At 42.1% G+C, this 144,179-nt stretch overlaps 1 protein-coding gene and 1 pseudogene across 1 annotated transcript; one reads left to right on the top strand and one right to left on the bottom strand.

Annotated features, from left to right (window-relative positions):
- The first annotated feature begins 42,337 nt into the window (after nucleotides 1–42,337).
- LOC149282011 (contactin-associated protein 1-like) lies at nucleotides 42,338–143,789 on the top strand. Its single transcript, XM_089498682.1, has 34 exons — nucleotides 42,338–42,401; nucleotides 42,879–43,060; nucleotides 43,435–43,556; nucleotides 43,674–43,793; nucleotides 51,484–52,013; nucleotides 52,071–53,100; nucleotides 53,201–53,352; nucleotides 54,558–54,787; nucleotides 55,343–55,454; nucleotides 55,581–55,696; nucleotides 56,012–56,099; nucleotides 80,893–80,994; nucleotides 81,273–81,469; nucleotides 84,164–84,311; nucleotides 84,996–85,199; nucleotides 87,135–87,319; nucleotides 87,523–87,663; nucleotides 89,553–89,814; nucleotides 90,277–90,426; nucleotides 90,577–90,748; nucleotides 97,158–97,264; nucleotides 100,679–100,798; nucleotides 101,167–101,370; nucleotides 107,184–107,340; nucleotides 112,823–112,950; nucleotides 116,700–116,873; nucleotides 118,452–118,670; nucleotides 120,394–120,633; nucleotides 121,394–121,621; nucleotides 125,829–125,956; nucleotides 126,994–127,087; nucleotides 138,497–138,727; nucleotides 139,426–139,470; nucleotides 143,602–143,789. The coding sequence occupies exons 1-34, from the start codon at nucleotides 42,338–42,340 to the stop codon at nucleotides 143,787–143,789; spliced, it is 6,570 nt and encodes a 2,189-aa protein (XP_089354808.1).
- Nucleotides 65,355–65,480, bottom strand: LOC149282012 (small nucleolar RNA SNORA35; annotated as a pseudogene).
- Nucleotides 143,790–144,179: the final 390 nt, after the last annotated feature.

Genomic DNA, 144,179 nt, shown 5'->3' with positions numbered 1-144,179 from the left:
TTGCAACAAATATATAAACATAATATAAATGAGAGGTTTTTGTTTTTTTATATACAAAGCTGTAGCAACATACAGACACTTCCATTTCACAATAATAGCACTTGCAGTGGACCAAGGCAGATCTTGCAGGGCAGAAATTTCACAAAATGACTTGTGGCAAAGGTGGCATCCTATAGATGCACCACATTTAAAGTCACTGAGCTCTCCAGTGTGAACTATTCTACTGCCAATGTTTGTCTATAGACATGGTATGTCTATGTGCTTGATTTTGAACACCTGTTAGCAATGGATGTGACTCAAACACCTAAACCCAATAATTAGTAGGGGTCGCCACATAGTTTTGGTCATAATGTGTGTTTTGTCATGTGTCCACACGCCTTCAGTCACACAGCGTAGTTGTTCAATTGTATTGGGTGGTAAAGTTTGAGAAAATGGTCAAGAGCTTGCTTGTTCTGGATGTTGTATTGATAAATTGTGCTTTTTTTCAGACTTTGAAATACTATGAAGACTTTTCTACAGCTGCTAATGACTTCTTACCTTCTGAATATTACAATGAGGTGTCAGAAATTTGTAATAAAAATGAAATACAGGAATTCAGCAGGATCTTTCAACTGTGCATAGACACCCTTGTTTTTCTAATTGGCGTGTCTGGAAACAGTCTTGTTCTTGTTACCTACAACTTTTCCAGAAAAATCAAATCAATGACTGATATTTATTTGATCAATTTAGCAGTGGCTGACCTCCTTCTACTTATGACACTTCCCTTCATAGCCACCAAAGCAGTTAAAGGATGGCTTTTTGGGAATATAATGTGCAAGATCGTTGAAGGATTGTATTCTATTAATTTCTTCAGTGGATTCCTCTTCTTGACCTTCATTAGTGTGGACAGATACAATGAGATAGTTCGAGCAGTAGAGGCACATAGAATGCGGCATAAATCCATCTACTACAGCAAGATAATCTCTGTAATAGTTTGGGTGGTGTCTGTTTTACTCACTCTACCTCAGTTCATTTATAGTCATTCTCAGATTTTAGATGAAGTGTGTGTTTGCAGTATGATTTTTCCAGAAGATGTCACCACCATGGTAAAAGGTATTAGCAATTTCTCCCAAATAACTCTAGGGTTTATTGTCCCTTTTTTGGTCATGCTGTTTTGTTATTCCACTATTGCTAAGACCCTGATGTCTGCTAGGAGCTTTGAGAAAAACAAAGCCCTTAAGGTTATCATCTCCCTTGTGATTGTCTTTGTAGTCTTTCAGCTACCACATACACTGGTCACTTTTTTAGAAACCACTGACCTACTGAAAAGTGTTCAGATGACCTGTTCAGTGAGAAAATATAAAGATATTGCATTTATTATCACCAGGAGCCTAGCATTTATCCGATGTTCTCTCAATCCCATTCTCTATGCATTTGTTGGTGTAAAGTTCAGAAAGGACGTTCTGCTTCTACTGATGAAAGTACGATGCACCTCAAGAGGCAAATGGGCTAAGGACTGTAAATACAACAGAAGCTCCATTGCAATAGACACAAGCAGCTTCACCATGCAGATATAACATATTTTTATATATTTGTTATTATTCTAATACATTTGTATCTTGTATTTGTATCTTCACATAAGGCATTCTACACAGCATGCAAGTAACATTTCATAATTCAAAAGAAAGATGTTTGACAACATATATTTGACATGGTATGAAGAGAAAATTACAGTAATCCTTCTTTATAAAAATATTTATTGAAACAGGTACTGTTGAGCACATGGATCCTTAGAAACAGGCAGCAATCTTGCTACTAGCACATTAGGTTAAATATGTCTTTAATGTTCTCTTACTGTGTGCTTACAGACATTTGAGAGAAGCAGCCTACATGGTGGGGGCAAAAGATACCTGAGATAGTGATTAATTGTACAACAATGCTGACCTTTTCAATTCCTGATGTATTAAGTGCAACTGTGTAAATTGCCATTAATCTCTGTTTTATCTACTCTTTGCCTATTTTCTTGTATATGTGTATAATGAAATAAAAACCGTCTCTGTTAAAATACATCACTGCATAGACTGTAGCATTGTGGTGTTTATTGATTATTGAGTGCACACTGTGCATAAATTAAATAGCAATGTCATTAAATCTGTGTAATGTACATTAATATATTTACAAACAGAGGCATCCATACAAATATGCCATCCATACCAAGAGTAATATACTGCTTATATAAAGATTTGCATGGCAGACTTAAAAACAGTAAAAATATTTATCTTAAAGAAAAGATGCAACAAGAGTATCAGTACCATTTTTAGAAGACTTGTGCACGGAGTTTAAAATGGCTTCAGATATAATTTTCATTCCATTGTGACGCATTCTTTTTCTGGCAATGAATATCAACTCACATGATATTCGGTGAGCCTTTTTTGATTTGGAATGACATTCGGGGGGAAGTATACAAAGGGGAGGTCCCTGACACCTTCTGGACTCTCCTTTCATTTTAGAAATTTGAAAAAAGCTTCCCTCAGAGTAAGGACATACAAAGTGGTTCAGCAGCAACAGTAGTAGTAGTAGGGCACTGGGCCTGGACAGGCAGACACTGGCAGATGATACGAACATACAGTCCTGTGAAGCAGGGCGGATTCCCACCACAACATTATAGAAATGTAAGTGAAAGTGTTGCCCCCAGTCTAAGGACTATCAAAGAGGTGCAGCAGCAGAAGTAGTAACTGGTTTTCAAGAAAGCAATCTTCCCAACTAGTTCTGGGGAGAGCTGTGTTATCTGGGGGTTGAGTATGTTGCCTGTCACAGAGAAAACCCTCTCGCTTTGAGCACAGGTAGGAAAGAAAGCAACTGCTGGGCCACTAAGAGAGGCCTGGCCAGACAACAGCTTTCTGGTCCCAATAATATAGAGGATCAGTACCAAGAGGTAGTGGCAGTTCCTCAAGATAGGCTTTCACCATCTCAGAAGCGCTACTCTGACTTTGGGGAGCTTGGGTGGTACTAGTGCCCACCAAAGTATCAAGGGCTGCTGCCCAAATGGCGGATGCTTGCTTACCTCTATGCTGAGGTGAAGGTGCCCGGCAATCTTACGGCACTTTTCAATCAGTTTTAAAAGCCTACACTGCCCATCAGACGGAATAGCTGCCATTACCACCAGGTGTAATATATATGCTGCACAAAGCAAACCCCCATTTCTACAGCAAAGGCTGCCAAAATGATGATGTGTGCTGCTCATCCATAACCTCAGCGTGGAGTAGGAAGTATCCATAACCTTGCCTTCTGCTTCTGTTCCGCCCCTCCTTTCACACTGTGTGCCTCTGCCTACACTGGCTACAGTGGTCCTGTCCTTGTCCTCCAAATATTTGGCAGCAGCCATTGTGCCATCAGTGGAAGAAAGGCATGCTGTGAACTAGTGACCGTCCATATGTCGGAGGTGAAGTGGATGGTTTGTCCAGCTGTCTTGGACATTGACTGGTAAATGAAGGGCGCTACAGTTTTGCTGAATGTGGTGCAACAGAGGAGGTGGTAGTGGGGAGTGGGAGCCTCTAGCAGCTGTCTGAAAGACTCCCCTTCAATCATAGAGAAGGAAGCACCTCCAACAGCGTAAGCTGACCAAGCAGTCGTGTCACCTTATTTGATTGCTGCTTCAGCATGCTCCTTGAATGGAAAGCCCCAAGGTGTTCTAGGGTAGGCTGGTGCAGTGGCTGTCTGTGCCTTACCTTCTGTCATACTCCTCAAGAAGGCTGAGGCCTCACCACATCCTTTGCTCTGGCAGCTGCTGCTGGTGCTGGCTATTGTGAGTTTGCTGTTGTCACCAATGCCTTCAGTTTCTCCGTGAAGCAAAGCTGCACTGTGGTGTGTACGTAGGTGTTGATTCATCCCAGAATTGGTAAAATATATTTTCATCCTACCTCTGCTCATTACCTTACCACACAACTTGCAACTTGCACTGTGCCCATCTCCCAGTCTCAAAATGCCCCCACACCTTACTATGACATTGCCCACCAGACAAGGTAGCAGTGGTATTAGTGCTTTTTTGTTCTTTTTTTTCCATAATTGTATTCATGATGGTTGTGGTGCTGCTGCCAGTGCATAAAGGGGAACCTGTTGCATAGGTACGCTGCTGCTATTACTACTGCACAGTGGAAGCAGGAACACACTCCACTCCACTGGAAGATGTGTCACTTCACTCCTCCAAGTCTGGCTCATAATCTAAATCCAGGTCATTGTCGTTATCAACATCGTCATCGTCACCTTCACTCTTCTTCCTCACTATCTTCTGGGGCAAAAAAGATCTGCTACTATCATCTGACAATGCCACTGCTTGCTGCCCCTCTTTGCTCTGGAGAGTGCTGGTAGTGCTTACAGTACTGGTAGTGCCAGGGGTGGTAGTTATAGCCCCAAGGGCGGTTGTGTTTGCACTGGTAATTTTATTCCATGCTTCAACATAAAATAGCTTGCTAGCTTTCTTTGCCCTGGAACCTGACCCCTCTTCACAACTTCTTGGTTGTGAATGTGACTAAAACTGCGCCCTACTTTGGTAGGTGAGGTGGACAAGATTTTAACACTAGTTGTAGATTCAGGATGCTAATCTAACTTCCACCGTCTCATACACCAACTCTCATTAGTCTGTAACTACTGCTACTGACAAGTTAAAATGGTGTCAGAACACTTATATATCTAATACTTGCCCCTTCCCTATGATTGGTCATAGTTAAAGTGAGGAACAACTCCCACAGGTTATTGGACCATCAATCACAGCCATAACCATCCCATTTTTTTGGCAGCTTCTACCGATCAGTCATTAATATGCATCCTCCTACACACAGTCCCTCCCACTTTACCTCATCAAAGAGCACCAAAACAGCTTGTAATGTCGACAAAACAGCTTGTTAGGTGACGGCTACATGTGGCGATGAATGCACAAAGCATGAAGAATTTTCAGCACCTTTGCAGTTTGTTTTATGCAGTTTCGTCGGAGGTGACCCTTGTTATCGCTGATTTGTATAAACACACAAAACAGGCAATTTTCGTTACAAAGAAAGTTTGTACAAAAACGAATGCACAAGTCTATTACACAGAGACATACACATAAGCACACACTAACATACTGTGACACACACAGTCAGACACATACACATACGCTAACATACCCAGACACATACCCTGATAAACACAGATACATACACTAATATACCCAGACGCACATTAACATACACAGAGACTAACACCCAGACACACTAACATATTCAGATACCCAGACATGAACACACCCAGATGCACACACAGTCCCACGCAACTCATGTACCATAGCGAAGACTCATCCTGTTCTTAATACAGCTCAAACACATTGCGAGCTGCTGTACTACTACCTGCCTGTAGGAGTATGTCTTGGGTCAGCAAAGGGCCAGCTCTGCAGAACATTGTATCCTGCCTTAGACCTATGATACTAAATGTGGTTGACCGATTCCCTCGATTCAGATACTGCCTTGGTTTCTTTATTCATGTTTTTGCCTTGTTCTTTGATACCTGTATAAGGCACTCTTATTCTGTGCATGAACTCTGGCTGAAATATTATTACAGCACTGATTACTGTTTGGTACCATCAGCATTAAGTTACTTGCCACTGCGGCTCTTTCTGCTTGATGTGAGTAATTGGAATTGCAGCGCAGTCTGGTGTTGGATCTCTAATATTCCAGTAATTGTTCAGCTCTGCCTCTGGCTACTCCTGTAGCAAGCATCTACCCAAGCCTTACCTGCATATGGTGCCTAATAGGAAGCCCAAGGCACCTGTAGGTAGTTCAAGTAACCCTTCGTTCCCTATGTATTCAATCCATGTTCTGTGTATTTATGTTCAGCTGTGTTTGGTTAGGCTATATCTGTCTCCCCCACCTGAAGCCTATGCCATTACCACACCTGACCTAACCAACAGGCTTTATTACCCTGCCTCCCTCACTTGAAGCCTATGTCATTCACACCTGACCTAATGACCAGGCCTATATCTGGACACTCCCCTGTTTGTTAGATGCCTTTACATGACCTTACAGTCCTGCTGTGTAATCTGGCTCCTGATCTCCTGTGATTTACCTGCACTTACCTGACTAAAGAACCTGGTTCCATTGAAGCCTTATCGGAACTCCAACTCTGCTTCGTTGATTCTGCTCATCGTAGTTACACCTGCTACAGAGTCCAGTACTCCTTTTAGCACCAATATATCACTTGGCGTTCAGCTATTAACTCTGGGGAAGAGAACTGTACTCACTGCTGTATATCTGCCTACCTGCTCTCATAAACTGACTCGACAGTGTATATCTGCCTACCTGCTTTCATAGGCTGTTGTTTCTACAACAGCTCCATTTGGATTTTCTCATAGACTCCACGCTATGAACTTTCATGTTTGTTATGTTATGCTTTGCTTTATGAATTGTCTGCAACAAGAGATATAACTTGCCTGCCCTGGATTAACTCATCTGTTTCTGGATTACTGTGTGCCTTATTTACCTCTTGAATTTGGTTCTCATTATGACTAAAGACCTTGAATCTGATTTAACCATTAACCCCGAGCTGAGACTCTTTCCCGACCTGGCAAGGTTCCTGACAGTACTTGTGCAATTAAGTGGCTTATATCAAAAGAAACATCCAATGTTCATTTAACCATTTAAGAAATATTATAGGGAAACACAAGTTGTCTTGAGGAAGAGACTTGGAAATGCCCAACTCTCTTTGTTTTGTGAATGACTAGCACTGATTGCCCATAGCACATGGTAGTCTTAAGTGTGTTGTTTTAGTATTTTCAGTTAATCAGTATTTAGAAAAGACATAATAGAGATTTTTCTGTCATGTTAGGTCCATAACCTTTACCTTTTATCTCTTGCTTACTTTTCTCATTCAGAGAGGAAAACAATATCAGTCAGCCTATCGTTCCAGAATATTGTTGTCTAACACAACAACATGTATATTAAGATTGCATTTGAAACATATATTGAGTAAAAAACAAATGGTGTATTCACATCTGCTGATATAACTAAAAAACAATCTAGTAACCTTTTTAGTTTTGTAAGCCACATGAACCACACCTGGACCATCTACGTGCTAGATACAAAACTGAAAATACATCTTAGAATTCTTAAGAAAGAAAGGAAATGAGTATTATGAATCATTTTGGGACCAAATAAAGTACACAAAATAACACCTGTAAGGAAGCTGCATATACCAAGGTAAACATATAATCTGGGGCATCCATCACCCTGCCAGTGAGGGATGTTTTGTTTTAATCATGATTGTTTGAGGGAAAGTTTGTATGTTAGGGCAAGTAAGGATTAGAGTTGGGCATATTGTAGGTGTATGTCTGTAAGGGTAAGTGTGTGGTAGGATGCTTGTGTCTAAGAGCAAGTGTGAATACACATGTGCAGGCCCAGACTGGGACAAAAAATAGGCCCAGGCATTTAAGACTGAGCAGCCCATTTTTTTTTTTTTGTTAAACCAAATTCTGACAAATTTAATATACAATTTCTTGTTGTCTATTAGTTATATTTCAGCATGCTTTTGTCACTGTAATCAATTAGCATTACGTAAATATATAATAAATGAATCATAACGTCATGCAATTTATAAGTGCTATATCTTAAATGAAAGATTCAAAACAGTAACTAATCTTTGACCATTTAGTTGGTACTTTGAAAGAGGTAGAAACTTTGTAAAAAACAAACTTTCACTTAGAAACTGTTACGTACCCGGCGGGTAGACCCTTCGGTCAGCAACCGCAGCCGCCACGAGGTAGGGGGAGACCCCCCGCTTCGGTCCGGCAGCCACAGCTGCCATGAAGAAGAGGGAGACCCCCCGCTTCGGACCAGCAGCCGCTGCGAAGAAGGGGGAGACCCCCCGCCTCTGCACGGCAACTCCAGCTGCAGCCGCCACGAAGAAGGGGGAGACCCCCCGCCTCTACTCAGCAGCCGCAGCTGCCGCGAAGAAGAGGGAGACCCCCCGCTTCGGAGCAGCAGCCGCCGTGAGGAAGAGGGAGACCCCCTGCCTCTGCACAGCAGAGGCAGCCGCTGCCACGACGAGGGAGGCCGCCTACCTCCATGCTGCGTTCCCAGCAGCTGCAGCCGGGAGACAGGTCCTCTTCTGGAGTCCGGACTCGTTCTTCTTCACCGGCAGTTACTACCTCGACTTATATGGGGAGATTACGAAATCGCCAAAAACAAGATGGCCGCGCAGGAAGTGACGTAACGGCACCTTGAATATTTGGCGGGAAATCTCCAATTAGTGCCTAACTCCTGTGCCTATTTAAGAGACTTCCTAACTCAGAGACATTGCCTTCTGATGGTCGTGCCTATCTCGGTAGTGCCTATCTCAGTACGCGTTCCTGTTGTTTACCTGTTATTTGACCTCGGCTTATTCCACGACTATCCTGCTCTCCGGTATCCTGACCTCGGCTATTCCCACGACTATCCTGCTCTCCGGTATCCTGACCTCGGCTATTCCCACGACTATCCTGCTCTCCGGTATCCTGACCTCGGCTATTCCCACGATGTTCCTGCTCTCCGGTATCCTGACTGCTGCTCTCTGGACCATCCTTTGCCAGTCCTACCTGACTTCGGTGTCTCCTTGTACGCTGTGACGTGACAGAATCAGAAGGCCATCATGAGACCCGCTTCGGTAGGACAAGGGTCCACAGAGGCTCGACTCGATGGGATGGATCACCGTCTGGATCAATTTGCTCAAGCTCTTCAGACCTTGCTTCAGCATACTGATCCTGCACAACAGGCGCCTCAACTCGTGGTGGCTCCTACTCCGCCGCCTATGCCAGTAGCTACGGTTCCAGCTCACCTACCTCCACCGCAACGCTACAATGGTGATCCTGCAACTTGTCGGGGTTTTTTGAACCAGTGCGAGATACATTTTTAACTGTCTCCATATGCCTTCCCTACTGAGCGTGCTAAGGTGGGATACATCATTTTCGCTCCTTACGGATAAAGCCTTGGCATAGGAACGCAACGCATGGCCCGGTGCGTTCCTATGCTGAATTTGTCTCTAGCCTACGAGCCGTATTTGACTTCCTGCTTCGACTTTGCTTTTTACCATCCGTCAGGGTTGACGCTTCTTGAATATGCTATAGAGTTCCGGACCCTGATAGGTGAGGTGAACTGGACTAACGAGGCATCAGTGGCTGCCTTCCTCAATGGACTTTCCAAGACCCTCAAAGACGAAACTGCCGCCAGAGATTTGCCTACGGATCTAGACTCTGTGATTTCATATATTTCTCAAATTGATCTTCGTCTCCGTGAAAGACAAGTACAACGTGAGAGCCTGAGGCTATGTGACAGAGGTGGGAGACCTACCACACGCTCTACGCCACAGTTCTTTACTGCCGCTACCTCCTATGACCCTCCTAAGGAACCAATGCAGTTGGGAGCCGCTCGAGTATCCGAACGTGAGAGGAACAGGCGGAGACGGGAAGGACTGTTTTTACTGTGGTCTCTCGGGTCACTTCATCGGACACTGTCCCAGCAGGCCAGGAAACGCCCGCACCTAGGTAGGCCAGGGGAAGCTACCATAGGTGTAGTGAATCCTTCCACTAATGTTTTCACTACCCGTATGACAGTTCCGGTTCGTCTGGCCTGGGCCACTGGATTCGTCGATACGGAGGCTTTTCTGGATTCCAGCGCTGCCGGCAACTTCATTGACTCGAATTTTTGTGATCAGCAACACATTCCCACCCTATCCTTGCCCGTACCGTTGCCTGTGGAGGTCATTGATGGGAGACCGCTTCTTCCTGATCGGATTTCCCTCCATAGAGTTCCACTCAACCTTGCCGTGGGCATAGTACACAGTGAACGCTTGCAGCTGCTCGTGATCCGCTCACCCTCCATTCCCATCATATTGGGATTTCCATGGTTGCAGGTACACAACCCTGCTATCGACTGGACTACGACTCAGATCACCACCTGGAGTGCGTCCTGCAAAGCTCATTGCCTCACCCATTTGAAGCATGCCACGGTGACAGCATCCTCGAGTGATACCTCTCTTCTGCCTGAGCCTTACCAAGAATTTGCGGATGTTTTTGATAAGAAAGAGGCTGAGAAGTTACCTCCACACAGGCCGTATGATTGCCCGATTGACCTGCTTCCTGGGACCATGCCACCCTGGGGCCGGGTTTATCCACTCTCCATCCCGGAGACCAAAGCTATGGAATCGTACATAGAGGAGAATCTTCGCCGAGGGTTTATCCGCCGGTCTATATCACCCGCTGGTGCTGGCTTCTTCTTCGTGAAGAAGAAGAATGGGGAGCTTTGTCCTTGCATCGATTATCGTGGTCTGAACAAGATTACCAGGCGCAACACGTACCCCATTCCACTAATTTCTGAACTTTTTGACAGGCTACGTGGGGCCACGATTTACACCAAGTTGGATCTCCGGGGGGCTTACAATCTTGTCCGAATCCGCGCCGATGACGAATGGAAGACCGGGTCTTTCTCCAACAGTTTGTCGTGGTGTACCTAGATGACATTTTGATCTACTCTTCCGATTTGCAGTCACACCGCACTCATGTTACCCGCATTTTGTCCCGACTGCGGCTCCACGGACTATATGCTAAGCTCGAGAAATGTGCGTTTGAGATTCAGAGAGTGACGTTTATGGGATACGTCATTACGCCCACAGGATTCGAGATGGATCCATCCAAGGTACAAGCCATTAGAGACTGGCTTCAGCCACTGGGCTTGAAACCCCTGCAGCATTTTTTGGGGTTTGCCAATTATTACAGACGTTTCATCCGTGACTATTCTAAGGTTGCGGCTCCTTTGACGGCCCTTACTAAGAAAGGGGCCAACACCCTGGAGTGGTCTGCTGAGGCCATTTCCGCCTTCTCTCGACTCAAGACCAAATTCACCACCGCTCCTGTGTTACGTCATCCTGAGCCTCGACTACCGTTTGTTCTGGAGGTCGACGCATCCGAGTCCGGAGTTGGTGCTGTTCTTTCCCAGAGGATCTCCTACAGTGGTCCTCTCCATCCGTGCGGGTACTTCTCCAGGAGATTCTCCCCGGCAGAGAGGAACTATCGGGAACAAGGAACTTCTGGTTGTCATTCTCGCGCTGGAGGAGTGGCATCACCTTCTGGAGGGCGTTCCAATTCCCACATTAATTCTGACGGATCACAAGAATCTTCAGTATATTGAGACTGCCAAGTGTCTGAACCCTCGACAGGCCAGATGGGCTTTGTTCCTCTCCCGATTCTCGTTTGTATTGACTTATCGTCCGGGTTCCAAGAATGTCAAGGCTGACGCCCTCTCCCGAATGCATGTGCTCCCTGAGGAGGAGGGTCGTGCGCCTGAGCCTATTATACCTGCTACCAAGGTCCTCGCTGCTCTACACCTTCGCTGCCGAACTCCTCTACTTGACCGCATCCCTGGATTACAAGCCCGAGCTCCAGCTTCCTTGCCGGTTGGTAAACTATTTGTTCCTGCACACCTCTGTACCCGTGTACTTCGTCTGTCCCATGGGTCCAGAACTGCGGGTCACCCAGGGCTAGCACGCACCAAGGACCTCGTGTCCAGGACGTTTTGGTGGCCAGAATGGACTAAGGACACTGCCCTGTTTGTTCGTTCCTGTGTCAAGTGCGCTGCTAACAAGCCTTCCCCACTGGGTTGCTCCACCCATTGCCTCGTCCTTCAAGGCCCTGGACTCACATTGCCATGGACTTTATTGTGGACTTACCCAACTCCAAGGGATACACTGTCATCCTTATGATCGTTGATCGCTTTTCGAAAATGGCCCACATGATACCCTTGAGGAGACTTCCCACGGCTTCTGTGTTGGCTGACATATTCCTGCGGGAGATCGTCCGTCTCCATGGAGTCCCCACCGAGATCGTCTCCGACGTGGCACCCAGTTCATTGCACGTTTTTGGCGCGAGTTCACGAGAGCGTTGGGTGTTACCCTGGCATTCTCTTCCGCGTATCACCCACAGTCCAATGGGGCAGCGGAGAGGGCTAACCAGCATCTTGAGCAGTACCTGCGCATATTCATCAACCACCATCAGGACGATTGGGTTGACTTGTTGCCCTTAGCTGAATTTGCTCGGAATGATGCTATACAAGAGTCTACAGGAGAGTACGCCTTCTACTGTGTTTACGGTCTCCATCCGCAACCCTTTCCTGGAGCCTTTCCGAATTCCACTGACCCAGCGCTGGAGGAGCGGCTGGTGACTATCCAGTCTACTTGGGCTTCGGTGCGGAGGGCTTTGGAGCTGGCTGGTGGTCGACAGGAACTCCAGGCCAACAAGAGGCGTTCTAGGAATCCTGCTTATTCTCCTGGGGACAGAGTATGGTTATCTACGAGATACCTGCGACTCAGAGTGCCTAGCATGAAGCTGGCACCACGTTTTATCGGTCCTTTTTCGATTGTCCGCTGGGTGAACCCCGTCGCCTATGAACTCTCTCTGCCTAGGACACTCCGTATTCCTCAAGTTTTTCATGTCTCTCTGTTGAAGCCACTGGTTTGCAACCGTTTTTCGACCAGATCCTCTGTCTCGGAGACTTCTGCTACGGATACTTCTGGACGTACTCCCCAAGCTATCCTGGACTCTCCCAGGCAACAAGGGAGTCTCCAATTTCTGGTTCATTGGAGGGGACTTGGCCCAGAGGATCGTTCCTGGGTGCCTGAGGCTCGATTTCATGCTCCTCATCTTGTGCGTGCGTTCCTGGCTAGAGGTCGGAGTTGCTCTAGCGGGGGTCGCCCTGAGGTCGCCCCTTTGAGGAGGGGTACTGTTAAGTACCCGGCGGGTAGACCCTCAGGTCAGCAACCGCAGCCGCCACGAGGTAGGGGGAGACCCCCCGCTTCGGTCCGGCAACTGCAGCTGCCGCGAAGAAGAGGGAGACCCCCTGCTTCGGACCAGCAGCAGCAGCCGCCGCAAAGAAGGGGGAGACCCCCCGCCTCTGCACGGCAACTCCAGCCACTGCCGCCACGAAGAAGGGGGAGACCCCCCACCTCTACTCAGCAGCCGCATCTGCCGCGAAGAAGAGGGAGACCCCCCGCTTCGGAGCAGCAGCCGCCGTGAGGAAGAGGGAGACCCCCTGCCTCTGCACAGCAGAGGCAGCTGCTGCCACGACGAGGGAGACCGCCTACCTCCATGCTGCGTTCCCAGCAGCTGCAGCCGGGAGACAGGTCCTCTTCTGGAGTCGGGACTCGTTCTTCTTCACGCCACCTAGTGGCGCCGGCAGTTACTACCTCGACTTATATGGGGAGATTACGAAATCGCCAAACACAAGATGGCCGCGCAAGAAGTGACGTAACGGCACTTTGAATATTTGGCGGAAAATCTCCAATTAGTGCCTAACTCCTGTGCCTATTTAAGAGACTTCCTAACTCAGAGACATTGCCTTCTGATGGTCGTGCCTATCTCGGTAGTGCCTATCTCAGTACGCGTTCCTGTTGTTTACATGTTATTTGACCTCAGCTTATTCACGACTATCCTGCTCTCCGGTATCCTGACCTCGGCTATTCCCACGACTATCCTGCTCTCCGGTATCCTGACCTCGGCTATTCCCACGACTATCCTGCTCTCCGGTATCCTGACCTCGGCTATTCCCACGACGTTCCTGCTCTCCGGTATCCTGACCGCTGCTCTCTGGACCATCCTTTGCCAGTCCTACCTGACTTCGGTGTCTCCTTGTACGTTATGACGTGACAGAAACTAAGAACACAAAAAATATATAAAGTGCGCTCAGCATGTATCTATTGACAGAAATAAAAATTATATATATATATATATTTCACTATAGAGGCAATTATTTTAAAGAACATTTTCCTGCCCGTCCCTCCCCTATTTTTCTGCATTTGCCGGGTGCTCAGGTTTTTACACTGGTACGGTGCAGGAGTAAACCATCTATAGGTATGGTTACTTGTGGTGCACAGAGGTATAAGTGCAGGACTGGGGGGTCGAGCCAGGTTTTGGTGGACTATTTAAACCCCCAGCACTATTTAATCAGTGCTTGTTTGTTCAAGTCCCTTTCTGGATTTCCCATACTTTATTGCTGGATACTCGCTTTTGGATTATATGGACTTTGACCTTGGCTTTCTTTTGAACTTTGCTGATACTCTCTTACCCCAGACCCCGGATTGCTGTACGGTACTGTTACTTCATTTTTGTCTATTGCTGCTCAGTGGAATAAACCATTGGTTTTGCATCTACTAACTTAACTAGCTGCCCTGTGCTCCAATCCCTACACAAATTACACAACTATTTCTTAAGGCGAGGGACACTTTTAATGCCATAGTTAAATAGTTACATAGTTACATAGGCTGAACAAAGACATGCCTCCATCAAGTTCAGCATTTCCCACATCTGTTAATTGCTGGTGATCCAAAAGAAGGCAAACTAAGGGGAAAAAATCCTTCTTGACCCAAGAATGGCAGTCAGATCTCTCCTTGGATCAAGAAGCTGTTTCCCCATAATTAAAAATGATATCCCTGGATATTATGTTTGTGCAAGTATTCATCCTGTTTAAATCTCTGTACAGAGATAAAACAGAGAAGGCAGAGAATTTCACATCCTTATTGTCCTTACTGCAAAAATCCCTTTCTTTTGCCTTAGACTAAATCTCCTTTCTTCCAGTCTAAATGCATGCTCTCTTCCTGTTTACGAATAGGTTTCCAGACAATGGTTTGTATTGGCCCTGAATATACTTATATAATGCTATCATGTTTAATTTTGTAGCCAGCCTCTGCACCTTTTCCAGTGCTACATTATCCTTCTTTAGAAAAGGTGCCCAAAAATTGCACAGAATTTTCAAGGTGTGGTTTTACCATTGATTTATAAAGAGGCAAAATTATATTTTTATCCAGTGAATTGATGCCCCTTTTTATACATGACAATACCTTACTGGTCTTAGCAACTGCTGGCTGACATTGCACATTGCTGCCTAGTTTGTTGTCTATAACAATTCCCAAATCTTTCTCATTTGTTGTTATCCCTAATTCACTAACATTTAGGGTGTAAGTTGCTTGTGCATTCCTTACCCCAAAGTGCATAACTTTGCATTTATCTACATTAAATTTCATCTGCAATTTGTGTGCCCAGTCCCCCAGTCTACCTAAAGCCCTCTGCAGCAAAGTAATATCCTGCTCACATTGTATTACTTTACAGAGTTTAGTGTCATCTGGAAACACGGAAACATGAATTTCAATGCCTATTGCAAGATCATGTATAAATATGCTGAATAAAAGTGGTCCCAGAACAGAACCCTGAGGGACACCACTTACCACTTTTGTCCATCTTGAAAAATTACCATTTATGACAACTCAGTAAGCCAATGTTCTACCCAAGAACAAGAATTTGCATCTAGACCAATTTCTTTCAGTTTAAATACTAACCTATTGTGTGGAACCGTGTCAAACACCTTGGCATAGATTACCGTATTTGACCTATCATAAGACAAGGTTTTTTTCAGGCAAATGCTCTGAAAAATATCCCTCATCTTATATTTGAGGTCGTCTTCTCAAATATTACAAGACTAAGATCCAGATCCTCGCAGCGCTGCAGGGGACCCGGATCCTCCTCTCTGACAGCCTCTGCTGCTGCCTGCACTTCCTCTGGGGGCTTCTATGATGGAGCGCCGGCATCACGTGACCTTCCGGTGCTCCACCATAGAAGTCCCGGTGGAAGTGCCGGCAGCAGCGGAGTTTGTCTGTGCGCATCCCGCAGCCGATGAGCGTTTATGGGATGCGCACAGACAACCTCCGCTGCTGCTGGAACTTCCTCTGGGACTTCTATGGTGGAGCACTGGAAGGTCATGTGATGCCGGCACTCAGTCATAAAAGCCCTGGCGGAAATACTGGCCACCAGCAGCGGAGGTCTGCATCGCACAGACCTCCACTGGCTGCACCAGGGAGTCTGAAGACGGGTCTCAGGTAAAGGGATGCACTGGTAAGTCGGGGTTTAGAGTGGCATGGGGGGGTTAAAAGTGGCATGGGGGCAGGGTTCAATAGTTTTCTGGAGGCAGAGAGGCATGTAGGGGGTTAAATGGCATATCAGGGAGGCAGAGTGGCATATAAGGGTTATAAGGCATACACGGAGGAGAGTGGCAAATAGGGGGTTAAAATACATGTCAGGGGCAGAGTGGCATATATGGGTGTATAAGGCATATCTGGGAGGCAGAGTGGCAAATAGGGGATTAAAAGGCATATCTAGGGGCAGAGTGGCAAATAAAAGGAAATAAAAACAAAAAAATAATTTTTATCAATCATAGTTTTTATTAAATATGAAAGAATTGTTTACATGTGAATTAATATTTACTAGTAAAACTTTTTTTCCCTATAAGGTAGTTTTATATTCAGGTTGTCTTATAATTAAGCAAATACGGGACATCCACCGCAAAACACCTTGATCTACACTTCTACTTACTTCTTCATAGAATGCAAATTAGTTTCATAAAACCATGCTGATTTTTGCCAATAACACTGTTTTTCCAAATGAATTCCTGAATATCATCCCTTCAAATACTTTCTCAGGCAAAGAAGTTAAGCTCACAGGTCTATAATTTCCAGGCAAAGAGTTTGAACCCTTTTTGAATATAGGAACCACATCTGCCTTTCTCCAATCCTCTGATACAATTCCAAAAAGAAAAGAATCACGGAAGTTGAGGAGGCCTCGACCCTGCATCTATCCTTCACAAGGGCTAAATATGGGGTAGAGGGGAAGAAATTGTCTTTGATTAAACTGACAGCTGCCATATAACTGATAGCAGCAGTCAGGGGGAAGAAGGACTTACACATACGCGTCAGCCAGAGATAATTCAAAGTTTTTTTACACTACTATAAGCACCTTTAGGAGAGAGATCATAGTGATCTAAGGGACCAAATCCACTTACCCTCTCAGATGGCCCAGATGGCCTTCCCTCAGAATTCTACAAAATACTGAAAACTGAAATGATTGGGCCCCTAGTGCAGGTATGCAACTCCCTATTTCAGTCTGAATCCCTGCCCTCGGATCTCACACTGGCACGGGTGATAGTCCTACCTAAAGAAAATAGAGATCCCCTTCTGCCTGCCTCCTATAGGCCTATTTCATTCCTCAAGGTTGATTGTAAAATCCTGAACAAGATATTGGCAGATCGGTGGGGTAAGATTTTACCCTCTATAATATCCCTTGTTCAAATGAGCTTTGTATCGGGAGGGCACGTCCGCAACATTATAGCCTAGCTGATCAAAGTGGTAGACTTCCCTTAAAAACCTACAATGTTGGTAAACCTGGATGCTGACAAGGCATTTGACAGGGTTGCCTGGTCTTTTCTGTTTGGGGTCCTGGCTAGGGTTGACTGGTAAAACTTTCCAAACTTATGTGGAGGAGATGTACATGATGCCTCAAGCTATAGTCTCCACTGATAATTTCAATTCTCAGCCATTTACCCTTTGATCTCTCAAACCTCTACATACACTAACTGGCTCAGAGACCAACAATGTTTTCCTTACTACAATCTCACCTTTTCACTGCATGCTGCCAAAAAATATATCCCAAATCACTGTGTGGGTAATCCATTAATATTCATTACCTACCTTTCACAAAAAAGCCTTTTTTTCAACGAGAAGAAGCAGGTGGTAAGTTCTTGACTTGGGAGGATAGGGGTATACGATATGTAGGACACATGCTCAACCCCCTAACTCGTTCAATGTACCTTTTCCGGCCCTGCAACAACTGTACAACCTACCCCACAACCATATCTTGCCATACTTATAAGATAAGAGCTATAGCGCCTCAGTGGCGTTCTTCCCAATAATCAACTTGACTTATTATTTACCCCTTCCTTACCATCACAACTATCTATATCATTACTGTACAAAGAGATTCTTCACACTCATCATTGTGAGGTGCTCTCAGGGGGACTGGACAGGTCTGGTTGGCACTTAGGCGTTACTGCAAGCTGATAATAGACATAGATATTGCTACAGGAGATAGTGGTTGCGCATAGAGGAGAAGAAAGTCACAGTAATATAATATGTGGCTGGCACCGTGTGGTAAAGAGTTAAGAAATGGATACTCACATTTTTTGGGGACTTAAGCAATTAGTCCCACAAAACTTGCATGGGCGATACAATCCTCGCCTGGGGATATCTTTTTTGGTTCTCAGGATAAGGTGCACATAAAAAGTTAAACAGAAATAGGCATAGTGCTTTCTGTATATATAAAATGAATAAAACAAATAAAAACAGTTCACTATATACTCACAATAAATGGATTGCTCACACCTTCTGGCGTAGGTGGAATGATCCCCACCAAGGATATAAACTTGCGTGTTTAAAACATTAAAAGGATACCAGGAGCAGAAAAGAATGGTTTTTAAAAAAACGTATTTATTTTCAGCTTTCTGCTAAAAATCATTAAAAGGTCAATAAAAATAGCACATATGCGTTTCACCTACTAAATAGGTTTCCTCAGAGTGTCTAAAAGCTCCTGGCACTGAAATCCTTATATAATAAATTCAAACTGTGTGAAATTGCGCCAAAATTGTTTTTAAGGTGAATATCCAAAACATCTAATTTTTACCCAAAATTTTACTCATATTGCCTCCTCTCCAAGGGATAGGTATTTTTTTAATCACTAAAAAACTGAAAAAAATCTAAGATAAAATTGGATCAGTACAAGAATATACAAGTCTTTCCAGATCTCTCCCAGTCCACGAGAACTTAGCAAGGAGAACTTTTCAAGACCTCACTCAAATTTTAAGGTCTAAAAATGTGAACTACAGATGGGGTTACCCCACTGCATTCATCAAAACATATAAAGATAATGTATATCAGTTTAGAGACAAGGTTTCAGCTAGGGATAAAATGACTCTTTGGGGTATGATACCAGATGGTACATAACAGGAGATTTTTTTTTTTCTCTCACATAGTGCACTAATCAACACATACTTCACACCGACCACATATAGTAGTACACATACTGGATAAATATAGATATATATAGATAATGTATACACATATTTAATAATTACACTAAGCCCTGCTAATATTAACAGTAGCACACAATTAATATGAAAAAGTTAAGGAGGACATACACATAGGACAAAGATAAACATTTTATATATTTATTTAAACCTACATCAAGTTTTTTTTTTTCTCCCCACACGGCTCACGACATGTGTCACACTTCACATGGTAACACGGTAATGATATGTACATTTTTTCACTTCATTCATTAGTTTTACTAATTATATAATTTATTATTTACTTAATTTATTTTCATATAACACATATAGTGGTTTGTTTTTTTTTGTTTTTTTTCCCTTTCCTTTTTTAAATGGTAATATAGTTAACTTCCTCCTCCCTATTTCACTAGTTCCTGTGGTGGCTACAGGAATATTAGGGTTAGTCACATCAGTTAATATTCTGGGTGCAACCCTGATGGAGTGTTTAAATGATAATGAGTGTATGGCGAGTATGAATATATATTTTTCTCACAATAAAAATGTTCCTTAAGTTGCTTACACTGAACGTACAGGGCTTGAATTCTCCACAGAAAAGAGGTCACTTATACAAAATGTTACAAGATAACAATATAGATATTGCCTTCATACAGGAAACGCATTGGATTGAGAAACACAGACCTTTGTGGAAATTTAAAAAATATCCACATATATATCTAGCCAATATGTTGGGTTGTAAAAAAAACGAGGGGTAGCGATAATCTTCTCAGATAAATTGAAAATTGAACCTATTCATGTGGAAGTGGATACTAATGGGCGTCTTCTTATTGTGATTATGAAAATTAATGATGTATCATATACTCTAGTTATTGTATACGCTCCTAATAGGGTCATATTACGTTTTTTTGATTCTCTGATAACTAAAATAGATTCACTCCAGATAGGTAATTTACTTATGGGAGGGGACTTTAATGTGGCCCAGGACCCTAAGATCGATCGCAGTCACTTCAAGATGGATAAGAAAGGTCGATCAGGTTACCATCAGGGGATCTAAGATTTTCTCTTAAAGAATTCGCTTTATGATTGTTGGAGAGTCTTTCACCCATTAGAGAGAGAATACACCTTTTACTCTAACGTTCACCAATCCTACTCTCGCATTGATTACTTCCTGACTAAAGCTAATACTTTAAATATAGTGAGAAATTCTAAGATAGGAAACATTACATGGTCGGACCATGCTCCCCAATTTGAAATTAATAATAACTTAGAATATAAAATTAGAAATATATGGAGACTAAATGAATCATTATTGACAAACCCCAAAAATCTGCAGGAGTTAACGGCAGAGGCCAAAGAGTTTTTGGAGAATAATGACAATGGAGAAATTTCGGATGTCACCTTATGGAGTACATTTAAAGCATATATGAGAGGAGCTCTCATAAGGATAGGAGCAAGAGAAAAGAGACAAAAGGGTGCTTCCTTATCTGAATTACATATAAAGTTAGCAAAATTAGAGAAAGCCAATAGAATCAGATCAGATCTAACTAAATTACAAGAGATAAAAAAAACTAGGAAAGAAATAGTTGATAAAGAACTGGATATTATTAGCTGGAAACTCCTGCATTTAAAACAAAGATGGTATTGCTCCAGTAAAAAAATTGGGAAAATGTTGTCTAATAAGATAAAATCGAAATGTAAATTAGAAACTATCAAAAAGATTATAGTTGGTGACAAACATTATCTTTCTCCTAAAAAAATTTCAAATGCTTTCGCTATCTATTATAAATCACTCTACAATATTACCGAGATCTCTAATCCTCCAGAGAAGATAACTCAATTTTTACGAAAATTGAATCTTCCAAAGATCTCTGAAACACAAGCTGAGATCTTAAATCATCCTATTAACATCTTGGAAGTTAAGAAAGCTATTGAGGACTTAAGACCTGGTAAGGCTCCAGGTCCTGATGGGTTCTCATCTCTTTTTTTTACCTCTTTTAAGGAAATTTTAGCCCCAATAATCTTGAGACTGTATATTTCATTCCCTCTAATGGAAAAACCACCAGCAGAAGTTTTGCAGGCGACCATAATACCAATTCTGAAAGAGGGAAAGGACCCTAGTTCAACTCTAAATTATAGGCCCATCTCATTAATAAATTTAGATACTAAAATATATTCAAATATTCTAGCTCAAAGACTGAAACAGGTTATCCCCTCTATGGTGCATAGAGATCAAACGGGGTTTGTGGAAGGAACAAGCGCAGCTGATAACTCCTGTAAAATCTTGAATATAATCCATTAAGTTAATAACGATCAAACCAAATCTGCAATTCTATCCCTCGATGCTGAAAAAGCATTTGACCGGGTTAACTGGTCATACTTAGAGGCAGTATTATTAAATTTTGGTATTAATGGTATATTTAAAGACTATGTTATGACACTATATTCTAATCCAACAGCTAAAGTAACTGGACGTATGTTGGATTCTTATTGGTTTCCTATAAAAAACGGAACACGTCAAGGATGCCCATTGGCTCCCTTACTATATGTGCTTAGTATTGAATCGCTAACAATTTTAAAAGATTGGGGTCTTTGTTATGCTTTAAAAAATGTTTAAGAGACACTGTGAGACACGCCATTTGTAATGTTTCGACAATGTTCCATTATTCTCACTTTTAAACATCTGGTCATCATACCCACATATTATAATCCAAAAGGACATTCTAATAAATAAATAACATATTTAGTGTTGCAAGTTATACATTCATTTATCTTGTATTCTTTCTGTGTGATATTAGATTTAAAAGAACCTTGTCTGCGTTGTGTTTTATTGGTTGACTTGCAGGCTAAGCATGTATTACATTTGAAAAAAACTTTTTCTTCATTTAAAAATGTCCCTTTTATTTCTTTTGTGTTACGTGTGGAAAGGTTATCTTTGTATTTGATCAACTCTTTTCTGTCAGTTTTTTCTATATTGTTTATGGTGTTCTGTATTTTCTGTGCATTATAGTTTTTCTCCACCAGTCTTTTTTTTAAAAAATGTGCTTGTGATTTAAAAACAGGGGTATCTGTACAGTTTCTCCTTATTCTCAACATTTGGCTTTTAGGGATACCTTCGAGCCATGGCCCATAGTGGCAGCTTGATTGTTCTATGAAGGTATTGGTACAGACCTTTTTAAAATTAGTTCTGGTTTTAATTTGATTATTTTGTATGTAGATATCTAAATCTAAAAACGTAACAGATTCTTGGCTGATACTGGAAGTTAAAACGATACCCCTATTATTATTATTTAAAAAATTTAAAAAATCATTTAAATCAGGTTTGGTTCCATCCCAGATAAAAAATATATCGTCTATATACCTGCTATAGGTAACCAAGTTTGCACTCCACTGGTTATTAGTCCAGATCATCATTTTTCCAGTTCACCATGAATAGATTGGCTTCCCATAGCAGTGCCTGTAAGTTATAGATAAAACCTTGACAACCTAAATCGTGACGGATAATAGTGTATAAAGATTATACGTCACACGTGACCAAAATAAAATGGGGTTCCCACATAAAATGATCTAATATTTGCAGTAAATTAATCGTGTCTTTCAGATATGCTTTTGTCTTTTTTACGACTGGTTGGAGAATAATATCTATGAATTCTGATAGGTTTGAAAGGATAGAATTTACTCCTGATACAATGGGGCACCCTGGGGGGTTTTTCTCATCTTTATGGATTTTGGGTAAAAAATAGATTACAGGGGTTACAGGGTTGGGGTTGGTTATGAAGTAGCTTACTTCATTTTTAGAAATAAAACCATTTTCTAATCCAGTTTCTAAAAGGTTCTTTAATTTTGTTTTTATTTGTTCAACTGGGTTGCTTTTCAGTTTTTTGTAAACTTTAATATCGTTCAGTTGTCTGTAAGCTTCTTTTTCGTATTGTATTTTATTTAAAATTACCAACCCCCCACCTTTATCAGCGGGCTTAATGACAATGTCCTTATCATTGTATAGTTCTGTGAGGATTTTTTCTCTTTTATGGTTTTACTATTTTATTGCCTTCTGTCACTTTAAGTACTAACCACCTTTCTCATATATACAGAGTTGTCACAATACTATTATTTTTCACCCCCCCCCAAATTAATAAATAAATAAATAAAATAATAATAAAAAAATAATATTTTTATTTTTTTTAAATGGCGGAAACTACATTTCCCAAGATCCTCTGCTTTGTTTACAAAAACGTCAGTTTTAGTAAATTTACTTTATTTTACTAATTTTAAGGATTATTTATTAGATTTAAGTTTGTTTTAAGTTTTACTTGTCTGTAAAATAAAAAAATCATATTTTTATGTTGTTTGTTAACATTAAGAGCTATCTTTAAAAATATAAATAATTTGTTTTTTACTGACTATTCAAAATTAAGTTTTTTACCATGGGCATCATATATCAGATGTGTATATACTTTGTAAATTACTTTATTTCCTGTTATTTTTATTGTACCTTATATTTTTAAACATGTAAATTGTTACTGATGATGTCATAAGCCACACCCCTTAATTAAGATGTCATTTTGGTGCAATTTCACACTGTTTGAATTTATTATATAAGGATTTCAGTGCCAGGAGCTCTTTTAGACACTCTGAGGAAGCCTATTTAGTAGGTGAAATGAGTATGTGCTATTTTTATTGACCTTTTAATGGTTTTTAACCAGAAAGCTGAAAATAAATAAGCTTTTTTAAAAACCATTCTTTTCTGCTCCTGGTATCCTTTTAATGTTTTAAACACGCAAGTTTATATCCTTGGTGGGGATCGTTCCACCTACGCCAGAAGGTGTGAGCAATCCATTTATTGCTCACCATATTGTGAGTATATAGTGAACTGTTTTTATTTGTTTTATTCATATTATATATACAGAAAGCACTATGCCTATTTCTGTTTAACTTTTTATGTGCACCTTATCCTGAGAACCAAAAAAAAAAGAACTGTTTGAGGGTTTCCTAAGAGATGCTATTTTGGAGTATCTCAATGAAAATAAGTGTATGACTCCATATCAGCATGGGTTTACAAGGGATCGGTCCTGTCAAACTAACCTGATCAGCTTTTATGAGGAGGTGAGCTCAAGACTGGATCGGGGTGAATCGCTGGATGTCGTATATCTTGATTTTTCCAAAGCATTTGATACGGTGCCACATAAAAGGGTCGTACATAAAATGAGAATGCTTGGGCTGGGGGAGAATGTGTGTATGTGGGTAAGTAACTGGCTCAGTGATAGGAAACAGAGGGTGGTTATTAATGGTACATACTCTGAGTGGGTGACTGTTGCTAGTGGGGTACCACAGGGGTCAGTTTTGGGTCCTATTCTTTTTAATATATTTATTAATGACCTTGTAGAGGGATTGCATAGTAAAGTATCAATCTTTGCAGACGATACTAAGCTCTGTAACGTGGTTAACACAATAGAGGACAGCGCACGATTACAAATGGATCTGCATAGGTTGGAGGCTTGGGCTGGGATGTGGCAGATGAGGTTCAACACAGATAAATGTAAGGTTATGCACATGGGGAAGAAAAATCCAGGCTGGGAATATGTATTAAATGGGAAAACACTGGGGACGACTGACATGGAAAAGGACTTAGGAGTTTTAGTTAACAGTAAATTTACCTGTAGCGACCAGTGTCAGGCAGCTGCTGCTAAGGCAAATAAAATCATGGGGTGCATCAAAAGGGGCATAGATGCCCACGACAAGGAAATAATTCTACCCCTGTACAAGTCACTAGTCAGACCACACATGGAATACTGTGTACAGTACTGGGCACCAGTGTACAAGAAAGATATAGTGGAGCTGGAGAGGGTTCAAAGACGGGCAACCAGAGTAATAAGGGGAATGGGAGGACTACAGTACCCAGAAAGATTATCAGAATTGGGGTTATTTAGTTTGGAAAAAAGACGGCTTAGGGGGGACTTAATAACTATGTATAAATATATAAGGGGACAGTACAGAGATCACTCCCAGGACCTATTTATACCCAGGACTGTATCTATAACAAGGGGACATCCTCTACGGCTGGAGGAAAGAAGGTTTCTACACCAGCACAGACGGGGGTTCTTTACAGTAAGAGCGGTGAGATTATGGAACTCTCTGCCAGAGGAAGTGGTGATGGTAAACTCAATAAAAGAGTTCAAAAGGAGCCTGGACGTGTTTCTTGAAAGCAATAATATTACAAGTTATGGATATTAGATTAATAGGGACAGAACGTTGATCCAGGGATTTATTCTGATTGCCATATTTGGAGTCGGGAAGGAATTTTCCCCCTGGTATGGGGCAATTGGCATCTGCTTCATAAGGGTTTTTTGCCTTCCTCTGGATCAACACAGTAGGGACACAATATGTATATAGGTTGAACTTGATGGACTTTGGTCTTTTTTCAACCTTATGAACTATGTTACTATGTTACTATGTTACACAGGACTGCTGCTAAAGATATCCCCAGGCGAGGATTGTATCGCCCATGCAAGTTTTGTGGGACTAATTGCTTAAGTCCCCAAAAAATGTGAGTATCCATTCCTTAAGTCTTTACCACACGGTGCCAGCCACATATTATATTACTGTGACTTTCTTCTCCTCTATGCGCAACCGCTATCTCCTGTGACCTCCAAGTTATTTACCAAGCCAAGAAGAGGAAACCTTGGCGAGTGGGCTGCTGCTATTTATAGGACTATTTATTTTATTGCTGTTTTTATTGCTCTTAGCGCTTTTACCTTCCTATTTTTGCTGTATAGATATTGCTACCCCTGACTTTATAGTGTGGCAATATAAAGAGAAAAGAGAACACCTCCACAGATGGGTGAGTAGTAAACAAATAATATATATATAAATACCCTACAGATCTTGCTGCTCCCGAAAATTAACACTCCTCACAAGTGTTACTAGAAACAGTATGTCAGATACCGAGGCGCAAAAGACATGTGGGGAAAAAAAGTAAAAAATACAGTGTAATAAGTCTCAGCACAGAAAATAAAATTTGATAATGATTGCACTCACAAACGTGCTTGAAACAGTCGCTCATCAATAATACGGAATCCGTGCTGTCTTGGAAATTCTGTGGTGGAAGTCAGAAACCGAAAATAGTGCAATAAAAGTTGATATTTCTTTAATCAATAAATAAAGGTAAAAAACTTACAAGCGGGTAGGCATAACGGTAATGTTATGCGTAAAAGCAGTGTGAGGATGTCCTTTACGGTGGTAGAAAATGATCAGTAAGTCCGTATGTAAAAAGTCCGAAGATCAATAATCGAATTAACGGTCTCTCAACGCGTTTCGCCGACTACAATGTCGGCTTCCTCAGGAGAATTTCAAAAGTCAGTATGTATCCCGTCTGTATCTTCACAGTTTTCAAAGCTCCCGGTCGCCGTCTTCTTCTGTTTACGTCATCACGTTTTGTCTTTTTTCTTTTTCTTTATTGAACCGTTCGTTGTCTTTTGGATGCCTCAGAATAAAGTTTACTGCATCGGGCGAAGAACAGGAGAGCGAAGGACGTGGAGCTCTTCATTCCATCTTATCGTCAGAACTCACAGTTGCCCATAATCATGATCGGTAAGTATACAAAATAAATTGGAAACAAATTTTGAAATAGAAATTATAACATATCGAGTGTATTAATTAAATGATTTCTTATTTTCACAGGAATATAGCCACAACAAGCGGGGAGCCCATGTAAGAAATAGACAAGAAAGATCAAGGTAGAAGACATCTATATATGTATTTAGGAATATTGTAATCTTAAGTGGATAAGTGAACAATGTAACAATATAGTAACAGTGTTGATTGATGCCAATTTAATGTGTGGTGAAGTAATTAAGAGATAAAAGGTACATCTAATGTATTAAATGTATATTTTTCTTCTTTTCACAGGAATATAACAAAGTCAACGGGACACCCGTAGAGGAAATGGACATAAAAGACAACTGAGTGAAATGTAATGATAGTGACTGCGTTAATTGGTCAATTCAACGATACTGTAACAATGTAACTGATGTCCATCTGGCATGTGGTGAAGCAATGATATGGAAATATATAAAATGTGTAGAAGGTGTATTGGAATGTTAAAACCAGAAGTGTAATAAATGGAATAAAATGAATATGGATAATATGTGTATGTAAAATAAATCTAAACATCTTATTATATTTAAAAATGATGAGATGAAATAAAATAAAAATGTTAAAGAAATAATGTGTGTGTTTTTTAATAAAATAAGCTAGATTAGTTCAAGAAAATAGATATATCTAATTCTACATTTAGACCATCTTTTTTGAAAGTCTGGAATTTGTATATCCATTCAGTTTCTTTTTTTGATAAAATCTCTTTAATTAAAGATACACTCGATATGTTATAATTTCTATTTCAAAATTAGTTTCCAATTTATTTTGTATAATTACCGATCATGATTATGGGCCACTATGAGTTCTGACGATAAGATGGAATGAAGAGCTCCACGTCCTTCGCTGTCCTGTTCTTCGCCCCTATGCAGTAAACTTTATTCTGAGGCATCCAAAAGACAACGAACGGTTCAATAAAGAAAAAGAAAAAAAGACAAAACGTGATGACATAAACAGAAGACGGCGACCGGGAGCTTTAAAAACTGTGAAGATACAGATGGGATACATACTGACTTTTTGAAATTCTCCTGAGGAAGCCGACATTGTAGTCGGCGAAACGCGTTGAGAGACTTTTAATTCGATTATTGATCTTCGGACTTTTTACATACGGACTTACTGATCATTTTCTACCACCGTGAAGGACATCCTCACACTGCTTTTACGCATAACATTACCGTTATGCCTACCCGCTTGTAAGTTTTTTACCTTTATTTATTAAAGAAATATCAACTTTTATTGCACTATTTTCGGTTTCTGACTTCCACCACAGAATTTCCAAGACAGCACGGATTCCGTATTATTGATGAGCGACTGTTTCAAGCACGTTTGTGAGTGCAATCATTATCACATTTTATTTTCTGTGCTGAGACTTATTGCACTATATTTTTTACTTTTTTTCCCCACATGTCTTTTGCGCCCCGGTATCTGACATACTGTTTATAGTGTGGGCCTACAGTCTTCCAAAATACTTCTGTAAACACAAACTGTGATTACTAGACTTTATAATTCTGTTGGCCCTGAAATGTATTCTGACTACCTGGTGGCTTTCAGATCTTCCATCCATAGAGTGGACATCAGCACTGACAAAGACCACAATGGCGCAAAATTTTACAACACATGGGAACCCTTTAATAGGACGCTTAATATACAGATGCGACGTCAGATTCAGACAAGCTTCCAATATACGTAATAGTGGAATGTCAAACAACTCCATCAGGGGGACGACATCTGACAGTTAGAAGATTCGTGAAGGATGGGAGAGGAATGGCTGCACTCAGGACTTCTTGAGGGTGTTTCCTGGATCAGGTGGACTGAGATGCAGATGCCAACAGATTTCCAGGTATTTCTGGAAGGAGACAGCAATGTTAATCATATGTTCTGAGGTTTGTTTATTTCATCAACCATCTATACAGTATGTATGTTTCTAAGGCAGGTTATAGGGTCTTGAGCCCTACTACGCCTTCACCCTCACTTCTTACTGAATAGAGTTGTATGTGCATTGGTACTTGGGGGATATAGTCCATACGAGCAAAAACTGTACAACCTTGTGAAACTGTCTGCCATTCCTTGGATTGTTAATAAAATGTGTTACAAAAAAATATAGTTCGGAAGCAGTGATAGCATATCTTTCATATTTACCCTTCTAACTACCAAAATAAATGAAAATACAAGGCATTCCAAAATCAGGACAAATGCTCAAATATATTTTGGTTTGCTTTTTAATTTGCATTGGCTTTTTTAGGCAAAACTGTGAAAAAGGTGACATTTTTTTTTCCAATTTCCCAATTCTAAATTTTCATACTAAATAAATATATAAATGAGTCAGAATCGAGGAGAAGTAAAGGTCGGGGTGCCAGAAGTCAGGAATAATGAATAACTAACCAAGGTTGGGGTACCAGAAGTCAGGATTAACGAAGTAACAAGCTAAGATCAAACACATGACTTAGGGACGTCCAAGTACCCTTCCCCAAATATTTATTACCATTGAGGAATGACACTGACAACTTTTATTGGATTGAGAAGGCCACAGTTTTATTAACATGAAATAGAAACATTTGTTAACATGAGTGGGTAAATATAATAACATCACATCATAAACTTAACTGACATCAATACCCCAAATGGGAGAAAATCTGGCAAACCTGTCACCTGCAGCCAACACCAGCCCCAACCAAATGTTTTAACCCCCTAGCCGCTGATCACCAGCTTAGAGGGCCCACCATACCAACTAATAAATACCGCCACCTGCTGGTTAGCCGTTGAAGTGAGCCCCTTTTACATTACATTACATTTATTTATAAAGCACCGGCAGATTCCGCAGCACTGTTACAGTCAGTAGAACAATTTAGGAACACATACAATAACAAACTGGTGCAAAGGAGAAGAGGGCCCTGCTCTTGCGAGCTTACCATCTAGTCGGTGGTTGAGGGGGAAGTGAGACAATAGGAGAGGACTGCTTGGATGGGGATGAGTTGATCTGGTTCCGATGATGTGTTGAAGCTGTTGATTGTTCAGATGGCTTGATTATGATGATGGTTGGGAGTAATGGGAAGGAATGTTGTACGCTTCCATGAAAAGGTGGGTTTTCAGAGAAGTTTTGAAAGTTGCGTATGAGGCAGAAAGTCTGATGGAACAGGGAAGTGAATTCCACAGGAGGGGTGCGGCGCGGGTGAAATCCTGAATACGGGAGTGGGAAGAGGTAACAGTAGAAGATAGCTACAGGTCGTGAGAGGAGCGAAGGGGGGCGGGTAGGGGTGTATTTGGATAGGAGGATAGAGATGTAAAGGGCTGCAGAGTTGTTGAGGGCTCTATAAGCGAGGGTCAGAAGTTTAAATTTGATTCTGAAGGGTATGGGGAGCCAATGAAGTGATTGGCAAAGTGGAGCAGCGGATGAGGAACGGCGGCAGAGAAAAATGAATCTAGCTCCCAAAGTATTTTACTAAGAACATTTCAACACTAACATTTCAACCATTTTAGTGCCAGTCTGTCCTAAACATTGCAGTAAAATTTCATTTTTTTTTCATTTTTAAAAAACCCATTCTATCCAAAGACAGTATTTCAGTATTTTTTCCCAATGGGTACGTGAAATTACTGAAACTACTTGTGATTTGTATTCAGAAACACCCCATATACTTGGGTAGAGTATGTCTCTTTGGCACTGCGGGTTCAAAATTGGAACATGCGCATTACAGTTTTCAAACATGGAATTTTGACAGTTTGTTTGGTCCAGGTCTCATTTGAGACGCAGTAGATGTCCCATATTTCATTTTAACCCCCTAAAACTAAGTCGTGTTTCTCAGATATTGTGGAGTCAAAAACTGGAACGTGCGCATTTCAAACTTTTTTAAAATATTTTTTTTATCAGATCACTTATAAGTGACAAGTTTAGGTCACTGATATTGATCAGGGAGACCGATCAATAATCAGTGACTTAAAATGTCACTGACAAGTGATCAGGTAATAATTACGTATTTTCTATTAATACCGTATTTGCTCAATTATAAAACGACCCCCCAAAATCTGAATTTTAATTCCTATAGGAAAAAAGTTTTACTAGTAAATATTCATGTAAACTAATTTTTCCTATTTAATAAATGATTGAGAAAAATATTTTTTTGTTATTTCCCTTTATTTGCCAACCTGCCCCCCAGTTATGCATATCTGCCACCCTATATGCCACTCTGCCTCCCTGATATGCCTTATACCCTCCTATATGCCACTCTGCCTCCCTGATATGCCTTTAACACTGTATATGCCACTCTGCCTCCAGAAATGCCTTATACCCCCTATATGCCACTCTGCCTCCAGAAATGCCTTATACCCCTATTTGCCACTCTGGCATATAGAGGGTTAAAAGGCATATCATGGGTCAGAGTGGCATATAAGGGGGTATAAGGCATTTCTGGAGGTAGAGTGCCCCATGATATGCCTTTTAACCCCCTGTATGCCACTCTGCCTCCAGAAAAGCCCTTTAACCCCCTATATGCCACTCTATACCCCCCCCCCGACTTACCAGTGCTTTTCGTGTCTGGTGGGGGCAGGGTGTGTTCCGACGGAACTTCTATGAGCGCAGGAAGGTCATGTGATGCCGGTGCTGCGTCATAGAAGCTATGGCGGAAGTACAAGAAGTAGTGGGTTTGTCTGCGTTCATCGAGCGGACGTTCCCTGGCTGGCAGAGAAGCCAGGGAAATTCTCCTCTCTGGCAGCCGTGGAAGATATGCACAATGCGCGAAGACAACCTCAGCTGCTGCCGGCACTTTCGCCCGCGCTCGGTGATAGATGCCCGGTGAAAGTGCCGGCAGCAGCTGAGGTTACCAGACAGGAGGATCCAGGTCCCCTGCAGTGCTGCGGGGGATCTGGATCTTTGTCTCATAGTCAGACCTCATTTGACCCTAGATGACCCCTCTCTCTTTCTAGGGCATCTAAATTGTTCTCAAAAAAGATATTTTCTTATACATTAGACATTCTCATACATATATATATACATATTAATTGAAGCATTATCTTTTATCTTTTTTAGATATTGTTCATTTCAGGTCAGCTGGTGGTCATCTCCGGATGCAGCTGTTCCCATAGGTCTATTTAATTCTATTCCCCCCTGTGGTCTTTTGAAATTATGAAATATTTTACAGGAGCAGCAGCGTTGTCAGACCTATTTCCAATATTGTCTATCATTGTGTTACAATTCTATTAACAGTGATATTTTCAGATTACATTGGGTCTGTATTTGAAGTACAGTGTTGTTTTTTTAAAATTGTGTACACTTTTTTGCTATGGTAATATATATAAATATATCTGTGAGACAGTATTTGTCCTAATTGATATATTTTTCACAACTGTTATGCATTTTTTTTTAACTATTATATATATAAAGATTTTTTTATGTGATAATATATACCGTATTGACTCGAGTATAGGCCGCACCCAAGTATAGGCTGCACCCAAGTATACGCCGCACCCTAAAAGTTAGGTGCTTTTTTAAAGAAAAAATTTAATTTAAAGTGTAATAGATATGCTGCCACTCTTCCCCCCCGAGACATGCTGCCACTCTGTGTGTCCTAACGAGACATGCTGCCACTCTGTGTGTCCCCCCCCGAGATATGCTGCCATTCTGTGTCCCCCCCCCGAGATATGCTGCCACTCTGTGTCCAGCCCCCCGAGATATGCTGCCACTGTGTCCAGCCCCCCGAGATATGCTGCCACTCTGTGTCCAGCCCCCCGAGATATGCTGCCACTCTGTGTGTGTCCCCCCGAGACATGCTGCCACTCTGTGTGTCCCCCCCGAGATATGCTGCCACTCTGTGTCGTCCCCTCGAGATATGCTGCCACTCTGTGTCCCCCCCGAGATGTGCCCCCCTCCCCTAGACTTACCAGTGCAGACTCCCGGGGTCCCCGTTGTCTTGCGGGGCCGGCGGGGGACATCTTTTCTATGCATAATGGTATACAACTCCCGGTGCCGGCAGCGGAGGTTGTTTACGCTCGCCGGTGAACGTCTGCGCGGTAAGCTTTAACAATCCTCCTTACCAATGCAGACTCCCGGGGTCCCCGGTGTCTGCGCGATGCGCTTAGACAACTTCTAAGGCTGTCTGAGCGTATCTGAGAGTAGGATGCAGGTCCCCTGCACCGCTGCGGGGAATCTGTATCCTAACCCTGCTGCCTGCCCGGCGCCCAGAACTGCATGTCCCGGGCGTCGGGCGCTAGACTTAAAGTGGGGGAAAAAAGTGCGGTCTATATTCGGACAAATACGGTATATTGTTATTATTTACACATATACACATTGACTGGTCATTTAAATTTTTTCACTTATGGGCGGCGTGTCCGTTTTTGCATAAATACTTGAGTGTGTTCACTTGTGTTTTCATGGCTTGTTAAAGACCTGTGTGTGGAAACATTAGCTATGTGAAATAAACTCACCTCATCATTGAAGTGCTGAGCCTCTGCTTCTTTATTCCGTAGATAAAAATCATATCAAAACTGTTTGCGCACAGTTCATATGAATTTATATAAATCCGAATGCACAAGTCTAAGTGTCTAAGGACACAAAACAAAGTAAGAATTCAGCGCATCCCTTAAAAAAACACCTAGCTAAGGCATAAATATTGTGTATTCCGTCACACTTTATAGCCATAAATTGATTAGCCCTCCACTATGTCAAAGTATGGGAAGTCCTAATTTTTCATGAAGAACAATTGAGACTTCAGCGTCTCATTTAAAATACAGTGAAGTCCCATTAATTCAGTTCTTTGGTAAGAAACACAACCATGAAAAATTAGATAAGACTCCTCAAACTTGGGGTACTTTGATGTAGTAGCTAGCTAAACATATGGCCATATACAGTCGTATAAAAAAAAAGTACACACTCCTTGAATTCTATGGTTTTGCATATTAGGGAATAATAACATCAGCTGTTCCTTAGCAGGTCTACAAAATAGGTAAATACAACCTCAGATTAACAACACATGACATATTACCCTTTTTCATTATTTATTCAACAAAAATAAAGCCAAAATGGAGAAGCCATGGGTGAAAAACTGAGTATACCCTTACTGTTTCAGCAGGAATTAAGATGCTTAGTAGCAGACAGGTGCTGCTAATCAAATGCTCTTGATTAATTGATCATCAGCAAGTGTGACCACCTCTATGAAAGCCAAAGTTTTAGCTGGTCTGGAGCATTCAGGTGCGTGTTAACACAATGCCAAGGAGGAAAATACATCAGCCATGATCTTAGAGAATCAATTGTTGCTGTCAACCAATCTGGGAAGGGTTATAAGGTCATTTCCAAATTAGAAAAAGTATGGTTTGTTTGGATGGTTTGCCATCTAAAAAGAGCATGGCAGCACGCCATCCCCCAAACTTCCATGTCCCAAGACCCTGCTGAAAATCCAAATGAATCCTGGGAGTAGGGATCCACAACACTCTGCACCTGACAACTTGTATAGCCACAGACCCACTAGACTCTTCTGGGAACAGCAGGCCATATGAGTGTGATGGTCGCTCCACTGTCGCGTAATACCTAGCAGGCTACCCATTAACCCTTTGCGGTCTTATGTCAGAATATATCCGACAAAATATTTTCCCGCTAGTGGTCCAATGTCAGATTTACTAGTTGGCCGCTAGATGTCGCTCTTATACAAAAAATATTTTACAGCTTGTGGTTCAATGTTGGATTTCCTAGTAACCCCTACATGTCGCAATAAAAGGAAGAATTAGCCAGACTGATTCTGAAGTGATTTTAGTGATAAAGATGATTCTAAAAAAGTTTTATACAATGAAAAAATATAGAGACTAACATAATATATTATTTAATTGCTTTGTAGTTATGAGAAAATATAACTGTGGTATATAAAAATTAAAAGTATGTGTTTTTTTATGTGCACTTTATTTATTTATTGAACAGCAAAGGGATAATCCACAGGGGCTGCCGGTGATTTGGGTGGTTGTCTGCCGCAGCCGCTGACCCTGGATATGCCTCATGCAGCAATCCTCTCCAATCCATCGGTCAGTCAGTGCAGGGGATTCTGTCTCTGCATAGTGGCAGGCCGCTTGAGAAGGTCCGGAGGGCTGGCAGGTGGGAGGCCAAGGGATCCATGGAAATGCTGACTTTAGATGGCCCAGAGTGCAGTGCAGATGGTTGCAGTGGTATAAGGGTGGCTGACTGGGTATAAGCTGGAGGAATACAATGAGCTCTAGTCCAGAATGGAGTGGAGGTAGGCCAGGCAGGTGGTTCAAGTTCTGGCCAAACGGTTCTACAAGCGTAGATCCTCAGGATTCATCGGGCATAGACTGATATGCCTCAATCGCTCTCTCAGATAACTTGCTGACCAGCAGGGTGACCCAAACTGTCTCCTCGATTCCCTGTAGTCCACTTGAACATCTGGAGGTACCCGTTGATTTTGTCCTTTCCGTCTACGAAAGATTAGAATGCCCTATACAGTAGCTTCTTCTGAGGAGGGGTAATAGCTGGTCTCCAGATGACACAAAGAAAACCAGGGTTCCCAAGTGGGCTCCCTCTCTTTCCAGAATCCCCTAGCCCAGGGGTGTCCAACCTGCGGCCCTCCAGCTGCTGCAGGGCTACATCTCCCATAATGCTAAGGACCTGGAAGAGGAGTATGGGAGATGTAGTCCAGCAGCAGCTGGAGGGTCGCAGGTTGGACACCCCTGCCCTAGCCTGTGCCCCATTAGGAGTCTAACATATCCCAAGAAGGCAGCTGTAGCGATCATGTCCAGAGTTCAGCGGACCATTAACAAGGTTAAAATTGGAACATGCGCATTACAGTTTTCAAACATGGAATTTTGACAGTTTGTTTGGTCCAGGTCTCATTTGAGACGCAGTAGATGTCCCATATTTCATTTTAACCCCCTAAAACTAAGTCGTGTTTCTCAGATATTGTGGAGTCAAAAACTGGAACGTGCGCATTTCAAACTTTTTTAAAATATTTTTTTTATCAGATCACTTATAAGTGACAAGTTTAGGTCACTGATATTGATCAGGGAGACCGATCAATAATCAGTGACTTAAAATGTCACTGACAAGTGATCAGGTAATAATTACGTATTTTCTATTAATACCGTATTTGCTCAATTATAAAACGACCCCCCAAAATCTGAATTTTAATTCCTATAGGAAAAAAGTTTTACTAGTAAATATTCATGTAAACTAATTTTTCCTATTTAATAAATGATTGAGAAAAATATTTTTTTGTTATTTCCCTTTATTTGCCAACCTGCCCCCCAGTTATGCATATCTGCCACCCTATATGCCACTCTGCCTCCCTGATATGCCTTATACCCTCCTATATGCCACTCTGCCTCCCTGATATGCCTTTAACACTGTATATGCCACTCTGCCTCCAGAAATGCCTTATACCCCCTATATGCCACTCTGCCTCCAGAAATGCCTTATACCCCTATTTGCCACTCTGGCATATAGAGGGTTAAAAGGCATATCATGGGTCAGAGTGGCATATAAGGGGGTATAAGGCATTTCTGGAGGTAGAGTGCCCCATGATATGCCTTTTAACCCCCTGTATGCCACTCTGCCTCCAGAAAAGCCCTTTAACCCCCTATATGCCACTCTATACCCCCCCCCCGACTTACCAGTGCTTTTCGTGTCTGGTGGGGGCAGGGTGTGTTCCGACGGAACTTCTATGAGCGCAGGAAGGTCATGTGATGCCGGTGCTGCGTCATAGAAGCTATGGCGGAAGTACAAGAAGTAGTGGGTTTGTCTGCGTTCATCGAGCGGACGTTCCCTGGCTGGCAGAGAAGCCAGGGAAATTCTCCTCTCTGGCAGCCGTGGAAGATATGCACAATGCGCGAAGACAACCTCAGCTGCTGCCGGCACTTTCGCCCGCGCTCGGTGATAGATGCCCGGTGAAAGTGCCGGCAGCAGCTGAGGTTACCAGACAGGAGGATCCAGGTCCCCTGCAGTGCTGCGGGGGATCTGGATCTTTGTCTCATAGTCAGACCTCATTTGACCCTAGATGACCCCTCTCTCTTTCTAGGGCATCTAAATTGTTCTCAAAAAAGATATTTTCTTATACATTAGACATTCTCATACATATATATATATATATTAATTGAAGCATTATCTTTTATCTTTTTTAGATATTGTTCATTTCAGGTCAGCTGGTGGTCATCTCCGGATGCAGCTGTTCCCATAGGTCTATTTAATTCTATTCCCCCCTGTGGTCTTTTGAAATTATGAAATATTTTACAGGAGCAGCAGCGTTGTCAGACCTATTTCCAATATTGTCTATCATTGTGTTACAATTCTATTAACAGTGATATTTTCAGATTACATTGGGTCTGTATTTGAAGTACAGTGTTGTTTTTTTAAAATTGTGTACACTTTTTTGCTATGGTAATATATATAAATATATCTGTGAGACAGTATTTGTCCTAATTGATATATTTTTCACAACTGTTATGCATTTTTTTTTAACTATTATATATATAAAGATTTTTTTATGTGATAATATATACCGTATTGACTCGAGTATAGGCCGCACCCAAGTATAGGCTGCACCCAAGTATACGCCGCACCCTAAAAGTTAGGTGCTTTTTTAAAGAAAAAATTTAATTTAAAGTGTAATAGATATGCTGCCACTCTTCCCCCCCGAGACATGCTGCCACTCTGTGTGTCCTAACGAGACATGCTGCCACTCTGTGTGTCCCCCCCCGAGATATGCTGCCATTCTGTGTCCCCCCCCCGAGATATGCTGCCACTCTGTGTCCAGCCCCCCGAGATATGCTGCCACTGTGTCCAGCCCCCCGAGATATGCTGCCACTCTGTGTCCAGCCCCCCGAGATATGCTGCCACTCTGTGTGTGTCCCCCCGAGACATGCTGCCACTCTGTGTGTCCCCCCCGAGATATGCTGCCACTCTGTGTCGTCCCCTCGAGATATGCTGCCACTCTGTGTCCCCCCCGAGATGTGCCCCCCTCCCCTAGACTTACCAGTGCAGACTCCCGGGGTCCCCGTTGTCTTGCGGGGCCGGCGGGGGACATCTTTTCTATGCATAATGGTATACAACTCCCGGTGCCGGCAGCGGAGGTTGTTTACGCTCGCCGGTGAACGTCTGCGCGGTAAGCTTTAACAATCCTCCTTACCAATGCAGACTCCCGGGGTCCCCGGTGTCTGCGCGATGCGCTTAGACAACTTCTAAGGCTGTCTGAGCGTATCTGAGAGTAGGATGCAGGTCCCCTGCACCGCTGCGGGGAATCTGTATCCTAACCCTGCTGCCTGCCCGGCGCCCAGAACTGCATGTCCCGGGCGTCGGGCGCTAGACTTAAAGTGGGGGAAAAAAGTGCGGTCTATATTCGGACAAATACGGTATATTGTTATTATTTACACATATACACATTGACTGGTCATTTAAATTTTTTCACTTATGGGCGGCGTGTCCGTTTTTGCATAAATACTTGAGTGTGTTCACTTGTGTTTTCATGGCTTGTTAAAGACCTGTGTGTGGAAACATTAGCTATGTGAAATAAACTCACCTCATCATTGAAGTGCTGAGCCTCTGCTTCTTTATTCCGTAGATAAAAATCATATCAAAACTGTTTGCGCACAGTTCATATGAATTTATATAAATCCGAATGCACAAGTCTAAGTGTCTAAGGACACAAAACAAAGTAAGAATTCAGCGCATCCCTTAAAAAAACACCTAGCTAAGGCATAAATATTGTGTATTCCGTCACACTTTATAGCCATAAATTGATTAGCCCTCCACTATGTCAAAGTATGGGAAGTCCTAATTTTTCATGAAGAACAATTGAGACTTCAGCGTCTCATTTAAAATACAGTGAAGTCCCATTAATTCAGTTCTTTGGTAAGAAACACAACCATGAAAAATTAGATAAGACTCCTCAAACTTGGGGTACTTTGATGTAGTAGCTAGCTAAACATATCGCCATATACAGTCGTATGAAAAAAAAGTACACACTCCTTGAATTCTATGGTTTTGCATATTAGGGAATAATAACATCAGCTGTTCCTTAGCAGGTCTACAAAATAGGTAAATACAACCTCAGATTAACAACACATGACATATTACCCTTTTTCATTATTTATTCAACAAAAATAAAGCCAAAATGGAGAAGCCATGGGTGAAAAACTGAGTATACCCTTACTGTTTCAGCAGGAATTAAGATGCTTAGTAGCAGACAGGTGCTGCTAATCAAATGCTCTTGATTAATTGATCATCAGCAAGTGTGACCACCTCTATGAAAGCCAAAGTTTTAGCTGGTCTGGAGCATTCAGGTGCGTGTTAACACAATGCCAAGGAGGAAAATACATCAGCCATGATCTTAGAGAATCAATTGTTGCTGTCAACCAATCTGGGAAGGGTTATAAGGTCATTTCCAAATTAGAAAAAGTATGGTTTGTTTGGATGGTTTGCCATCTAAAAAGAGCATGGCAGCACGCCATCCCCCAAACTTCCATGTCCCAAGACCCTGCTGAAAATCCAAATGAATCCTGGGAGTAGGGATCCACAACACTCTGCACCTGACAACTTGTATAGCCACAGACCCACTAGACTCTTCTGGGAACAGCAGGCCATATGAGTGTGATGGTCGCTCCACTGTCGCGTAATCCCTAGCAGGCTACCCATTAACCCTTTGCGGTCTTATGTCAGAATATATCCGACAAAATATTTTCCCGCTAGTGGTCCAATGTCAGATTTACTAGTTGGCCGCTAGATGTCGCTCTTATACAAAAAATATTTTACAGCTTGTGGTTCAATGTTGGATTTCCTAGTAACCCCTACATGTCGCAATAAAAGGAAGAATTAGCCAGACTGATTCTGAAGTGATTTTAGTGATAAAGATGATTCTAAAAAAGTTTTATACAATGAAAAAATATAGAGACTAACATAATATATTATTTAATTGCTTTGTAGTTATGAGAAAATATAACTGTGGTATATAAAAATTAAAAGTATGTGTTTTTTTATGTGCACTTTATTTATTTATTGAACAGCAAAGGGATAATCCACAGGGGCTGCCGGTGATTTGGGTGGTTGTCTGCCGCAGCCGCTGACCCTGGATATGCCTCATGCAGCAATCCTCTCCAATCCATCGGTCAGTCAGTGCAGGGGATTCTGTCTCTGCATAGTGGCAGGCCGCTTGAGAAGGTCCGGAGGGCTGGCAGGTGGGAGGCCAAGGGATCCATGGAAATGCTGACTTTAGATGGCCCAGAGTGCAGTGCAGATGGTTGCAGTGGTATAAGGGTGGCTGACTGGGTATAAGCTGGAGGAATACAATGAGCTCTAGTCCAGAATGGAGTGGAGGTAGGCCAGGCAGGTGGTTCAAGTTCTGGCCAAACGGTTCTACAAGCGTAGATCCTCAGGATTCATCGGGCATAGACTGATATGCCTCAATCGCTCTCTCAGATAACTTGCTGACCAGCAGGGTGACCCAAACTGTCTCCTCGATTCCCTGTAGTCCACTTGAACATCTGGAGGTACCCGTTGATTTTGTCCTTTCCGTCTACGAAAGATTAGAATGCCCTATACAGTAGCTTCTTCTGAGGAGGGGTAATAGCTGGTCTCCAGATGACACAAAGAAAACCAGGGTTCCCAAGTGGGCTCCCTCTCTTTCCAGAATCCCCTAGCCCAGGGGTGTCCAACCTGCGGCCCTCCAGCTGCTGCAGGGCTACATCTCCCATAATGCTAAGGACCTGGAAGAGGAGTATGGGAGATGTAGTCCAGCAGCAGCTGGAGGGTCGCAGGTTGGACACCCCTGCCCTAGCCTGTGCCCCATTAGGAGTCTAACATATCCCAAGAAGGCAGCTGTAGCGATCATGTCCAGAGTTCAGCGGACCATTAACAAGGTTAAGAATTTTGTCGGTCTAGGGTCGCCTTTTTTAGGATACATTATCTCCGATAAGGGTTTCTCCATGGACCCACAAAAGGTATCTGCCATACTCGAATGGCCTCGCCCAGTAGGACTCCGGTCCATTCAGCGTTTTCTGGGTTTTGCAAACTATTACCATAAACGTATTTCCCTTCTCTGGTTAAACTTATCGCCGATCTCACTAAGAAGGGCAGTGATCCACTCCAATGGCCACCAGCAGCCAACCAAGCATTTGAAAAGTTGAAAAGAGCAGTTACTGATGCTCCAGTTCAAGCGCATGCTAACCCGGCCCTACCCTTCCTCCTCGAGATCAATGTCTCATTCTCCTACTCCCTAAGGGCCCTTGCATCCTTGTGGCTTCTTTTCTAAAAACTGTCACCAGCTGAATGCAACTATGAGATCGGTGATAAAGAATTGCTGGAAATAATTTTGGCCCTCAAGGAATGGCGTCATCTCCTTGAGGGGACCACAGTACTGGTCCTAATACTTATGGACCACAAAAATCTCACATATCTCTCTGAAGCTATGCGATTGTCCCTGCATCAGGCTAGGTGGGCATTATTTTTGTCTCAGACAAATCAAAAGAGGTTAAAAAAGGCTGCGCTAAAAATAACAAAAATATGATAACCAATAATTTTAAATAAGCTGCTATAGTGAGAAACTCTTCAAAAGTGCATATAGAAACTCACCCACAAATAAATATGCAATAGTGTAAGTGCAATACACTTAATCATTAATAAAATATATTATAATAAAGTGCTCAAATAGGCTCACTGGGATGCGTTTCATCAGTCCATGACTTCCTCAGCCAGTGCAATGAGCTTCCATCATCAATATTGCCTTTTTATACTAAAATCGAGTCTAAACTTTTAGAATTCTCAATGGTCCACAGCTGTTATTTTTGTTTCCTGTGTCCATATATGGGCATACTGTTTCCTGTATTGCCCAATGTTGTTATAATTAAAATCGGCAACATTTCTTTAAATTATTTTTGTCTCGCTTTAACTTTGTGGTTTCCTACCTTCCTGGGTCCAAAAATATCAGGGTTGATGCCCTGTTTTAACAATACTCTTCATCTTCCAAAGAGGGGTTTGTGCCTTCTCGTATTATACCTCTGAACCAAAAATTGGCTTGTATTCGAACTAGTCTCACTTCTCCTCTTGGTGATGAAATATTGTCTGCTCAGACTCATGCTGCTCCAGGCACCCCTAACGGCAGATGTTTTATCCCTACACATCTCCGTCCTCGGCTACTGCACACATACCATAATTCCAAGGTGGCTGGTCACCCAGGGAAAAATCTATTATTATGGTCTGTTCTGGATGCCTAAGATTTGTTCTGATATAACCGCCTTTACAGCATCATGCCAGGTATGTGTGCATCATAAGACTCCTAGATACATGCCAGTGGTCCTACTCAAATCTATTGAATCTGGCGAAAGACCCTTGACGCATATCCATGGATTTCATGTCTATTTACCTGTTTCACAAAATAATACAGTGATACTTATGGTAGACCGATTTTCAAAGATGTGTCACTGCATCCCGCTTCCTACAGTACAGGAATTGGCAAATACCGTATTTGCCCGAATATAGGCTGCACTTTTCCCCCCACTTTAAGTCTTTAAAGTGGGGGTGCGGCCTATATTCGGGGGCTAGCGCCCGACGCCCGGGACATGCAGTTCTGGGCGCCGGGCAGGCAGCAGGGTTAGGACACAGATCCCCGCAGCAGTGCAGGGGACCTGTATCCTACTGTCCCATACGCTCAGACATCCTCCCCTGCTGGCACTTTCCACGGATCGCGCAGACACCGGGGACCCCGGGAGTCTGCACTGGTAAGGAGGATTGTTAAAGCTTACCGTGCAGACGTTCACCAGCGAGCGTAAACAACCTCCGCTGCCGGCACCGGAAGTTGTATACCATTATGCATAGAAAAGATGTCCCCCGCCGGCCCCACAAGACAACGGGGACCCTGGGAGTCTGCACTGGTAAGTCTAGGGGAGGGGGGCACATCTCGGGGGGGGACACAGAGTGGCAGCATATCTCGGGGGGACGACACAGAGTGGCAGCATATCTCGGGACACACACACAGAGTGGCAGCATATCTCGGGGGGGACACACAGAGTGGCAGCATATCTCGGGGGGGACACACAGAGTGGCAGCATATCTCGGGGGGGCACACACAGAGTGGGACACAGAGTGGCAGCATGTCTCGGGGGGGCAAAGTGGCAGCATTATCTATTAAACTTTAAATTACATTTTTTCTTTAAAAAAGCACCTAACTTTTAGGGTGCGGCCTATACTCGAGCCAATACGGTATCTTTGCTAAGGAGGTCTTCCGGCTACGTGGCCTAACCAAGGTCATAGTCTCCGACAGAGGTAGCCAGTTTGTGTCCAGATTTTGGCGTGCCTTCTGTGATCAAATGGGTATTCAGCTATCCTTCTCCTCGGCTTATCATCCACAGACGGGACTGCAGAGAACTCCAATCGGGCCCTGGAGCAATATCTTAGTTGTAACATGTCCGATCATCAGGGCAATTGGTCTGACCCCTTACATTTGGCGGAGTTTGCACCAAACAGTAACCTGTGCACTTCCCCGGGCCTCTCACCCGTAAACTACTGTCGGGGATTCGGGGTGAGGAACCCGGTATGCAGGATACCTCACAGCGGTGAGGGCAGATGGTAACTCAGCAAGTCCAGGAATAAATAGCCAAAGCTCAGGATTGGAGAAAATAGCGTAAACGGTATTTATTAGCCAAGGTTCAGGAATGGAGAAATCAGCATAAACAGTATTCAATAGCCAAGGGTCAGGAACGGAGAAATCAGCATAAACGGTGTACAATAGCCAAGGTTCAGCAACAGGAATCAATAGGGAAAAAGCAGCAACACAATAGAGCTCCGTTAAGCACAATAACTGAGCACTGAGTGATACTCAGTGCTGGTTTTTAAAGCTACCACCAGGGGTCGCCCCGCCTCCGTGCGTAATGTCGTTGACGCGGGTTCCCCGCCTTCTCCATTCAGGAATCCACAAAGAGAGGTGGGGGCGTGCGCGCGTCTATACTCAGACGGCGAAGCAGCCGACGGAGCAGCAGTGAGGACGGCAGCGGCATGGGAACTGGTGCCCGCCATTGGCGGGTACTCAGGTGAGTTGCTTCGTTGGGGTCCTTGCTGAGGACCCTGACAACTACAGACTTCAACCCCCAATGTTGCTCGATAGTTTTGAAGTCCATCTGCGCGAACTCCGCTCCATATGGGCACAGGTTCAGGACTCGCTTCATGTCTCTGCACAACGGTATAAGCTCCAGGCTGACCGTAAACGTCTGCCTGCTCATCCTACCAGGTCTGGGAGAGGGTTTGGCTGTCCTTGTCACTTTCGGCTGGTAGGAAGTGGACAGAGCCGTAGCTAGCTCTTTTTGCACCCGAGGCAAGAATGGAAAATTGTGCCCCCCAGCTATTTTTCAGAGGTTATTTTATTTACACTGTCCTTACACACACATTTATACACACACACTGCCTTTACATACACATCTGCCCAGTAACACGCATATGCGCATATACTGCCCTTGAACACGACTGCACATAAACACCCATATAGACATACACTGCCCTTATACACATCTACCCATAAACACACATATACACATACACTGTCCCTACATTCGACTGCCCTTACACACTGCCTTTACACACACCTGCCCATTAACACGCATATACACATACATTGCCCTTACACAACCCTGCCTTTACACACACACACCAGCTTACAAACATACAAATACACACACTGCTCTTACACACAAACTGTGCATACATACTGCCCACACACACACGTGCCCATAAACACATGTATACACATACACTGCCCTTACAGTCCCCTGCCTTTACACACACACACACACACAGGCTTACAAACACTGCCCATACACACACACACTAGGGTGACCACATTTTATTTCTGCCATTGAGGGAAGCGCATGAGATTACACACACAGGTGTATATATATATATATATATATATATATATATATACACACACACACGTTAGACATGCATTTGTAACTACCTAATATATACTTATCTCTTTGAAGTAAAGACTGTGATTGAACAAACAAACTGGCAGTTAGTTTTCATTATTTAATATTAGATCCTGCTGCCGATGTATATTAATGCTGACAATATATACTAATATTAGCCCATGCTGACAATATATAATAATATTAGCCCCTGCTGACATTATATATAAATATTAGACCCTGCTGACAATTTTATATTGAAATAATTAAACCCTATGCAAGCATTTCTTTGGGCCCCACTCCACACTCCCTAGCATGCACTAATTCCCTCCACTACCACACCATAAAAAATATTTGCCACACTCACTACAAATTAGGGGAAGACTGTGAGAGTCAGTGCAGTCTTCCCTCCTTCTGACCCTAACGTGACATTGAGAGGTCCCCTCCCCCGTAACCATCCCCAGAATCCCCCTTATTCACTAAGCCATACCTCTCTTTTACTAACTCCCTGTAGTTCAGATATAGATCAAATAAACACATAAAACAGCACTTGCATGTATAGATCAACTGAATAAGACATACGAACCCCATATTTGCAGGTATACATAAATAATGTATGGAAACATTGCCGGTACGGATCAACACATGAACACACAAACCCAGCTGGCCATGTATAGATCAATTTAAATTCTTATGAGAACTTGGCATTTAATGTATAGATCAAATAAACAGAATCAGACATACAAATCCTGTATTTGCAGGTATACAATAATAATGCATGGAAGCATAGTATTGCAAGTACTGATCAATAGAACACACAAACCCAGCATTGCAGGTATAGATCACCTGGAAATCACATGTAAACTCAGCAATGCGGGTATAGATCAAATAAAAAACACAAGGAAACAGCTTTGCAGGTATTGATCAACTGAATAAGACATACAAACCCTGTATTTGCAGGTATACATAAATAATGTATAGAAACATAGAATAGTCGATATGGATCAACAGAATAACACACAATCCCAGCTTTGCAGGTATAGCTAAATTGTAATTCACATATAAACTTATATATTTATATAAATCAGGGCTCGACAAATCCCAGGCGCCAGGTCGCCTTGGCGACAGAGCATTTTGTCCTGGCGCCTAGGTGTTTGTCAGCCTCTTACATCCAGAAAAAAATCCCCCCGCGTCACCACACGGGGGCGCTGCTGCTGCTGTCTGCCCAGGTGTCTGGGCAGACAGCACAGCCACTTCGAGCCCGCCCCCGAGCCTGAGATCACTCCCAAGGAGTGATCCTGTAGGCTGAAAACGCGGTTGCAGGAAAACCAGCAATCGTGTTTTCAGCTGCCACAGGCAGCTTCAGGGAAGGGGGTTGTGTGTTGATTGGGTCCCCACACAAGTGTGGGGACCTGACCCAACACCCCCCAGCTGCCTGATCGCTCCATGAGAGCGACAGTGCAGCGTTAACCCCTTCAATGCCGTGATCGTGGCATTTAGGAGTTAATTCCCATTTTGTAAGGGGCTCTGCTGCTGGTGGTCTGCCTGGAAGCCCAGGCAGGCCAGCAACAGCAAAAACGAGCCCCACAAGCCCTTTGATGATTCCTGTAGGCATGGAAGCCTACAGCAGTCATCAGAGACTCCCCCCTGCAATGGCTGGTCTATAGAGGCAGCTTCAGGGACAGGGGGAGAGGGTTCTTCGGTCTCCACATGAGTGTGGAGGCCAGCCCCAACACCCCCCTGCTGCCTGTTCACTCCCTGAGAGCGACAGTGCAGCGTTAACCTCTTCAATGCCACAATTGTGTATGACACATTCGTGGCATTGCAGGGGTTAACATTTGTCCCCACAAGCTTGTGGGGGGTAAATATCAGTCAATGCTGTGCTCCAATGGAACATCAGCATCGAAAGAGTTAAAAATAAAAAATAATTAATTTTTTTTAAAAACAGCACTGACCTAAAAGTCCAGGGTGCTTTCAGGTCAAACGCTGTGAGTTTAGTAAGTGGGCTGATGATGATCAGATCACTCCTAACCAACTGTTAGTTTTAAAAAAAATCCTGGCTCCTAACTTTTTTACCTGGCGCCTATATTCGCAACAAATTTGTCAAGCCCTGATATAAATTATTTATAAAGCTGAATGCGCGGGCTTTGTCTCAGCTCCCCTGAGGAAGATGTGCATAACTGGGGGGGCAGGTTGGCAAATAAAAGGAAATAAAAACAAAAAAAATATATTTTCTCAATCATAGTTTTTATTAAATATTAAAAATATTAAAAATAGTCCTTAATTAAGGCCTATATGAGGGGTACTCTCATAAGGAGGGGAGCTAGAGAAAAGAAACAAAAGGGCGCTTCATTATCTGAACTACATATTAAATAAAAAATATCTGCCAGTTCAGCTGTTATTTTTAAATCATATTTCAATCACGGTCTTTACTTCAAAGAGGTGAGTACATATTATGTAGTTAAAAATGGATGTCTAACACAAAAGAGAAAATATCCAGTAACTCAAATAACCACCCGTTCCATCCAAGGTATGCAGAATACCATCTCTGAACACACAACACGTCAAACATTGAAGCAGATGGGCTACAGCAACAGAAGACCACACCGGGTGCCACTCCTGTCAGCTAAGAATAGGAAACTGAGGCTACAATTGGCACAGGCTCACCAAAATTGGACAATGGAAGACTGGAATAATGTTGCCTGCTCTGATCAGTCTCAATTCCAGCTGCGACATTCAGATGGCAGGGTCAGACTTTGGCGTAAACAACATGAAAGCATGGATCCATCCTGCCTTGTATCAACAGTTCAGGCTGGTGGTGGTGTAATGGTGTGGGGGACATTGTCTTGGCACACTTTGGGCCCCTTAGTATCAATTGCGCATCGTTTAAACGTGACAGCGTACCTGAGTATTGTTGCTGACCATGTCCATCCCTTTATGACCACATTGTACCCATCTTCTGATGGCTATTTCCTGAAGCATAATGCACCATGTCACAAAGCTCACATCATCTCAAACTGGTTTCTTGAACAAGACAATGAATTCACTGTGCTCCAATGGCCTCCACAGTCACCAGATCTCAATCCAATAGAGCACCTTTGGGATTTGGTGGAAAGGAAGATTCATATCATTGATGTGCATCCGACAAATCTGCAGCAACTACGTGATGCTATCATGTCCATATGGACCAAAAGGAATGTTTTCAGCACCTTGTAGAAAGTATGCCATGAAGAACGAAGGCAGTTCTGAAGGCAAAAGGGGGTCCAACCCGGTACTAGCAAAGTGTACCAAATAGTGGCCAGTGAATGTATGTATACTTTTAGTGCTGTAACTTTCAGCTGAGATTAATGAATTGTATTGCATATTGTACTACTAATTGTCATAATATACCCCATAAGTGGGACTGGTGTGCTGACCATTTCATTTTTTGAGTGTACAATTTGAGCAGCCCTTATGTAATTTATTATTGGGTTAAGAGTTTAATATTATGTAAAGGGAGATAGTACAATTAAGTTAAGTTAATAAGAGTGAGTATTTGTAGCATGAAGTTATGGTTGAGGATAGGATATATTTATCACAAAAACATGCCATCATACGTTAATTTTAATCAAGTTTTCAGAGGTCCGGAATTGAAGCTTTGCACATCAAAATAATCACACTCTCAATACTTGCCCGACAGCTCGCTTCTGAAAACTATAGAGCCCGTAACAAAAATGTCTGCATTCTGACATCAGCTGCAGGTCGTCACGTGATCTCCTCATATTCTTGGTAGGATACCAAATGTGCCACAGTGTGCGAATTGGAGAGTAAGCGCTCTGAGCTCTGCGTGACTGCTGTGCTCTTGAAACACAGAAACGGATGCTACTTCCCGCATCATAGCGTATTGTATGTATAACAATCGCCTGGTCCAGCTCCGAACGCAAAATGCAACATTTTCAAGAAAAAATATTTTCCACGCTGCTTCTAATATGGACTGTAATTGTGAATTTGAGCATGGCAGGTAAGAACATTAGATTATATTTCTAAGGGGTTAATGGCACTTGTGACAGAGCAAGGTACATTTTGCAAAGTTGTGATCTGCATTGCAGTGTTAGAACCCACGCGGTCAACCCAAACTCTGCCCTGCATTGCAGCAGCGAGCATCCCATGCACCACTGTCCCGTTGGCTTGCATAAGCACAAACGCATCTCAGCAGCATACTCTTTAATTGCATAGACTGAATCAAACCTTTTAATTAGTTGTTTAATGTGTTTAAATATAGCTAAATAAGGTGGCTCTGAGCTTATGCAGTTTTCCTCCCAAAGTATTGGTAGAGTTAAGTAAAATAATAGTTGTCATTTTTTAATGTAGAGAGCATTATTGTACTTTTAGGTGCCACTGCAGTGCTATGAAATACATCAGCAGTGTGTGGTTTAACTGTGGGTGGTTTTTGGGTCCTGTCCAAGAATTTGCACCGTCATCAAACAAACCTTGATATGCATTTAAAGATGCCATTTTAATTAATTGCTAAGCAACTAAAGCTACTGTGGATTCTGATACAAGTTTTTTCCCTCAGTGAAATCGTGTCTTTTTTTTGCTCAGTTTTATCAAAATTATGCTCTGCTTTATTTTTTAACTGCTAGGTAGTTGATGGGCATATAGAATAAATATATTACCTGTCCCGAAATTGTTTAATATGCACACTGCACGAGTGTGTCTGACCTCAGCGCGGTCTCATCCACACCCTTATCCTATCCATCATACCTTACAAGGTGGGGTTAAAATATACACATTTGATCTTGAAGTATTAATGCTGTTTTCAGAAATAGGGACATAAAATAAAAAATTGCATTATAAGAGAAAACTGAACCTCGCCCCATGAGAAAGTCAAGGATAAGGGCACATGTCTAGTGTCCTCCACATCTTACATCTGCGTCAAAAGGGCGGGTCTTTCTGAACTATTTGAACTCAGCAGAATGACACACATTTTATACAACATATAGGTTTAAAACTATGATTAACCTATGTTTCATCATCATTTTGTGTAAAGATTATATACATTTATATTCTAGTTATTATGCAGTATACTGTTTTATTTAAGTGTATTTTTGAGGAATAAAGTAAACTTCTTGTTGAGGAAATACCTCTAGGATTTACATTTTATGGCAGACAAACTTTTATTCTTAATGTAAATATAAGTGCTTGTGTTTGATAACCAAATTACCAACATTTGGGATTTGTAGAGCAAAAGCAGCATTTCCAGAGAGAAATACACATTTGTGGCCAATCCTGCTAATATCCACAATTATATGATGCACTTGTGTACTTAAATATGCCTCATTCTACATTTGCTTAACATTTTACCTGAAGTGTATATATTCAACGTATCAACCAGTGTATATAAGTTATGGAAATGCTTGCTTGTTAAGTAATTTTTTTTTAATTTCCAATTGGATAAATATTAAAACATGTTAAAGTAACTGCATAAAACAGTACTTGGTGTGTACTATAGCAAAAAACATATTTAAAAATGAATGTATCTTTTAGTAAATTATCTTTCTCGTAAAGAGTTTTATCATAGTGTGCAAATTAAATGAAAGCAAATATATTTTACCCTTTTTGTTTCTTTTATATTGCATACTTTTGTATAGTGTAGACACTGAGTGAAGACCACTCTACGTAGTGGCGCTTTATATATATAAAATGTAATGAACAGCTAATTTTCCACTATCGGACTGACTGCAAATTAATTTCAGTATACTCAAGATTGTAAGGGTAAGAGTACGACTCGCTTTACTTAATGTCTTACTCTGCCACTTTTGTCATACCCTCTTTATGTATGTATTGTAAGAATCTCTGCATAAATTGTTAGTGCTATATAAATAGAAGGTAATAATAATAATATACCGAGGATGAACTTATGGGCGCCACAGGAACCAAGTTGGTGTTGTATGGCTGCTTACTCATTCATACTAAATCCATTTTGTTCATTTTACTTTTACTGTTTCCCTATAAGGCAATTATCTGATTTTTTTTCCCTAAAACACAGGGAGTCACAGTTTTTATCCTTAATGCCACCAGAGATCTTGGAACAGCTTCCCAGCAGAAGTGGTAGAGGTTAATATAGTGAGTGAACTTAAACATACATGATGCACATGTAAAGCTATCCTAAATATGACACAACATGTAGTACAAAAAAGAGCAGACTAGATGGGCCAAAATGTTCTTATCTGTCATTGTTATATGTTTCTATTTACTCAGTTTTGCTTTCTAATAATCCTACAGTAATTATAGTTAGATGTTTGTCTTGTGGCTTCATGTCTGAATCCTTAATTTTGTAGTTTAAATTTTTAAACAAAACAGATGTTTGGTCTGCAAGACTCTTCCAATTATTAACATTCTAATATATAAGTTTGTATAGTTTTGAATTCTGCACATAGTCCTTTATAAGGTACAGAAGACTAAAGTATTGTTAACGTTGGGGTAATTTATTTGACATCAATCGGTACAATGAAAGTGTACATTTAGCTATATTTACAATACAGGCAAACCAAAGCAGAAACGTTGCATGAGCTCCTCTTTTCACAATAAATATTGTAAAGAAACCCTGGAGTCATAGGCGTAAGGGGAACATGACCCTGCCAGCACTACAGGACGGTGCACATGGTATTAGGGCAGGAAAGGGTTAACTCAGCAAGGGTTAGCACGAGGTGAGAATGCACAGGGAACGTGGGGGAAGTCACAAGGAACGTGACTGTAGGGGGAAGGGGACAGGGCTATAAAGCCCCTCTAAGCACACGTGCAAGGGGCAATTACTGAACACCACAGGAGCAGTTTAGCAGTTTCCAGTCTCTTGTCTCCTGTCTCCCTCTGTGTGTGTTCGTTTTGTTTTCTTTCTTACCTTGCAGGTCTTCATGGAGGAGCTGCTGTCAGCCATCAGGGAAGAGGCTAGGACCCGTGGGATGGAGTGGCTCCGTGACCGCTTTGCTGATCTGGTTCCTCCTCCTCCTGCTGCTGCTGTGGCTGCTGCTGCTGCACCTCCGGTGGTTCCTGTGGAGCGTGGGCGGACGAGTTCCAGGGCCCGTCGGCCTCCTGTGCGCCTCAGCCCTGATGCAGATGTCGTCCCCAGTTCCCAGCCTGCACGCCGGTCCCGGGATGCTGCCCGGTCGCGTAAACGGCCGGCTTCACGTGAGCGTGGTGGCCCCGCACGGGCCCGAGGTTCGCATTCCGTGCCTCGGTCTGCCCGCTCCCCATCTCCTGCTGCCAGTGTGGTGTCCGTGGCGGCTTCCTGGAGCGCTCTGGATGAGCCTGACTTGGAGGATTCCCCCCCTCCCCCTGCAGCTCGTGGTGAGCAGCTGGCTCCAGCTGCTTCTTCTCGTCCTCTCATGTCTCGTGACTCAGCGTCTCCTGCTCCTGTTCGTGTCGGCAGGACGCCCTCTGGTGGCCGATCTCGGTACCAGTGTTCTTCTGCAGCGGGTCCTGGCTCCCTGCCCGCTCGAGGACGTCAGGATGATGATGCTGTTGCTGGTCCCAGCTCTGCAGCTGGTGCTCCTGGACGTGTGACCCCGGCAGGACCCGTGGCAGGCAGTGGCACAGCCCCCCAGCCTGGTGAGTCTTTGGGGTTTCCTGTTTTCTCCCCCTCTCTTTTTCCTCTTTCTTCACAAGCTGTTTCGGGGTTGACAGTGGGTGCTGGTTCTGTATTGGGGTTGGCTGGGAGTGATAGGAGTGAGGTTCGGTTGGATGTGTTGGAGGGTTTGCGACAGTTTCTTAGGTTATTTGAGGGTGGGTCTGGTCGGGCTGCTGGGGCTGTTGGTCCTCAGTTGCCGTCTCAGGTTTGGGATGCGTCGGCGGGTTCGGGGCCGCCCGTGGCGGCTGCCCCCGTTCCAGTTGCGTGTTCTGTGGCGTCTGTGGGGGATACGTCCGCTGTTGCTGCTCCCGTGGTTCTGGTTGAGTCGGCGGCTAAGGATTCAGAGGTGGAGCGTTTGTCGGATTTTGCGAAGGGCGAGGTGTATGTCTGTTATGAAGGGCCGCTGGGGGCCCATCTGAAGAGTGATGTGAGGGAAAAGATCTGGAAAGGTGAATACGTTGAGATTTTCTCCTTGCTTCCTTTAGAGCGTTTTAATTTGGATAAGCCGTTGAAGGGTGAGGATGCTAAGAAGATTGAGAAGGAGGAAAAGCGTAGACACCGGCTTATCCCGCGTACTTTTAGTAATTGGTTGCAGGCTTTTGCGATATTGGCTAGCGTCATTGGTGAAAAGGCGCCGGAAAACTGTTCGGCTTTGTTTTGTTATCAGGACAGTATTGGTGAGGCTTACAGGACGTATGGGGGTGTTGGTTGGTTACGCTGTGATGAGCAATTCCGTCAGAGGAAGGCTGTTCGTCCGTCTTTGCGTTGGGATCAGAAGGAGATAGCTTTGTGGTTGAAGGTGATGACTCCCTCTAGGTCTGGTTCCCAGCCCTTTCGGAGTGGCGCCTCCGCGTCGGGGGCTGTCGCTGCCAAAAAGGGCATTTGTTGGCAATTTAATGACGGGCAATGCTTGTGGGGTAATGCGTGCAAATTCCGGCACGAGTGTACCGGATGCAGCGGCAGCCACCCTTACTCGAAGTGCTATAAGAAGGATAGGCAGCCCAAGTCGGGATCTGCTGGTAAAGGGGGTGTCCCCGGTGATCGTGGACGCGATGCTTCCTTGGCTTCGTGAATACCCAGATAGGGATGCGGCCGTTTTGCTTGAGCAGGGTTTTTCGTTTGGTTTTAGGATCCCTTTTTCTGGTGATTCTCGGGGTTTTGTTGCTAGGAATTTGAAGTCTGCACTTTTGCATCCTCAGGTTGTCACGGATAAGATTGCTCAGGAGGTGGAATTGGGGCGACTGGCGGGCCCCTTTTCTGAATTGCCGCTGGCTGACTTGATGGTTTCCCCGCTGGGTGTGGTGCCCAAGAAGGAGGAGGGTAAATTCCGTTTGATTCATCACCTGTCTTACCCAAAAGGCAGGTCGGTGAATGACGGCATTGACAGGGAACTTTGTAGAGTTTCGTATACTTCTTTTGATGCTGCCATACGTTTGGTTCGGGAGGCGGGGCCGGGTGCCTTGATGGCCAAGGCTGATGTGGAATCTGCCTTTCGACTCTTACCTGTTCATCCTGAGTGTTTTCGGTTGCTTGGTTGCCATTGGGCGGGTTCTTTTTATGTGGACCGTTGTTTGCCCATGGGTTGCGCGATTTCCTGTGCGCATTTTGAGACGTTTAGTTGTTTCCTGGAGTGGGTTATCAAGCGGATTGCGGGTGTCCATTCACTTGTTCACTATTTGGATGATTTTTTGTGTGTAGGTCCAAGGGGTACGTCAGTTTGTTTGGTGTTGTTGGAAACTCTGCGTTTCGTTATGCGGCGTTTTGGTGTGCCGCTGGCCGAAGACAAGACTGAGGGTCCATGTTCTGTGATACGTTTTTTGGGGATTGAAATTGATGCCGAGCAGCTTTTATGCAGGATTCCTTTAGATAAGGTTATGGATTTGCGGGCTCATGTCTCCCGAGCGCGTGCTGCCACTAAGATTACGTTGGTGCAGTTGCAGTCTCTGTTGGGCAAACTGAATTTTGCTTGTCGGATTATGCCCATGGGTAGGGTGTTTTGCAGGCGGTTGTTTATGTCGACCTCCGGGGTGCGGTCGCCCCATCACTTCATTCGATTGACGCGGGAACTTAAGGAGGATCTCCGGGTTTGGGATATGTTTCTCTCTCTTTACAATGGTAGGTCTTATTGGATGGCGGATGCTGTCTTTAATGATGACATGTCTTTGTGGACTGATGCTTCCGGCTCTGTGGGCTTTGGTGGTTTCTTTCGAGGGGCTTGGTTTGCTGGTACGTGGCCGGGTGGCTGGTTTGAGTTGGGCTTCACTAGGAATTTGACGTTGTTAGAGTTGTTCCCTATTGTGGTGGGTGTCGAGGTTTGGGGTGACAGGTTTCGCGATGAGTGTATCACTTTTCGGTGTGATAATTTGAGTGTGGTCTTTGCAGTTAATAATCTGTCCTCTTCCTCTCCTCCGGTGATTCGGTTGTTGCGCCATTTAGTCTTCCGGTGTCTGCAATTGAATTTGTGGGTCAGGGCGGTGCATGTCGCCGGTGCTTGTAACAGTGTCGCTGATGCTTTGTCTCGACAGCTTTGGGACCGTTTTCGGGATTTGGTGCCGGCCGCAGATCCAGTGGGGGTGGAGGTTCCAGCCTGGATTTGGAGCGTGGTCGAGGATGGGTCTTGAGTCAGGTGGCTCGGTCGCTGGCTCCGTCCACCTTGTCGGCATACACCAGGTACTGGCAGGACTGGGAGGCGTCCTTGCGGGAAGTTGGTGGTCCTGCTTCGCGGGAAGGCAGACTGTCCGTTTTGCTGTTCGTGGTGGGCACGGAATTTTCTCGCGGGGTTTCTGTGGCGAGCATTACTAAGCGCCTGGCGGCTCTTGCTTTTTATTTTAAGATGCATGGGGAGGTGGATTTGACTAAGGAGTTCTTGGTTTCCCAGGCTATGAAGGGCTATCGGCGTGGTTGTAGACGGGTGGATAGTCGGCGTCCTGTCACTTTTGATTTGCTGGGGCGTTTGTGTGTTTGTTTGCCTGGGGTTTGCTTTTCTGAGTTTGAGGTTTGTCTTTTTCGTTTGAGTTTTGTTTTGGCCTTTTTTGGTGCTTTTCGCATTAGTGAGCTGGTTAGTCCGAGCACCACTACGGTTGGGGGGTTGCTGTTTTCTGATGTTTTGCTTAGGGATCGGTCTGTTTCTCTTTTGGTTCGTCGTTCTAAGACTGATCAGTTGGGACGGGGATTTCGCGTCTGTTTGTTTGGTTTGGAGGGGTCTGACCTTTGCCCAGTCGGTTGTTTGCGTTCCTTTTTGGCTGTGCGGCCGCCTGGGGATGGTCCCTTGCTGGTGCATGTGAATGGGAGTTCTCTGTCTCGCTTTCAGTTTTTGGCGGTTTTCCGCAAATGCTTGTTGGCGTGTGCCTTGAACCCGGGGGAGTTTGGGACCCATTCTTTTCGGATAGGCGCGGCCACCCAGGCGGCTAGGTGGGGTCTGGGTGAGGATGTTATCAGACGGATTGGGAGGTGGGAGTCTGGGCGTTTTCAGACTTACGTGCGTTCGCACCTTGTGTGACTTGTTAGTCATTTTTCTTTCCTGTTTGTCCTGTGTTTTTTCGTTGTAGGTTTCTCGGGATGCCTGATCTGGATTCTGGGCCATTCATATGTTTACTGGGCGGCGCGTAGGGCCAGTGTTCGTCCTCGCGGTCGGCTTTTGGGCCTGGATCCGGACCTGGTACAGGTCAGATGGCTTGGTTTTCGGGGCTTGCGGTGGGAAGGTGTGCGTTCTGAGGTGGATTTTCAGGTGCATCGGCACGGTGCCCCGCACATTTTGGTTCTTCATGCTGGTGGTAACGACCTTTGTACCAGGCCGGCCAGGAAGCTGATTAAGGACATTAAATGTGATTTGTTACGTTTGTGGGACAGTTTTCCTGGGATGCTCTTGGTGTGGTCTGGGATTACCCCTCGGTTGTTTTGGCGGGGAGCGAGATCTGTTGTGGGTATCAATAGGGCCCGTAGGAGGGTTAATCGGGCTGTTTCTCATTTTGTGGCACAGCATGGTGGCCTGGTGGTGTCGCATTCTGATATCGAATCTGACCCGGCTGGTTTGTTTGCCCGGGATGGGGTTCATTTGAATGCAGTTGGTATGGATTTGTGGTGTCTTGAGGTTGGGGCAGGATTGGAGAGGGCGTTTGCTGTGTGGCGGGGGCAAAGAGCTAGTAGGGATACAAGCTCATTGCCTGTGGCGGAGGAGTTCCCTGGAGAAGTTTGAATGATAATGGGAGTGGCAAGTTGATGGTTTTGGTTAGAGGTTAGAGTTAATGCCCTCCCTGTACAGGATTAAACAAAGCGTTAAGGTGGAGCTCCCCTATCCGACCCGCGGTCGCTTGGGCGATTGTGGTATCCGGCGGAAGGGGTAGTGTGAAGCCATTGTTTGGTGTTTAGGTTGGGAACCCTCAGCTGTTTGTACACAGGTGTACAGAAGACTGTATAGTATTTATACAGAAGTTATTATTAAAGTGTTTTATAATAATTTATATGTTGTTAAATAAAGTTATGTCGAGACATTTGTTAAATAAATGTCTCGGCCTTTTCTAAATCCAATCCTGCTGGTGTCTGTCTCTTATTTCGGGTTTGAGAAATGGGGAACCTCCTGGGTATGGGCAGTGCAAGGGTCAAGAAACCCTGGAGTCATAGGCGTAAGGGGAACATGACCCTGCCAGCACTACAGGACGGTGCACATGGTATTAGGGCAGGAAAGGGTTAACTCAGCAAGGGTTAGCACGAGGTGAGAATGCACAGGGAACGTGGGGGAAGTCACAAGGAACGTGACTGTAGGGGGAAGGGGACAGGGCTATAAAGCCCCTCTAAGCACACGTGCAAGGGGCAATTACTGAACACCACAGGAGCAGTTTCCCGCCCGCCCTCCCTCTTTTTGTCTTTTGCTTTGTGTTTTTTGTGTTGGCTTTGTGTGTTTTTTCTTTCCCCCTTTCCCTCTTTCTTTTTGCAGGATCCGTTTTCTTTGCTGTGGCGGAGGAGTTCCCTGGAGAAGTTTGAATGATAATGGGAGTGGCAAGTTGATGGTTTTGGTTAGAGGTTAGAGTTAATGCCCTCCCTGTACAGGATTAAACAAAGCGTTAAGGTGGAGCTCCCCTATCCGACCCGCGGTCGCTTGGGCGATTGTGGTATCCGGCGGAAGGGGGTAGTGTGAAGCCATTGTTTGGTGTTTAGGTTGGGAACCCTCAGCTGTTTGTACACAGGTGTACAGAAGACTGTATAGTATTTATACAGAAGTTATTATTAAAGTGTTTTATAATAATTTATATGTTGTTAAATAAAGTTATGTCGAGACATTTGTTAAATAAATGTCTCGGCCTTTTCTAAATCCAATCCTGCTGGTGTCTGTCTCTTATTTCGGGTTTGAGAAATGGGGAACCTCCTGGGTATGGGCAGTGCAAGGGTCAAGACTCGGGGCGGGGCATGTGTAGGAATGGACAGAAGAGGAGAAAGCTGCAATTTATCCTCTGCAAAAAAATGATTCCTGGTTATGTGATCTAAATATGAATGTCAGCTCACCCCAACTCATATATGTGAATGTTTGTGGCCTTATGTGATAACCTGGTGATATAAAGCTGATGTTATCAGAATTTAAACATAAAATTATTTTGTGGCAGAGGTTCTTTTTTTTTTTCAATGAGAATGCTCTGTTCTGTAAAACCTGTGAGGTAATATCCCTGAGTGGCTTAATAGGACTGCTTGTAAGTGTGTCCTAAAAGACAGTTGCTTAAAGAAACAGATTAAAGCCCCATACAGCCCCTTCAATGAAGAATGCATTGCTACAACTTTAGCTTCTCTGCTGTTTTGGTCTAACTAACACTACTTCAAGCAGATTAAGTCCAAATTAATGTCTGGAAAAATGAAACTTTTTACTTTACTGAGAAGGTAGTAGAAAAATGGAACAGCTCCCCAGCAAAAGTGATAGATACTAATACAGTGAGGAAATTTAAACATGTATGGGATAGTCATACGACTATCCACTATGTTTTTTGGGTTATTAGCTATGTTTAGGGCTGCAACAACGAATCGATAATCGATTCTGAAAATTGTCAACGATTCTCATCGATTAGTTGAATTGATTTTTATCGATTTATAAAATCTGTTTTTTCAGAGCAAATGCTCTGAAAAACTCCCCTCCTTCTATAATCCGACCTCAAATAGAGATCGGATTATAACACTAGAATCCAGATCCCTCGCAGCGCCGCAGGGGACCTTGATCCTCCTTGCCACCCGGTGAGGGTCTGTGCAAAACGCACAGACATCCTCCGCCTTCTCCCCTCCCCTCCACTTCCGCTTCTCCCCACCACTTCCGCTGGGGCTTCTATTACTGAACCCGGCATCACGTGACCTTCCGTTGCGGCTTCCAACATGGAAGCCCCAACAGAAGTGGAGGGGAGAAGCGGAGGCTGTCTGCGCACATCGCACAGACTCCCACCAGCTGCCGGAGAGGATCCAGGTCCCCTGCAGCGCTGCAGGGATTTGGATTTTAGTGTGCTATGTGCGCAAGCTCCGCTACTTCCCTTCACTTCCACTTCTACATCCCCACCAGGGGTTAATATATCAACAGAAGAAAAACGGGACAAATAAGCACCACTGGGTAAGCTAAGCCTGGAGTATTATCTTTCTTTTTACGCTCATTTGCCCAGTGTTTCTTCTGTTGCTATATTAACCCCTGGTGGGGCAGGTAGAATTTTTTCGGGATCTATTAATTATATGCATTCTTTAATTTGTGTTTTGTTTTTTTTTTTGATTGCAGTAATATTTGATTTATTGTTTGTATTGTCCATATATTTATATCGTATTGTGTATTATCTATTCTTTTTTTTGTCTATATTTATTAAAGCATATATTTTTATACCTATTTTAGCGATGTCAGTTTTTCTTATATCGGGGGGGCATAAGACATATCAGGGGGGCACAGTGGCATAAAGCGGCTATAAGGCATATCAGGGGGCATGGTGGCATATCAAGGGTAAAAGGCTTATAGGGGGCTATAAGGCATATCAGGGGGCACAGTGGCATATAGGAGGTATAAGGCATATCAGGGGGCACAGTGGCATATAGGGTATATAAGGCATATCAGGGGGCACAGTGGCATATAGGGAGGTATAAGGCATATCAGGGGGCACAGTGGCATATAGGGGATATAAGGCATATCAGGGGGCACAGTGGCATATAGGGAGGTATAAGGCATATCTATTAATTATGTGCATTCTTTAATTTGTGTTTTTTATTTTTTGATTGCAGTAATATTTGATTTATTGTTTGTATTGTCCATATATTTATATCGTATTGTGTATTATCTATTCTTTTTTTGTCTATTTATTAAAGCATATATTTTTATACCTATTTTAGCGATGTCAGTTTTTCTTATATCAGGAGGGGCATAAGACATATCAGGGGGGCACAGTGGCATAAAGCGGCTATAAGGCATATCAGGGGGGACAGTGGCATTAAAGGACTATAAGGCATATCAGGGGGCATGGTGGCATATCAAGGGTAAAAGGCTTATAGGGGCTATAAGGCATATCAGGGGGCACAGTGGCATATAGGGGGGGTATAAGGCATATCGGGGCACAGTGGCATATCAGGGGACAGAGTGGCATATAGGGGGCTATAAGGCATATCAGGGGGCACAGTGGCATATAGGGGGTATAAGGCATATTAGGGGACAGTGTGGCATATCAGGGGGCTATAAGGCATATCGGGGGGGTATAAAGCATATTAGGGGACAGAGTGGCATATAGGAGGTATAAGGTGGCACAGTGGCATCTCTGACATATGGGGGCAGAGTAGCATATTGGGGGTATAAGGCATTTCTGGGGCAGAGAGGCAAGCTGGGGATGTGCATAACTGGGGGACGGGTTGGCAGATAAAAGAAAATAAACTACAGGCATTTTTCATTAAATATGAAAAAATAGTTTACACTAATATTTACTAGTAAAGCTTTTTTGGTATTTATTGGCCATTGTGATAAAGCGATAAGTGTTAATGGCACATCTTAATGTAAATTATAAGTTTTTATTTTAAATAAACAACAATTTTTTTTTACCAGATTAATCGATTCATTGAAAAAATAATCGGCCAACTAATCGATTATGAAAATAAACGTTAGTTGCAGCCCTAGCTATGTTAGATTGTAAGAGTTTCTTCTATAGGGTGTGTATCTTCCTAAGGTAAGTACCTTTATTATTGTGTTTTTTAACATACTTTACTCTGTACTTTAACAAAGTACTTTCATATGCTTTGTCTATTTAAGAAGCTCTCTTTTACACACACTAAACTCATGACCCTTAAGACATACTATAGGGAACAAGCGCTAGGTTACAAAGGATGTACCGTATTTGCTCGATTATAAGACGAGGTATACCCTTCGTCTTATAATCGGGGTCGTCTTATAATCAGACCTCAAATAGGTCTATGAGACGACTAAGATCCTCCTGTCCCCCGCCCCACTTACCGGTACTTCTGAGTCCCCGGTGTGTAGCTGGGGCAGCGTGTAGACAACTTCCCCTGCAGCAGGAAGGAGGTGTGGCTAGCAGCGGAGGTTGTCTGCGTCCATCGCGCAGACCTTCCCTGGCTGTCAGAGATCAGAGTTCCCCGTGCCGGTGCTCTGATCTCTGACAGTCGGGAAAGGTCTGCGCGATGGACGCAGACAACCCCCGCTGCTAGCCACGCCTCCTTCCGGCTGCAGCGTAAGTGTGTGGGATCTACACGCTGCCCCGGCTACATGACAGGGAAGTCAGACGCACCGGTAAGTTTGGGGGGGCGGGGGAGTGTTAAATGGGGGGCATAAGGCATTTCTGGAGGCAGAGTGCTCTGTGAAATGCCTTTTAACCCCCTTAATGCCACTCTGCCTCCAGAAATGCCTTTTTAACCCTCTACACGCCACTCTGCCTCCTGAATGCCTTAAACCTCCCTATATGCCATTCTTCCCCATAATATGCCTTTTAACCTTCTAAATGCCAGAGTGGCATATAGAGGTATAAGGCATTTTTGGAGGCAGAGTGGCACATAGGTGGTCAAAAGGCATATCATGGGGCACAGTGGCATTTAGAGGGTTAAAAGGCATATCATGGGGCACAGTGGCATATAGGGGGTATAAGGCATTTCTGGGGCAGATGTGCATAACTGGGGGGCAGGTTGGAAAATTAGAAGGAAATAAAACCAAAATATTTTTCTCAATCATAGCTTTTATAAAAAACAAAAAATAGTTTAGACGAAGTAACATTTACTGGTAAAACTTTTTTCCTATGGGGTCGTCTTATATTCAGTCTTTTTCTTTTTTCCTAAATTAATATTCAGATTTGGGGGCTCGTCTTATAATCGAGCAAATACGGTAATAGGATGTCCTATGGCTTGCCGTTATACAGTCTGGGGTGTCCCTTGTCAGCTGGGGCATGTACCGATGCGAGTGCAGATGACATCATAATAGCAGGGAATGGCCAAACTTCCGTTTGGGCATTCTCTGCTGGGAGTGTCAGTCACCAGAAACCACATTCACGGTAACCACACCCTATGTTTATACAATTAGAGCAGCCATTTTCTTATTGCTTGTTATTCCACCCTATCATCTCTTGTCTGTTTTTAAGTTTCAAATTGTCATTGATTGGTTCGGGCAGGTTGTCAGTCTAGAGTGAAGCGAAGGAAAAGAACTTCAGTAGAGATAATTGACAATTAATGCTCAATTGATTTAAGTAATTAGTTTAATTAGTTAATGCTGTCTCTGCCACATGCAGCCACATATGTCGTCGTCCATGGTAGGAGCTTGAAACTAAATATCTCAAACAAGTACACTGGCTGAGAAACAAAGAGCACAAGTTTTATGTATTAATAACCTCATTTAACCCCTTAATGACCATAGACCAGCCTGGCACATCACAGAAAAACAAGCAGTCAAGGGCGGTTGACATACCTGGTGCGTCATGGGGTTAAATGAGGTTAGAAAGTCATCAATGATCAGCTGGTGTTGCTGAAAAGTCTTGATATCAAGGTTTTCAGCAACACCCAAACAAAAACATAAAAAACTCATTAAAATTTATTAAATTACATTTTTAATTGGACAAATTATGAATTTCAGGTGAGCACTTCAGTTTTTCAACTAGGAATTTTGACATCTTGTCGTCCTATTTGGTACATCATTAAAGCTGGCCAACTCAATTTACCCCCATCAAACTATATAAGTTTTAAAACTAGACACCCTAGGCTATTTCAAAGGGTGGTAGGTTAAGATTTTCCATGCACTAGTTATACCACCAGCCTTTGTCAATTCTTTTGGTAGTATTTTTTGTGTTTTCCTGACATTGCACCTCAAGTATGAATTTACATATGGTATATGTCCCTGGCACACAACATCCCAGTATGTATTCAGCAAGATCGCCTAAATACAGTGATACTACCCATGCATAGGTGTGTTGGGTTGCTTGTGGGCTAAAAGACCACATTTGTGGAGTGTGCGCATTTTTCAATACAATTTTGACATCTTGTTATCCTGCCCCCATGTGTTATTTAGGACATCTTTGAAACTGGCCAGGTGTTTTTACCCCCATTAACCTATGTAGTTTTCATTTCATAGAGTGGTATTTTAATGCTTTCCATTCACTTATTCTGACCCAAGGCTTTGTGAAAGTTTGTGGTAGTATTTTTTTACTAAGAAGAAATTTACCGAAACACTGCAGGAATGTTAGAACAGCCATGGGTGCAAAAGTTTTAAAAACAGCCCAGTCCTTAAGGGGGTTAATTATGTTAACGCTTATAACGGGTACAAATTCCCAGAGAAACCCTTCAAAATCTTATGGAAAACCTTCAAAGAAGAATTGAAGCTGTTATAGCTGCAAATGGGAGACCAACAACATATTAATTTCAATGTATTTAAAATGCATTGTTATAAAAGTCCCTGTAGGTGTAATGGGCCAGTGTTCCAATACTTTTGTGCACATATTGTATATCATGTTAGTGTGAGAGACATTGTAAAAGCATTACATAATATGTCATTTAAACATAAAAATAACATTGCACATTTGTTTTGTGATCTACACTCAGGAGATGTCTGCCATGATGGGCAATTGTCATAAATCAACTCACCCTCTCCCCGGTTCCAGCGTCGGCAGGTCTCGGCGTCGGGTTTCCTCTCAGCCTCTGCTCGCTGACACAGACACGAGCAGAGGCTGCGTGCAGGCACGCCCCCTCCACTGCCGGCAGAGAGCAGCAGGGAGGAGGACGCGGTCCCAGGTTGCTATGGAGACGCGTCCACTCCCTGCTACTGCTGATAGACGCCGGCAACGTAGGAGTTGTGTACGCGTTGCCATGGCAACGCGTCTCTCAGTATGACGTCATTTTGGCGCCAAATTCAAATTATAAAAGCCCCTTCCACTGAGAGATCATTGCTCAAGTATCAAGCTATTACTGCCTCTGTACCTAAGCGGTCCTGATTGATTCTACTAGTGTACCAGATCCTTCCTTCTGATTTTTGACCTACGTTCCTTGCTGCCTGCCTCGACCATTGCGTGTGACCTGACCTTGTTTTTGGATTATCGTTTTTGTACCTCGCCACGGACTTTGTGGTTGCCATCTGCTATTAGGAACCATCTACCTTTTCGGCTCACGGGTCAGCCGTGATAGCAATGGAGCAATTGTCCACTAAGATGCTCTAATTTGAACATTATGGCCCACTACTATAAGCCTTTTGTGTTATTTTGTGTTATTTTCACGTAGTTCAACACAAGCACATCTAGATTAACAAAGATTATGATTTATTTGTACAGAAGTATACTTCATTGTATAAGTAGTCTATACATTTTGTTCCATTCTCAGTGTATTCAAGTTAACATTAATGCTTCAGTTATTGTCGTCTTCTACCATATATTTGTCCACATTAACTTTGCCTGTGCCCGCATTTTATGCTTACTTATATATTCCTGTTTATATTCCCTCTGAGTAAACTGAATGCATTGCATGCTGACTGTGCAACGTTGTATTGTGGGATGAAGCAGAATGGCTGCAGCATTTATCCATTCCCCATTTTAGCTTTACATTTGTCAATTAATCTGCAGTATAAGTTTTTTTTTTTTTTTTTTTTTTTTTTTTTTCCCTTGGGAGGGAATTTAACCCCTTAAGGACCGGGCTCATTTTTGCGTTTTGTACCCTGTGGGACCGAGGCTGTTTTGACACTTTTGTGGTGCTTGTGTTCAGCTGTAATTATCTCCTCACCCATTTAGTGTACCCACATAAGTTATATATTGTTTTTTTCAGGACAAGATGGGCTTTCTTCAGATACCATTATTTTGATCATATCATCTTATTTACTATTAAAAAAATAAAAAAAACATGGTGAAAAATTGAAAAAAACCCAAATTTTATGACTTTTATTTGAAAAATCTTTTATTCACCTAAAAAAGCAAGTAAAAAACTAGCTAAATAGATTCTACTACTTGTCCTGAGTTTAGAAATACCCAATGTTTTTATGTTTTTTTGCTGTTTTTTGTAAGTTATAGGGCCATAAGTACAAGCAGCGTTTTATGATTTTCAAACCTTTTTTAATAAATCTGGTCAGTCTGCCTCCATCTCTTCTTTGGAGCATCATTAAAGCCGGGTAATTCAATTTAACCCCGTCAAACCATATATTTTTGAAAACTAGACACCCCAGGGTATTCCAAATGCTGTTATTTTAACCCTTGCCTTGCACCAATTATACAACCACACTTTGTCAAACTTTGTAATAGTAATTTTTTTAATTTTTTTTTTCACACAAATTGTAATTTAGTTATAAATATACAGGTCCTGGTATGTGTCACTGTCAAACAACCCCCCAATATGTGTTCAGCAACATCTCCCGAGTACAGTGATACCCCACATGCATGGGTTTGTCAGATTGTTTGGCTGGTAAAAGGCTACTTTTGGGGCATGCGTAATTCAAGTTTTCAACACAGACTTTTAGCATCTGGTCATTCTGCCTACATCTCCTCTTTGGAATATCTTTGAAGCCGGTTAACTCAGTTTAACCCCGTCAAACCATATATTTTTGAAAACTAGACACCCCAGGGTATTCCAAATGCTGTTATTTTAACCCTTTGCATGCACCAATTATACAACCACACTTTGTCAAACTTTGTATTTGTAATAGTAATTTTTTTTATTTTTTTTTTCACACAAATTGTACTTTAGTTATAAATATACAGGTTCTGGTATATGTCACTGGCAAACAACCCCCCAATGTGTGTTCAGCAACATCTCCTGAGTACAGCGATACCCCACATGCATGGGTTTGGCAGGTTGTGTGGGGGCTAAACTGTAACATTTGAGACATGCGTAATTCACTGTTTACAACATCCGGTCAAAACTTGGTTTGTACCCAACTTTCAGATGGGGCAGAAGAAAGCCTGGCCTTTCTCCAAGAAGGGATTTGATCTAGCACCTTAAGCGATTCCCTCATGCCATGGGAAAGACACAGGGGTCACTTGTCAGTGCAAATTAGTGCAAAAAAATGGCGCAGCAAAAAACATCAAAATAGCAGTAAATGGGGAAAAAAATACAAATGTAGAGCAGGAAAAAAAAATAAAAAAATGGGCAGCAGTGTGGTACAGCTTGAAGCAGTTACCGACACAGAGTGCAGAGTTTTCCAGGGCAATCTGGACAGTAGAATGGGGTGTCCTTTCTTTGCCCCCTGCTGTAGCATACCCTGCATCTCTTTTGGGGATTCTGCTTCTTCTCTGTAGGAGGAATTTTAAAAATAAAATGGGTAGCCCCAATTCTGCTAGACTCCATCACCGCCCGGGGACCAGGTGCATCTTGCTACAAGATATCCGAAATTACTCGAAGCTGAAATTGCAAAAAAGTCATTCCGGGATTTGCTTTTTCATGCAACAAAAAAGCATTGTAGGTTGCAATTTGCATTAGATGAATTGCAACCTTCTTGTACCAGGCCTTTGTCTTCCTCAAAATGAGGTAGGGCTGTAGGAGTTGATCTGACAGATCAACTCCACTCATGTTCTTATTATAGGCCCTGACGCACACTGGCTTTTTAGTGACCCCAGCTCTGCCACGGACAGAAACCTCCACAGTTCTCTCATCGTGGATGGTGCTCAGCATGCACACCTCTTTTCTGTCCCTGAACTTCAACGCCAAAAGCTCCTCTTGGCGTAGAGCTGAGGTCTCCCCCTTTCCTAGTCGGGTTTGTGCCAGACGTTGTGGGAAACCCACGCGGTTCTTTCTAATAGTACCGCAAGCTACTGTATCGAAACAATACAGCAACTTGAACAAAGGGATGCTTGTATAAAAGTTGTCAACATACAAGTGGTAGCCTTTGTTCATAAGTGGGAATATTAGGTCCCACACAATCTTGGCACTGGTGCCTAGATGTTCTGGGCAACCTGGAGGGTCAAGGTGGCTATCCCTACCCTCGTATACCCGGAAGGCCTGAGTATACCCAGTCCCACTCTCGCAGAGCTTATACAATTTTATGCCATACCTGGAGCGCTTGGAAGGAATATACTGCTTGAATCCCAACCTTCCTTTATACTTCATCAGGGATTCATCCACGCAGATATCCCTTCCAGGTGTATAAGCCTCTGCAAACTTGGCAGCGAGATGGGTAATCAGGGGGCGGATTTTATAGAGCCTATCAAACTGTGGGTGCTCCTTAGGGGGGCACAGGCTGTTGTCGCTAAAATGCATGAAATGAAGAATCATTTCATACCTTCTCCTACCCATGGACTGGGTGTAAATGGGGGTACTAAAGATGGGGCTAGTGCTCCAGTAGGAGCGGATGGAGGTTTTTTTTATAATTCCCATTAGCATAGTTAATGCCTAGAATTTAAGAAATTCTGGCACGTCTATGGGGTCCATGGCTGCTTTGAAAAATAGGAGTCAGGGCTAGCAGCACGGCACTGCTGGGCATAGATGTTGGATTGGGAGACAATGTCTCCCAAGACATCTTCTCCCAAAAAAATCTGCACAAACTGCAATGGGGTAAATCCTGTAACATCAATACTGATGCCAGGAATTGCAGTAAAAGGAGGGATAGCTGGTGTATACCTATTAGGCACTACCCACTCCTTGGGTGCAATGCCACTACTTGTGGCAGCGGACCCAGCAGCCACAGATACATCACTAGATGTATCTGTGAACTGACCAAAATCAAAATCTGACGCTGTGTCAGTGGCCTCAGAATCTGAGGCCAAAAATGCATACACTTCCTCAGCAGTATACACGGGCTGCATTATAAAATAAATTAACCCCTAGCCAAAAAAACACAACAAAAAAAATCAGTAAAATAAAAGGCGCTGCTGCTATGGGATCAATCCCTAAGGACTGATCTACAGCAAAGGAGGGGTTAATGGTACCTAAAAATAATATGAAATAATATAAAATATAAAGTATAAAAAATGTGGATAAAAATAAAAGTGCACAAACAGCAAAAAAGTGCTGATGTGCAATATCACTGCCTATGCAGTGATCAACAGTAAGGAAGGGGTTAAAAAAAAAAGAGGGGCTCTTATAAGAGCCTTTTGTGTAAATTTTTATTTTTGGTAAAGTGTCAAAGTGTACCTGCTTTTTCTCACGATCTGTCTCTCTCCCTCACTAAAAGCAAGTGATGGAGGGAGGCAGATCTTATGTTTATAAACATTGCCTTTGACCGAGCAAATCAAGATCACTCTCCTGATCTCAATCACTGGATGCTGATGGCATCCAGCAACACCCCCTAGTGGTGAAAGCGATTTGAAATCGCTTCTGAGGCCATTGCCAGGAGAAGGGCAGCGCCATCTTTGAGGGTAAGTTTACCGGCGGCGCCATGCCGCCAAAAGCTTCGTTTAACAAACGATCAGAGGTCGTTTCTTCCACTTAGTTGGTGTTCTTGAAATGCCTCGATATCGAGGCATTTCAAGAACACCAACTGAGTGGAAGAAACGACCTCTGATCGTTTCTTAAACAAAGCTTTTAGCGGCATGGCGCCGCCATATTTAAAAGACCTGCCGGCTTTTTTTTTAACTAATAAAAAAGCCCCGGGAGCGATCTAACTGCTCCCTGAGGTTTTTTTTCTGTGTTGCTGAATGCCTCTATGTCGAGGCATTACAGCAACACAATCTGCTCGAAGAAAGCAATCTTTGATTGCTTTCTGAGCCGATTTAACCCCATGACGGTTCAGGACCGTCAAAGGTCATTCTCCGACCGTTTGTCCATGACCGGCAAAGGTCGCGAAGGGGTTAATACCCGGTGGCTTCCTCTACCCCTGAAAATAATGAAGCTGTTTACACATCATACAGTGATGACAATTGATGCGCCAGGCACATCATAGAAGTACATACCCTTGAAGACAATTGACATGTCTGGGGCTAAAACCAGCGTAGAAAGCAGCGAATGAGTTTTGGAGACCTGGATGAGAATTCCTAGGAGCAATCCTATTCACCATATTGAAAGGCTGATGCCCAGCGCCAAAAAAAAAATTGTTGCTGAATTGCCTCAGTATAGATGCACTCAGCAACACACAAAAGTCAAGAGTCACTTAAAATAAGAGTTCCTAGAGGGTCTCTCCAGACCTACCTGAGGACTCAGGAGGTCAATAGAGCCCAGCTAACTAATCACTATGTGATCAGCAAAATAATATATAAAAAAATATGCCCTGTGATGTCACCATAACATCAAGTATTTTTATAAGCGAAATTGGCTACTAATAATCCTGGCATGGTTTGGTAAGGGAAATTGAGCTGGCCCAAATAGGACATGGGGCAGAACGACCAGATGTCAAAATTATGGGTGGAAAAACTAAATTCTGCATGTCCCAAATGTGGCTTTTTACCTCCCAAATAACATGACATACCCATGCATGGATGGTATCACTATACTCAAGAGATGTGGCTCAACACATTAACATGAAAAGACAACCTTTGCTACTGCCGGCACTTGACCTTTTGGGGCTCAGTCAAAGAAGCACCAGCGAAAGTGCTGGCCAGCAGCAGAGGTTTGTCTACGCACATCGCGCAGACGTTCACCGGCTGCCCCTACCAGACACCAAGGAATCTGGAGCACGGGGGTAAGTATGGGTGGGGGGCAGATTGGCATATTTGGGGGGTCCAGAGGCATATCTGGGGTATAAGGCATATCAGAAGGCACTATGGCATATAGGGGGTATAAGGCATATCGGGGGCAGATGGGCATATTTGGGGGTATAAGCAATGTTCCCTCTAATTTTTCTTAGGTGGTGTGCGCAGAAAATTTCTCTTGTGCAAAAATTTTCCCAGGGCCAAAATTTTGTGTGCACAATATGCTTCTGCAAATGTTAAATTTAAATTGTTCTATATTTTTGGTATAGCTCGCTCATGGTTAGTAATACTACATTATAGTGTGATAATGTAGTATTAGTTACACAACAGTATTAATTACTGTAATGTTTTTTTATAGGTGAAATTCTCATTGCATAAGTAAATTATGAGCGAATCACGAGCGGGGCGTACCTAGAGTATTTGGCACCTGGGGCGGATCCTGTACGTGGGGTACAGCATAACTGTTATCATTATTTACTAAGGCAGACATTGACGGTGGTACAACATAACACCTATCAATATATACTGAGGCAGACATTGATGGTGTTACAGCATAACTGCTATCATTATATACTGAGGCAAACATTGACAGTGGTACAGCATAACTGCTAACATTATATAGTGAGGCAAACATTGACAGTGGTACAGCATAACTGCTATCACTATATACTGAGGCAAACATTGATGGTGGTACAGCATAACTGCTATCATTATATACTGAGGCAAACACTGACAGTGGTACAGCAGAACATCTATCACTATATACAGAGGCACACATTGACCATGGTACAACATAACACCTATCACTATACAGTGAGCCAGACATTGACAATAATGCAGCTATATCACTATATACTAAGCCAAACATTGATGTGGTGTAGGCCTACCACTTTAGTGTCTGGCCTAGTATCTATCTATATATTTCTATCTATCTATTATATAATATAGGGGTGCACCGGAATGAAAATTCTGGACCTGAAAATTTAGCATTCACTTGACTGAAACCGAAAATGACCCCCCACACACACACCTTGAAATACAAAGACAAAAAAAAAACAGTTTTATTAAAAGTAACACACCAAAATTAGACAAAAAAATCAATAAAATAAAAAAAACCAATAACAATAAATATATATATATATATATGTGTATATATATATGTGTATGTATGTATATGTGTGTTTTTATATATATATATATATATATATATATAATATAATTACCAGCAATCCCACTCCTATCATGCCCAGGTTCTAGCATGTACTGGTTGCTTGGGCATGAAAGGAGTGGGATTGCTGTTAGCAATTATATATATATATATATATATATATATATATATATATATATATATATATATTAATTAATATTGTTATCGAATTTTTCTGTCCAATTTTGGTGTGTTACTTACTTTTAATAAAGGTGTGGTTAACACACCAAAATTGAACAAAAAAATATATAATTGCTAACGGCAATCCTATCATGCTCAGGCAGCCGGTACATGCTGGAACCTGAGCATGATAGGAATATGATTACAGCCTCCCTATGCCATGCTATCCCCCCCACACACTTACACATCCATGCTATCACACACACACACTCATTCACAAACATTCAGTTTAAACCACAGCATAACACACCATTCACTCTCACAGAATGTTTTCCTACCTGTCACTTTTCCTCCTCTTCGTTCTTCCTCTTCTGTGTCCTCCTTTGCAGTGGAGGTGGTGGGCGTGGCTTCAGTGCTGTGCACCGGGATATGACATAAAATCCCGACGCACAGCATCAGTTGCCGCGCGCATCGAAAGGGAGCAGGATCGGAGGTCTGCATTAACAGACCTCTAGCTCCCTTGATTTTTTTTAAAGACGGTTAGAGGGAGATCCTTGATCTCCCCAACCGAGCTTGCTCCTCTAGCGGCGGACATTACTGTCCGTCTCTGGAGGGGTGCCGTGCGCACAACCAGTAGCGGACCGCCCCCCCCTTCGGTACGCTACTGGTTGTTTTTTCTTCTACCTTTTCACATGTAAGGCCTCTTTTGGGAGTGATGTTGTAAGTTGGGTTACCTGGAACAAGAAGGAAAGCACAAAAAAGGAATCACCCGCTTCTACTGAGCACATAGATACCACATGTATGTAGTATGTAGGTGTAACACGGCCACAGGTAACTCCAAAATCATGAGTGAAAAGTAGTAAAACTACCCCATAACACGAAAATAACCCCCACAAACTATACATTCCCTGAAAACACTATGGCCGAGCACCTGCAGACATGCCAAGTGGACGTGTTTGACTCTGAGAAACTCGAGTGACCTGCAGAGAACCCTGACCAAAAAGGGACAACTCCATATAAATGACCATGATTTTTTAATGAAATGTCCAACAAGTTCATATAGATGTGGTCAGGTGTTAACTAGACTTGTGCATTCGTCTTCGGGCGAACATGGAAACGAACACGAAGAGTGCGTTTTCGTGTTCGTTCCGAAGACACGCCGAAGAGAAGACGGCGGCGGTAAAACGTAGGCGAAGACGAAGACACACACCACGAAGATCTTCGTGATTGTCTTCGTCTTCGTCTACCATTCCCCCCCTTCATCTTACCTTGTCTTGGCTTCGCGGCATCGCGGCAGTTCCCGGAAGTGGAAATCCGCAGGTTCGCCGTCACGGGTTACAGGGCAGTGCGAATGAGCCTATTGGTCGCCTACAGGGACCTCCTCTGGCATCAACCAATTGGTTGATGCCAGAGAAAGACCCTGCAGGTGACCATTAGGCTCACTCGCACGGTCTTTGTAGCCCCTGACAGCGAACCTATGGATTTCCGCTCCCGTTAACCCCTTCGATGCTGCGTTAACACAGCATCGAAGGGGTTAACGGGAGCAGAAATCCATAGGTTAAAGGGCCGTGCAAGCGACCAATAGGCTCACTTGCACGGCCCCTTAACCCTTTAAAAAAAAGTTAACCCCTAACTAATTGAACAGGGATGGAGACCAGTGGCATCGGCAGTGCCGATGCCACTGGTCTCCCTCCCTGTTCAATTAGTTAAATGTCCGTACGAGCGACTTTATTGGTCGCTCGTACTGACATTTAACCCGGCACAGACTAACTAATTGAACAGGGAGGGAGACCAGTGGCATCGTTCTCCCTCCCTGTTCAATTAGTTAAAGACCAGTGGCATCGGCAGGGCAAGTTGCAGCATTGGGGTTTTAAAACCCCAATGCTGCAACTTACCCTGCCGATGCCACTGGTCTCCCTCCCTGTACAGAGTTAAATGTCCATACGAGCGACTTTATTGGTCGCTCGTACGGACATTTAACCCGGCACGGACTAACTAATTGAACAGGGAGGGAGACCAGTGGCATCGGTCTCCCTCCCTGTTCAATTAGTTAAAGACCAGTGGCATCGGCAGGGCAAGTTGCAGCATTGGGGTTTTAAAACCCCAATGCTGCAACTTACCCTGCCGATGCCACTGGTCTCCCTCCCTGTACAGAGTTAAATGTCCGTACGAGCGACTTTAACAGAGTCGCTCGTGCAGACTTTTAAAACCCCAATGCTGTAACTTACCCGGCAGATCCCACTGGTCTCCCTGTTCTATCAGTTAATAAATTATAGAACAGGGAGACCAGCGGGATCTGCCGGACAATTACGGCACCAGGAGTATAACAGTCTGTACGAGCGACCCTATTGGTCGCCAGCAGGGGGCTCGTCTGCCATCAACCAATGGCAGACGAGCCCCCTGCTGACGACCAATAGAGTTGCTCATACGGACATTTAAACTCCTGGCGCCAGAGCGGCTTTAACCCCGTTTTAACCCCTTAACCGGGGAAAACGAAGAAAACCCGAGCACGAAGAATGTCCGCGAATATTCGCCCGAAGAGAAGACAGGACCAGGCGAATATTCGCGGAATACGAAGTTTTTTTTTTTGCCGAAGACGAGCACGAAGACGAACACGAAGAGCCCCCTGGTGCCCAAGTCTAGTGTTAACATATATTTGGTCAAATATTGTATATGTAGATTGCACATGCACCCCATCAAAGTTACAGTGCAATGCAGGTTAGGCACATAGAGGAAGGGTACATAACCGTGACAAGATACAACGTCTAGTCAGAAAATAGATATCCCTGTGAGTATGCCAACCTATAGACACATTTGGTGCATCTGCTTTTAACGACTACAAGTCCCATCACTCTCATCAGTATTTGGAGTGGAGGCTCATCTGTAATTTAAAATACATTTACTTCAATAAAATGTTTTCTATTTTTCTTAAATTTTTACTTATTGGGATAAAGGCGACATTAACGAACAAACTATCCCTTATCCCAGCATGTTAGCTGACTACAGGGGCACAGTGGCATATACATTACATCAGGGCTCGACAAATCCCAGGCGCCATGGCAACTGAGAATTTTGTCCTGGCGCCTAGGTGTTTGTCAGCATGTTACATTCTCCAAAAAATGCCCCTCATGTCGCCACAATTGTGGTGATCGCAGGGCCGCTGCTGCTGTCTGCCCAGGTGTCTGGGAAGACCAGCACAGCCACTCCGATCCCGCCCCCAAGCCTGTGATCACTCCCACTGAGTGATTCTGTAGGCTGAAAACGTGATTGCAGGAAAACCAGCAATCGCGTTTTCAGCTGCCACAAGCAGCTTCAGGAAAGGGCGTTAAGTGTTAATTGGGTCCCTGACACAACATCCCCCTGCTGCCTGACCGCTCCATGAGAGCGAAAGTGTAGCGTTAACCCCTTCAATGGCATTTAGGGGTTAATTCCCGTTTTGTGCTGGTGGTCTACCCCCACAAGCCCTTTGATGACTCCTGTAGGCATGGAAGCCTACAGGAGTCATCAAAGAGACTCCTCCCTGCAATGGCTGGTCTATAGACCAGCAATCGCATCCCAGCTGCCAGAGGCAGCTTCAGGGACAGGGGGGGAGAGGGTTCTTCGGTCTCCACATGATTGTGGAGACCAGCCCCAACCCTCCCCTGCTGCCCGATCACTCCATGAGAGCGAAAGTGCAGCGTTAACCCCTTCAATGCCACAATTGTGTATGACACATTCGTGGCATTGCAGGGGTTAACATTTTATCAGTCAATGCTGTGCTCCAATGGAACATCAGCATTGAAAGAGTTAAAAAAATAATTTATAAAAAAAATTGAAAAAAAACAGCACTGACCTGAAAGTCCAGGGTGCTTTAGTAACTTTTTTAGCTAGCGCCTAGATTCACAACAAATTTGTCAAGCCCTGCATTACATCAATACTCTGCTGTCACTGAAGAGGAGGTACGTTCTCTTCTTCTTTCCTCTTGTCCAACCACATGCCCCCTTGACCCAATCCCTTCCCATCTCACCCAGTTTCTTTCATCTACTCTTGTCCCTACTCAAGCTCACATCTTCAACCTCTCCCTCACTACTGGATCTGTCCCATCCTCCTTCAAGCATGCTACCATTACCCCAATCTTGAAAAAGCCCTCCCTTGACACGACTGCTCTGTCCAATTACCGTCCCATCTCTCTACTTCCTCTCGCCTCTAAGCTTCTTGAAAGAATAGTTTATACCCAATAAACTAAGTTTCTTGACTCCAACTCCCTCCTTGACCCTCTTCAATCTGGTTTTCGCCGTCGACACTCTACTGAGACCGCCCTTACTAAAGTCACTAATGACCTACTAACTGCCAAATCCAAGGGCCACTACTTCATGCTAATCCTACTGGACCTCTCTGCTGCTTTTGACACTGTCGACCACCCTCTTCTCCTTCAAACTCTACATGCTCTTGATCTCCGTGACACTGCTCTCTCCTGGTTCACTTCCTACCTCTCTGATCGTACCTTCAGCGCCTCTGTCTCCAGTAACACTTCCCCTCCCCTCCCCCTCTCAGTGGGGGTACCCCAAGGCTCACTTCTTTAACCCCTTCAATCCCAGGGGTTTTTGGTACCTCAAATCCCCGAGCAATTTTGCCATTTTTGCGCTATGTTGATTCAGCGATTATTCTCTTTTCCTGTGAATAGTGTACCCATGTAAACTATATATTGTTTTTTCAAGGAGAGATAGAGCTTTCTTTTGATACCATAGTTAGATGAAATTTAGAATGAGAAATTTAGTAAAAACTAGCGAAAATTAAAAAAAAAAAACACCTAATTTTTTTATACATTTTCCCTCTGAATCCTTACAAAATCAGGTAAAGTAATGGAAAATCCCTTCCAAGCTTATCAATTGTGTTTCCTTATGTCAGAAATTCCTAATTTATATAGATTTTCCATACTTTCCCAGCACTTATAGGGAACATACTATAAGGTGTACATTATTTGTAGAATTTTTATGCTTATGGCTTAACGGGTTTGGGGGTTGTGAAGGGGCAGGAGGTTTATACTGGGTAGATGTTGTGTTAGGGCAATGGGATGTTTTTTGTTTTCTTTTTTCTTTTTTTTTTTTTCTTTTTTATATATATATATATATATATATATATTATACGATGTAAAAAAATAGAGTATTGCAGAGTATGCGGTGATACCTTTTTTATTGGACTAACATAATATTAAAAAGACAAGCTTTCGAGAGTTATCCTCCCTTCATCAGGTCTGAAGCAATACTCTATTGCTTCAGACCTGATGAAGGGAGGATAACTCTCGAAAGCTTGTCTTTTTAATATTATGTTAGTCCAATAAAAAAGGTATCACCGCATACTCTGCAATACTCTATTTTTTGACATCGTGTATATATATATATATATATATATATATATGTATATGTATATGTTTTTTTTAAATGGTTAGAGGTCCTCTTAGGGACCTCTTGAACATGTTATTAATGCCAGTGATGTCACAATGACATCACTTAGCTCACTTTATTATTATTTTTTTTAATAATTATTTATTGTATTTTAGTGATTTATTTATTTATTTTAAAATCACTAACCTTTCTTTTTCTCAGTTTCATTTTTCAGCATGGGAGGAGGATGAGAAACATGGTCTGTGGGGACTTGCTTAGATATCACAGCGTCTGTGCCTCATCGGAGGACAGAATATCCCCTGCAGGGTCTGGATCGGCCTCTAAAAATGTAACAGTTTTCCAGCTTTCGTGCCATCGGATCGGGCAGCAGAAAGCTGGCAATGCTGGCTTCTGCTGTCAGGGGGGAGTCCAGGCTGTCAAAAGAAGGGCAGGACGTACTGGTACGTCCGTAGGGGATTCTTGGGATGCGGTTTTTGGACGTACCGGTACGTCCTTAGGGGACTGAAGGGGTTAAGGACGCTTACAACATAGCACATTAATGCCCTTCCATATTCCTTTAGCTCAGCTTTCCTAGTCCCTCTCCCACAATACTTTTGTATACAACAGTTACAGTTGGAAATGCCCGATGTCTATGACCAGCTCTGATCTCATCAGTGCAAAATAGGAACAAACACCTGTGGTTTATATTACTATATCTGGTGACCCGTGGTTTGCTACAGATGCAATAAGCTTATGATGGGCACAATGTAACAAAAAGTCTTCTGTGGTACAGAGTACAATAAATAAAGAAAAAAGTGAGCCTTATAGTATGTTGCCTATATGTGCTGGGAAAGTATGGAAAATCTATATAGATTAGGTATTTCTGAAATCAGGACACCTTAATTGATAAATTTGGATGGAATTTTCTGTCACCTAACCTAATTTTGTGAGGATTCAGAGGGAAAATTTTGAAAAAATTAGGTTTTTTTTCTAATTTTTGCTAGTTTTTACTAAATTCCTAATTCTAAATTTTCAGCTAATCATCCAACTATGGGATCAAAACAAAGCTCTATCTCTCCTTGAAAAAAAACAATTATAGTTTACATGGGTACACTATTCACAGGAAAAGAGAATAATCGCTGAACCGACATATCGCAAAAATGGCAAAATTGCTCCGGGCTTTGAGGTACCAAAAACCCCTGGCTGGTATCACTGTACTCAGGCAATGTTGCTGAACACATATTGGAGTCTTGTTTGGCAGTTACATGTACCAGCTGTAGATTTATATGATTTTATAGTATGTTTATGACGGTATGTATATGTTTGTCAATATCTGTATTTGTCCACATACACATGTCATGCACACAGAGCATGTTCATGTTTCTGTCTGTTAGTATCAAAATAAATAAAGGCTCCAGGCACTCAAGGGTTCCAGCGTCCGGCAGATTTATTAGAGGAAGACAAAAACAACGTTTCGACCTCACAATGAGGTCTTTTTCATTGTGAGGTCGAAACGTTTTTGTCTTCCTCTAATAAATCTGCCTGGAGCCTTTATTTATTTTAATCTACTGGGGAGCTGGCCCTTCCCCGCACAGTTAAGCACCTGAGTTAATTTGGAGTGTGCAGATTCCTTATTCTGGTTACTCTGTCTGTTAGTATGGTATGTTTCTGTCCCTTTGTTGAGGCAGGGCACCATTTTTTGGATTTCACACAGAAATACCGTATTTGCTCGATTATAAGACGACCCTGATTATAAGACGACCCCCCAAAATCTGAATATTAACTTAGGAAAAAAAGAAAAAGCCTGAATATAAGACGACCCTAAAGGAAAAAAGTTTTACCAGTAAATGTTAATTCATGTAAACTATTTTTTTTAATAAAAGCTATGATTGAGAAAAATATTTTTTTTGTTTTTATTTCTTGTATTTTCCAACCTGTCCCCCAGTTACGCACATCTGCCCCCAGGCTTGCCACTCCAATATGGCACTGTGGCCCATGATATGCCTTTTAACCCTCTATATGCCACTGTGCCCCATGGTATGCCTTATACCCCTATATGCCACTCTGCCTCCAGAAATGCCTTATACCCCTATATCCCATTCTGGCATTTAGGGGGTTAAAATGCATATTATGGGGCAGAGTGGCATATAGGGAGGTATAAGGCATTTCAGGAGGCAGAGTGGCATTAAGGGAGTTAAAAGGCATTGTATAGAGCACTCTGCCTCCAGAAATGCCTTATACCCCTATATGCCACTCTGGCATTTAGGGGGTTAAAATGCATATTATGGGGCAGAGTGGCATATAGGTGTATAAGGCATTTCAGGAGGCAGAGTGCTCTATTAAATGCCCCCTTAACGCCACTCCAGAAATGCCCTATGCCCCCATTTAACACACACACACACACACACACCCTATACCCCCATTTAACTAACACACACACACACTCTCCCCTCCCCTCCCCTCTCAGCCCTCTCTTACCGGTGCTTCCAGCCGGGGCAGCGGGTTGACGTCGCCTTCTGCTGCAGCCGGAAGGAGGTGGAGTTGGCAGCGGGGGTTTGTCTGCGTCCGTCGCGTATACTTTCCCCGGCTGTCAGAGATCATGTGTATGATGGGGGGGGTGAGACAGGAGGATCCAGGTCCCCTGCAGCGGTGCGGGGGATCTGGATCTTAGTCTCCTAATCAGACTCTATTTGAGGTCTGATTAGAAGACGACCCCGATTAGAAGACGAGGGGTATTTTTCAGAGCATTTGCTCTGAAAAAAACCTCGTCTTATAATCGAGCAAATACGGTAATTGTCTTTGACCAGCTCTGATCTCATCAGTGCAAAATAGGAACAAACGCCTGTGGTTTATATTACCATATCTGGTGACCCGTGGTTTGCTACAGATGCTTATTGCATCTGTAGCAAACCACGGGTCACCAGATATGGTTATATACGATGGGCACAATGTGACAAAAAGTCTTCTGTGGTACAGAGTACAATAAATAAAGAAAAAGGTGAGCTTTTAGGCTAGTTCCTATCCTATATAAGCAGGGGCGGACTGGGCCGGGGGGCAGGGGGGCAATTGCCCCCCAGGCCGCCCTAAATCCGGGCCGGTGGGCCGGACGGACGAGCATTCAATGCGGCTGCGGCCGCAAAGTTAAAAACTAAGCGGCCGCGAGCAGGATTGAATGCGGCCGTCATGCGTACCTGGCGTGGGGGGGAGGGGGGCGGTCCGCCCCGGCTGCCGCTCATCTGAGGGGTGCCACCAGGCCGGCACGCCTTCAGAAACGATGCGCGCGGCACAACATTGAAGCCACGCCCACCGTCTTCCGCGCTCAGTGCACCGGAAGGACAGGAAGAAGAAGAAGAAGAGGAGGAGGAGGAAAAGTGAGAGTGAAAGAAGAAAAGGTAGGAAAGAGTGGATTAGTAAGTGTGTGAGAGTGATGGGTGTTATGCTGAATGTAAGTGTGTGAGAGTGATGGGTGTTATGCTGAATGTAAGTGTGTGAGAGTTATGGGTGTTATGCTGAATGTAAGTGTGTGAGAGTGATGGGTGTTATGCTGAATGTAAGTGTGTGAGAGTGATGGGTGTTATGCTGAATGTAAGTGTGTGAGAGTTATGGGTGTTATGCTGAATGTAAGTGTGTGAGAGTGATGGGTGTTATGCTGAATGTAAGTGTGTGAGAGTGATGGGTGTTATGCTGAATGTAAGTGTGTGAGAGTGATGGGTGTTATGCTGAATGTTTGTGAATGAGGGTTTCAGATAGCATGGATGTGTAAGTGTTGGGGGATAGCTTGGCATAGGGAGTCCGTAATCACATTCCTTTCATGCCCAGATTCCAGCATGTAGTGGCTGCCTAGGCATGATAGGAGTGTGATTGCTGTTATAAATTATTTTTTGGTCCAACTTCGGTGTGTTAACACTTTTATTGGACAGAATAATTCAATGACAGTATTAATATATATATATATATATATATATATATATATATAATTGCAAACAGCAATCACACTCCTATCATGCTAAGTCAGCCAGCACATGCTAGAACCTGGGCATGATAGGATTGTGATTGTTGTTATATATGTGTGTTTGTGTGTATATATATGTTAATATTGTTGTTGATTTTTTTGTCTAATTTTGGTGTTACTTTTAATAAAGTATTTTAAAGTTTGTTTTTTTTTGTTTTTTTTTCAGTTTTGGCCAAGTGAATGCTGAATTTTTAGTTTCAGTCCAGAATTTTCATTTCGTTGCATCCCTACTATATACTATGCCAGTCACTAAAGTGGTAAGCCTACACCACATCAATGTTTGGCTTAGTATATAGTGATAGGGGTTGTCAGTGTCTGGCTCAATGTATAGGCACACATTGACGGTGGTACCGCATAATCCCTAAGCATATAATGATAACAAATATGCTGTACCCCTGTCAATGTTTGCCTAACCATAGAAACTATGCAGTTTTAAAGTGTGTGGGGGGGGGGTGCCACATACAGGGTCTGCCACAGGTGCCAAATACTCTAGGTACGCCCCTGCATCATGCGGCAGTCAGACCCAATGGCCATGCCTCAGCTCCTCTTCCCACGTCTTAAAAGGGGTGGGATGAAGAGCTGAGGCATGCGGTGCGTGCACGCCGGCCACTTTAATTTCATTAGGCGCTGGTGGAGTGACTGCCGCACGACGGCCGCTTTCAATGTCGCTCGCAGCCGCTTTGATGGTGCAACGGGCCAGTTGACTAGACTTGCCCCCCAGGCCTTAGGCTGCCAGCCCTCCCCTGTATATAAGCCATCCTTATTTCCTAACATATAATGCAGAGTAGCTTCAAAAGGTTTTATTAACTTTATTTTATAATTTTTTTTAACTATTTAAATGATACACCTGTCCTTGGTTGTTTTTTTACTCCTATCCTTCATTCTTACTTACATCTTGCTCTTCTTTGTACATTTTTCAGGGTCCTGCATTTAACCTTGGAATTAAGAAAATGTAATTCTAACAATTGAACTTTGAAAATATAGCAAGTCGCTCTATGAGTCAGCTATTGTTTATTTGTGAAAAGTTTAAATTATTGCAGTATGTAAAGGAAAGAAAATATAATAAGATTGATGTATTTGTATTTCTTTTTCATGCAATTAATTATTTGCCCATTTCTCCTCTACATATTTTTCTGGCAGAATGGTGCTACAATGACCTGGTTTCTCCTCTGTACTTTACTTCATTTGATGCCTCCTCAAGATACTCTCTTTTTTATACCGCTAATTTTGCTCGTCTTTATGGTAAGGATTGAAAGCAATGAATTTAAACTTTATAAAGTCACATTTGCTCAACCTAATAATTAGGAAATACTGTACAGTTGTATAGATATGTTTTACAGTTAAAATGTATGCTTCCTGATTTGATATAATGAAATGACTAATAGATGAACTCATCCCTTCACTAGAGCAATATCAGAAATTTGTAGATTTTCATGGTCATTCTTTTTATTTTTTATGCCTATGTTGTGTTTTTCTTCAGAAAACACACAACTCTAGTTGGTGAACTCTTTCTCTTGCAGGCAGCAGTGGATGGTCACCAGCCCCTGGAGATAAACAACCATGGCTTCAAATAGATTTGAAGCAAAAATATAAAATCATGGGAGTGGCCACTCAGGGAACATATAACACATACTATGACTGGGTGACAAAATATATTTTGCTATATGGTGACCGACCAGACAGCTGGAAGCCATTCTTCCAGCAAGGAACTAACTGGGTGAGAGAATGTGTGCAAATCACTTTTACACAGTTTATTGTATACTTTTGTACTGCATGAAAAAATGAAAATGTCCTAATAAGTAACACTAATATTACACGGACACAGTGTTATGAAACACTGTAGCAATTTATTTTATTCCCTTAATAACCAGTGGCATGTCATGGCATTAAACAAGCTTAGAAAGGGAAGGGCTCTATGATTGCTTTCTTCGCTTAAACTGAGATCTGCCCTGTGTGGCCCATCCTCTTATGTCAACGCATGATATCTTAAATGGGGTGTCTACTTTAAAAAAAATGTATGATTTGATGGGGTAAATTGAATTGGCCAGGTTCAACAATGTCCCAATTAACATAGGGGGCAGGATAATCACATGTCAAATTTCCAATTTGAAAAATACACACATCCCAAATGTGACCTTTAAGCCCCCAAACAACACGACAAACCCATGCTTGGGGGTGTCACTGTACTCAGGAAATGTTGCTGGACACATATTGAGGTGTTGTGTGTCAGCGACATATACCAGGAGCTGTAAATTTATACCTAAAGTACAATGTGTGTAGGGAAGAATACACACAAAAAACACTACAAAAAAATACTACTGCAAACTTTGATAAGGCATATGTGGCCCTTTTTGCCCCCAAACAGCCAGGCAAACCCATGCATTGGTGGTATCACTACTCAGGAGATGTTGCTGAATACATATTGGGGTGTTGTGTGACAGTGACATATACCAGGAGTTGTAAATTTATACCTAAAGTACAATGTGTGTAGGGAAGAATACACACAAAAAACACTACTGCAAACTTTGACAAAAGTTGGTGGTAAATGTGTGCATGGAAAGAGCTAAAATACCAGCATTGAATTACCAGATTTGGAAAAAATGGTTTTGAAATACCAAAACGCTACTTGTACTTATTGCCCCATAAAGTGCAGAAAAAAGCAAAAAAACATAAAAACATTGGTTATTCAGGAAAAATAGTAAAATCTATTTAGCAGGTTTTTTATTAGTTTTTATAAATGAGTAAAAGATTTTTCAAGTACACATCAGAAAAAGTCCTTTCTTCTTGATTTTTCACCATATTGTATTTATTCTAAATGATCTGATACAATCAAAATAATGACATCTAAAGAAAGCTCTTCTTGTCTTCAAAAAACAATATATAACTTTGGGTTAGTGTGTGGGTTCAGTAAACAGGAAGGATGAAAATTACAGCTAAACAAGAGCATTGCAGAAATTTACCCATTGTCACGAAGGCGGTACAAAAGATAAAATCTGCCGTTGCGAAGGGGTTAAGCCAGTAGCATTAATAAATGTATAGTTTAACAAACATGGTAAAATTAGGAAGGGAGGGAAACAAATCCTTGTAGCAGATATATTCAAAGATGTCTGAAGTCAGTGAAGCTCTACCTTTTTATAAACCTTCCCCGATTCCTGCTCACAAACCCCTGCCACTCCTGGATCAAATTTCTTCTACAGTTTCCTCCGCCCCTCAGTTGCTAAATCATGGTTTTCTAAACTCTTAGAAAAGAGGTTTATGAGGGTAGGAAATAAATGCTATACAAGAGTACTTAGAAGGCATGATCATTTTATCTTTTTTTTCATTCTCTGTTAATTTCATTGTTTGGTAGGCTAGGTTTCCACTTGTTTTTTTTTTTTTGCTAAAAACGCCCATAAAAACGCCAATTCATCCACACAGCGTTTTTTTTGTTAAAAAACGCTGCGGCCAGATGTTAGCTGTTCTTCAATAGGAAATCGCACAATGCCATATCCACTTGGCTTTTTTCTGTTTGGCGTTTTTTCAGTCCTCTTTGGCGTTTTTCTGCTTTTTTGGGCTCTGTGGCAGTTTTTCAAAATTGCAGCATGTTGACACTCTGGTGTTTTTTGCAAGGAAATCATGGCGTTTTTCTCCAATAGAAGTCTATGGGAGAGAAAAAACGCCATGAAAAAGCCATGTGGGTTTTGCCTTGGCGTTTTTTATGGCATTTTTTAATTAGTTACAATGCAGAGGATGGACCCAGTATCTGTGTGTCCTACAAGAAATAGGCTGGAAACAAACAGTTTCACACAAAAAAAAGTTCATATTGAATTTTACACCATTTGGAACAAACATACCATTACAAACAAACATACCCAACTGGATCCTGCGTGCCAAAAGCAACAGCAAACAATTTGCACCATCATTTGGGGCCAATCTTTCTAGAGGAGCAGACATTCGGAATAAAGCATGCCTTACAAACCACAGAAAAGAGACAAAAGGGTCCGCCGGGGTGTGCTTAAGTAGAACTCTACCAAGAAAATGACATCAGGAGGGGGCAGATACTTGCCATTTATCCTAATCCCTTTTAGCTGGGTGAAAATTCCAACGTGTAAAGGCTGGAAAAACTGCCTAAGGTCAAAAAAGCAATTTCCACAGAAATGTGCTAAAACGCCAAGTGGAAACCTAGCCTAAATGTGGTTTATAGTATCTCTACTGTTTATAACAGAACGAACAGTACAGATAATATTAAATACATTTGGAAATATATAAATATATAAGCTGAAAAATAAAAATGCTATATTTGGTTTATTGTCTAGTCTTCTATTAGGTATAGTGTAATATTTGGGGTGTACATGAAATTAAAGTTAAAACCCAAATTCATGCTACTATAACTATGTGTTTTATCATTATTCATTCTGAATCTCCATCTAAGACATTCTTTGGAAATGTGAATACATCAGGGGTGATGGAACATCGCCTGTATTATCCCATCAAGGCTCGTTATGTTCGCTTTGTGCCAGTAGCATGGAACCCCAGAGGAAAGATTGGACTTCGTGTGGCTTTGTATGGCTGCCCTTACAGTGAGTAACTCTTTTAGAAAATGATATAAGAATATATTTTTAGAAGCCATTATTGACAATAAACAATGTAGACTGACAAATCTAAATAAAGTGTAGATGTAAAATACAATAAAAATAGCATACTGTACTAGAATGAACAAAAGGTTGTCTATGTTGGTTAAATCATTGGGGACTCTGAAGTTAAGCTCTTGTATGGTTGTGATTAAAGGCTAAAGAATGAATGATGGTTTAGTGGATTAGAGTAAAGAACCTTCATTTTATGATTGTGGGCCTGTGAGTATGTCTTCACTTAGCAGTTGTTGAGACTGCAATAGCCAATCTATCTCAGCAGTGGCAGAGGTTAATTTAGGGAGGGCCCTGCAGAGGATCTCTTGAAAATAAGACAAGGCTAATGATCAAGTAGAGTTTGTGGTAGGAAAACGGCCTTATCTGTTGTCAAATGTCTCCTTATTTCAAATAGTTGCTGTACACATAAGCTTGTACCTATTCAAATGTAAAATACGTAAAATGAACATTAACCAGTTGTGCACGATGTTCTGTCTTTTGATGATCTCATATCAAACCGATTCAGTGGAAAAATTAATCTAACTTTGCACAATAGCATATCTTTCAATTTCAAGATGCTTGAAAAGGATGTAAAATATGTGAAATGAACATTAACCAATTGTATTTTTCCCCCTCAAGGGCACGATGTTCTGTCTTTTGATGGTGATGATCTCATATCATACCGATTCAGTGGAAAAACTAATCGAACTTTGCACGATAGCATATCTTTTAATTTCAAGACGCTTGAAAAGGATGGAATGTTGATGCATGCTGAAGGTTCCCAAGGAGATTTCATTACCCTGGAACTCCAAAAGGCTCGTTTAATCTTCAGTATAAGTTTAGGTATGGGAGACAATGACTAAAAGCAATAATAAAAAGTGTTTGTAGAAATTGAACTGGGGGCAGTTCAATTTCAGGACATGTATAATAAGCTAAAAAAAACAACACATGCAATACAGACACATACTGCAATGCGAGTAGGTTAAATATAATTGATGCACTATTGATGGGATGGTTAATAGAAGAGCAAAATACTGTCCACCACACAGGGTCTGCATTCCTTTGCCAATAGAAGGATTAGTAGAATCAAGAAACTGGTTTAGATTAGATAATGAGTGCAGGAAACAGGTGAATATTTTTTTATGAATTTCCAAGTTACTAGTACAAACCGTTCAGATTGGGACATGTTAAAGACACATCTATGTTTATTCCTGCTTTGTGAAGTTAGAAATTGTTTCTGTGCATGAAAAGTCAAGGTTTTTGGAATATCCATAACATTGGATACACTGGTACTCACCTTCTCATACGGAAAAAGGTACTGCTGATGGTTATAATTTCTATTTTTCTGTTGAATGTTAAAAAAAAAAATAAAAAAATCACAGGTTACAATACAGGATTCAGTTATGATTTCATCTTAGGGGACAAAAATTTTACATTTCAGATGCACATATGTTCACATTTGCTTTCAATTTCAATAGGTCCTTGATATGTTTCCACCTGTAAAATGCAACTGTTTAATATTCTGATGGTGATAACTTTCATATGTAATATGACAATCATAATTGTTGATAGGTCATATTTTGTGGCAGTACACACCATGCAATTTTTATTTGAGAAGGCTAAATCATGTCTAATCTGCTTTTTCACTCTTAACATGTCATGCTTTAATCCTGAAAAAACTGAAAACATGAGGTGACTGTGTCATGTAAGGCTGCAGTAGCCACTTGGTCTCCAGTTTTCATCTTCTGTGGTCGCACTCCCCAAAGAGAGATGCAAACTCTTTCTTCCTCGAAAGCAAGGCTGAGTCATTAGGGACATCCTCCAATTTCTAGTGTATACCATACCGTATTTGCTCGATATAAAACGACCCTCATTATAAGAACACCCCATAATTTGAATATTAATGTAGGAAAAAAAGCCTGAATATAAGACTACCCTAAAGGAAAAAAGTTTTACTAGTAAATATTAATTCACATGTGAACTATTTTTTATATTTACTAAAAACCATGATTGAGAAAAATGCATTTCTTGTTTTTATTTCCTTTTATTTGCTAACCTGTCCCCCCGTTATGCATATCTGCCTCCACTTATGCACATCTGCCCCCAGATTTGCCACTCTACCCCCCAGATATGCCTTATACCACCCCTATATGCCACTCTGCCCCTAGATATGCCTTACACTCCCATATATGCCACTCTGCCCCTAGATATGCCACTCTGTCCCCCAAATATGTCTGATACTCCCCTATTTGCAGCTCTGCCTCCCTGATATGCCTTATACCCCCTATATGACACCCTGCCCCCCTGATATGCTACTCTGCCCCCAGGTATGCCTCCGCAGACAGACAACCTCCACAGCTACCCTGAACTTCCGCAGGGGCTTCTATGGCGAAGCACAGGAAGGTCAGGTCACACCGGCACTCTTTTGTAGAAGCCCCGGTAGCAACGGAGGTTGTCTCTGCCCATCGTGCAGACGTTCACCAGCTGCCAGAGAGGAGGATCCAGGTCCGCTGCAGCGCTGCAGGGGGATATGGATCTTAGTCTTGTAGTCGGACCTCTATTTAAGGTCCGATTATAAGACGACCTCAAATGTAAGACGAGGGGTATTTTTCAGAGCGTTTGCTCTGGAAAAAAACCTTGTCTTAAAATCGAGCAAATACAGTAAATTCAATCAGAAAAAAGTGAATGGGGGGTCAAAGAAAAAGTGTCTGTCTTTATGAAAATTGCTATTTTTCCTTGATGTGCAAACTAATCTCTGGTTTTCTCCGCAACTGACAGGAGACAGCCCCGTCTATCCAGTGGATGGTCACACAGTCATCAAATTGGGGAGCCTACTAGATGATCAACATTGGCATTCCATATACATCAATCGCTATGAACGTGATCTTAACATAACTCTTGATGGCGAAACACGTCACATTCGCTGCAAAGGGGATTTAGAACAGCTTGATCTGGACACAGAGGTGGGTATGGTGCATAAATAATATATGTGTGTGTATGTATATATATATATATATATATACACAGTATATAGTGTAACACAAAACGCGTTTGCTAAAGGGATTAGGTTTGGCAACTAGGAATTCCATTTACCATTTAAGAAGAAATGATTTCACTTAATATACACATGGGCTTGGTTCCTTAAAGTATGACATTTTCACCACAGATTTTTTTTGCTGGTATTGTTCATCAAGAAAAGAGCATCACCCACAAACAGAACTTCCGTGGGTGCCTAGAGAACATTCTCTTCAATGGTGTCAATATTGCAGATCTGGCACGTAAGAAGAAATCTTCAATTCGTTTTGTGGTGAGTATGCAAGTAGACATGCCTACAACATTTAATTACTTATAATTGCATACCTTGTTAAGTCACACCTCCTTAATAAATGTATTGCATCTAAATGTAGATTGCACAGGGTAGACACACATAGGGAAGGCTAACTTCTATAATAATGCTAAAATATATAAATTTCCAACAGTTACCAATCCCCTGTACGTTGACAAAGATCAGACATTTTTTGCCACATGTTGGTCAGTTTCCCAGTAAAGGGTCTCAGCAGTTGCAGTTCATACACTAGAGTATGGTGTGTTTTTGTTTTTTTTCTTCTTCATATAATCATGGAAAGCAGATCCTGAAAAGGTTAATTAGAGTCTGACCTGTTTGCTGATCTTTCTCTTGCTGTTTCAACATCCACCGCAGCTGTCTTTCTCTGTCCTTCATGGCCTCTTCCTATTAGCTTCCTGCTAGGATTGCAAACTAGGACATTTTTCCCCAGGACACAAATAGAGTTGATATGTTTCTCACCCACACATATTAAATGCTTTCCAACAGTATGTTGGATTGCATAGCCTCCCCATAGTGAGGAGTGCGAACATCATGTTCTCTCATATCTAATCAAGCAAGTGCATATAGGGAGAGAACACCCAGAGGCATGGTTTGCATAGAGCACTAAAACCCTAATGGCAGGCGTTGCTGATAATAGTGTGCAGAACAGTCGGAAAGGCTGGGGTTGTTACATACCCTGTGCGTAGAGATTCTCAAAAGCTTTCCATTGGTCTTTGTGGTTATTGCTGAAGTTGTAGTTTTTTTTTTTCGTTTTTCCTTATACATGTTCCAGATTTGTATTGACAAACATATGTAGTGAATTAATGGTCCTTTGGGGTTTAACATCTTCATGACATGGCTTTAAAGTTTCTATACACTCCCACAAAACAATAGCTCAGGGTGCATGCCTTCATTTTCTTGCTTTTTGTCCATTAACACAAATACAATATTTTATTTAACCCACATTAGGTTTCCTGGTGTCATATGGAATACATGTATTAGTTGCTAGTTAATAGTTCTGCCGGAAGCTACTTGTTAATGCAATCAGTGCCTTTTAATTAAAGATAGATTTTTGTTATAACATCAATAATACCACACAATGAATATTGTTTTTCTCTGTACTACTGGGTTCGTTGTATTTAGAACCTATTTTCTTCTTATTGAAGCACGATATGTTTAATGCAATTTGCCCTCTATTAGAAAAGAATTTAACACAACTAAGAGGCAAAGGTTCCGTAAAGTTCAAAAACATTTGCTAGCTACTTGTCTAGGCTAGATGGGTATATAGTGATGCACAATGTGTATCACATGGAAACACCTCTGTCCAGTCCCTTGGTGCCCAGGTACTTATGGACAAAATGGTTCATGGATGGCATTGGGTAATTTAAGATTATGAGTCTCAATGTTGTTTCAGAAAAGAGGGATGTACAAGTAATTATCTCTAAGGACCTACAGCTAGGCAAGCAATGCAAATATGTTTGAAAAAGGCAGGTAGGGTGCTGGGTTTTAGAGACATTAGTAACAGAAAGAGATTGGTTATGATTATTGGTTGTAATTGTAAAGGCTCTGACTCTTAAATATTATGGTGAATGGTTTGCATCAAAATATTAGAAATGACTAAAGGATATTGTCATGTATGATTTGGGGGAGTGTGACATGGAGGAGTCAAAAGGGACATGTAATAGAAACATTTCAATATATAAATGGGTTTAAGTACATAAAGTGAGAGTTATTTGAAAAGAGGAGAAATGTTAGGACAAGAGGTCATAGTCTAAAACTAGAAGGCCAAGGGCTTAGATGGAAAGTGAGGAAGTTTTTCTTAGTTAAGATAAGTATTTTTATTTTTTTCATTTTATGTAATCGCATTATAGGGCAAGGTGCGAAATTCCTGTGTGGAGATGCCATATGTCCCTGTGACTTTTTCTGGCATCAACAACTACCTGATGGTACCAGGTGTACCTGCTAATACAAAGATGATGGTGAGCTTTAAATTTCGGACATGGGACACTGTTGGTCTTCTACTTTACACTAAGTTTGCTGGCTCCTTGGGTTCCCTGGAAATGGCCCTAAGTGAGGGTCAGATCAACGTCTCTATTTCTCAGCCTCACACAAAGAAACTGGTATTTGCAGCAGGTGTGTATTTTTTAAATCATTGCTTATGATTGCTTCATAAGAAAAATGGCCTTTTTGAAAGAAGACAGTATTACCATTTGATTGTGTGCAACATTTTGGCAGAAACACAGTAATGAAGGGGTCAGGCAGAAATCGTGGTCAGGCAGGTCCGAGGGTCAGTATACCAGGCAGCACAGGATCAGAAACAGTAGAATCAGGCCAAGGGTCAAGTAACAGGAAAACACTTTGAATCACAATAGAGGCGCAGTTAACTCTAGCAATAGCACAGAGCTGAACATTGAAACTAAACACATATCAGAAAGACATACCTGTAGACTGCAGACTGAGACAAACAGAACACCTGGGTGGGGCACACCTTATAAAGGAAACAGAGCTGAAGCAAAGAACAAGACTGGAATCAAGGAATCAGAGGTACAGGGCAGAGCATAGGGAAATCCTATCTATCTATCTATCTATCTGCAGGTTATAGACTGAACGATGGATTTTGGCATTCTGTGTCTTTGGTGGCCAGAGAGAACTCAGCAGTAGTCATCATTGATGAGGATGAAGGAGCAGAATTCAAGGTTAATTATCTATTCCAGCTTCGCACAGGGGACACTTACTACTTTGGAGGTAGGCAGTCCTGGATAACATAATTAATCTACTATATGTAATCGTGATGTAAAATGTAAAGGACTATATCCTGTGAATTTTGTTATTAGGCCTTTGCATTGTTTATATATAATTATTTCTAAGCTTTACATTGGAATTTATATCATACAGGTTGTCCAAAACCAGCTGCTAGATCTGGATGCAACTCCAACCAGACAGCATTCCATGGCTGCATGCAGATGATAAGTGTTGATGGGCAACCCGTGGATTTCCATCGAATGCAACTGGGCTGGCTGGGGAGTTTTTCGGAAGTCATGTTCAATGTCTGTGCTATTGCTGACAGGTGGTACATTGTTTAATGATATGAAATATTCAAGTGTTTAATATTTATGTGTATGCTTATTTATTCATCCAGAGGTACGTAGGATTATGACTTAATTATATTTGCGTTATTAACTTAAACAAAGGCAAACTAAAGGTTGACCTTATTACAGTATGGATCCATATTTGTCCCTTACAGGAAAGTCTTCACTCCATAAACCACATTTTATGGTTCCAACTTAAAAACAGAAAAGGCCATTCTTCACAGTTAGAGCGAAAAATTTACTGCCCCTGGAGATGGTGCCAGTAGAAAAACTTGAGGTTTTTAAGAAATAACTGATGGGGTATTCATTTGTAGCAAATTTTGAAATGGTTCATGCAGGAAATTTGCTTTGGAGTAATGGAATACCGTATTTGCTCGATTATAAGACGAGGTTTTTTCCAGAGCAAACGTCTTATAATCGAGGTCGTCTTCTAATCAGACCTCAAAAAAAATGTCTGCTGGAGCCATGCTGCTTTGGTCGCGAGCAGCGTCTCTGCTACTAGCAGCAGGAGAACAGGAAGCTAGTCCTCACATAACTCTACCTCCCCCCTCCTTCCTCTGGGGGCGGGGCCAGAGAAGTTGCTCGCACAGCCGGGCCCCTGCAGAAGTCTGCAAGTGGGAGATCTGCAGTTCAGGTAAGGTGGTGGTGGAGGGTTTTTGAGCAAGTATGTGTGATTAATGGAATGAATGAGTATTTAAATGTTTGTGAATGAGTGTGTGTGTGATAGCATGGATGTGTAAGGGGGGTGGTAGCATGGCATAGGGAGGCTGTAATCACACTACTATCATCCCCAGGTTCCTGCATGTACTGGCTGCCTTGGCTTGATAGGAGTGTGATTGCTGTTAGCAGTTATATATATATCTCCAGAAATGCATTTTAACCCCCTATGTGCCACTCAGCCCCATGATATGCCTTTTAACCCCCTATATACCAGAGTGGCATATAGGGGTATAAGGCATATCATGGGGCAGAGTGGCATATAGGAGTGTATAAGACATTTCTGGAGGCAGAGTGGCTGTCACGACCGAGGGACGGGTTCTGGATCCATGCTGCAGAATCGGCGCCTCCTGGTGGAGAGAGGATGCACTGCCACCAGGGCACAGGAGATACAGGCCGTTCACCACCAAGAGTAATGAGAGGGTGAAACTCAGGAACAGAAGATAAAAAAATAACGGTATCCAAGGGGTCAGGCAATAGAGGAGTCGGGGTCACAAGCAAAGGTCAGGGCAGGCAGCGAAACAACGGAGGTCAGGTTCAGGCAGGAGTCAATACCAGAGAGATAAATCAGGATACAAACGCTAGCGTAGGCAAAAAGGCACTAACACAGGCAAGGGTGTAGTGCCAAATGAGGGTTTAAATATCCCTCCAACAAAACAGATCCTCCTACCCTCCTAATTAGGTGATGAATGTCACTTTACGAGTGACATGAATATTCATGCGCGAACGGCTCTCACAACGTAGAGGCGGGCGCCCCGTCACAATCCCTCGAACTCACCGGGACGCGCGTCTCGAAGGAGGACGGACCCGGCGGCAGCGCACCACGACGGCGCGAGCAGGGAGCCGACCGCGCGGGCTGCGTCTCGGCGTCCCTGCCGGCGGCAACACGACGGGAGCGGTAACAGTACCCCCCCCCCCCCTACGATTGCCATCCTGGCGACCAGGAGCAGGCTTCTGTGGAAATCTGGAATGGAAAGAACGTATCTTGGCAGGAGCATGAACATCAGAGGCCTGAATCCAAGAACTCTCCTCAGGACCGTATCCCTTCCATCTAATAAAATATTGTAATTGCCCCCGTTTCTTTTTAGAATCTAAGATAGTCTGTACTTCATATTCCTCTTCATCTTGTATCATTACTGGTTCAGGAACACGGACCGAGGAAGAGACTGGATTGGTCACCACTGGTTTAAGCAACGAGACATGAAATGTGTTATTGACGCGCAAAGTTTTAGGTAAAACCAGGGAATAGGTAACTTCGTTGATTCTTGCTTTAATCTTGTACGGCCCTATATATTTGGGTGCTAAAGTTCTGGCAGCTTGCTGAAGATGCAGATATTTAGTGGAGAGCCACACAGAGTCACCGGGATTAAGCATAGGTCCTCTGGACCGATATTTGTCAGCTGTCTTCTTTAAATGTTCAGCTAGTATTGCCCAATGATCTTGCAAAACTCGAAATTGAGCTTCCGCCGCTGGAACCCCTGTGGAACTGGTTTCCTGAGGCCATAATTGGGGTTCGTATCCATGAACTGTTTTGAAAGGAGACATCCTTAAAGATTCATGAAATGAGCTATTGTAAGACCATTCAGCGAGATGTAATAATGTAGACCAATCTGACTGGTCTTCTGAGACATACATCCTAAGATACTGTTTTAGTACTTGGTTAGCGCTTTCAGCTTGTCCATTGGATCGCGGGTGGTGTGAAGAAGAAAAATGCAGTTCGATACCCATGAGCTTACACATGGCCCTCCAAAACCTGGAAATGAATTGTGATCCTCTATCGGAAATTATTCTTTGAGGTACACCGTGTAAACGTACGATCTTTCATGAAGATCTCGGCTAAGGTACTGGCAGACGGCAGTTTGGAGAGAGGGATAAAATGAGCAATGCTTGCTGAACAGATCAACTACAACCAGAATTGTCGTGTGGCCTTTGGAGGGAGGTAGGTCTGTAACAAAATCCATGGCTATATGTTGCCATGGTTGTTCTGGAACGGGTAGTGGACATAACAATCCTGCCGGTCTGATGCGGGGTATTTTATTATTTCTGATGCGGGGTATTTTATTATGACCACATACGTTACATGCTTGTACAAAGTCTACAATGTCCTAGAAGTCATAGAAGGCCACCAAAAATGTCTCTGGAGAAGAAATTTCACATTCCGAATTCCCCCATGACCCGCTACTGGAGAAGCATGACCCCAAGATAAAACGGCTTTACGAAACCGTGGCTGAACATATAATCTCCCAGGAGGTGGTGTCAGTCCCTTAGGACGAGGTGTCTGTGATTTGGAGACGTGCCACATGAGGGTGTTGTGAATGGTGGCAATGATTTTGGTAGGAGGTATGATTGGTTCAACAGGGGTGTCCAAATTAGGTGCTTCTTGTTTCCTGGACAATGCATCTGCTTTACGATTCTTTGAACCCGGACGAAACGAGATAGAGAAATTAAAACGGGTAAAAAACAATGCCCATCGAGTCTGTCGGGGATTAAGTCTTTTGGCTTTTTCAATATATACCAGATTCTTGTGATCGGTCACGATTGTAATGGGAATGGTAGTGCCTTCAAGAAGATGTCGCCATTCTTCTAAGGCTAATTTGATAGCTAACAGTTCCCGTTTACCGATGTCATAATTTCATTCACCTGGAGTAAAGGTCTTAGAGAAGTATGAACATGGATGAAGACTATTAGATTCTTGATTACGCTGGGACAGAATGGCCCCGGCTCCACTTTCTGATGCGTCGACTTCCAGGATAAAAGGTAACTCTGGTTTGGGTCGTTGTAACATAGGAGCCGTCGTAAAGGCCAACTTTAGTTTTGCAAAAGCCTCTTTCGCCACTGGGGTCCAGGATTTTGGATTCGCCCCTTTTCCGGGTGAGTGCAATGATTGGGGCAATAATTTGAGAGAAGTTCCGGATGAAGCGACAATAATAATTAGCGAATCCCACAAATCGTTGTATGCCCTTGACGTCAGAAGGTTCTTCCCAGTCTTTAATAGCTGCTAGCTTGTCTGGATCCATCTCCAACTGTCCGGATGATAAAATATAACCCAAGAACTTGACTTTGTTGCATTCGAACTCGCATTTCTCGGCCTTGGCGTATAGTGAATGTTCTCTTAAACGCTGCAATACTTGAGAAACATGTCGCCGATGCTCAGTCAGATTTTTGGAATAAATCAAGATGTCATCTAGGTACACCATAACATGGGATAGCAACATGTCTCGAAAGATATCATTCACAAAATTCTGGAAAACTGCCGGAGCGTTACACAGTCCGAAAGGCATAACTAGATATTCATAATGCCCGTATCGAGTATTGAAAGCGGTCATCCATTCATCACCCTCCTGAATACGAATCAGATTATACGCCCCATGGAGGTCAAGTTTGGTAAAGATGGTGGCGTCCTTTAATTGGCCATATAATTCAGTTATGAGGGGAAGAGGGTATTTATTTTTTACAGTTATCTTATTTAACCCAAGGTAATCGATGCAGGGGCATTTCGGGTTGAGATAATGGGTACGTGTGCCCCTTAGGTGGATTTGTACCGAGTAACAGCTTTATTGCGCAATCATACGCACGGTGAGGAGGTAAAGTGTTCGCCTTTTGTTTAGAAAAGACATCCAGAAAGTCCCAGTACTGAGACTGACGGGGGTCTTTAGCCGGTGTGTCCAGTATCAAACTTAACTTAGTGGGAGTGTTGCAGCAATTCTTTAAACACTCCTTACTCCAGGCCAAAATCTGCCCTTCTCTCCAATCGATGCTGTGGTTATGAGATTGGAGCCATGACATTGGTATGTGAGGACTGGACAGGACATCGAATTGTGTCTCCTCGAAATGTAGAACACCGACTACTGCACCAATAACGTCCGTTTGAGAGGACACCATCCCTGTTCCCAGGGGAGTCCTGTCTAACGCAGAAATAGCCATCTTCTGAGTCTTTGGCTTTAAGGGTATATTATTATCCAGAGCCCAGGTCTTGTCTATAAAATTCTCTGCTGCCCCTGAATCAATGAAAGCTTGGGTGGCCACTTGGTGGCCTTGCCACTGCAGCTTGATGGGAACAAACAGTCTTTGAGGTTGAGGAGGTGTGGCTACAGTAGCTCTTAGTGAAGCACCTCCGATCTTCACTAGGTTCTGGAGTTTCCCTGACTTCCTGGGGCATGCGTAAATCACAGTATAAGCATAGGCCTAAGGATCTACGACGCTGTTTTTCTTCAGCCGAAAGATGAAGTACTGGGCCTATTTCCATAGGTTCCGCGGCCGCAGGAACTGGTTCAGAAGATGTGTGAACAATTGGACGAACCGGAGGCCGAAATTGACACGGCCTTCTGTCTTGTTCTCTCTCCCGTTCAAATCTTCTCTCCAGACCTCTGGCTTCTAACCGTAGGCATAGAATAATTAAATTTTCCAGATCATGAGGTAAATCACAGTAGGTGAGGGCGTCTTTCAAGGGCTCATTCAGCCCCCTACGAAAAGCAGAAGTTAACGCGCTGATATTCCAGTCAGTTTCATATGCGAGTGTGCGGAATTCTACGGCATACTGAGCCACTGTTCTTCTTCCCTGCTGTATCTCCATTAAGTTAGATTCAGCTGCTTCACGTCTCCCAGGAGCATCAAATACAGCCCTAAATGAAGCAATAAAGGTGTCGGCGTCGTCCAAAATGGAAGAGTCTTGTTCCAATAACGGCGAGGCCCATGCTAACGCTTCTCCTTTTAATAAATTGATAATAAAAGTCACTCTGTTGTTGTGGGAAGCGAAGGTGTGAGGATGTGCACGAAAGTGTAGAGTGCATTGATTCAGAAACCCTCTACACTCATGTGGGTTTCCAGAGTATTTTTCAGGCAATGGCATCTTTGGTGCTTTAACTGAAGTGCCTATTCCAGGCGCGGGAGGTGAGGCGTCCGAAGGTGCACTTTGGGAGACTGTAGGTGCAAGATTCGTGGCCAATGATCTGAGCATGTCAGCCACGCCATCCAACTTTCGTTCCAAGGATTGGAGCTGAGACGCATGAGCGGCTAAGACTTGATCTTGTCTTTCTTGATGGTTGGACATCCTTGCCAATTCTGCGGGATCCATATTGCAGGCCTGTGTAAACTGTCACGACCGAGGTACGGGTTCTGGATCCACGCTGCAGAATCGGCGTCTCCTGGTGGAGAGAGGATGCACTGCCACCAGGGCACAGGAGATACAGGCCGTTCACCACCGAGAGTAATGAGAGGGTGAAACTCAGGAACAGAAAATAAAAAAATAACGGTATCCAAGGGGTCAGGCAATAGAGGAGTCGGGGTCACAAGCAAAGGTCAGGGCAGGCAGCGAAACAACGGAGGTCAGGTTCAGGCAGGAGTCAATACCAGAGAGATAAATCAGGATACAAATGCTAGTGTAGGCAAAAAGGCACTAACACAAGCAAGGGTGTAGTGCCAAATGAGGGTTTAAATATCCCTCCAACAATACAGATCCTCCTACCCTCCTAATTAGGGGGAGGAGGAAAAATTACAAATGTCACTTTAAGAGTGACATGAATATTCATTAGTTTGCCTTCTTGATCAACAGTTGAACTTGATTGACTGTGTTATAAAAAGGGACACTTTTGTTAGAAGGTGTTGTAAGAGGCTAGATCTAGGGAGGCCAATATTATAACTATTATAATTTAACAGAACTCTTTTATATAGGTGCAGACCTAATCCGTGTGAACATGGGGGTCGTTGCTACCAGTCATGGGATGACTTTTTCTGTATCTGTGATATGACTGGCTACAAGGGGGAGACATGCCACAAATGTAAGTGAATTTCTTGATTATATTACAGGGTGTTGGTCTTCATAACAAGCAACACTAAGATGATTAAGTTAAAAGTACATGGCAGCCTTTAATTTTGTTTGTGTTTTGTATGGACCACATCATTTCTCACAAGCATATGTGCACTCTCATTATTTATATTAAAAGAGACACTTTTTTGTTTTACTTTTATACACGTTAAGTATAACTAACTTAAAGGGCTACACTATATGGACAAAAGTATAGGGAGATACCTCTTAGTTATTGAATTCAAGTGTTTCGATCGACTTGTTACCACAGGTGTAAAAATCAAGCACACAGTCTGCATTTACAAACATTTGTGAAAAAATTGGTCATTCTGAAGAGTTCAGTTAATTCAAGCGTGATACTTGAATTTGACGGTCAACTTTAGTTAGTAATATTATTGGAAAGTGGAAGCATTTAGGAACAGCAGCAACTCAGCCACGGAGCAGAAAACCATGTAAAGTCACAGGGCGTGGTCACCGATTGTTGATTCCATAGCTGAAGGGTTGGCCTTAATATTAGTACAACAACTGTGCTACAGGAACTTCATGGAATGGGTTTCTATGGCCGAGCAGCTGCATGCAAGCCTCACATCATCAAGTACAATGCCAAGCATGAGATTGAGTGGTGTAAAGCATGGCACCATTGGGCTCTGGAACAGTGGAACCATGTTCTGGGGAGTGACAAATCACGTTTCTCTGTTTGGCGGATGCCTTGAGAACGTTACCTGTATGACTGCATTGTGTCAACTGTAAAGGAATAATGGTATGGGACTGATTAGCGGGGGGGGTTGGGCGAGCCCCTTTTCATTGAAACGGAATTTTAATGCTTCAGCATTGGACAAAGCAATGCTTCCAACTTTGTGGGAACAGTTTGCCCCCCAGGCCGCCCTGATTCTACATTAAACGGCCGCGCGGCCGTCCATTTAAGTGGCCGATTCGGCCAGGGCTGAACTGGCCGGCACACCGAGATGCCATTGCAGCCGATATGACTGTGAGTCCTAAAGCGGCGGTAAGACACGCTGGACGCTTTAAAATCATTAAGCGGCCAGAGTGCCTCCACAGTGCCGCCCAGTGTCCTGTTCCGTGTGACTCCGCCCCCTTGAGCGGTACGTCACATCGTCAATGTGATGGTCCGCTCAAGGGGGCGGAGTCACGCGGAACAGTTCCCAGTGACAGTTAGAAGAGCACGTTGGAGGACAGCAGCAGTGAAGGATGGCAGCAAAAACGTAAGTATTAAAATTTTTTAAAAATAGTTGGGGTAATAGGCGGAAGGGGAGCCATATTCAAAGGGGGGGTGCATTGGGACAACAATTAAATACAAAATGGGGGTGGCTAGGGGTATAAGTACACAACAGGGTGGTTGGGGCACCACATAACTCAATACTCAAAGGTGCGGGGTGGGTGGCTGGGTTCAATATACATAGGTCATTAACAATGCAAAGGGGGCAGGGAGGGGGGCTGGCTGGGGACATCACATAAATCAATACACAAGGGTGTTGGGGCCACAAATCCACATGGGGCAATACACAAAGGGCATAATTTACAAAGGGGGCTGGCTGGGGGCATAAATCCACATGGGGCAATACACAAGGGTGTGGGGGGAAATACATTAAAACCAAAGCGGGGCTGGCTGGGGCATCAATACACAAGGGGGAAAAACAAACAGCAAACCAGTGTGGAAAGCATTTTGGATGTGGGTGTCAGTGTGGCAGAGCCTGTCCTGGTGTGTGTGTGTTTGGCTGTCTGTGTGGCAGAGCCTGTCCGTGTGTGTGTTTGGGTGTCGGTATGCCAAGGCCTGTTCTGGTGTGTGTGTTTGGCTGTCTGTGGCAGGGCCTGTCCTGGTGTGTGTGTGTTTGGGTGTCGGTGTGGCAGAGTCTGTCCTGGTGTGTGTGTCGGTGTGGCAGAGCCTGTCCTGGTGTGTGTGTGTTTGGGTGTCGGTGTGGCAGAGCCTGTCGTGTGTGTCTGGTTCTCAGTGTGGCAGAGCCTGTCCTGGTATCTGTGTGTCAGAGCCTGTCCTGGTGTGTCTGTTTGGGTGTCGGTGTGGCAGAGCCTGTCCTGGTGTGTGTGTTTGGGTGTCGGTGTTGCATGTATCGGTGTCGGGGCGAGCTGTTTGGGGACAAAATTGGCTCACGCTGGGCTGTTTGGAGACAAAGTTGGCTCACTCTGGAGTGTAATTTGTTAATGTGTATCCTGTGATCTATGCCTGTAATTTAGGGGGTTTTATCTAGGTGTGTATCCTGTGATCTATGCCTGTAATTTAGGGGGTTTTATCTATACCTTTAATGCTTAGTTGTTATGTGATTTCCAGTTGATCTGTACCTGCAAAGCTGGGTTTGTTTATTATTCTGTTGATCTGTATCTGCTATGCTATGCTTCCATACATTATTTGTGTATACCTGCAAATACAGGGTTTGTATTTCTTATTCAGTTGATCTATACATGCACATGCTGTTTACATGTGTTGTTTATTTGAGCTAAACTACAGGGAGTAAGTAGAAGATAGGTGTGGCTTAGTGAATGAGGGACAAAGGGACTCTGTGGATGATTACAGGGAGAGGACCTCTCAATGTCACAGTAGGGTCAGGAGGAGGGAAGACTGTACTGACTCTCACAGTCTTCCCTAATCAATGGTCAGTGTGGCAGAGGCCCAAGGAACTGCCTAGGGTCCAATTTTTCCACATATAAAAATTTTTTTGTTACAAAGATAAGCTGTTTTTTAATGTATTAAACATAAATTATTTTACTCCCAGTCCCATCACGTTACATAAATATGCTTTAGAAAATCAGGAAAACATGGGCATGGATGGTGTGCTGATTCGGTGGCACAATGGGCCACTTGACTAGACTTGCCCCCCAGGCCTTAGGCTGCCAGCCCTCCCCTGAGTTTGGGGAAGGCCCTTTTCTATTCCAGCATGACTGCACCCCAGTGTAAAGCAAGGTCTATAAAGACATGGTTGGATGGGTTTGGTGTAAGAACGTGACTGCCCTGCACAGGGCCCTGACCTCAGAGATTAACTGGAATGGAGATTGTGAGCCAGGCCTTCTCATCCAACATCAGTGCCTGACCTCACAAACACTCTACTGGATGAAAGCCTTCCCAGAAGAGTGGAAGCTCATAAAGCTGCAAAAGAGGGACCAACTACATATTAATGTCTATGTATTAAAGATGCAATGTCAGAAAAAGTCCCTGTTGGTGTAATGGTCAGGTGCCCCAATACTTTTGTCCATGTAGTTTATTGCTTACCCAGTAGTGATTTCCCAAATAAAAAAAAGTTGCAGATCACCTTTATCTTGATTAATATTTGGTATAGTTTGAGTCTCTGTTCATCATCCTACTTTAACCCTACTAAAAACAGCACTGTTCCTACATTCCTTCTGTCCAATTTCTCAGCACTTTACAGGGAAAACTGTGATGCATACAGAGTCAGTGGAAAATACTCTGGAAATTACACTGTGGATCCAGATGGCAGCGGGCCATTGAAACCGTTTACTGTCTACTGTGACGTCTCAGGTACGGTAATTATCTGAATTAATTGCTAATAATTTAATTTTATCCTCAGTTGATGGCCATACTGTGATATTTTACATAAACTTACTTTTAACTTCATAAGGTCTAGGAAATAGTTGATGCTATGAATACTTTTCTCCCATTCACATTTATCGTGAATACAGGAGAGGGCTTTACAAAAAAAGAAGGGGGGGGTAAATAAAACAAATACTGCCATACAGTATGTAATAGCACAATAGACAGTGAATATTTCTTCATAACACTCACAAACCCATTAAAATGAAAGTCTAGATTTTAGACAGGTCGTTGGATTTATCCTTTGGTCTCTGAAATGCATGTCATTTTGATGTCTCTTTTTCTTACTCCACTAGCAGAGAGAGCTTGGACCATTGTGCACCATGACCGGTATTACGCTACCAAAGTCTTAGGTTCTAGTCCAGACCAACCATACATGGGAGAGGTGCATTACTGGAACGCATCCTGGGGGGAGGTCTCTGCATTGGCAAATGGGTCTGAATACTGTGAGCAGCGAATTGAGTTTTCTTGCTACAAATCCAGGCTCCTTAATACACCTTGTAAGTAGGAAATACTACTTATACTATTCAGCTATTAATCAATAGTAACAACCAGGTTTACTGGTGAATGAAATGGATAATGAGTACCAGAGATTTTTAACTGTACAATTTTGTAACTGAAATTGGTGCAGTTTTAATATTTGGTTACATAATTCGTGTTTGAGTGACAAGATTAGTTAACCCCTTCATGACAATGGCTGATTTTATTTTTTGTACCCTTCGTGACAATGGCTGTTTTAACATTTCTGCGCTGCTTGTGTTTAGCTGTAATTTTCTTCTTTCCCGTTTACTGAACCCACACAAGTTATATATTGTTTTTTTCAGGACAAGAAGGGCTTTGTATTGATTGTATCATATTATTTACTATTAAAAAAAAAAAAAAAAAAAAAAAATATGGTGAAAAATTTAGAAAAAATGACTTTCTCTAACTTTTAGTTGAAAAATCTTTTACTCATCTATAAAAGGTAATGAAAAAAAACCTGCTAAATAGATTCTACTTTAGATTCGAGTTTAGAAATACCCAATGTTTTTATGTTTTTTTGCTTTTTTCTGCACGTTATGGGGCAAAAAGTACAGGTAGCGTTTTGCTATTTCAAAACCATTTTTTCCAAATCTGGTAATTCTTCCCCCATGTGCCATTTCGGTATGCTGGTATTTTAACTCTTTCCATGCACTAATTCTACCACCAGTTTTTTGCATTTTTTTTCACACACATTTTACTTTAGGTATGGATTAACAGGTCCTGGTATATGTCATTATCATAAAACACCCCAATATGTGTTCAGCAACATCACCTGAGTACAGCGACACCTCACATGAATGGGTTTGCCTGACTGAGGGGAAAAGGGCCACATTTGGGGCATGAGCATTTTTCAATGTTGAACTTTGGCATTTGGTGATCCACTGCCCATGCCCTATTTGGTACATCTTTGATCCCAGCTATTTCAGTATGACCATATATTTTTGAAGACTAGACACCCCAGGGTATTTCAAATGCTGGTATTTTAACTCTTTGCATGCACACATTTTACCACCAGCATTTTTTCAAAGTTTGCAGTAGTATTTTTTGTGTGTATTTTTCCCCACACACCTACTTTATGTATGAATTTACAGCTTTATTTCCTTTTTCTTTTCAACCTGCTCCCCCAGTTATGCACATCTGCCCCCTGGCTGGCCACTCTGCCCCAGAAATGCCTTATACCCCCTATATGCCACTGTGCCCCATGATATGCTTTTTAACCCTCTAAATGCCACTGTGCCCCATGATATGCCTTTTGACCCCCTATGTGCCACTCTGCCTCCAGAATTACCTTATACCCCTATATGACACTCTGGCATTTAGGGGGTTAAAAGGCATATTATAGGGCAGAGTGTCATATAGGGAGGTATAAGGCATTTCAGGAGGCAGAGTGGTGTATAGAGGGTTAAAAGGCATTTCACAGAGCACTCTGCCTCCAGAAATGCCTTATGCCCCCCATTTAACACTCCCTCCTCCAAACCTACTGGAGCTTCTGAGTCCCCGTTGCGTAGTCCGGGCAGCGTGTAGACCTCTATGCGATTCGCGTACACAACTTCTCTGACAGCGGGGGAAGGTCTGTGTGATGGATGCAGACAACCCCCGCCGCTAACCACACCTCCTCCCGGCTGCAGCGGAAGTTGTGTACGCGAATCGCGTAGAGCTCTACACGCTGCCCGGACTAAGCACCGGGGACTCAGAAGTACCGGTAAGTTGGGGGGGGCAGGAGAATTCAGGTCCCCTGCATCGCTGCGGGGGATCTGGATCTTAGTCTCATAGTCAGACCTATTTGAGGTCTGATTATAAGACGACCCCGATTATAAGACGAGGGGTATTTTTCAGAGCATTTGCTCTGGAAAAAACCTTGTCTTATAATCGAGCAAATACGGTATGTCCTTTTTGAATTCTATGGTTTTACAGATCAGGACATAATAACAATCATCGGTTCCTTAGCAGGTCTGAAAATTAGGTAAATACAGCCACAGATGAACAATAACACATGACACATTACACAGTGTCATGATTTATTCTACAAAAATAAAGCCAAAACGGAAAGTCAATGTGTGAAAAAACTATACACCCTTACTGCTACCATAGGAATTAAGATCTTAAGTAGCAGACAGGTGCTGCTAATTAAATGCTCTTGATTAATTGATCATCAGCAAGTGTGACCACCTCTATAAAAGCTGAAGTTTTAGCAGTTTGCTGGTCTAGAGCATATAGGTTAACACAAATAATGTCAAGGAGGAAAGATCATTGCAGCAATGATCTTAGAGAAGCAATTGTTGATGCCCATCAATCTGGGAAGGGTTGTAAGGCCGTTTCTAAATAAATGAAAGATTATTCAACAGTGGAAAACATTCAAGACAGTTGCCAATCTTCCCAGGAGTAAATGTCACAGCAAATTCACCCCAATACTCAGTCACCTTAAGGTCATTGAGTAGACCGCTAACTTGTCTAATGTGAGGCCATCTGTCCGATAGCTAAAGCTGACCGAAATTGGGTCATGCAACAGAGCAATAAGTGAACCAGCAAATCTACAACAAAATGGCTGGAAAAAAAGAAACACGGTGTTGCAATGGCCCAGTCAATGTCCAGATCTCAACCCTATTGAAATGCTGTGGCGGGACCTTATGCCCGCAAACCTCGCAAACCAACATTCATCCACAACGATGCAAGAGACTGATATAGTCTTAACCCCATAAGTACAATAGGGGTTCTTACTCGTAGTATGTTGTGGGACAATGGCTCATCTAATTTACTATAAAAAAAATATAAAATATGGGTATTTTTTGTTAAAGAATTACTTTTTCTAAATTTTTAAACAAAAAACTTTTACTCATCTGCAAAAACTCATGAAAAAAACTGCTAAAAAGATTCTACAATTTGTCCTGAGTTTAGAAATACCCAATGTTTTTTTGCTTTTTTCTGCATGTTATGGGGCAATAAGTACAGGTAGCGTTTTGCTATTTCAACATTTTTTCCATATCTGGTAATTCTTCCCCCCATGTGCCATTTCGGGTATCTTTGAAGCCGGCCAATGCAATTTACCCCATCAAATCATATATTTTTTAAAACTAGACACCCCAAGGTATTTTAAATGCTGGCATTTTAACCCTTTCCATGCACTAATTTTACCACCAGCCTTTGTGAAACTTCATGGTAGTAAATTTTTTTTAATTTTTTTTCATACACGTTGTACTTCAGGTATAAATTTATGGTATATGTCCGAGTCGAGCAACACCCCAATATGTGTTCAATACATGCATGAGTTTTTAGGGTTATTTGGGAGGTAAAAGGCCGCCTTTGTGAGGTGTGTATTTTTTTGCCATTTAGACATCTGATCCTACTGCCCCCATGTCCGATATTTGGGACATCTTTGAACCCGGCCTATTCGATTTGCCCCATCAACTCATGCATTTTTACTAGACACCCTATGGGCATTTGTAATGCCAATATTTTAACTCTTTCCATGCGGGAATTATTGTGAAGATAAAGAATTGTAGGACTTGCTTATTAAACTTTTTTTTTTTTTTTTTTTGGTGACAGTAGGGATTTTTACATGTTACCATATTTTTTTTAAAAAATGTAACATTTTTCAACTATATTTATTTTTTTTTTATTTTTTTTTTACTAATCACTCTGAGCTGGGCTCCACTGACCTTGCATGGTTGGATGCAGTACCTATCTGCTGGATAGACCCTCTGTGAACTCAGATCTATTGTTAATGCCACTGTGTGAATGATGGCAACATCATTTACAGGATGGCACTTGTGGTTGCTCTTCGGAGCAATCACAAGGCTATCGGGGTAGGGGGTAGTGTTACTGACGTGCCTCTATCGAGGCTTCCTAAGCTGTTTTAGCCCACCACCGCCACGATCTTTGATCCTCCCCGGATCCATGGTCAGCCTCAGCCGGCGATGCAGCTATTTAACGGCAGCCCGTACATGTACAGGCATTGTCGTTATGTTGCACGGCAACCCCGTACATGTACAGGCTTTGTCGTTAAGGGGTTAAAGAAAACGATTATTTCAAGTTATTGCTTTTAAAAGTTGATCAAGTTGACAATCTATTAAATCATAACGTGTACTTAATTTTTCACATGTGGCTTCTCCATTTTGGCTTTATTTTTGTTGAATAAGTCATTACACAGTGTAATATGTCATGTGTTGTTCACTTGAGGTTGTATTTGCCTATTTTCTTATACCTGCTAAAAACAGATAATTGCTATTATATCCTGATATGTTGTCAGACCCGGCGGGGACCACCTACCTCACTGCGGGGTCCGTCGCCTCGGACCGCGGTCCCCGTCGGCCAGCCTCCTTGCGACGTGGCCGCACGGTCCCAGGACCGTGCGCCACGTAGAGTCTCGGGTCCCTCGTTGCGGGACCCATCGGGCAGGAGGTCTACTCCTGCCCGCGGACCTCCCGATCACGGCACGGCACTGAGTCCCTGGTATCCTGAACTTTTGGCTTTCGTCTCCTGTTTATGCTGTCTGCGGCCTGCCTTGACCTTTGGACCGTGACCCCGACTATTCTCTTGGATTTGCCCCTTTTTGTACTGCGTTTCTGGACTTGGTGTAGTGGTGCCTGCGCCATGCTCCGTACCCCCCCACCTGACAAAGATTCAAAGAGGGTGTGCTTTCTTTTTCACACAGTTGTATTTGCTATGTGTCCAATCTGAAATGCAAGTTCAGGCAACTTTTCATCTTTTTTTTGCTCTACTGCAACTACACTAACTAGATAAACTATTTTTAGGACAAGTTAAGCTACTTATAGATATCTAATTTAAGGCAAAATATGCATAGAAACATAGCATTTGACAGATAAGAACCATTTGGCTAGTCTGCCCGTTTTTCCTGATGTATGGATTCCAACCCCAATCAGTCTTTACATAGTACATAAGGTTGAAAAAAGACCTAAGTCCATCAAGTTCTGCCATCAGGGGGAAAAATTCCTTCTTGGCTCCAAAAGGTATTCGGATTTCTCTTTGGATCAAGAAGCTCTAAAATATTCTATTTATAGCCCTGTATGTCATGCCTTTCTAAAAAAAAAATACCCAGACCCCTTTTGAAGGCATCTAATGTATTTGATACCACCACCTCCCTTGGCAGTAAATTCCATGCCTTTATTGTCCTTACTGTAAAGAATCTTTCTTAGTAGTCTATGACTCTCCGCTCTTCCAGTTTCCGAAGGTGACCTCTTATTCTTTGAACATTTCTGTTAATGAACAGGTCGCTGAAGAGCTCTTTATATTTGCCGTGCATATATTAATATAATGTTATCATATCCCCTTTTAAGACGCCGTTTTTCCAGTGTATATAATCTTAACTTTTTTAGTCTCTCTTCATAACTAGTATCTTCCAATCCCCTTATTCATTTTGTAGCCCTCCTTTGGACTTTTTCTAGTTCCATAATGTCCTTCCCATAGCCCAGTCCTATAGTCAGGATAGTTGTTATGCCTACACCATTCATGTTTATATTGCCTTACTGTAATAGCCTTAACCACTTCTGCTGAGAGACTGTTCCATTTATCTACCACCCTCTCTGTAAACTATAAACTTCCCTACATCAAATATAAACCTCTGACCTCTAGTTTTAGACTATGGCCTCTTGTCCATACATTTCCTCTTTTTTAAATGAGGTAGCAGGCAGACATATTGGCTTCAGCAGATTTTCTCTGTGGACCCTACCAAATAAAAACAGTCAGGGATAGGGACTTGCCGTTTACTGTTAATAAATAAATTAACAAAGAATATTCACATACTATCATCTATATTTTATCTTTATTATAACAGCTGGACTGCCTTACAGCTTCTGGATGGGGCGAAATAATGAAAGACATTTTTACTGGGGTGGCTCCAGTCCTGGAATTCAGAGGTGTGCTTGTGGCTTAGAGAAATCATGTGCTGATCCAAACCTCTTCTGCAACTGTGATGCTGATCACTTGCAGTGGTGAGTAGCAGGTGGCTGTGCTGAGATGTGAGATCCAGTATCTACCCTGTACCTTTTTTTATGAAACACAGCTACAGTCAATAAACTTGTACAAGTGAGATGGCCGACAGTTGGTCTATACCGAAATTATGAGGAAATAAACATGCAGCAAACCAAAGTATAGAACAAGTCTGCTTGTTAATTTTTAGTTTGTCAACTTAGAAGATTTGTTTTATGCATTATTCCATTGTAAAAAAACATCTACATTTATGTAATTTTTATTTGTTATGAATCTTTAAAAATGGAAGGAGGGTGCTCATAACATCTAGTTCTTCCTCATTAGTGCTCGACTGTCATGTTGGTTACTGGTTGGTTTAATGCTTTGACTGATTAAGATGTTCCCTGTCATGATGGTCCCTCTTTAGAAGCTTAATCTGTTTAGTGTACCTGACACACTCACTATACTGTACTCTGTGAGTACTTTAATAGACATTGGAGAGTGGGGAAAAGAGTGAATAAATATTCTGCAAACTCCCTCCATGAATTTCCATAAGAAACACAATGAAAACTTCTTTAGATCATGTCATTCTGTGCTGGTTTTTGAGACCTTTTAGCCTACTTCATTTTGCAAGACAGGTTCTATTTATTTGATGTTTAGATTCAACAGGGCTAGCAGTAATCATCCCTGGGTGTGTCTAGTGAAACTGAATCCAATCAATTCAATTTGGTTAACTGATTTTGTAACTAAGGGGGCAATTACTTTTTCACACAGAGCCAGGTAGGATTGATAGCTTTTTTCTTTCTATACATGCAATCATCATTTTGTGTTTACTCAGGTTATCTTTGTCTAAAATTAAAATTAGTCTGTTGGTCCGAAACACCTAATTATGATAAATATGCAAAAATTAAAGGAAATTGGGAGAAGGCAAATACTTCTTCACAGCACTGTATGTATATATAAAAAAATGTAATAGATTTAAAACAATCCAGCCATCATATGCACTATGCATATGGCAGCTGAGTGGTCCTTTTACCGTATTTGCTCGATTTATAAGACGAGGTTTTAGACATTTTTACTGGGGTGGCTCCAGTCCTGGAATTCAGAGGTGTGCTTGTGGCTTAGAGAAATCATGTGCTGATCCAAACCTCTTCTGCAACTGTGTTGTGAATCCTGCCGACTACGCCAATTGTTGTGAATCCTGCCGACTATGCCAATTGTTGCACAGATTGTGGCCTGATTCTAACTTTAAATTATTTAATTAAGGTAATCAGGGAACCTTAATAACAACAATAAAATGTATTTAATCTATATACACTCTGTATCTTGATATACAAATGGTATATAATATGAGGTATTCCAGTCGATCATATGGTGAGAAATACTTAAATACTGTGGTGAATGGTAATTATACTTTAATGATCAGCAGAATTAAAGTCACACACCAGTCTTAACAGATTGCAATAACATAACAATAATACTTAGCTTCGGTAGATGGTCAGCTTACAGAGATGATGAAGAAACCCAGCAAAACAATATCAAGTGGAACTCCGTTGGTCATAACGACTACTTGATGAAACGTTGGAAGGATTCCGGTCTATAACCCAGGGCGCTTACAAACAGGTGAAGCCCTCTGGATCCAGGCACCATCAAGCCCTGGATTGAAGTTCCTCTAGTAATATTTTGAAAATGTAAATTTCCTGCAAGAAATCACATATGTTAATATCCCGATCTTCTCACAGGTTTATTTCCTTTCTTTTTCTTTTCTTTTCATTTAGTATCGTCTCTTTTTTTTTTTCTCTCTGAAAAACAAATACTTTAAACAAATAGATTAGTACCATATGTTATAACAACAAATTAAAACAAATCTAGAAGAGCACACTAGTTTTCTTCTGATATAGCTATCTTTTTGTTTCCTAACATTCCTCTTATTCTGGACACTTCTGTCTTTATAGTGTCCAGTTCCTTCATATACACTGCTACTTTACGCTGTAGCTCATTTTCAAATCTTTCTTTCTGTGCCTTAATAAAATGGTAGGGAATCCAGGGCTTCATGTAGTCCTTCCTAGCACCATTACCTCTTCCATGAGATCCCCACCTAGCATAATTAAAACAACTCTTATCTCCCTGCCTCCAGCTATCAACCATGGGTCTTTCCTGAACATGGTGTCCTTTGGGAGAGTGAGAGTGGCAATTTCTGGCAAAATGTCCTATTTTACCACATGCAAAACATTTAAAGGCTTCCCTTTTACCTATTGGTCCTTGAAATTTGTGTAGTAGCCTGCTCTGATATAACTGTCTCTGAAGCGAAGGGCTTAATACAGACACAGGCTTTGCAATAATTTTGCAGTGATTTTGGATAATTTTATGATTACCATTACTTTGCTTCTCATCTAACACTTTGACTGCAGCAACAACATCATTTCTTTTATGTAGTTTTACATTTGACTTATTACTTATAGCTGTGCAATGCATACGATCAGCCTCCCTCTTACTGCAAGTTGCAAGGCTCCTAAATTTATTTTCATTAATCTTGTTAACAACTATAGTTGTACACTTATCTTCCAGCTGTGTAACCCGTGCAGCATTGCTATGCATATACTCTTTAGTCATTATCAACTCATCTTGCACATATTTTAACTCATTTTCTAATTCTAACCTCTTTTGCACTTCTTTCTGCAGTGCCTGCATAATAATCCATCCTGTCTCACTCGCAGCCTTTCGCTCATTCTTACCATACACACTCAGATTCAACCTCAAAGCGTGGTTCCCCAACTCTGTCCCAGTCTCAGGGTATATTGGGGCGGCATATTTAAACAACTCTTGAGCTACAGACTGCCAACAACCTAAACTTAGTTCCATACTTAGACCGTTCTTGCCTTCCCACAGCTGGTGATCTCTTTTTAAACAAAGCAAACATCTTAATACTAACACACCGTAACAACAAGCAAATATTACTGCAAAACAACAAAGCATTCTCCCAACAATCAAGTGGATCCTGCCGACTACGCGAATTGTTGTGAATTGTTGTGAATCCTGAACCACAACAATTGGCGTAGTCGGCAGGATTCACAACAAACTGTGATGCTGATCACTTGCAGTGGTGAGTAGCAGGTGGCTGTGCTGAGGTGCAAGATCCAGTATCTACCCTGTACCTTTTTTTATGAAACACAGCTACAGTCAATAAACTTGTACAAGTCTGCTTGTTAATTTTTAGTTTGTCAACTTAGATTTGTTTTATGCATTATTCCATTGTAAAAAAAACATCTACATTTATGTAATTTTTATTTGTTATGAATCTTTAAAAATGGAAGGAGGGTGCTCATAACATCTAGTTCTTCCTCATTAGTGCTCGACTGTCATGTTGGTTACTGGTTGGTTTAATGCTTTGACTGATTAAGATGTTCTCTGTCATGATGGTCCCTCTTTAGAAGCTTAATCTGTTTAGTGTACCTGACACACTCACTATACTGTACTCTGTGAGTACTTTAATAGACATTCTTCCAAAATAAAATAAAAATCTTATGTTGACAGAATCAGCTGCCCTGCTGCAACAGCTTGCATCCTCCTACAGAGCCTGACATTTCTTTTTCACCGATTGACTGGTTGAAGCAGCTAATCTGTGGCAGGAAAGTGCTGTTGGTAAAATCAGTGGGAGGACTCGGAAGAGACCCCACCCTGCAGCATTTTGCTGAACCAGTGCTGGTGCTGACAAGAGGTGAGCATCTCGCATCCAGGAAGATATGTTCACCTGGACCCATACCCTGCATAGCATTTAGCTGGAGAGTGGGGAAAAGAGTGAATAAATATTCTGCAAACTCCCTCCATGAATTTCCATAAGAAACACAATGAAAACTTACCGTAAGACGACCCTGATTATAAGACGACCCCCCAAAATCTGAATATTAACTTAGGAAAAAAAAGCCTGAATATAAGACGACCCTAAAGGAAAAAAGTTTTACCAGTAAATGTTAATTCATTTTTAAATAAAAGCTATGATTGAGAAAAATATTTTTTTTTGTTTTTCTTTCCTTGTATTTTCCAACCTGTCCCCCAGTTACGCACATCTGCCCCCAGGCTTGCCACACCAATATGGCACTGTGGCCCATGATATGCCTTTTAACCCTCTATATGCCACTGTGCCCCATGGTATGCCTTTTGACCCCCTATGTGCCACTCTGCCTCCAGAAATGCCTTATACCCCTATATCCCATTCTGGCATTTAGGGGGTTAAAATGCATATTATGGGGCAGAGTGGCATATAGGGAGGTATAAGGCATTCCAGGAGGCAGAGTGGCATTAAGGGAGTTAAAAGGCATTGTATAGAGCACTCTGCCTCCAGAAATCAGACATTAGAAGACGACCCCGATTAGAAGACGAGGGGTATTTTTCAGAGCATTTGCTCTGAAAAAAACCTCGTCTTATAATCGAGCAAATACGGTAAAAGGACCACTCAGCTGCCATATGCATAGTGCATATGATGGCTGGATTGTTTTAAATCTATTACATTTTTTTATATATACATACAGTGCTGTGAAGAAGTATTTGCCTTCTCCCAATTTCCTTTAATTTTTGCATATTTATCATAATTAGGTGTTTCGGACCAACAGACTAATTTTAATTTTAGACAAAGATAACCTGAGTAAACACAAAATGATGATTGCATGTATAGAAAGAAAAAAGCTATCAACCCTTCCTGGCTCTGTGTGAAAAAGTAATTGCCCCCTTAGTTACAAAATCAGTTAACCAAATTGAATTGATTGGATTCAGTTTCACTAGACACACCCAGGCATGATTACTGCCAGCCCTGTTGAATCTAAACATCAAATAAATAGAACCTGTCTTGCAAAATGAAGTAGGCTAAAAGGTCTCAAAAACCAGCACAGAATGCCATGATCTAAAGAAGTTCAAGAACAGAGGGGAAACAAAGACATCTATCAGATTGGTTATCCTATCCTAACCACAGGGAGGTAACTTGGAGCAGTGGTGAACTTTCCCAGGAGTGGCTGGCCCACCAAAATAGCTTATTGAAGACTAATCCAAGAGGTCACAAAAGAACCTAGATTAACATGTAAAGAAATGCTGCAGACCTCTGTTGTCCTAGTTAAGGTCAGTGTTCACAATTCCATGAGAGGAAACAGTTGCAAGGTGAAAACCACTGCTGACCAAAAAGAACACAAAGACATATATCACATTTGCCAAAAAAACATCTTGATAACCCCCAAAACTTTTTGGGATAATATTCTGTTGGCTGATGAGTCAAAAATTGAACTTTTTGCTTCAGATTGATGCTGTTTTGAAGGCAAAGGGTGGTCACACCAAATATTCAATTCCATGTACAAGGATAAAATGCGGTGAATACAGGTTATACGTTTCACTGGGTCTCTATTCATAACACAGAACGTACCTCTAAAACAAATGGTGTAAAAAAAATGTTATGTATCACTATATGTAGAGACAATATGTCAGAAACAAATCATTATTAATGCTTTCTCTTTTATTTAGGAGATACGACAAAGGGATACTCAGCTATCGTGACCATTTACCAGTAACACAAGTGGTCTTGGGAGACACTAACCGCTCCAGCTCAGAGGCTTGGTTTTCTGTAGGACCCTTACGTTGCTATGGAGACCGTAAGAAACTAGACTTACAGATTTAATCAATAAAGCTGACTACAAAGCTTGGTACTCAGTAGAAGTGACATGTACCTCCCATTAAAAAAAATATGCCAAGATTCTGCACAGTTAATTGGCTTGGGATTCTTTCCATAGTTTAGTATGTAGAATCATGACAATTGTATTAAGTTTACTGTAGCATGTAGTCTTGTTGCTGGATCATTTTCTTGAAGTGAGTCTGAGAAGTGTGTGTTTGGGTGTGTTTAAAATAAATAATTACTATGCTTGTTTTAAGGTTTATTTACTTTTTAGGGTTAGGCAAATAAAGGCTTTGTGACAGACAATTACCTAAATGTCCTATATGCGGCAAGAAATAATTTTTCTTTCTTGGGGCTGCTGAGTGTCTGCCTCCCACAGTGTTAAGGTCTCACTTTATTAATGAAAAAATATCAAAATATAAAATACTACCTGACATGTAAATAACATTGTAATAAATATTTCAAAGGTACATAACTGAGTTACAATATAACAAGTACATAAGTAATACATTACAAATACACAATAGCCAGAAGAGATCAGAGATCCATCTAATTTAATTTAAATTCTTCCTTTAAGAGAAAGTATTAAGATTTAAATGTTCCAGCTTCTGAACCCATTCATCCCACATTAAATATTTGGTATTTGATGCATTATTTATTTCATTTATCACCTTTTGCTTGAACTAAAAGAAATTAAAAGAAAAGGATTAGCTCTATTATTTCTATTAGTTCTATTTTTATTTGTAGCCACCAAACAGTGTGTAACTATATACTGTATTTGTTTACTCTGTTTATCTGCAGAAGGGCAATTTCATTTTTTTATTTGGACCTATAATATCGATTCTTTTTCAACATATCGTATACGATATCCCATGGTGGTTTAATCAATTCACATCTCCACCAATCACGTAAATAGGAACCTTCTCTTTTGTTGCATCTCGAACAGATGTACCACCTGTTTGTTACCTCAAATTGCATTTCTACCAGGAAAAGACCATGAACCTTTTTTTTCACTGTATCCAAAGAAGAAAAACAATCCACTAAATGAATGGATCTATTCATATCATTTTCACATTTCCCAATTACAGGGAAATATCATATCTTTAAAATGTAAAAAATCTATGCACTTACCTTACAGAACCTTTTCTACCTTTCTATTATAAAATATACTGTATTTGCTCGATTATAAGACAAGGTTTTTTCAGAGCAAATTCGAGGTCATCTTATAATCAGGCCTCAAATAGAGGTCTGACTACAAGACTAAGATCCAGATCCCTTGCAGCGCTGCAGGGGACCCGAATCCTTCTCTCCGGCAGCTTCTAAAGGGCTTCTATGATGACCAGCAGCAGCGGAGGTTATCTGCATGCATCTTGCGGACGTTCACCGGCTGCCAGAGAGAAGAATCCCCCGCAGCGCTGCAGGAGACCTGGATCTTCCTCTCTGGCAGCCAGTGAACATCTGCGCGATGCGTGGAGAACCTCCTCTTCTACCCGACACTTCTGCCGGGGTTTCTATGACGGAGCACCGGTGTGACTGACCTTCCAGTCCTCAGTCATAGAAGTTCTGGGTAGCAGCGGAGGTTGACTACGTGCATCGCAGATGTTCACCGGCTGTCCCCACTTGACACCAGGCGGTCTGGACAATGGGAGACAAGTCTAGGAATGCATCGGTAAGTTGGGGGGGGGGGGATAGTTGGGGAATAAGGCATATCAGGGGGGGCAGAGTAGCATATAGGTGGCATTAAGCATATCGGGGCAGAGTGGCTTATCAGGGAGGCAGAGTGGCATATAGGGGGGTATAAGGCATAACTGGGGGCCAGGTTGGCAAATAAAAGGAAATAAAAATAAAAAATGCATTTTCCTCAATCTCAATATATTAAATATGAAATAATAGTTTACATGTGAATTAATATAGGGTAGTCAAGCCTTTTCTTTGTTTTCTAAATTGATATTGACATTTTGGGGGGGGTCTTCTTATAATCACGGTTGTCTTATAACCAAGCAAATACGGTATGTTCCAAGCAAATCTCCTACGTATTGATGTTTAGACAATTTTTTTTTTTACTCTCAAATAATTAAGCAGTTCTCGGTTAGGTAGCTGAAATTCAAACTAATTCGAGGGAAAGACATCCAATCATGAAAAAGGTTTTGTTGCTGGTTTTGTTAGTGTCATTACTCCACTATTTTTAAATGACTGATCACATTTATTTTCAGGGTTAGACAAATAATTTTCATTAGGAATTCTGCAAGCCTTGTTACAATCCTTTTCATGGTCTCACTTTGTCTACATACAGTGGGGCAAAAAAGTATTTAGTCAGCCACCAATTGTGCAAGTTCTCCCACTTACAAAGATGAGAGAGGACTATAATTTTCACCATAGGTACACTTCAACTATGAGACACAGAATGAGACAACTGTTACCTTGCAGGCGGTTCCGACGTTCCAGCGTTGCCGCGAGCAGGGGAGCCGAGACGCAGCCCGCGCGTTCAGCCCCCTGCTCGTTCTGTTCGCGGGAAGACGCATTGTGGTCCATCCGGCCGTTAGACGCGCGCCCCCATGTGGTGATCTGAGGTTAGACGGGACGCGCGCGAACGGCTATCTCATGAATATTAATGCCGCGTCTTAAAGGGGTGCTTATCTCTTTTCCTCCTCCCCCTAATTTAGGGGGTAGGAGGATCCTGAGCTAGCTAGAGGACTATTTTAACCTTCAGTCTGCATGTACCCCTTGTCTGTGATAGTGCCTTTATTGCCTTCACTAGCGTTCCAGAAACGTATTTGCCTTTTCGTTGCCTGAACTTTGCTTGAACCTGACCATCCGTTGTTTGCTGCCTGCCTCGACCTCTGCTCGTGACCCCGACTATCCGTTGTTTGCCGCCTGCCCCGACCTCTGCTCGTGACCCCAGCTATCCGTTGTTTGCTGCCTGTCCTGACCTCTGCTTGTGACCCCTTTGGACCAAAGGTTTTCTGTGGGGTTGGGATCTGGAGACTGGCTAGGCCACTCCAGGACCTTGAAATGCTTCTTACGAAGCCACTCCTTCGTTGCCCGGGCGGTGTGTTTGGGATCATTGTCATGCTGAAAGACCCAGCCATGTTTCATCTTCAATCTTCAAGGTATGGTGTTCTTTGGATGCAACTCAGCATTCTTTCTCCTCCAAACACGACGAGTTGAGTTTCTACCAAAAAGTTCTACCTTGGTTTCATCTGACAATATGACATTCGCCCAATCCTCTTCTGGATCATCCAAATGCTCTCTAGCAAACTTCAGACGGGCCCGGACATGTACTGGCTTAAGCAGGGGGACACGTATGGCACTGCATGATTTGAGTCCCTGGCATCGTAGTGTGTTACCGATGGTAGCTGTTAAGTTTTAAAGAGAGGTCACAAGGTGTACTATGCTTGTAAATGTATACGTTAGCACAATGAAAGATGTTGGAGTAAAAAATGTAATATACTAACTAATATTATGATACATTGCTGTATTCTAACAAAACAAGATGCATCACAAATGTTAATTTTGGTTAAAATAATTTAACCAAAACTCTGCACAGCTGTATATAGTACTTTTTATATATGTTTTTACCAGGGACTTTTGCTTTTTAAATCAAATGATTTGAACTCAAAATTTATTTTTTATATATGGGCTGCAGGGACAGTATAGTCATAATTTCTATTTTAGGCAATTAACAATGAATTGGATCCAAGTTGTTTTGTGTTTAATTTTAAATTTTAGGAAACACATGGAACACAGTAACGTTCATGAAAGGTGCCAGTCTCATATTTCCAACCTTCAAACCAGACACTAGCATTGATATCTCATTTTACTTTAAAACTACTGCTTCATCTGGGACCTTCTTGGAAAACACAGGGCACAGATGCCGTAATTTCATCAGAATTGAACTGAACAGTAAGTTGTTGAGATATGTTTACAAGAAACAATTCTAAACAAGCTATAAATACATTCTGATTCGAAAGTGCTTTTTGAATTAACATGAGTAGTATAAATTCTTATTCTTAACAAAACATTTTAAGATACTATAGTAGGTGAAGGGAGAGAGAAGGTGTTTTCTTGTATAAGATTATGTAGCTGCTGCCTTAAAACACCAAAGATATGGCTTCTCTATGCACACAATAAAACAAATATAGAAACAGTAATTGATGGGAGCGCTTAAGGAGTTAAATATTTAAACTTGGACAGTAGAACAATTGTGCATTTAAAAAAGTACAAGGCAGGACTAAAACTAAAACAATTTAATAATTAAGCAAGCTTCTTTAAATAATGTATCGAAAAATCAACATACGCCATAATATTTTTTTTTAATTCCAAACAAGGTTCACATATATAGTTATAGATGTGTGAACATTGTTTGGAAACTGTTTATTATGGTGTATGTTTATTTTTAGATACATTGTTTATTTACAGAATATTTTTTATTTATTAAATTGTTTTAGTTTTATAGACCCTTTCCTGTACTTTTTACATTTATATATATATATATATACGATTGTTCTACTGTCTGAGTTTAAATATTTAACTCCTTAAGCACTCCCACCAATTACTCTTTCTATATTTTAAGATACTATGCCCAATATATCATTTATTTTACCTTATGTCAACTATTTTATAATACTCAACATGTCAATGGCCCTACCTGAATATGCCTGCTCATTAAATTACCTTGTGTGCAAAAAACAGAACTAGAAATCTTTTCGAAGTAAGAAATATAAGCTTTATTTTTCTTCATGCAGATATGCCAACCGGCTCAAGAATTTCACATTGAGAGGCTCTTAATCATAGGCCTAGGATTAAGCCCCCCTCTATGCACAACATGTGTGAGGCAGTTGATAGATCTGAGTCATGGGCTTGTTAGTATTACTGTTTTGTGCTTGAAGAAAAATAAACTTACATTTACCATGACGCCGCGTGACCCCACTCTGCCTCTTCAAAAAAATTAAAGAGATAAAGAGGCAAGTTTGGAAGTCAGGACTTACCTCTTTATCTCTTTAAGTGCATTTGTATGGCTTTGGGGTGGCAATAAAAGGGCTGGCCCTCCTTCTGCAGCCGACGGTTGGAGGGAGATCTCCCCAACTGGCTCTGCTCCTCCAACAGTAAGCGGGCTAGCCCACCTACTAACATACCCAGACACTAACATACCCACTAAGAGATGCTAACAAATCCACTCAGACACTAACATACACAGTCAGAAACACACACTCAAGCAACTCACACTTCGCTCACCGCAATACCTCAGTGTCGATGATGTGGCCTACAGTCTCAAGAGTAAAAATTGTTATAGCTAAGATAGAATGTGTATTATGTATGTAAAAATAGGATTTCCTAATTGCTGAAATTTCAACACATCCTTTGTGGACATCTCATTTTTTCCCCTTTACCATTTTTTCATGCATTATATTACTCTGTGGTAACATGGAACTTGAAATTATATTTTGTATCACAAGACTCCCCATTTGTTGTTTTATCCAGCGACAAATGAGTTGGCATTTATTTATGATATTGGCAATGGCCATGAAAATGTAACTGTGAAATCGCCCCTACGATTTAATAATGATGAATGGCACCAAGTAAAGGCTGAGATCAATGTCAAGTTAGCACGACTCAAGGTGGATCATTTGCCATGGGTTATTCGCAGATTTCCTCTTCAGACTTACATCAACATTTCGTATGATCGACCTCTCTATGTAGGTGAGTTAGCAGCTTCTTTGGTCAGAAAAGTTAAATTTTAACCAACTACTGCTACAATAGTGCTTCATTAAGGGGAAATTCTAAACAGTAAATGAAAGGTATTGCTGAACCTTATAAATGTATATTCTTGATACAATCATTTTATTGATGTAATATAAAATACTAACATGAAAGATTGCTGAACCTTATAAATGTATATTCTTGATACAATCATATTATTGATGTAATATAAAATACTAACATGAAAGGTATTGCTGAACCTTATAAATGTATATTCTTGATACAATCATATTATTGATGTAATATAAAATACTAACATGAAAGGTATTGCTGAACCTTATAAATGTATATTCTTGATACAATCATTTTATTGATGTAATATAAAATACTAACATGTTTGTTTTTTTACTTTAAAATTGATATTAATTACAGAATGCAGTATATACACTCACTGGCCACTTTATTAGGTACACCTGTTTAAATGTTTGTTAACAAAAATAGCTGCAACTCAATGCATTTAGGCATGTAGATGTGATCAAGACAACTTGCTGAAGTTCAAACTGAGGATCAGAATAGGGAAGAAAGGGGATTTAAGTGACTTTGAACGTGGCATGGTTGTTGGTGCCAGACAGGCTGGTCTGAGTATTTCAGAAACTGATGATCTACTGGGATTTTCACGCACAACCATCACTAGGGTTATAGAGAACGGTCTGAAAAAGAGAAAATATCCTGTGAGCAGCAGTTGTGTGGACGAAAATGCCTTGTTGATGTCAGAGGTCAGAGAAAAATGGGCAGACTGGTTCGAGATGACAGGCAACAGTAACTCGAATAACCAACTGTTACAACCAAGGTATGCAGAATACCATCTCTGAACTCACAACACATCAAACCTTGAAGCAGATGGGCTACAGCAGCAGAAAACCACACTGGGTGCCACTCCTGTGTCAGCTAAGAACAGGAAACTGAAGCTACAATTCGCACAGGCTCACCAAAACTGGACAGTGGGAGACTGGAAGAACGTTGCCTGGTCTAATGAGTCTCAGTTCCTGCTATGACATTCAGATGGCAGGGTCAGACGTTGGCTTCAACAACATAAAAGAATGGATCTATTGGCATACTTTGGGCCCCTTAGTACCAATTGAGCATCATTTAAATGTGACAGCCTACCTGAGTATTGTTGCTGACTATGTCCATCCCTTCATGACCATCTTCTGATGGCTACTTCCAGCAAGATAACGCACCATGTCACAAAGCTTACATCATCTCAAGCTGGTTTCTTTAATATGACAATGAGTTCACTGTACTCCAATGGCCTCCAGTCACCAGATCTCAATCCAGTAGAGCACCTTTGGGTTGTGGTAGAACGGGAGATTTGCATCATGAATATGCATCTGACAAATCCGCAGCAACTGGGTGATGCCATCATGTCCATATGGACCAAAATCTCTGAGGGATGTTTCCAGCACCTTGTAGAATGTGAAGAATGAAGGCAGAAGGCAAAAGGGGTCCAACCGAGTACTAGCAAGGTGTACCTAATAAATTGGCCAGTGAGTGTACAGCGTATAAAAATGTTCGATAGTAAGTTCTTCTCCCAGTGACATAAAGGGTAACCGAGGCATATGTTTATCAAGTTCTCCTACTTAAACATTCCTTTTCTTTCAAGTGATAGAAGAAGGCAAATTATTCTCATTAAACTACATTGTACTACCCTCTCTTAATATAGGCTCTGCTGAGTACAAGCTTAAACCTTTCATTGGTTGCCTCCGTGCTTTGCGTATGAATGGAGGGACACTGGATTTAGAAGGGAAAGCCAATGAGACATTAGGTGTGAGAACCAATTGCACAGGCTACTGTCAGAAACCACGGGTAGAGTGTCAGAATGGTGGCCGGTGTGTGGAAAGGTACAATCACTACACCTGTGACTGCAATGGGACAGGTTTTGAAGGACTGTTCTGTAACAGAGGTAATAACAAAGACCTTACTATTTATTGCTTCAGTGTTTATTAATACAATTCTTAGTAAAAATTTACTATATATAAGACAGATGTGGTTCCAGAGAGGTACAGAAAGCACAGAGTGAGATAAAGTTATAAATACAAAATGCATGCACTCCGCATTCAGATCTTATTACTCAGTCAAAACCCTGGTGGTGAAGTCCAAAAAGAAAAAGAGGCACTCACAGGATTTCAAACATTTGATATATACACATATATATATATATATATATATATATATATATATATATATATATATATATATATATATATATATATATATATCACATATATTCTATTCTCTATTCACTGAAGCAGAAGTTGGCAGGGGTGTTTGTAAGAGAAATGCCATTTCAACTTGTACATCGCTATGCATTATAAAGGTCCAGTGAGCTTCTGTAGCTGGAAGAGATAAGCTGTCTTCCTATAGTGCTTAGTTAAATCAGTGAGATTCCCACAGTCCCCATACACATTGAATTATTCATTATGTAGTGCCAGCTCAGTCTTTGTGATGGAGACACTTGCTAGTATTGGCCCTTTATAATAATAGTGAATAAACCCCAAAGACTGACAGGATTTCTTATTATTTATTCTGGATGATTTCAGTGTCATTATCCCTTATTTTCATTGTAGTGGTCATCTGAAGCCAAATGTCTTATCTTTGCTAATTCAATGCTCTGAATCACTTTTCACTAAATACTTTTTCTCCTACTTCTTTATTTTATCCAGATATTGGTGCATATTTTGAAGCTGGGACATGGGTGAGATACAATATTCTGTCAGTAGCCATGGTGGCTGCCAAGGAGTTTGCTAATCTTACAGACCTTCCACTCCTTGTGAGCAATCTGACCCGCGATGAGATCTCATTTAGTTTCAGGACATCAATAGCACCAGCTGTTCTTCTGTATGTCAGTTCATTTGCCAGTGATTACATAGCCATTCTCCTCAAGCCAGATGGTGGGTATGATCTACTTTATTTTTGTCATGTTTCAAAAAAGTTCCATGCACAGTCTTCAGCCGTAGGTGATACCTTTTTTACATAAGGTTTTAGGACCTCAGAGGTCTCGTCTAAAGATAGAAAGGTAATTCAGCCTGAAAAAAGCGCCTCTGAGGTTCGGAAAGCCTCTCCGTCTTTTTCTATGATTAAGACTGAAGATGATTCTACTTTCTATTGGACAAATAAGGCTTTATCCATTGTCCTTATGGAAAGCTTGCGTTACTGGATGATTAGTGCCCCCCAATGATAACTTTGAAGAAATGGCACTCTGCTACTGTTATACAGGCTGTACACTCACTACTTTACATTGTAGCTGAGAGTCATTACTTCTGTGTTGTCACATGAAAAGATATAATAAAATATTTACAAAAATGTGAGGTGTACTATATATATATACACATACACACACATTAGACCCTGCTGACAATACATTTGGTATTAAAAAAAATTGGACCCTACCCAAACATTTCCTTGGGTCCCACTCTGCGTTCTCCCATCACTTCCCCCGCTCCCGCACCAAAACAAATATTTGCCTCACTGACTGCAGATTAAGAGAAGACTGTAAGAGTCATTGCAGTCTCCCCTTCTTCTTACCCTACCATGACATTAAGAGGTCCTCTCCCCTGTAATCATCCCCAGAATCCCTTTGTCCCCTCATTCATTAAACCACACCTCTCTCTTATATACTCCCTGTAGTTCAGGTATAGATCAAATAAACACATAAAACAGCACTTAGCTGTATAGATCAATTGAAATTCACGTGGTCTGGAATGCCCTCCCTCGGTCAATCCGTCTCTCCCCCTGCCTTTATTCCTTCAAAAAATCCCTCAAGACCCACTTCTTTAAGGATGCTTACAACATAGCACATTAATGCCTCCCATATTCCTTTAGCTCACCTTTTCTAGTCCCTCTCCTGCAATAGTTTTAATAGTGTGGCTGGTCTATCCCTAACAACGGCACTTTTACCTATTGTGTAATAAACCCTAAATCCCTCTAGACAGTAAGCTCGTTTGAGCAGGGCCCTCCTCAGCTGTTGTCTCTGTTAGTCAATTTGTTATGTTATATACTACTTGTTATGTCCTGTCTACCCATTGTACAGCGCTACGGAATTTGATGGCGCTATATAAAACAATAAATAATAATAACGTGAACTCAGCACTGAAGGTATAGATCCCAATAAACAAAATCAGATATACAAGTCCTGTATTTGCATGTATAGAATAATAATGTATGGAAACATAGCATTGCAGGTATAGAGCAACAGAACAATGCAAACACCCAGCATTGCTGGTATAGATCAAATGGAAATCACATGTAAATTCAGCACTGAGGGTATAGATACCCTGTATTTGCAGTTATATATAAATCATGTATGGGAACATAGGATAGCAGATATAGATCAACAGAATAACACAAAACCCCAGCTTTGCAGGTATAGATCAAATGGAATTCACATAAAATCTCAGCATTAAAGGTACAGATAAAAAAAACCCCTAAATTACTGGCATAAATCATAGGCTGCCCACCCCAAAGCCAGCCCTGGCGTCCACACTGCCCACATAGAACCTGGCCTGCACCCAGATAAGACACATAGGACTTGCCATCTTTGTCCCCAAACAGCCCAGCATGAGTCAACTTTGTCCCCAAACACCCTAGCCTGTGCCACCTTTGTCCCATAAACATTCTGCCTGTACCATTTTGGTCCCCAAGGCTCAAACACCCTGCTTATGCTATCTTTGCCTTTCCACAAGTCAATAACACATCCATGACACACACAAACACTTTTATAGTCACTCACTAATTGACACTTTCATTCACATAATTCATTAACACAATTTATTCTCCCACTCATTCACACAAATCATTTACACATATTCATTGATGCATTCCCATAAATTCTCTCTCATTCACACTTCATCCACACATTAATTCTTTCATTCTCACTCATTCACACAATTAATCCACAGATTAATTCCCTCATTCTCTCACTCATTCTCACTCTTTATTTCAGTTTTCTTACTACCCCCTCATTATCTCCCCCCTCTCCCCCATTTTCTCACTGTCTACACTCTTTCCCCTTCTCACTATCTACCCCATCTCCCCCCTCTCCCCTATTTGCTCACTGTCTACACTTTTTCCCCCTTCTCAATATCTACCCTCTCCCCTCCTTCTCATTATCTACCCTTTTATCATTTTTCAGCAAAACACACATACATACATTAACACACTCATATAGTTGGATGGGAACAAACATTGATACTTAATAAGACACACACTAGTATACATTTATACAGATACAGACCACAGTTATATACACTGACACACTTGTGTTTACAGTTGCACACTCTTACATGCACAAACTGAATACATTCACTCATCTACAGCAGCGCTGATCCAAATACATAAACTGACAACACGCACACACGCTTAGATTATTTTCAACATGGATCCTCCAGTTGGTTGAATGTGGTAAGAACAGGAGATGTGTACCCTGTGCAATGCCACTACAAATTGACATCCTGTCCAGGCCATAAGGCATATGTGCGGACAGGGGCATCCAACTCTTACTTCCTCAGTAGTTCATGTTGGATGGACACCCATATAAGGTTTATGCCCATGTTATTGAGCACTATAAAAAAAAAACCATGCACGTATGAAATGTCAATTCATTTTTACTTTGCAATAAACAATATAATAAAACCACGGGAAACCTTTGCACAGACATACACATAGGAGATGTAAAACAATTGGATATGCTCCTCTCATTCATCCTTTTTTAATAATAATTATACTTTATTTATAAAGCGCCGACAGATTGTGCAGCGCTGTACAAAGATGAAAATGTTACAGACAACGACAATATAGCAATTGACATACAAATACAAGAGGAATGAAGGGTCCTCCTCATCTGGTTTTTCTGTCAAATTATTAAGCGATATACTACTTGTTTTGTCCTGTCTGGCGCTATATAAAACAATATAATAATTAATATCAATACAATAAGGTGTGTATGTATGTATGTATGTATGTATGTATATATATATATATATATATATATATATATATATATATATATAATTATACTTGCATCTCTTTTACACAGGGGCTCTACTGGGTCTAAAACCAAATAAAACATTCTGTGAATCTAAAATATATTTTATCTTCTTAGCTTCAGAAGTTACATACACATGATCAGCCATAACATTATGACCACTGAGAGGCGAAGTGAATAACACTGACAATCTTGTTATCATGGCACCTGTCAGTGGGTGGGATATATTAGCCAGTGAGCATTTCATCCTCAAAGTTGATGTGTTAGAAGCAGGAAAATGGACAAGCGTAAGGGCCAAATCGTGATGGATAGACGACTTGGTCAGAGTAGCTTTAAAACTGCAACTCTTGTGGTGTGTTTTCTGTCTGCATTAGTCAGTACCTATCAAAAGTGGTCCGTGGAAGGAAAAGTGGCGAATCGGCAACAGGGTCTTGGTCGGCCAAGGCTCATTGATGCATGTGGGGGCCCAAGGCTGGTGCGTGTGGTCGAATCCAACAGATGAGCTACTGTAGCTGAAATTGCTGAAAAAGTTAATGCTACTTGTGATAGAAAGTTGTCAGATCAGACAGTGTATCACAGTTCGTTGCTGGGGCTGTGTAGCCACAGACCAGTCAGGGTGCCCATGCTGACCCCTGTCCACTGCCAAAAGTGCCTACAATGGGCACGTGAGCATAAGAACTGGACCACAGAGCAAAAAACGTCCGTTCAACCACGGTTTCTTTTACAACACATGGATGGCTGGGTGTGTGTGCATCACTTACCTGGAGAACACATGGAGGCCCCACCTTTCAACTTACAGGACTTAAAGGATCTGCTGCTAATGTCTTGGTGCCAGATACCACAGCACACCTTCAGAGGTCATGGGAAGTCCATGCCTCGATGGGTCAGGGCTGTTTTGGTGGCAAAAGAGAAACCCATACAATATTAGGCAGGTGGTCATAGTGTTATGGCCATAAAATGTAACTTCCCATCTTAATCTGTTGTTTTTCCCTTTTCCCCACCATTAAATTGTGAAAGTATGAAGGCCTGGAGGTGCTGTGAGTGGATCCCTGCACATAGATATTATTTGTTTTTCCCATAATGCTTTTCTAAATAATTGCAATTATTCATTCTAGGGACTCTTCAATTGAATTATCAGCTTAACAAAAACCCTTATATCTATCAACTAAGTAAGAAAAATATGACTGATGGAAAACCTCACAGGGTCAATATCACCAGGGAATATCGTACAATTAATTACCAGGTAATCAAAGGCAAGGTCGTACTGATTATTAATAAAAGATGGTGGGTTGAGTAGTTATTGTAGCTTCACTTCAGGTCAATTTTGTTTTCTAGATGTAATTTTATAGGTAGTTCAGAAACAAAATCCAATGAATGATTATCATGTGGTTATAAAATTAAAGTAAAATTCTTAGCAGATTAGTACTTAGCACACTTGAGAGTCTGTCTAGAGGAAGACTGTGAGAACTTAAAGTCTGAGGTAAAAGAATGTATTCACTGAAGAGTGTGCTATCATAAATTACTGCTTGGTGAATTAATATTATAACACAGACAAGAGTGACAGAAAGGTACAGAAACAGAAACCACATTTTGAGGACCAGTGGAATAGGATTCTGGTTTTATTACACCAGAACAGGATTCTGCTGTCATAGTCAGTGGAATATCCTGGCATAGGCCAAACAGGCCTAGGGTGGCAGCAGCCCCTCCAATTCCAAACTGGGGAAAGATAATTTAATAGCACATCGCTCAGTACCATGCATTCCTCTAAGCGGGGATATGACTTTACAAGTGTGTGCCCGATAGAAAGGGTCTGGAGGTGGTTCCTAGGGGTAATGCCTAGGGTCAGGACTAAGACAGCTTTCAGCATATACTGTATATGACCATGGTCATATTACAGACTCCAAGAGAATTTATTGCCTTGTCACACGAAAACTACTCTGAAAACTACTTTGATACAATTGACTGGATGAACGCAAATGATATCTTGTAAAATAACCTGTAATTTTTTTTTTCATTGCCATAGTTCCAATTTAATTATGAATCTAATCTTGAATGCCAAACAGCACTACCAAGGGCTTTACAAAAAAACACAGGGAGGCAAATTGCATGTTGAGATTTGATTTTTTCGTTGATTCAATTAAAATAGGTTGTTGGTTTTCTTTGTTCAGAACAGTAGGGAGATATTTGTCGAAAAAGAAATGTTTTAAGAGAATCATTTTTCACCAAACTTACAATAAGATGTCAGATATTAATTACAAATAATTATTCTGCTTATTCTAGATTGACTATTATCCAGTGGTGACAAAAAAATTTCTTTTGTGGGACGAGTGGAAATTTGATTCCCCGAAAGCTCTTTATCTGGGACGGGTAGTGGGTAAGTATATACCATTTATTGCAGGGAATTCCTAAAAGGCATTTTTTACAAATATATAATTTTCGAAAGATATCTGCTTGTTGTAAAAAAATGTCCTCATCTGTACTGTTTGTACTATTCTAAGAAATTGGTTCTTGCGTATATTGTCCAGCCATGGTTTGTGATGACCACTATACCTCTGTGTAAAACTGTTGACGTCCACCTTTTTTTATAAATAAATTTTTATGAAAAATGTACATTAGACTTGCTAAAATATTACTTATTCAAAAAAGTGAGGTAATTCACCTAAACTCTAATTATTTCCCTGCCAGTTAAGAAAACAGGTTGTCTATGTATCTGTAAAAAGTAATCCGGTTTGTTCTCCACTGATGATCTGACCAAAAAAAAGGTCCTCCCAATCTGCCATGAAAATGTTTGCATAACTTGGTGCAAATCAAATCCCGACTGCAATTCCCTGTTTTTGTAGAAAAAAAACTTATATCAAACCAGAAAAATATCTTCCAGAATTATTTTAATCCCTTGTACTATAAACTCAAATCTGTTGAGAAGGTAAAGTATTCTCTTTTCTGCTTGACAGCCTAATTTATGAGAAGTAATGGTGTAAAGTTATGTTACATCACTGGTAACCAAAAGTAATCATTATCTAATTTCAAAGTTTTCAGATTCTTTAGAAAACTAATTGATCTTTAACCCCTTAACGTCCATTGCCGGGTCAGGCACGTCATGCAAAACGGTCACTTAACGACCTATGACGTGCCAGAAAGTGATCAACGATCCTAAACGAGATTGGCATGATGGGCCATGTCTGGCCCCTATTTAAAAAAAAAAAAAAAAAAAATTTAAGAAAAAAAGAAAAAGCTTAAAAAAAAATGGTAACATTTAAAAATGATTATGCATCAGAGGAACTATCCAGTTCCAGCAAAATGTAAAAAAAAAGTCCAAAAAGAGTAAAATAAATAAAATGAAAAAATAAAGTTTATTATTATGAGCAAGTGCTAAAATTAGCGCTGTATCTTCTCAAAAATCCTGACATGGAAAAATTTTAATAAAAGCATTTCAAATACCCAAGGGGTGTCTAATTTAAAAAAATGAATGGTTTGATGGGGTAAATTGGAGTGGTCGGGCTCAAAGATAGGGCATAGGCACAGACTGACCGAAATGGGGGAAAAAAAGCGCACTTCCAAAATGTGGCATTTTAACCCCAAACACCAGACAAACCCATACATGTTGGGTATGACTGAACTCGGGAGATGTTCCTGAACACATATTAGGGTGTTGTTTGATAGTGACGTATACCTGGAGCTATAAATTTATACCCAAAGTACAATTTGTGTGAAAAAAATACTACCACAAAGTGTGGCAAAGGCTGGTGGTAGAATCTGATGGATGGAAAGGGTTAAATACTACCATTTTAAGTACCTTGGGGTGTCTAGTTTTCAAAAATATATGGTTTTATGAGGTAAATTGTAGTGGCCAGGCTCAAAGATAGGGCATAGGCACAGACTGACCAAAATAGGGGGAAAAAGCGCACTTCCCAAATGTGGCCTTTTAACCCCAAACAGCAGTCAAACCCATGCATGGGTGGTATCACTGTACTCGAGAGATGTTGTTGAACACATATTAGGGTGTTGTTTGATAGGGACGTATACCTGGAGCTATAAATGTATACCCAAAGTACAATTTGTGTAAAAAAAAAATACCAAAAAAATACTAACACAAAGTGTGGCAAAGGCTGGTGGTAGAATATCATGCATGGAAAGGGTTAAAATTCTAGCATTCGAAATACCTTGGGGTGTCTAGTTTTCAAAAATATATGATTTGATGGGGTAAATTGCATTGGCCGGCTTCAAAGATACCCGAAATGGCACATGGGGGGAAGAATTACCAGATTTGGAAAAAATGGTTTTGAAATAGCAAAACGCTACTTGTACTTAATGCTCCATAACGTGCAGAAAAAAGCAAAAAAACATAAAAACATTGGGTATTTCTAAACTCAGAACAAATAGTAGAATATATTTAGTAGGTTTTTTCATTAGCTTTTTTGGATGAGTAAAAGATTTTTGGGGTAAAAGTCAGTAAATGTGGGGTTTTTTTTTTACATTTTTCATCATATTTTATTATTATTTTTATGGGAAATTAGATAATATGATTAAAACAATGGTATCTGAAGAAAGCCCTTCTTGTCCTGAAAAAAACAACATACAATTTGTGTGGGTTCACTAAATGAGTGAGGAGAAAATTACATCTAAACACGAACACCGCAAAAGTGTTAAAACAGCCTCGGTCCCAATGGTACAAAAGGTAAAACACAGCCTGGTCCTTAAGGGGTTAAGGTAAGGTGTTGTTTCAACTACATATGGTTGTCAAAAGAGATCCAAATATCCTGAAAGCCTTTCCCTGAAACTATGGGGCATCCTAGTGGTTCAGAAATGTTTTTGTGTTATTGTGCAAATCCAAAGCTCTAGGTAGAAAATACATATGCCACCCTTTTTCCAGATCACCCATTTTTTAGGACAACTCCCATGACACTTGTCAGTATTCTGAGAATGGGAGTTGAATTGAACAAAAGCTCATTAGCACAATGCCTTTGTGTTTTGATTTATCATGTTTTTTAATTGGGTGGAATGGCACTAAACACTTGGTTGGAGGCAAGATTATGGAACATGTCCATCAATACATCTTGTTTCCGATCAAGTGACAGCAGATGTATGGAGTAAGCAGATAACAGTTGTTTAATTCTGCCTAGCTTGACTGCACAGGCACATCAGGGAAATGCATCCCCTTAACAACAACTGACGTTCCTGGCACACCATCTGATTAAACAAACTTAGAAAGCGTTCTAAAATCACTTTCTTCTCCCAAATGGTGTTGCTGTAATGCCTCACCGTAAACTGCTGCATTGGCCCTTTGAAATCAGCTCCCAGAGCAACAGCGTGTGCCATATACAAAAGTCGGTAGTAGATCTAGTACACGGATAGAGTCAAAATACTAGTTTGAATTAACCTGGGGTGTCTAGTTTTGAGCTATAAGGTTTGATGGAGTAAATTGAACAGACTGGCTTCCCAAATAGGACATGGGTGCAGTATGACCAAATATGAAAAAATAGCTGTAGTGGCTCTTCAACGTGAGACTCTTTCAGTTCAGGTCATTTAGTTTATCTTATCCTTAGTTACAGATAGGGATGCAACAAAATAAATAAAGAAAACATCAACACAAAAAAACAAAATATCTCCTCTTATCCTCTGTGGATTGGATGGGGAAAGAGCGATCACAATCATCTAATCAGATTTGCAATTTAGCACCAATTGCAAATCAAAAAGTGAAGTAACTGGCATTATTTGTGCATCTTTCATAAAGGTCTTCATGTAATATAGTTTGAATACTATGTTATAAAATATTATTTATTATTGTAAAAGAAGATATTCCACACTCCATTTTCTTTCAATTGTCCAGAAAAAAAACAAACAGAAAATTGCTTTGGGAAAAAAAAAAAAATTTCTGAGATCTTGGCTGCACAACCCACTGCTCCTCCCTAAAAACCTAGTGGTAAATGTTTTGTTCCAGAGAACCTACTGGTCAAATTACTGCAAACCTAACATAATACAAAAGCTGCTGGTCACCCCGATAGAGTTGCTATGGTCCGTCTCTCGTCTCTTCTGGTGGCCCAGAAACGCTGTCAGGTGAACGCCCCCGGACACAGCTATCTATGTACCGTATTTGCTCGATTATAAGACGACCCTGATTATAAGACGACCCCCCAAAATCTGAATATTGACTTAGGAAAAAAAGAAAAAGCCTGAATATAAGACGACCCTAAAGGAAAAAAGTTTTACCAGTAAATGTTAATTCATGTAAACTATTTTTTTTAATAAAAGCTATGATTGAGAAAAATATTTTTTTTGTTTTTATTTCTTGTATTTTCCAACCTGTCCCCCAGTTACGCACATCTGCCCCCAGGCTTGCCACTCCAATATGGCACTGTGGCCCATGATATGCCTTTTAACCCTCTATATGCCACTGTGCCCCATGGTATGCCTTTTGACCCCCTATGTGCCACTCTGCCTCCAGAAATGCCTTATACCCCTATATGCCACTCTGCCTCCAGAAATGCCTTATACCCCTATATCCCATTCTGGCATTTAGGGGGTTAAAATGCATATTATGGGGCAGAGTGGCATATAGGGAGGTATAAGGCATTTCAGGAGGCAGAGTGGCATTAAGGGAGTTAAAAGGCATTGTATAGAGCACTCTGCCTCCAGAAATGCCTTATACCCCTATATGCCACTCTGGCATTTAGGGGGTTAAAATGCATATTATGGGGCAGAGTGGCATATAGGTGTATAAGGCATTTCAGGAGGCAGAGTGCTCTATTAAATGCCCCCTTAACGCCACTCCAGAAATGCCCTATGCCCCCATTTAACACACACACACACACACACACACACCCTATACCCCCATTTAACTAACACACACACACACACACACTCTCCCCTCCCCTCCCCTCTCAGCCCTCTCTTACCGGTGCTTCCAGCCGGGGCAGCGGGTTGACGTCGCCTTCTGCTGCAGCCGGAAGGAGGTGGAGTTGGCAGCGGGGGTTTGTATCCGTCCGTCGCGTATACTTTCCCCGGCAGTCAGAGATCAGAGTTCCCCGCACCGGTGCGGGGAACTCTGATCTCTGACAGTCGGGGAAGGTTTGCGCGACGGACGCAGACAACCCCCGCTGCTAGCCACACCTCCTTCCGGCTGCAGCGGACGTTGTCTACGCGGATCGCGTAGACGTCAACCCGCTGCCCCGGCAATACAGCAGGAAGCACCGGTAAGTGTGTGTATGATGGGGGGGGTGAGACAGGAGGATCCAGGTCCCCTGCAGCGGTGCGGGGGATCTGGATCTTAGTCTCCTAATCAGACTCTATTTGAGGTCTGATTAGAAGACGACCCCGATTAGAAGACGAGGGGTATTTTTCAGAGCATTTGCTCTGAAAAAAACCTCGTCTTATAATCGATCAAATACGGTATTTTATTGTATACCTTCCTGCTTCCAAAGGTAATACTGTCATCGTCATGGTTGTTGACCATTGCTTCAAAATGTGCCATTGCACATCTCTCAAAACATTGCCATTGGCGCAAGAGCTCGAGATCACGTATCAGTTAATCTCCAGATTTTGGCATTCTTTCTGGCCAAATGGCAATTTGACTATACTTTTCCCTGGCCTACCGTCCACCAACCAACAGTGTGACGGAACCGTCTAACCAAGCTTTGGAACAATTCCTTTGCTGCTATGTCTCGGATCATCACATTAACCGGTCTGATCTGTTGCCTTTGGCAGAGTTGCCCGTAATGGCACTATTAACTCGTCCTCTCAATTGTCTCTGTTCTTGAGTGAACTATGGGCTTCAGTCACTGTTGCCTGATTTGTTCATGTCTCAGAACATTCTGGCTTTGGAGGATCATCCTAGTTCCACATGGGTACATATTCAAGTCCTACGTAGATACATGCAGTGTCAAAAACTCCAGGCAGGTGCCTACCTGCACCTTCTTACCAGGTTGAGGAGAGGGTTTGGTTGTCTTCTCGTAACCTGAAACTTTGCGTGCCTACCCAGAAACTGGTTCCCCGCTACATTGAGCTTTATCGCATTCTCCATAAGGTAAACCGTTTGCGTACTCTCTAGACCATCCTCAAGCTATGCAAATCTCCGACGTTTCCCAGGTATAACACCTCAAACCCCTTGTATGAAATTGGTTCAAGAACTTACCGGCCTGTTTATTTCGGCACTCATGATGAGTGTGAAATACGCAGCATTTTTGATTCCTGCATGTCCAGGGGTTGACTTTGATACCTAGTATACTGGAACGGTTAGAGCCTGGAGGAACGATCCGGGGTTTCTTCTACTGATGTCCACAAACCCGCTCTCTTTCGGGCCTTTCATCAAAGATATCCCCTCAAGCCTTGCTCTTTCCCTTAGGGGAGGGGTTATTGAGGAAGGGGTGCTGTAAGGGTTCTCATCCTTCTACCACTCCACTCCTTGCTTTTGCTCTATTAAACAGGCACACTGCTACCTGATTAGCTAGACCCTTTCTTGCTGTGCTCTGGCTATTTAAGCTCCAAAGCTCCCTCCCCTTGTATAGTTTCTGACCTCCTTTGTTGCTGCTGCTGTTTTCTGTGTATGATCCTGGTTTGGTTGACTGATTATACTGGTCCCTGATCCTGGCTTCCATTCTTGACACAGCTGCCTTCTGTGCTCCTGACACTTCGTTCATCTGTCTACAACTGTGGACTGTAATAAAGGTGTTATTTTACTGCTGTAACAGCTAACAACTTACCTGCGGCTGCTACAGTCGTAGCAGCCTCCCGCAGACACTGCCGGACAGGATCCTCGTGCATGCGCACGCCACTCCTAAGATAGCTGACCATTTACTCCTGTGGCAGTAGACGCATGTGCAGCCCATTTCTCTGTGTATTTATGCAATTAGCTTGAGGCGAGGTTATCTGCCTGGGGGCTATTTGAGGGCTCCTTAGCTGTCCACTAACTGCCTTTCTTGCTTTGTTTCTCTGGGCTCAGTTGCAATTTTGTGTTGCTCCAAGTTCTGACTTTGGCACCAAGGTGGCCTTCATCATTAATCTATTACGAGAGGAGGCTGTGGCTTGGAACAGAATTCTCCCTTATTGGACAATGCCAACGCCTTTATTTCTTACTTTTGGGCTGTTTTTGATGCTCCGAGTCGTCGCGATAAGGCTGAGGTATCAATGATGGACTTACAGTAAGGCAAAAGAACTGTTGCTCAGTACGTGGTTGAATTCCGTACCTTAGCCTTTGAGACTAAGTGGAACAATGAGGTGCTGAGGGCGCTTTCGGAGAGGGCTTAATGACCACCTGAAGGATGCCCTGACTTATCTGGACCTTCTTGAGAATTTAGAGAATCTCATTGCTCTTTGCCTCAAATTGGATACCGAGGAACGCAAGCAAGAGAGAGACAGAGATAGGAGACCTTGTCCTTTTCAGCCTTCTACATATTCTTCACCTTGTCCTGATTACGCTGTTGCTTCTGCAGAGGAACCCGTAGAGATTGGCCCCATTCAGCATCTGTCTGAAGAGGAGAAAAGACACTGCAGAGTTCTAGGACTTTGTCTATACTGTGGTCAAAAGGGTCACAAAGTAGTATCCTTCCCCCGGGAAATGCCAGGGCTTAGTGGAATTCGGGGGTGGCCCACTGAGCATTTCTTCTATCACACCTCCCGTCCAAAATAGACTTTTAGCTCCAGCTACTCTCCAGTGGACAGGCCACCAAGTGGCCACACTAGCTTTCATGGATTTGGGTGCTGCCGGGAACTTAATTGACTCCGTCTGGGCCAACAGCATGTGTATTCGGCTTATTCCCTGTACCCACTTTAAAGCTATTTCTGCACTGGATGGCTCTCCTCTCGGATCTGGAATTGTCTCACTCCACTATGCACATCCAGATGACCATAGGAGTTCTTCATGTAGAGTCCATTTCCCTCCATGTCCTTCACAGTCCCCACATACCGTTGATTTTAGGACTCTTCATAACCCCACTATTGATTGGGAAGCAAGACAGATTTCAGCATGGAGTGCCTCTTGCCAAGTCTCCTGTCTGCAGAATTATCCTACAGTTCACACAGTACTCGAATCTCCTGTAGAAGACCCTCGTGCTCTTATTCCCCCACAGTATCATGAGTTTCTAGATGTGTTCTCTAAACAGAGGGCAGAGAGACTTCCTCCCCACCGTCCTTATGACTGCACCATTCAACTACTCCCGTGAACGGCACTGCCTTCTAGGAAGAACTTATCCTCTCTCGGAACCTGAAAATCACGCCCTCTCTCAGTATATCGAGGAGAAACTCCGCAAGGGATTTATTCGGGCGTCTAATTCCCCAGATGGTGCAGGATTTTTTTTTTGTTAAAAAGGATGGTTCTCTCCGCTCGTGCTGTATTCCAGAGCTTTATTAACGATATCTTTTGTGATATGTTGTTGTCTCATGTTATAGTCTATCTTGACGACATATTGATTTACTCCAAGACTTTGCAGGAACATCATGCTCATGTCCGGTCAGTGCACCAATGGCTCAGGGAGAACAACTTATTCGCCAAGGCAGAGAAGTGTGAACTTGAAAAATCTCGCACCACCTTTTTGGGTTATGTCATTTCTGAAGGTCATCTGGAGATGGACCCCAATAAGCTAGCCGCAGTTACTCAATGGCGTTTTCCTGATGATCTTAAGGGTATCCATCGATTCATGAACTTCACCCAAATCGTTGCGCCCATCACCACCCTTACTAAGAAAGGCTCTAATCGCCGGAAGCCCTTGCAGCTTTCCACCGTCTCAAAGGCGCATTTGCGTCTGCTCCTATCCTGAAACATCCAGATCCTACTAAATCGTTTATTGTAGAAGTGGACGCTTCTGAACTAGGTGTTGGGTGTCACTAACGGTGGTTCAGGCTGTGGATCCACGCTGCAGTACAAGGAAAGGCGCCCCCAAGCGGTGATGACAAGCAGTGCAGGAACAAACAGATGGCACTAGGAGCTGGCAATCGGATAGTCGGGGTCACAAGCAGAGGTCAGGACAGGCAGCAAACAACGGATAGCCGGGGTCACAAGCAGAGGTCGGGGCAGGCGGCAAACAACGGATAGTCGGGGTCACGAGCAGAGGTCGAGGCAGGCAGCAAACAACGGATGGTCAGGTTCAAGCAAAGTTCAGGCAACAAAAAGGCAAATAAATAAGTTTCTGGAACGCTAGTGATGGCAATAAAGGCACTATCACAGGCAAGGGGTACATGCAGACTGAAGGTTTAAATAGTCCTCTAGCTCAGGATCCTCCTACCCCCTAAATTAGGGGGAGGAGGAAAAGAGATAAGTACCCCTTTAAGACGCGGCATAAATATTCATGAGATAGCTCTCATGCTGCTGAGACGCTCGTCCCGTCTAACCTCAGATCACCACACGGGGGCGCGCGTCTAACGGCCGGATGGACCACAACGCGTCTTCCCGTGAACAGAACGAGCAGGGGGCTGAACACGCGGGCTGCGACTCGGCTCCCCTGCTCGCGGCAACGCTGGAACCGCCGGAACCGCCTGCAAGGTAACATTGGGGCTGTGCTTTCTCAGAGACCCATCTTCCAATAAAATCAACCCCTATGCCTATTTCTCCAGGCGTTTCACTCCTGCAGAACGCAATCATGATGTCGGCAACAGGGAACTGTTAGCCATCAAATTGGTATTCGAAGAATGGTGTCACCTCTTGGAAGGCTCTGAAACTCCGATCCTGGTCTACACCCATCATAAGAACCCCTCTTATCTTGAGAGAGCCTTAATCCTAGACAAGCTCGGTGGGCATTATTCTTCACTCGATTTAACTTCCGAATCACGTACCGTCCTGGGTCAAAAAATATAAAGGCCGATGCCCTTTCTCGACAATATGAGGACAATTTGCAGAGACCACATATGATTCCATCATCCCTGGGAATCTTATTATTGGTACCATCAGCACCAATCTTACCCAACTGATTGCCGGCTCTCAATATCCACGACCCATTTCTCTCCAAGTTCCTAACCAACGTCTGTTCGTCCAGCCTCGATTTATTAAACCCTTGCCTGCCCGGTTCCATGCTTCTCCCGTGGCAGGTCACCGAGGAATTCGCAACACCCGGTTTCTTCTTCGAAGGACCTATTGGTGGCCCAACGTGTCAAGACATCAAAGACTTCATCCGTGCTTGCTCAGTATGCGCTCGTCACAAAGTCCCATGTTCCAAGAAGTCCGACTACTCGACGACTTCTCCCTGCTGCCAAGCGAAAACAACAGAAGGCAGCTAATCTGCATTGCTCTCGCGCTCCATGTCTCCAGTCTGGTGATAAAGTATGGCTTTCTACCAAGAATTTACATTTACGCCGGAATTCCAGAACTCTGGGTCCCAAATACATAGGCCCCTACACGGTTTACTCTAGGATTAATGCTGTATTGTACAAACTGGACCTACCTGCTTCCATGTAGATATCAGATTTTTTTCATATCTCCCAGCTTAAACCGGGTCAGTTACAATATCTTATTGACTGGAAAGGTTATGGTCCAGAGGAGAGATCCTGGGAACCCGTCTCCAATATCCATGCCCCGGCCAGGATTCGTGATTTTCATTTACGCTGGCCTTCCAAGCCTGGTCCTGGTTGCTCAGAGCGTGCCATTGTGGTGGGGGATGGTGTAACAGCTAACAACTTACCTGTGGCTGCTACAGCCGTAGCAGCCTCCCACAGACACTACCGGACAAGACCCTCGCGCATGAGCACGCCACTCCTAACATGTCATTTACTCATGTGACAGTAGACGCATGTGCAGCCCATTTCTCTGTGTATTTTTGCAATAAGCTTGAGGCGGGGTTATCTGCCTGGGGGCTATTTGAGGGCTCCTTAGCTGTCCACTAACTGCCTGTCAAATAGTTTCTTGCTTTGTTTCTCTGGGCTCGGTTGCGATTTTGTGTTGCTCCAAGTTCTGACTTCGACTTTGGCTTCGTCTCACGGCTATCCTGACTTCTCCAATCGCGATTATCTGGACTTCTCCAGCCCCTACCCAGCTTCGTTTTGGTGTGCCTTTCCCGTACCATTGTGCCTGCCTCTGGCTTGTGCTCCGGTTCTGCACTGTGGATCCTCAGCTACTGATCCTGACCATTATTGACCATTACAACTGCACTTCTCATCTCCCTCTGGTAGTTTGTTCTTGACAAGAAGTCAGAAAAGGTGCTTTTTTCAAATTTTCACCACATTTTAGATTTTTATTGCGTAAATTAGATGATATGAACAATCTAATGGTAAAGAAAGCCCTCCTTGTCCTGCAAAATAGAAAATATAATTTGAGTGGGTACACTAAATGAGGAAGAAGAAAATTACAGCTAAACGTAAACATTTTAGAATACCCATTGCCACAAAGGGTACAAAAAAGGCCAAAGCTGGCGTGTTTTAAGTGTAACAAATGTTGTAGGACAGATCCGCAGTGAGATGGGAAACTACTGTCTAAATCTGTTGCCGGGACTTGAGATCTAAAGTGAGGTGCCAAAAAAGAACTAGGCAGCAAGATCCGAGCAGGCTGTCTACTAGTCAAAGTCAAAACAAAGCCAAGGTCTCATACATGGAAATCTATGGGCAAAAGAATGCACTCAAGTACAACAAGATAACTAATTGAACGGGGGATGAGAAACTGGGTAATGAGTATTACAGTCTAAGTGTGCATTACAAACAATATCCTTAAAAATCAATGCTTTATTGCAAGCCCTCATGATAATAAGTAGCTGTGCTTTGCAGCTGTACTATCGGGATTATGGTAAAATTAAGAAACTAATCTGTGGCTAGGCTGCAAAATTAAAATAATATTTTTGTAGCATGTGAACACTTTGACTTTCCTTTTTAGAGACTGGCACCATTGATCCAGAGATACAAAAATTTAACACACCCGGTTTCAGAGGTTGCTTAGCCGATGTGCGCTTTAACAATATCACTCCCATAAGGGACTATTTCAGACCCTCTGACTCAGCAGCTGTTATTACTGTGAAGGGAACTCTAGTGGAGTCAAACTGTGGGGCCATGCCTATGGAGATATTCCACATGCCCTATGACATGGATCCATGGTACATGGGAACAGGTGAGTTCCAATTTACTTCTGATGACATTCCAGTGTAAAATGCTGCATGTAATGCAATAATTATTTTCATATTTTAAATAAATCTAAAATAGGCTAGTAGTATGGTAAGTGATATTTGAGAATGATGTGTGCACCACACATCTCCACCAGAAGAAAATATAAAATATATACCAATTAACATATCGAGTAAGTAAAAAAAATTCTAATTGATTTGTATATATTTATTCCACTGTTTTACGTATGCAATTCATCTGTCAAAAAGCTAACCTCATAATGTCAGGGTGGTCTTTAAGGGAGAACCCATGTCAAATTATTTTCACAGGCACATTCCTTTGTTCCTGATCTAACAGCAATCCATGCACACACACTAGCATGGTAATGTGTCAGACTGGTTCCTGTTCGGTAGGCTGAGGGAGTTGCGTGGATGAAAAAAGACAATGAAAGGCAAACAAGCAAAAATACAGCAGGTAGAGATAGACATGGAGATAAAGAGATAGGAACCTAAAACAAATGCCGTTTGAGAGAGACAGAGGGTGAGAGAAACAGACCTAAAGAGACAGACATACAGAGACAGTGCAGTGGTGTTAAGAGGCTCAATGGACATCTGCTTTGGCACCCTATGGAACACTTGGCCCTTAGGTGCTGCTCTTCGTTTGCTATCCATGCTAACTATAGTTATGTTTATTTTTGCTTTACAGCTTTCCCTCATGTTCATGACGATGGTCTAGCTGGGATAATTGCATGTAAGTAAGATACCTTAATTCATAGAACTGCAAAAAGGATTGATAATTGCTATTAGACACATTCAGACATTACTACCTGTACTAGTAGATGTCTTGTTAAGCTTTATATAAAATGAGACTTTACCTACCCAGAGATTAAAAAGCTGTGCCGACGCAGCGGGCAACAATATTCTAAGATCCAAGGCAATATCATCAACGTGACAGTCACAGAAATACAGCAGTCTGTACATAGTAGGGATAGCAGGCATCATCACCAGCCATGGGCAAACAAAAAGCCGTTGAGCTTATCCACATAAAATAGAAATTACCACCCTCCCAAGAGGGAAATATAAGACCAGGGAAGGAGTGAGAAGGGGAACCAAGAAGGGAAAGAAAGAAGAGGAGAAGTATAGCAGGGGAACATAACACATACAAACAAGACACCAGGGGAGAAACAAAAGGGGGGGGGACAGAGCGAGGGGCAAAAAAAAAGAGGAAAGAAAGGGCGGAAGCCCAACCCGGCACCAAAGCGCCATGCTCCCCAAACAAACATCATCACTGTTGCAAAAGAGGTTGAGTAAGTGGGTCCGCCAGGAACGAGAGCCAGTGAAACCACGTCCGAAGATATTTCACATGGCGGTCCTCAGAATGCATCGCCAGTTCCTCAAACACCCTAATCAACTCAACTTGTTTAATCAGCTTGGAAATCTTACTCAGTGCATATCATGCTATATGTATGCACACTTGAAACAGCAATTCGTAGGTCCATATATGTGTGGCACGTGAGCAATTGGTCTCTCTGAAAGCTCAGATTGCAGCTCTGAATAGGCTTATTGAAACATTGAGAGGGCTTGACAATCTTGAGAGGAGTCTCTTGCTTACTGAGCTGAGCTTATATGGGGCCCCAAGCAATGAGGGAGATCATCCGTCAGAAGGGAGACAGGCACATAGCTGAGACAGTTAGACATGGTTGCAGTGAGGGAAGGAAGAGGAAAGACAGTACAGAGTTTTTCCATCCCCAAAAATTGCTCATTTAAGTGCAAGTGAGCAGGGATTGAGTGCAAGTGACCAGGGATTGCTGGAAAAAGCTGTTCTCCCAGGTGTACAGGGGATCCAAAAGGAGAGGGAAGCCCGGGCAGATTGTGGTGGTAGGGGATTCTATAATTAAGAGAACAAACAGGGTAATCTGTGGCTCTGAAAGCAGCAACCAAATGGTTTGCCGTCTCTCGGATGCCCGGGTTCGGCATGTTGCAGAGATTATTGGGAGGGGCTGGTGAGGATCCAGCTGTCTTGGTGCACAACAGCACCAATGACATAGTAGGAGGAAGATGGAGAGTCATAAAAGGTAATTTTAGAGATTTAGGAAATAAGATTAAAAAAAGGACCTCCAAAAGTAGTATTCTCTGAGATACTACCTGTGCCATGTGCTACACCAGAAAGACAGCGGGACATTAGGCAGCTAAATGCATGCCTGAAGTCTTGGTGTAAAAAGGAGGGCTTTGGGTTTTTAGAGCACTGGGCTGATTTTGCTCTGTATAGTAGTGATGGATTGCACCTGAATGCAAGAGGGTCCAATGTACTTGTGGAGAGAATGGCTAGACGGTTGGAGGAGATTTTGAACTAGGAATGGGGGTGAATAAATACCGGGCTAGACACTATAGAAAGGGAAGGTGCTTTAGTTAGTAACCAGATGGGTCATGTCTACAAATGCTCACAGTTTAGGGAAAAAGATACATGAACAGTAGTGAAAGGTAACATAAAATCTAAGCTAACACAAGTTGGTGAGGAGAACACAGTCAGTTTGGGTAACATTACAATTTGGTAGAGGAGTTAGATAATCTACTATTTGAAGAAACTGGATTGGAAAGGGGGAAGTTATAATCATGAAAATGTGCCTGGTGTACAGATATCCTAAACTCCCTACTGGGGTTATCTTTAAAACAAGTAGTTAAGGAGCCAACTCGTAAGGAGGCTATATTAGATTTAGTGTTCACAAATTGAGATTTGTTAACAGATATTTCTGTAGTTGAAGGTTTGGGATCTAATCATAAGTAAGTGTGGTTTAACCCTTAATGACAATTGACGGCCTGGGCACGTCACCTGAAAATGAAGACTTAACAACAATTGATTTGCCTGGACCGTCATGACTTCAAACGTTCGCTTTCTGCACCCAAACGGTGTTGCTGTAATGCCTCATTGTCGAGGCGTTCAGCAACACCGCGATCAGCATCAGGGGCCATGATCAACGATCACCTTCTAAACTTTAATGGTGTCGCTGAAATACCTTGATCAGGAGGCATTCAGCGTCACCGAACTCCCACCCCAGGACGCGCCGTGATCGCTCCTGAGAGAGGTCACAACCGCTACTGCGAGTGATTTTGCCACTCACGAGATAGGGGCGTCCTTTAAAAAAAAAAAAAATGGAGTTGAAACTAATTCTCAGGACGGTCTCTCCAGACCCTCTTGAGAATCTGGCTCCACTTGCAGGTTGAATACAGGTACTGCATTCGACCATGCAAGTCAGTGGATACAAAAAATTGTAAAATGTAAAAATGATTTCCCACTGATGTCACCTTCAGGGGAACCTTCACAATATTTTTGTGAGCAAGTCCTAAAATTAGTGCTTTAGCTTAAAAAAAATACTCACATGGAAAGAGTTAAAATTCTGGCATGTTAAATGCCCATGGAGTGTCTACTTTTAAAAAAAATTTATGATTTGATGGGGTAAATTGAATTGGCCGGGTTCAACAATATCACAATTAACACAGGGGGAAGGATGACCACACGTCTAATTTCCAATTAGAAAAATGCACACATCCCAAATGTGGCCTTTTAGTTCCCAAAAACCCAACATGCATCTGGGGTATCGCTGTACTCAGGAGATGTTGCTGAACACATAGGTGTTGTGTGACTGCGACATATACCAGGAGCTGTAAATTCATACCTAAAGTAGGGGGAAAAATACACAAAAAATACCATTGAAAAAATGCTGGTGGTAAAATGTGTACATGCAAAGAGTTAAAAACCAGCATTTAAAATACCCTGGGGTGTCTAGTTTTCAAAAATATATGGTTTTATTGGGCACACTGAAATGGCCAAGATCAAAGATGTACCAAATAGTAGACTTGTGCATTCGTCTTCGGGCGAACATGAAAACAAGTGCGTTCACCATTGAAAAATGCGCACTTCCCAATGTACTCAGTAGTTGCTGAACAGATATTGGGGTATTGTTTGACAGTGACATATACCAGGAGCTGTATATACATACCTGAATTAAAATGTGTGTGTGGGAAAAAAATTCTCACATGGAAAGAGTTAAAATACTAGCATTTGAAATACCTTGGGTTGTCGAGTTTACAAAAAATATAGCTTCAAAGATGTCCCAACTAGCACATGGAAGCATTTAAAAAAAAATGTTTTGAAATAGCAAAATGTTACTTGTATGTATTGCCCTATAACTTGCAAATTAAAACATTGGCTATTTCTAGGATACTCAGGATACAAAGTAGAATCTAGTTACCATTTTTTTCCATTAGCTTTTGTAGATAAGTAAAAGATCTTTCAACAAAAGTATATTTTATTTTACAGTAAATTAGATGATATGCTCAAAATAACTTTCTAAAGAAAGCCCTTCTTGTCCTGAAAAAAATATATAACTTTTGTGGGTTCAGTAAATGAGAAGAAAATTACAGCTAAACACAAGCACCGCAGAAATGTTAAAACATCATGAAGGGTACAGAAAACACAATCAGTCATTGTCACGAAGGGGTTAAGTAGTATTAAATGTAGAACTAGACACCATCAGGTTACACCTCAGTGGGGTTTAAAATACTAGATTGATTCTCCTACCCAATGTTTTCTACTTTTTATGAAACTTTTCTTGAAATGTTTCCTTGGTTACATATTAATCTTCTGTGGATTTTGAACAAAGGTGATCTGAATGTGTTTTCTTTAAATACGCTGTAATACTATTCTCAGTAGTTTAGTTGTCAGTGTTATCTGTCACAAACCTGGGCTTGCATAGTCAAATATTTGTTATAAAAACTGGATGTGTGAATTATTTCTCTGAGAGAGGTACCTTTTTTTACAGGTGAGAAGATCTGTCTAACCTAGAATTAATGCATGTTTTGTTATTTTCCTTCCTCTTAACAGTTATGGTGATATTCCTCTTCCTTCTCGCAATTGTGGCCTTGTTTATGGTTTATCATTATTTTCACCGATACAAAGGATCATACCTTACCAACGAGCCAAAAGCAATAGATGCACAAAACACCACAAAGTCTGTCTCTGTACAGAAAGAACCACTTCCACAGATTGAAGAAGAAGGTAAAGATGAATAGTCCTCTTCATTTTCACAGAAGGCAAAATCCAGGAAACCGCAGCCATTTGATCATTGAGTGTACAGAAAAGTTTGCTATTGGCATCTTTACTTTTCTCTACCAGTTGATCCAGTTCACGATTTAAAAATGGGGAGAGGAAAGAAGAGATGTGGATGAACCTGGCTAAAATATGATGAATGTACTTTTCAACCCTTCTCACAGTAAAGGTGTCTGTATCCTATTTATTTCCCACTAATGTGCTAAACTGACCGAAGCTTCACAGAAAAGAGACGTCATCAAGCAAAGTTGCCTTTAATATTCTGTGTTTGTGTTCTAGAGCTATGGAAACACAGACTGTGACGCTGATTGTCTTGTAATAGAGTCTATGTGAACATATGGTACATTTAAATG

The sequence above is a fragment of the Sceloporus occidentalis genome, unplaced genomic scaffold (genome assembly GCF_023333645.1).
Source record: "Sceloporus occidentalis isolate IW3139 unplaced genomic scaffold, rSceOcc1.0.p SCAF_124, whole genome shotgun sequence".
Lineage (NCBI taxonomy): Eukaryota > Metazoa > Chordata > Lepidosauria > Squamata > Phrynosomatidae > Sceloporus > Sceloporus occidentalis.
The sequence above is the reverse complement of the archived record's forward strand: the minus strand, read 5'-3'. Positions and strand labels throughout refer to the sequence as shown.

Excerpts from the sequence above, each read along its gene's own strand:
- LOC149282011 (XM_089498682.1), top strand. The coding sequence starts at position 42,338 with ATGCATAGAAAAGATGTCCCCCGCCGGCCCCACAAGACAACGGGGACC. Across the intron at positions 81,470-84,163 it reads TCCAGCAAGGAACTAACTGG|ACATTCTTTGGAAATGTGAA; the intron begins GTGAGAGAATGT and ends TCTCCATCTAAG. Across the intron at positions 112,951-116,699 it reads CTTACGTTGCTATGGAGACC|GAAACACATGGAACACAGTA; the intron begins GTAAGAAACTAG and ends TTTAAATTTTAG.